Consider the following 121,896-nt stretch of genomic DNA (forward strand, 5'->3'; position numbering starts at 1 on the left):
TGAATCCTGCTGATTATGTTAATTTATTGTGAATGAGTGACTTTACACAGTTTGATTTAGTAGCAGTTTAGAATTTACTTGTAGCAAATCGCAGGATTTGATTGTAATATTTTAATAGCACTGTCATCAGTGATTAACAAAGTGATTAGACAAAATTGATCAAAACAGTGACTTAGTTACAGATTCGAAGATGGCAAGGTTCACTCTATTACTACATGAAAGTGCATAAAGGAAAATTAAATTACACTGAGTTGGAATGATTCACAAAGAGATTGTGCATGTAGGGGATAAGGAGAACCCTCCCGTTGAGTCATGAGGTTCAGAATAGACCCCCTTGCTTTCTAAACTCCTTCTTAGAGAGGAGTCTAGGCGTGGCTAGGTCCAATCTTAGTCTCAGACTTGGTCAACGGTTTATAGGAATAAGGATAATGCAGCAGTATAAGACTCACTTTAAAATTAAATCGTACATCTACAGACTACTCAAACTGATTCACACATGCATACACACAAACATGAATACATATATTAATGTTAAAAATTCCCCTCAAGTTCAGTGAAATACTCACTTCTAATGTCTTGGCATTTCACAATAGGCAAGGGGTGAGCCTCAAGGAGTGAAGGGTTTCAGCCCAGGCTCCACTGTTGGTCTTCGGCAATGGATTTCTGGTTGTAGCAAACTTTCAGAGTCTGCTAGCTTTGCTAGCTCTGAGAGGCGTCTTGCTCAGAGAGAGATGCTGATGCAGCCCGTGGCAGTCCAGGAGAGCTTGTCTCACTCAGAGGGAGATGCTGGTGCAGCCCGCGGCAGTCCAGGAGAGCTCAAAGGGCCTCACTTAGGACTGCTGTTTATAGGATTGTGAGATGATTTGCTTTAGTCACCAGCAAATTTCCATCCGAGCCACAATTTGGGTCGGTAGTTGCTGGAATTCCAGTAATGATGATACCGCTCTGTTTCAAGGCTGTCAGGGGTAGCTGTTTGTTCTTGCTCCCCTCGTTAGCCATAATATGGAGATTTTAATAAGGACAGGACCGCTCTCTGCTTCAACCATGTAGGAGTTTCTGGTACAATTAAGGGATGCTTAACTGACCAACTCACTGCACAAAGGCCACGGTCTGGAATTCCTGAGGTCGTAAAGCAGTTGAAGAGAGAGAAAAGTGGGGGGATGCACCACCACACCCATCTAGTTCATATTCCCAGACTGCCACATGACTCCGTAGAGGAAATATTCAGGTATGACAAGCCATCACCAGTGCTAGGTGAGGTGGTTTGGTCCTGACTGCAGAGTGAAATTCTCCTGTATCCCCTAAGCTGGTGCAGTGAGCCATGGGCTGGCACTGCATCCCCTCCAGCATGAGCCCCAACCACTGCAAGGCAGGAAAATGCTCCCTGTGCTGATACAGGCATGTAGGGGAGAGGGTCCTTGGGCTTGATGGTCCATCCCAGGCACCATGCCTGCAGCAGTCAGAAAGGGCTTGCACTGACTCCACCCAGGAAGAATTGAACCACTAAGGTCAGGATCCAGTTCCCTAGATACGTATACATATCACCAGCCCAGAGCTCCCACCTCTCCTCAACAGAAGGGTTCCCACTCTTCCACCAGCTCTCACACCTGACCAGTGGGAGAAAAGGCAGGGAACAGACTTGAGATGTCCTAAAGAAATATGGTCCCCAAACTGTCAGGATACCATCCAGTCCCTCTTGCTTTCCATCCTCTTGCCAAGGGTCCCCAGAAGAAAAGCAGAATAGCCCCAGTCAATCTGTGACTGATCCTGGCCACTGCTCATCTCAAGGCTTTTTCTCTGTGTCTTGGAAAGTTCATGGATCAGGTTTGCATCTTGTGTTTGAAAACCCTCTTCTGCTCCTTAGCGGATCTGGAAAGGGCCAACCCTGAAGCCTAGAAATGACAATGTCCCTGGAGCTTCTCCGGACATTTCCCTTGCTACAAATCATTATTTGCAGTGAGGTTGGGGAGTCACTGGAGGAGCAGCGTGGGCCAGGCTACGGGGTGTGGGCAGAGGAGCTGGTTTCTGCCATATCAGGGAACCTAGATGAGAGGCTGGAAGCATCTCTGATGGCTTGTTGATGCCTAGCCATCTGAAAGCAAAAGCAGGGCCAAACTAGTCCTCTCAGGTCCCACCCAGGCCAGCCTCCTGGCCAGATCAGGGCTGCCTCCAGTGATACCCTCCTGCATTATCTGGGACATGGGAAGACCCAGCAGTCCAAACAACCCATGGGATTACTGCCAGCTTCCAAGGGCTGCACAGAGGTTCTTTCCAGGGAGGAACACAGCACTTTGGCCACATGCAAGTGCCCAGAGATTTCACAGCTGTAAATCTGAAAGCTGATTGACTTCAAGAAACTTCAAGGACTTCAGAAGGAAAGGTCTTCTTCCTACCTAATACTGATGACTATCACATGAGGAGCTCAGAGAACTGAGCTTCAGCACTGCTCTACAATTTGTCTTTGGATGCAGCAGACCTGGTGGTCCTGGCATAGTGAGCACCTTCCTCTGATTTTCTGAGTTGTCCTTGTGAGAGGGTTGCATCTGAAGAGTAACTAATGCCATGTATGACTCAGCATAAAACAAGCTGCAGCTGGGGAAGGAAAACCATTTCACTATGGTTTGGTCCTTTTGGCTTATGGGCTGCTGGGGTGGAAAAGATGAATCCAACACCCTTTGCACTATTCTTGTGCTGCTGCTGTTGCCTTGTGCCCACCCAGCCAAAGTGAAGGGTTGACTTAAGACACCAGCTGACCCTGCCACAGACCAAGGGCACAGGGGGACAACAGACTCAAAATACCACTCTCATAGGTAATACTCTTCTGTAAATTACTTTTTAACTAAAGGTTTATTATGCCAGCTATGCTGATAGAACATGAAGTTTGTTTAGTTGTGTTTGGTGCCTATGCTTGGAAACATGGCATTTCAGCAGCCCAGCTCAGTAGACCCAGGACGATGAAACTCAGCAGACCCAGGATGATGAAACACAGCAGCCAGGGCTGATGTGGAAAAGAACCACTAGACTTTATTCCCAAATGGCATTTATAAAAACAAACAAACAAAGACACAATGGAGGATGCAGGAATGCGTGGCCCGTGGGGCACAGCATGGCCAGGTCCGTGCCATTGGCACCTGTGGAGCAAGCAGCCAACAGAAGGAAAAGATACAGGGGAGGCAGCTCCTGGTTAGGTCTAGCAATGACAAGCCTCCTGCACTGCCCAGACTTGCCACCCACCAACACAGTTGCTTCATTTCAGTGTCCAGACTCCAAGATATGAAATTCAACCACTGACCTGGACTTCACATCAGACTGGCATGGGGAAGCCAGGCCCTGTGCTCCCAGCGCAGGGACTTGTACCAGGAGGGCATCTCAGCAGGTTTCCCATGCTCGTTTCTCCCTCCAGCTCTGACCAGTGAAGATAAACTCTTGGTCCACAAGATGCACCAGACAAATTCCCAGACCACCTCTGTCCTCTGCAGACTCCCAACATTGGCTTTTCTAGTCCACATGGTGCCTGCAGAGTCTTGGTGTCACCTGCCCCTGCAGCAGGCACCAAAGGTCCTTCTAGCAAGGACCTGGTATCCTTCAGTCACCTGAGATCCAGCATGTGGCCTCACCATGAGAGTGGATGGGGCACATGGCAAGCCCAGAAGAAACACAGTTCTGATCCATCGCAGCTCAGACTGTGCTGGCTAATGCTATCCTCTGTGCAGAAAATATCTGCCCCCAAGATCTGTTTAATCCTTGAGCAAGCTTCTTACCCCCAAGCAGATAAATAAAACCAAAAGATCTTCCTTCATACCACAGCATCACCAAAGTATACACAACTCCACATGCCTTTTCTACTGTGTCCTAGCCCCACAGTTGTTGCTCTGCAGGACCAGAGTCAGATGTATGACTGCAGGAAGGATCAGCCCAGTCTGCAGTAGGGCACCACCAGCACCAAGCCTTGCTGGTCCTGGGAAGGGGGAGCAGCCTTACAGGGAAGTGCCCCTGCAACAAGACACCTTCACCCCGTAATATGTTGAGGGATCTTCCTTTAGTCTACTCTTGTGCAGAGGGGGCAGAGAAAGAACAGATTCCAGCTTGGCAGACCAGGCATCATGGGGAAGGCTAGGGAAAGGCTTTGCGAAAGCGATGTATATAGCCAGGGACTGAGCCAAGGTGGACAGCTACCCTTCATCCATAGTGCCCTCTGGAAAAGGCTTTGTATCCTTAAAGCTTTGGGTATTAGCACGTACTGTTGGATTCCTCATTCTCAAGCCTATTCCTTTATGGAAGAAGAGCCCAGGAGAGCCTGGGAAGCCTTAGGAAGTTGCAGTTAGCTCCTCAGGTCCATCTCCTGGTAGCCAAATATACGCCCTGTGATTTTTTGTCCAACACATTGCTGTGATGCTGTTGGTGGCTGGCTCTCACTGAGAGACACACACATATATCAGTGCTGTTTGCACTGCTGTTGCAGTCCATTTCACTCCACTGGTCTAAAGTTCCCAAACTGGTGCAAGTCAAAAAGTGGCCACTCTCCCTCCTCCAGGTTGAAAAGCTTCCCTTATTTTCAGTCTTCTACTTCTCAAGGCTTTGCTTCCCTCCCATCCTGCCAGTATCCAGCCGGGATGAAGGTATTTGCTGGGCAGCTTACTGTTGAGTAGGAGGTTTCTTGTGCAAATAAGTCAGTATCCCACAAAAGCACAACGGCACCTCTGGGGAATGAGGAGCTGCAGATGTCCCCTGGAGACGTGGCTGAGCTGGTGACCCTGGTGACATTCAGTGCATTTCAGGCCAGCTCCCAATTCCTTACGATCCCTGGTGAAAATGCACCATGCTCCTCTACTATGTCTCTGTCCCAGCACACCACTGACACTCCCTTGTGCAGGTACCATGGCACAGAGACATTGGGCTACATATGTCACCAAATCTGGCTCCAAAGCTTGAGATAAGGCCCCCAGGTAGGTCTACCACTATGTGGGAGAACAGCCTTCAAGCTGTAGGTTGAAGGCCCATTAGACTAAACACTGTACAAATACTTTTTGGTGGACAGATGAACGATCCTTGCTCCCAGAGCTTACAGTCTACAAGAACAGAGCCACAGCTCCACCACTATACAGCCATTACACCTATTTACATCCACAAACATTTTGGTCCCAGCAGAACATGTCTTTCAGACCAATGGCACAGCAATCAGCTGATCTGGGGGCAGGGACTTGACTGCTCTCTCTTAATTTGCAATGCCAGACCATTTCTAACCATTATTCTTTCCACCTCTGGTTTGGATCTGCAGCCCCAGCACCCTCCTCTGGCCCGCAGAAGAAAACACAGTATCAAAACAAAGTCCTTTCCTGCCTGCCTGAGCCCTGGGGCCCGTGAGGGTGTCCCACAATGCCAAGGAGGTGATGGGTGATGGGCCAGACAGAGAAATGGGTGAGATGCTGGGTGATGCTGGACCCAGCTTTCCCCTGTTTTGGCCTCACAAGCTGTTGACACTGTGCTCGTTGACATGTTTGCAGCGGGACAGGGCGGGGGGGGAGGCAGACCCCTCCATATTTGAGCCCCAGTCAGGGGGGCTCCCCAGCAGGGAGACATCCAGACTGCCGTGATGCTGGGACATGTGTCTGACAAAGCTCTTCTGAGAGGAGATATTAGTCAGTTAGTTTGTATCTTGATAAGGCACACCCTCCCCATCGCCTTGGCCAGCACAGGTCGGCACCCCATAGGTGGCCCCAGCTGACTCTCCAAAACCTTGCTGGATGCCTCCATGCCTAGGTGCACCCCGAGTGCAATGCCAGCAGACCCAGCCACAGACCTTACAGAGCATACCTGTTCCTGCAAGGCTGCTGGACAGGTGCTTTAAGGCTTTGAAATATAAGGCGACCCTGAGGCTCACCAAGCACCCCAAAGCCCCTCTTCTTCACACTGCACAGACCCCAGCCCCGCTAGAGGTGATTCCCCAAGGCCATGGGGATGGAGAAGGGGAAGGCTCTGGATCCAGGGGGCACAGAGAAGCAGGAGAGGATGATGTTTCTATCAGGGATTTGGAAAGCATCCTCAAGGGAATTCAGGTCCCTCCAGGATCATTTGCTTTTAACAAGCAAACAGACAAAGGCTGCTTGGTGTCCTAATTACATCTGTTAGAAACCTTAGCTAGGAAAAATATACCCTTGTTAAGTCCCTTCTCCATTTTTAACCATGTTTTCCATCCAAGAAAATAGAGACCAAGACTATGATTAAATAAACAACCAGCACACCACCTAGCTCTTTCCTTCCCCACCTTCCTTCTTCACTCATGACCACCCAGACAGTTAATTTACAGTTTGGGCAATTCTCTGCCAAGCCTCACAGGAGGCAGGCAGCTCAGCCTGAAAGCTGATTGTCCCTCCTAGGCTCCAGGCTCTCTGCAACATCCTCCAACTCATCCAGGATTTCGGAGAAAGACGGTCTCTTAAACGCTTCCACCTGGAACAAGAAGGGAAAGCTGAAGAGGACACCCCAAACAGGAGGCGGGTGCTCTGCAGCAGCTCTGCTTGGGTCCCCAAGGCTCAGCAATGACATCCATCCATCATTAGCATTGGTCTGGGTCACATGCCTGCTGATGGAGCTTTCTGGCATCACCACTTGGGGATCCAGACCCAGGCCGCTGCAAACGAGCAGCCACAGGACAGGTCCCATGGTGCCGTACAGCTCAAGCAAAGGCGGTGAGATGCTGAAAACCAGCCTGACATACCCCAACCTGGACAGGGTGTGGGAACTGTTCATTCCAAAGCCCACCCAAATGGTGCAGGGGCAGGCGTTGTGCAGGAAAAGCCTGCAGGTAGGTATCAAGAGGGAGATGTATCATTCCCTGAGTTTTTTCATGACAGTAAGGATCTAAATGTCTTGTCTCTCTGATGCAGCTCACCCTCAGTGGGCTGTGATCCCCCAGCCCTCCCAGTGCCATCAGGGTGTACCCAAAGTGAGGGACATGCCCTGGGGCACCCCCGTCCCACACCTCCACTGTGCCATCCTGGGGCTGCCCTTTGTGCATGACCCCACAGAGCCAGCCTGAGGAGCTGCACCAGAAACTCCCCAAACCTGCACACTTCACAAGGGCAGAGAAGAACAACCCAAGGGCCATTTCTGGCAGAAGACTGTTATTATATCAACTTGCATTAGGAAGCTGCCCATCAGAGGTACAAGATCTGAATGCACATAAATCTAAGCCAGTTGCTGACATAAATCACTCCTCTGATTCAGGGCAAGTTATTCACACATTCTTGGGACACGTGCAAGGATTTACTTCCATTTGCTGCCTTGAGCTCCTAGCAATTAGGTGTATTATGATCACCCAGCTTCTGCACTCTTTGCCTGATTACTGCCTTTGTTTTTCTCTTCCTTTCAGAGATTAACTTGAATCTTCGCTTTCTCTCTGCTTTGCCTCCTGAGGCTTTGGGGAGCATGGGGAGGCCTCCCAGCTTTCACCATTACCTTTCATGCTAAAGCAAGAAAGGTTGGAGAACTATGCTCTGATGATATCTGTAACACCAGGGCTGGTAACAGCGAGGCAGTGCCCTCCAGAGAGGATCAGCCAGGTGCCTCTGCCTGCAGCCTGGCTTAAAGAGGGATTGGACATTCATCACCAACCTGCTTCCCACTCTGGGGTTGACATGCAAGGAAACAGGCAGGACTGTGGGATGTTTTGGGCTGTAATACACAAACTAAACACTTCTCCTATGGGCAAAACTACACCATGCATACTACTGGCCCAGGAAGATCTCATCATTTCACAGCTCAAGTGGCAGAGCCCTGTCTGCTAGCACTGAGAGCAGCAGGTTCAAGCTCTCCAGGGTTCACAACAATTTTGGTCTCTGTCATACAAGTGTGATATAAATCCAATAAAACCAAAGAAGAAAAAAAAAAAAGAGCAAGAATCTCACCTGACAGCAGCTAGCAGCAAGGTCCATCACCTGCTTGGGGCATTCACTGATCATCCCTTGGAAGGCAGCAACATCCAAGCCATAATCCTGTGAGGAAGGGGGAAGAGTATGTAGAAAAGACTTCAGCTATAAAGTCCTTTAAAAGCTCTTCATCCTTCAAAAGGTACCAGAGCAACATCAGCTCTGGCAGGACTGCAGAGATGGTAAATCGTTAGCAGAGCTGGGAGACTGCTGCCTGCTCTGTGCTATCCCTGCAGGGCAGTATGTGCCCTCCTGGAAAAGCTCAAAGGCACGAAGAGCCACAAAGGCAGAAACCAGTAGAGGAAACAGCACCAGGTGCTGAGCAGTGGCTACTGAGCACAGGAACTGCAGAACTCTGATCTGCCAACAGCAACTGAGAGTCAAAGGGGTCCAGCCAGCTGTTTCCATAACTACAGCTTTGTCCCTCCAGAGTTCCAAGGCTCTGATATGTAATTCTCCTTCATCTTGTGAACACAGATGGAGCGTTAGTTCCTGTTCAGTCTCACAGAAACATGGAATAATCTCTGGTCACTGCAGGTTCTTTGCACTGCTCCTTGGAAACCAGCAATTTGCTGTTTTCCTGCTGGGTTTTTCATCCCTGTTCAGGATAAACTTTCCCTTTCCACTTTGTGGGAAGGAAATGTTGCAAATGTTGAAACAAAAAAGGCCATGTTTTTAGGGAAGCCCACGGTTTCCACATGAACTGTGTATTAACTGCAAGGTATTTGAAAATAAACATTTGTGATGAAAGTTGTGTTTAACCTGCAAGTTCAATGCAGAAGCTGAAATGTCAAAGCAAAATGAAGTATTTGGAATTAAGGTCTTTAAACAGAAGTACTTCATCTCAAATTGCTGATCTAACAAAAGTTTTGAAACTAGAGATGCACTGAACTCTTGTGCACTGAAAATTTTGAGATCAGATTTTCTCATAGAAAAACCTCTAGAGAGAAACCTGAGTGTAAACACATACACACGTGTACAGGTTGGTCTGGCCCAGAGAGAAGCCACAACCTGGTACCATGGAGAAAACACCGTTAGGCTGCAGGAATCATTACCTGAGTCCTGGGAAGCACTTCGGGGTCAGCTGGGATCCTGCCCAGGATTTCACAGAGGACAATGCCAAAGGAAAACACGTCCACCTGCAGGAGGGGTGGGAGAGGGGGAGGTGGGACAGGGCATGCACAGAAGCAAAGCATGAGAAAGTGGAGTACCAACGACAAGGTCTTTGTATTAGTTACACAAAAGCCCATCAAAAAAGCCCATTGGAGTTGGAGGCAGCAAACCCCTAAACTTCTTCTGGGCTTCTGAATTCACCCAGAAACACCACAGCGCCACTTAGAGTCCAGCCTCATCTTTGGGAAGCCTGGCCCCATGCTCTTGTTCAATGCGTCTGGTGCTTCTACCACAGCTCTGGCACCCCCCACAAATCCTGCAACAGGCTCATTAGGCTGTAAGTCATCAAGCATCTTCCTCAGAGAGGCTTCACTGTGTTTGTCCATGGCATTAATCCATTTGCCTAAAAGTTTAACTTAACAAGGCCACATAAGGAACTTCCAAGTTGCTAAGCAGAGCATTACTGAGCAAAGATCCAGGTAGTAGGGCAACGTTTCCCGGGGAAGGAGGGAAGGGCTTTTCTGCTGTTGGGACATGTCACCAGCAAGCAGAGGAGACATCCCCCACGCTCGCTTGGAAGCTCTGAGGATGAACAAGGAGCTGTGAAGCAGTGCCATACCTTCCGGTCATAGGGCTCTCCCCGCAGCATCTCAGGAGCCATCCAGAAAGCAGAGCCCACCAGAGACAGCTTCCTCTCCACATCCTTCACAGGCAGCTCCACCACTTCCCTGGCCAGCCCAAAGTCAGTCACCAGCGCCTCACGGCCCCGTGGCGTCACTCGAATGAGGCAGTTCTGAAAGGAGCCCATGGGGTACGGCATGAGACGCCCAGCGAGGAAGGGCCTGGACACTTCACTGAGTGGCACCTCACCGGCCCTCAGCCCCCCTTATCATTACAGGCTCTCCCCTTGTCAGACACCTGCATCTTGGCAGCACACATGGAGTACATGGGGCAGATTAGGGATGGACCAATCACATCTGAAACCAGGAAAAGTCCTTCAAAGAAGCTGTTCAACAAACATGATGATCCACATCCTTTTATCTGAAAGAGACCTCGAAATGTGCATGTTGACCCTGTTCACCATTCAGCTGAAGGCAGGCAGGATCACAGCCACAGCCCTTCTTACTGCCCATGGCTACACATCCATAACATGGCTTTCTGGAGGAATTCCTATAAAATTATCTTAAGTTTTCTCAAAATCCCAGCAATTTCAGCCTGTTCAGTTCCCCAGGATTTCCTCCTCGGCATCTGCTCCCACAGAACTAGCAGAAATGACAGGCATCTTCTCCACATGGCTCTCACTAACAACTAGGTTTCAAGTGAGCATGTACACACTTCTGTCCCATATCTTCAGCCATCATCACTGCCTGTTTCCTAAGTTTCCTTGGGGAAGGATGAACCTCTTTCAGGGTTGAACCACCGCAGCAAGACAGAAGGGAGATGCAAGGACCTCCAACACTCACTAACTTTCCACAAGCAGATCTGGAAAGCTCCTCAGCTCATCAGTCACCACCAAATAGAAAAGTACATCTCATCTGACTTCAGAGCACACTGGCCAAGAAACCCGTGGTCAGAATGAACCAGGTTCTTGCCTTGTCCTTGCCTAGTGTTTGCAATTTCATGGTTAGTAACTGAGCCAAGTAAACAGCCTGAGATTACAAAGGTGAGTTTCATTCCTGTGCTGATGTCTCAAGACTGTAATGCTTGACTGGCTTCCCCACTGCCAACCTTCATCAGTATTTCAAGTTTCTCTTAAAAGCTCACAGAGCACGAACAAAAATGGCTTGTAAGAGATACATCACCATCCAGCATCAACTGTAAGAACCTGCAGGCTCCATTTCTATGAATTACCAAGCCAGCCTCTGGCATCAGCTGACACAGATATGGTCCAGGTTAGTGGCCAACCCCTCAGTTCACATCCCCTGTGATATCATGGACACACTGCAGATCCACCTGAGGTTTGGATAGTTTCGCACAAGGCACTGCCCCACCATGTTCCTACTGCTGTACCAGTGGCAGAGGAAGAGACACATCAAAGCCTGTCTGCATGGACAAACCTGAGAATGGCAAAGCCCCAGTGGTGTTCCTGCCCCCAACAAGCAGCATGAGTCCACGCTGAGGAAAGCAGCCTCCCAGCCAGAGGGCCAATACACTAGGAACATGATATGCCTTTGCATTACACCCAAAGCCTGTCTCCAGATGCCAGTCTTCACAGCTGGCATGCTGCCAGGGTGTGAAACCCATGGAGGTGACCATGGTAAAATTGGTGACCTGGACCCTCTGGATCAAGATGGAACAACTTTCCTGCACTTGAGTGAGCAGACACACATCTCCTGAGCTCTGCTGGTGCTCTGCACACAGACAGGGACCATCTCACATGGCACTTGCCCCCAGAGCCCATGACTAGCTGCTGTTAGCAACAGCTTCTTCCTTGCTGTGAGCAGAAAAGGAAATCTCTAAATCTGGCACAGCTTCTCCTGCAACTGCAGGCAAAGAAAACCATGTGCAATCCTGCACACATTTTCATCTCATTTCTTTTCTGACAGCAACAGCACTAGGAGCAATATATTTTTATCTCTATCTGGGTTTCCTGCTTGGCAAGCAATGAATGCAATGTAATGGCAGGTTTTACCAAGAAAGCTTCCTTGCCTGCAGAAGGATTAGCACAGAGCAGAGGACCAGCATGAGGCCTGAGGTCTCCTGGTTACAGCCCTAAAGGATCCCTGTATGGTCCCCTAACACAATCGTCTTCAGCAGTCCAGGGGTGACATCCGCTTTCCAGCTGCATACCTTAGAGTTGAGATCTCGGTGGTAGATGTTCTTGGAGTGCAGGTAGATCATGCCTCTGGTGATGTCAGAAGCTAAGTCCACTTTTTCCTTCCACGTCAAAGCAATGTCTTTGCTGGCCAGGAGCTCCTCCAGGCAACCCCCATTCACGTACTGTGAACAGAGACAAAAAGCGGGTGGCTGTGCAGCGGGCCACAGGCTCCCCTGGAGCTTCCCAGGTGCTGAATCCTCCCTTGCCAACTCAGGAGGCCCTCCTTCAGGATGGAGATTGGGAATGCCACCGCACACAGGGGCCCCTGTATGTTGCATGGTGGAAATACCCCTCCTGGCACAGCAAGTCAATGCCGGTCTCTGCGCTCTGCCCCACTGCAGGGACAACTGTATAAGCCAGCCATGGTCCTCACTCACAGGCAGCAAAATAGAGGCAAAAAGCCTGGCAGCAGCTCAGTCAATGCCTTCTGCCACCAACAGCATAGGAACAAGGTGAGACCTCCCCAGTACCAGTGCAGGCTTTTCCATTAGACCACACCACCATTCCAGAGCCACCCTGGAAGTCCGGCCACTCTCTGTCTGCTTTACTTTTCTACTCCTGCCCTCCATCCCTGGCTCCTCTTCTCCCTGCCAGCTGACCCATTCTGGCCTTTTGGTGGTATCAAGACAACCTGAAACACTTTTTGGCTATCCTGCTTGAATCTCATGGCCTTGCAGTGACTGTGGCCCACTCCAGCTGTGACCACCTGTGGGGCAGAAAGGACCAGAAGCCCCTCCGAGGCAATCTTGCTAGTCCAGAGCCATTCACAGGCGCAGGAGTTGGAAAGGTGTAGATACTCATTACAGGATATCTGCCATCCTCCCTGCCAAAGAACCACAGGGTCCTTGCCTGCCCACAGCACACTTAAGAGCAAGAAACCTTTACCTCCAGAACAGGGTACAGCTTGTCATCCTTCACACATATCCCAAGGTACCTAAGCAGAAGAACACACCAAAAAAAAAGAAAAGAAGCCATCAGGGTTCAGCTCAATCCCTCACTGCAGAACTGCCTTAGAGACACCAAGCCAACTCCAGCCCCTGCCAGTGCCCACTGCTCATGGCCAGAGGATGTGCCCACCTGACAATGTTGGGGTGGGACAGCTTCTGCAGCAGGCTGATCTCACGCACAATCACCTCTTGGTCCACGTCATTCTTGTAGATCTTCACCACCATCACTTTACAAGCAGCAGCCTGGGTCACCTGGAGCCAAGGTTGGAGCAGGACATCTCTTAGCTTCCAGAGGTCTGCCAGCCCCTCTGGACAACAGCATCCCTTCCCAACCAAAGGCCTGAATCTCATTTTCCTGCTGCCCAGCTTTGCACAGTCATTTGCACAAGTGCCAGGTGCTGTCCCTTCCACATAAGCTCCACTCCAGTGATGCCTACCTGGGTGACTGGGGACAGCCACGTCCCTCCTCTCCCAACACATCACAACACTATTTCTCTGCCAAAATTTCTGTGTTCCTTGGGCTGCAGCAGTTTCTCAACCCACACTGGGTTACCACAGAGCTGACCTTCTCCCCTCCAATGCCTTGCATTCAATGTCCCTTGTCAACCGCAGCCTGCCCCACATCTCCATCCTACCTGGGTCTGACCACTGCACAAGGCTGCTGGCCACACTCCTTATCCCCAGTTTCTTCTGCACCCCTGCCCATGGCCATCCCCCCTCCATCCAGGCTCTGCCAGACAGACACAACAAAGAAAGTGCAGAGCCAGCTCATTTCTGCTCCACATCCCAGGATGGAGGTCTCATGTCTGCTTCCCAGTCACATGCTAACCAGAACCTCTGCTGTGGATTACCACCAGACATTTCAATCCTAGGGGTTCCCCCAGGCAGTGATATTGGAAGCTAAAGAACAGAAAACAAAATGCTCTTCCCCCACCTTACAACACTGAACAGACTGAGCAGGCATTTTTAGGAGAAAATTTGCTATCCCCTGCAGAGGCACCAGGGTTGGGCAGTACTGAATGCAGGGGTTTCATGCAGGCTGCAGGACATGCAGCGGTGCCCTGGCTCTCAGCCCCAACAGGACCCTGCACTGCAGCTCATGTTATCTGGGTTGACAATCCAAATAGCAGCTTCCAGACCACATCACAGAGCATTGTGGTACTTGACCATTTCCATCCTCAATTAACATCTGTTTTAAGGCAACTCATATTTCAAGTGTGGCCCACACTGAGAATCCAGCCACGTGTTTAATTTTCTCTCATTTTGTTTGTGGGGTTTTGTTTGTTTTAAGGGAAAAATTGTTTAGACACAGCATGAGCTGGCTTAAAAGCAGCACTCTGAGTCCCAAAGTGTCACCCATTGCTCTCTGTGATGGTCACTTTACAGATAAGGTTACTAGCCCAGATGAGGAGAACGAAGAGCTGCACGTAAGACCTAGCTGGGCTGGAAGAAGAGAAAGGTTCATTATAATCAGGGTCATAAAACAAACTGTCTTAGGAGTAACATGAACTGCTGCTTCCTTTCTGAAGGAACACATCCTGATAGTCGATGTTATTGCTGGAATAACTCTGCCTCTCTAGTCAAGCAGGTCGTAAGGAAGCCAGGGCTCTGACACCCTCACCTGATGGGACTTCATAACTACAGACCATGGGTCACTAATCATATGTAACTGATTATTAACTGTAATTGCACAGATGTAAATGTAAGAGATGCTATCAATCATCTTTGCCCAAAGACTGTGTGTGCCCTTATGCCCAGGACAGAGTACAGGGAGCAGCTGGAATCTGGAAGTTCTGAAAAACTTTCAGAAGAGCTAATACTGAGTTTCAGTGAGACCTATTAGCTCTGCACAAATTCTGGTGGAGACTGAGCTACACGGAGCTTCCAGGTGAGATTGCATGTCCCAGCTGGACACCAGCAGAGTTCACAAACACTGCCAGCGCCGGTGGAGTCGGTAAGCGCTGAAGGGGTTCCTGTCCACAGGGCAATGCAAAGTCCAGCCTGGTCTGGACAAGAAATGACTGAAAAGCAAGGATAGACCCACACCCAAAAAAAAGTAGTGGAATCGATGGGGAAAGGTGATGGGCAAAGGTGATGGGCTTAGAAGGCCTCTTCTCAAGACCATAGGCCCTAAGACTTTGCTTTGGCCAACCTGCAGCAGCCCTTGGTCCACTCTGAATCACGCAAAGTGTCCAGTTTTGTCCTGGATTGGTGTGAGAACCAGGAAAGTGCAGAGGGGCCTGCAAAGTATTCTCATTTCATGCTAACGAGCGATGAAGGGTAAAGATCTGGTGTCAGCCTTGACTAGAGAAATAAAGCTGAAAATCTGGCACTGGAATGTTGCAGAAAGACAGGGAGTGGGACTGTTCTTCCTAATGTGTATGAAGCTTTTTGAGGGCCAACAGAGAAAGAGGTTGCTCAGAGGCTCCCTTTGGGCAATGCCTTAAAACAGCCTCAGAAAAAAGAAGTCACATTGCGTTTGTCTCCTGCTTTTGAGCACCTCAGACCCCTATGTATGACAGCTGCCAGTGAAAGAAGCTTTATGCTTTCCCCAAGAGAAACTTGCACTTGAATAGCTCCTTATTGCACATCAAAAGACTAAAGCAGAGAGAAGAAAAGTACCTTCTGCCCAGGTCATGCAATACATAACTCGCAGAGCAGAAGTCTGTGCCCAGACCTCTTCAGAGTCACCAACTAGAACCAAGTGAATCCTCCTTCCTCAGCCAACCCACTCCTGAGAATGGCCTTAACTGAAGGACAAAAGATGGCAAAAGCAGCAGGCAGCCACCACAGGCAGGGTCAGCACTTTGGGGAGTCTATGTCCTTGCTGCGGGAACACTTTGGAAGACATCATCTGTTGGCAAAGAGCTTCAAAGGACCATCGCCAGTGATGCTTCGCAGCAGGAGTGCTGCTGTTCAGGGCTATGAGTCCACAGGGGACTGGCTGACCCAGGAGGACCACAAGTCATCAGAGCACTTGGTTATGGTCACGCTTGAGTCGCCAGACAAATGACAAGTCCCCACAAAGGACTGTCCTCGTCCCAAATCCTCCTCTGCTGTCTTTTGACTGTTTGACACATAGCATTTCATTCAAACCTTATTTTTTTTACATTTCTTTTTCTGCTTCTACTTGAAGAAGTTATTTAATTTTCATTCAAGATCTCTGTCTCCAGCCTGCCTACTGCTGGAATTTCATTCACTGCCAGGGCAGGAGGAAAATGTCATGCATGGAGGAAACAGCAACTGTTACTATGAAAATCTACTAGATAAAGGAAAGATAAAGCAATGGCAACAGCATGCTGTGTAGGTGGGGAAAGCAATTACTTGAGGGAGGCTGTGGTGGGGAGAGGTATTTGTCATGTATTGCTCCAGTATGCCATAGACCTTTGGCTGGAGATTTCCCCTTGAACAGCTTTAGCGTACTGTCCCTGGACCTGAAGTTCACCCAAAGGCTTTATCACAGCACCAAGCCCAGATGCAGCAGAGGAGGAGACAGAGCCTTGAGAAAGCAATGTGTGTTTATCTATCTGACTTGCGTATTTTCTGCAGTTCCATGGCCAGGTCCTGCCAGCCTGGCTCCATTAGTTTCAACTGGCCACATGTGCTTACACCAGCCAGGGACCTCACCCAGAATATGTCAGAGTACCTCTCTGGCAGAAGCATCTTATGCTGGCCCAGGAGAAATGTGCACTCATGATGTTTATCACGGGGCCAGTCAAGCTAAGGAGCTGAAGACAATGGTAGAGTCAGGCCCAATTTGTTTCCACTGGGTCTGTGTCATGTGCCAACAAACAAGACCAGCGTCAGCAGCCACATTCTGGAGGGCTGCTGGGAGGAGAGATAAGGTGGGCAAACCTGGCCACACTGCAAAGCAACGTGGCATCTGCTCTCAGAGATGAAGGCTGAGTCTCGCTTCCTAACATGTTGCTGTTCACAGAGCAGTGATCACCGAAGGCTGCAGGGAAAGAGCACATAGTCCCATCCACTCCCTCCAAATAAGCAGTGGCACTCCCAGGCTAAGGAGCAGCACTGGAGGGTGAGAAAAGCTAGCAGCACCCCAGATTCTATGCTTGCTCAGAGAGGGTTAAACAAATTCCTACACTAGTGGAGCTTGGTGCAGGGAGTGAAAACAGCCCCAGTAAGAAAAGCAGTTTTGCTTTGGTGATATACCATCCATGTATCATGCACTAGCTTGCAGGGAGCCATGGGTCTCCTGACATGAGGAGCAGAGGCAGAAGTGGACGGACCAGCAGCCTGTCCAGCCTGACTCTGCTCCAGGTCCCCTACTCTTCCCCAGCATCACTGCAACGCAGGGCAGCAGCCAGAGAGGGGTGACAGCGCTGGCATCTCCTCAGGGTGTGGGTGGCAGGTATTCTGGGAGACACACACAGCTTAATTTTACATTCTTTTTCCCTATATATTTTGCTACAGTTTTGACAATAAAACCTGCACAGAGGTTTATCCCCTAATCTCATCCAATACCCAGTTTAGCTCCCTGACAAGCCTGTTGTATGGCTAGGTGACAGCATCAATGAATATTGATTGATCAAGTCCTTCCATCTCCTTTTCCGTTATGGAAGGGGAGATGTGCATCAAAGGTGATGTGCTAGGTGTGCTGAGGGGGGTGTCCTTTCCTCCCTCACCCCATCCAACCTGCAAGAGTGAGCTGGGAGGGATGAAGAAGAGGAAATAAGCTTGGGGACAGGTTTCTCAGCTGAGGCACCACCTACACAGCCTCAGCAGCTGCTCAGCTGCTCTCACACAGGTTGCAGGCTGCCTGCATGTCAGTTTACCTTGTAGACCTTGGAGAAGAAGCCGCTGCCTATCAGCTCGGTGTTGAAGTTTTCCCAGAACTCCAGTTTCCTGACAGCCGTGCGCAGCCTCTGCCAGCGGTCCACGTGGTAGTAGGTGTCGGACGACTCACCATAGTACTGCATGGGGCCAGTGGGCTCTGGTGCAATCAGCCCTGCCTCGCACATCATGGGGGCAGCAGCTAAAACACAGTGTATTTCACAGTGAGCCAACAGCGGCATTTGGACATCAAACAAATACCTGCACTAGAGACCAGGACTGGACGAAGCCTCAAGAACAGAGTGAGAGGAGACGAGGTACCAAGATGATGCACCCTCCAGCACACAGTGGGAAGCACCCATGGGTACTGTCTCCTGGATAAGTCACCTGGGGCTTAGGCCTGCCTTATGCAGGTTGTATTCATACTTCTTTAGACTAGGACTTAAAGATGTCAGATTAGCATATATTCACTTACACCTTCTAAAGGTTTACAACAGATAGGATGCATCACCTTCAACACATCATAGTGCAGCCCAGGAAAAGTCCAAGGGACTCAGTCTTGCTCAGCCAGCTTATGTTGGGTTAAAAGCCACTGTGTCTAAATTGGGTTTTTAGCATAGGTCACGTGCCACACACTAATGCCACATCTGTTACCCCACAACTCTAGACAGGGCTTAGCTACTATTGCAGACAGAGGGTCATGGCTTGAGTGTGCTAGCAGGAAACACTCAGTCTTAAAAGGGTCCTCACTTGGCAGATGCCTACAGTTCATTATAAGCCCTAAAGAATCACATAACAAGGAAATGCCCCAGCAACCCTCCTGCTGTCTGTGTATCCCGAATTTGATTCCAAGCCCCAAGTCCCTCTGCTAAATTGTCTTCCTTTTCCACTGCTCTGATTCTCACACTTCCCTCTCCAGTCCCCTCCCTCCACTCCCCTTTCTACCTTTTATAGCCCCAGGCTCACACTCCCCCAAAGCCATATGCCATCCTTCCCCTTCTCCCGCATGACTTGCCTCTAGTTACTTCCAAAAATGCAGGGGAGGCAAATCCTGTGGAAAATGGGCTTCTGACACCCTGAGTGAGGTGAATAAGGCACCTACTTCTGGATAATTGTAAACAACCATTGGTACACTACAAAGCTGTCTGAGCACCTTCTACTCACAGCATGTGCTCAGATTCCTGGGGGCCTGGTGAGCTGCTTTGCCAGACTTGTGAGACAAAGGCCAACAAAGGGTAGTTCTTCAACGCTTCCAGCTGAAGCAAAGGTAAGCTCTGCCCTCCCTAAGCTTCTGTCCCAGGTCTTGCAGCAAACAAGGAGCTATATCAGCATCCCTTGATCCCATGGATAATTTGGTGGATAATTTCATGGCTACTTTGCTTCTACAGGGCAAGACAAAATCTGCACTGAGACATGCATAAAATATTTGCACCAGCCACCTCATCCACCCACAGTCCAGCCAAGATCCAAAGAGAGAGCTGCCAAATGGGGACAGACAGATGTGGTGGCAGGGCTAAGCAGGGCAAGAATTCAGGAAGAGCTGAGGGTTGGGACATGGGGCAGGCAGGCAGACAGTACTGAGCAGGGCAGGGATCCCTGACACAAACAGCAGGCAAGCTCCAGGCTGAGACTCAGGGAGCTGCAACGCAGCAGAACAACAGCAGAAACTTCTGAAGGAAGCCAGACCGCAAAGTTGCTATCAAAGGACAGTCCCACACAGACTGCAGGAATCCAGTCCCAGCAAAATCAGCATGACACATGGGCTCCTACCTGACTGCATGGCAAATAGCTGCAAGACCAAAGCCTCCAAACTGCTCATGAACAGGGGAGCCCATGGCCATGATCGGTGGAGAGCACTCAGATCAGGCAGGGCACATGAAAACGTTAGCCTGTTACAGGCTTTACCCCTGCTCTGACCCAAGAAACATCCCATGATGGGACACAGCTGTGGGGACCTGCTTGGAGGTTTTTGCCTCAGGATGGTCACTGCTCCTGACAGCCATCACTGTCTGAAAGGCAGCTGTGTCTGGCCCCCTCCCATCCAGCCTGCACCCAGGCACTGCGCGCAAGAGAAGAAGAGGCCTGTGCAGAAGCAAGGGGCAGAACTCACATCAATCACACTCAGCGCTGCTAAAGCCACCCTGCTCTGACTGTGTCACTGAAGGCATTACCTCCCCCACAGAGGCAATTCATCCAGATTCCGCAAGGATCTTTCTCTCTGGTGTGCAAAACAGCCCAGCTTTGGCAGGGCTTGGGGCACAGGTGCAGCAGGGCAAGGCACTGGCACAAGCTAGTGGCAGGGTGCAGCAGGAGGGCAGACACAAGAGGTGCTACAGCTCCAGGCCAAGCACGTGGTGCTTCACATTTAGTCAGCAAGACACAGAGGAGTTCCTCCACATCCTGCACAACTGGCCAGGACATAAGGGGACGCTGACAGGGTCTGACAGATCCTGCTGACCTGAAGCCACCAACGAAACATGGAGAAGGAATGGCAAAGGGTCACCCTGAGTGTCAGACCCATCTTTGAGGATGCAGTCTCAGGGTTTACCCACTACTTCCCCCAGTCCTCAGACAAGGTTTGCCCTCTCCTCTTGTGTGGACGGTGAAACAGTAACACAGCAAGCCACAACCTCACCCCAGAGTGCCAGTCACTCACTGGCAGAGCTGTGGCAAGCACTCCCAACTGCTACTAGCCACCAGAGACACTTATCCAGCAGGCTCTGAAAGCCTCTCCCTCCACTCTAGCACCCTTCAGTAACAAAGAGAAAGAGGAGCCTTTCCTCAGCAGAGCAGCATACCCACAGATGCTCTGTTACCCAGCCACCTTGGAGCTTGGAGCCCCTCCTAACTGCAGGGTGACCCAGGCACAGGTGTGACAGGTCCCCTCAGGCAAGGCAGGCTGCCTCGGGCTGCCTCTTCCACAGGGAATGGTTTCCTTTTCAGAGGCCTCCCTGTTCAGTGCTTTTCCCATGTACCATCTCCTCCTGCATTGACCTAGTTCATCAATTGCCTCTTTGTCCAGTAAAGAATTCCTGCAGCATCCCCAGTGTGCCAGGAATGGCCCCTTGCATTATGCTGCTGAGTGGGACCCAAGTCTTTATTTTCTTCTTATAAATGTGGCTTTTTGTCCCCAGATTAGTGCTGACACATAGGCTGGGGGAGAAAATGGGCTTTCAAATGCCAAGATTTCCTAGGAGCCAGCGAGGGAGGGGGAGAGGGAGGAGCAGGAAGGGTGGTCTCGGGGGACAGCCCGCAGCCCCAGGCAGTAGGGCAGGGCGCATCCTTGCATCACTAGCAAGGTTTAGAGCACCTAAAGCTGTGCTTTTGTCTGTGCAGGAAAAGCGCTGGGGCAGCTGCCTGTATCCCTGTTGCTCCCAGCTTGAATTCAACCCACTGAGAGGAGACCAGGCTCAGGCATAGGAGGAAGCTCATTCCCTTCGAGGCTGCCCTGCGTGCAGGGAGAGGGGAGACAGAGGGCGGACCGTGGTGCGACTGGCTTCCACCACCCTCTGGGGAAACTGCCCATGTCCCCAAGCTTTCAGCTGTGCTTGCAGCGAGCGAGGAGCTCCCTCTGTACACAGCAGCCAACATGCACCTCCCAGCTCCCCAGGATAGCAAGAAGTCGCCGCAGTCACCGGGGCGAAGGGCTCGGGAGCGGACGCTCGTGCCGGGGCACCCTTGCTCTAAGACGGCAAAAAGCGCAGGGCGAGAGCGGGCAGCCCCGCCCCCCGCCTAGAGCGGGGAAGAGCGAGAAAGGGCGAGCTGCTGACGTGTAGCGTGGGCGGGCCCAGGAGTGACGGCGGCCAAACACCACCCCCCCCCACCCCCCAACCTATAAAAGCAGCCTGAGAGAGCGCGGCGACTACGACTGGCAAACAAGGCGTGACGTGGCAGTTTGCGCGGTCTTGGCGCGCGGGGAAGGCCGAGTGCCCCCGCTCCTGGCTCCAAAGGGAAACTCAGGCAGTGGTCATCGTCCTCCCAGGAGAACACCTGGCAGCTATGGTTACCACCCGCCCGAAAGCCTCTGCCAGAAGGAATGCAGTGACCCAGACAGAGCTCCTGCACAAACATGCAGCCATCCAGGTCGCCGGCTGCAGGGAGTGCCTGAGCCTGTCGCTTGTACTGGAGGGCAGTGGAGACAGCAAATGTCTTTGCTGTGACCAGGTAGATGATCTGTTCAGCCTGGTGGCAGAGCTGAAGGAGGAGGTGGAAAGGCTGACAAGTATCAGGGAGTGTGAGGGGGAAATAGACTGGTGGAGCCGCACCCTACCGTCCCTGGGGCCAGGGCAGCAGGTGGAGGCCCCACAAGGAGCGGAAGATCCCCTACCCTCTTGCCGGCAAGCAGAAGGAGGGGATCCAAGAGATGGGGGGGAATGGAAACAGGTCCCTGCCCGGGGAGGCAGGCAAATCCCCTCCTGGCCTCCCTCACCTGGGAAGCTGCCCTCGTGTAACACATATGGGGCTCTGGAAGTTGAGGGCCAGGCAAGCGGGGAGGGAGGTGAAGGTCTAGCCAGGGGGTTGCCAAGGGCCAGTCAGTCACCCCCATGCATTATGACTGCCCCTGTTAAGAAAAAAAGGAGGGTAATTGTGGTGGGTGATTCCCTCCTGCGGGGAACTGAGGGCCCGATCTGCTATCCGGACCCATCCCACAGGGAAGTCTGCTGCCTCCCTGGGGCCTGGGTTAGGGACGTTACTAGGAAACTCCCCAACCTTGTGAGACCCTCTGATTATTACCTGTTGCTGGTTGTACAGGTGGACAGTGACGAGATTACAGAGAGAAGTCCTAAAGCAATGAAGACGGACTTCAGGGCACTGGGGTGATTGGTTGCAGGATTGGGAGTGCAGGTAGTGTTTTCCTCAATCCCATCAGTGGCAGTTAGGAGTGCTGAAAGGAATGGGGAAACTCACCTGATTAACAGGTGGCTCAGAGGCTGGTGCCATCAGTGGAATTTTGGGTTTTTTGATCACAGGGAGGTTTACACAGCACCAGGCCTGCTGGTGGCTGATGGAGATCAGCTGTCTCCAAAGGGGAAAAGGATTCTCACCCATGAGTTGGCAGGACTGAGAGAGAAGGCTTTAAACTAGGTTTGAAGGGGGAAGGGGATATAAACAGGCCCTCTAGTGAGGAGCCCAGGGGCAGCATGGCAACATTGGGGGCGAAATCGATAGCTCGGCTCAAGTGCATCTATACCAATGCACGTAGCATGGGCAACAAACAGGAGGAGCTGGAAGCCCTTGTGCAGCAGGATGGCTATGACATAGTCACCATCACAGAAACATGGTGGGATGACTCTCATGACTGGAGTGCTGCACTGGATGGCTATAAGCTCTTCAGAAGGGATAGGCAGGGAAGGAGAGGCAGTGGGGTGGCTCTGTATGTTAGGGAGTGTTTTGACTGTATAGAGCTTGACAGTGGTGATGACAAGGTAGAGTGCTTATGGGTAAGGATGAGGGGAAAGGCCAACAAGGCGGATGTCCTGTTGGGAGTCTGCTACAGACCACCCAACCAGGATGTAGAGGTAGATGAAGCGTTCTACAAGCGGCTGGCAGAAGTCTCGCAATCGGTAGCCCTTGTTCTTGTGGGGGACTTCAACTTGCTGGACATCTGCTGGAAATACAACACAGCAGAGAGGCAACAGTCTCAAAAGTTCCTAGAGTGTGTGGAGGATAACTTTCTGACGCAGCTGGTAAGTGAGCCTACCAGGGGAGGTGCCTCGCTTGACTTGCTGTTTACTAACAGAGAAGGGCTTGTGGGAGATGTCGTGGTGGGAGACGGTCTTGGGCTTAGCGACCACGATATGATAGAGTTCTCGATTCTGGGCGATGTCAAGCAGAGGGGCAGCAAAACTATTACCATGGACTTCTGGAGGGCAGACTTTGGCCTCTTCAGGATGTTGGTTGGGAAAGTCCCTTGGGAGGCAGTCCTGAAAGGCAAAGGGGTCCAGGAAGGCTGGGCCTCCTTCAAGAAGGAAGTCTTAAGGGCGCAGGAGCAGGCTGTCCCTGTGTGCCGTAAGACCAACTGGCAGGGAAAACGACTGGCTTGGCTGAATAGGGAGCTTTTGCGGGGACTCGGGGAAAAAAGGAGAGTCTACCGCCTTTGGAAGAAGGGGCGGGCAACTCAGGAGGAGTACAGGGATCTTGTTAGGTCATGCAGGGAGGAAATTAGAAAAGCAAAAGCCCAGCAAGAATTTAATCTGGCCAATGCTGTAAAAGATAATAAAAAAATGCTTTTATAAGTACATCAGCAATAAAAGGAGAGCCAAGGAGGATCTCCATCCTTTGCTGGATGTAGGGGGGGAACATTGTCACCGAGGACAAGGAAAAGGCTGAGGTACTTAACGCCTTCTTTGCCTCTGTGTTTAACAGCCAGACCAGTCATCTGCAGGGTACTCAGGCCCCTGAGCTGGAAGATAGGGAGGGGACCAGAATGGAGCCCTCATAGTCCAGGAGGAAGCAGTTAACAACCTGCTATGCCACCTGGATGCTCACAAGTCTATGGGGCCAGATGGGATCCACCCAAGAGTACTGAGGGAGATGGCAGAGGAGCTCACCAAGCCACTTCCCATCATCTATCAGCAGTCCTGGTTAACAGGGGAGGTCCCTGATGACTGGAGGCTTGCCAATGTGATGCCCATCTACAAGAAGGGCTGGAAGGAGGACCTGGGGAACTACAGGCCTGTCAGCCTGACCTCAGTGCCAGGAAAGATTATGGAGAGGTTCATATTGAGTGAACTCAACAGGCAAGTGCAGGTCAACCAGGGGATCAGGCCCAGCTAGCATGGGTTCATGAAAGGCAGGTCCTGCTTGACCAACCTGATCTCCTTTTATGACCTGGTGACCTGCCTGGTAGATGATGGAAAGGCTGTGGATGTCATTTCCCTGGACTTTAGCGAAGCTTTTGACACCGTCTCCCATAATATTCTCCTTGGGAAGCTGGCAGCTCATGGCTTGGACGGGTGTAATCTTCGCTGGGTAAGAAACTGGCTGAGCCCAGAAAGTTGTGGTGACTGGAGATAAGTCCAGTTGGCAGCTGGTCACAAGCGGTGTTCCCCAGGGCTCTGTTTTGGGGCCAGCCTTGTTTAATATCTTTACCAATGATCTGGATGAGGGGATTGAGTGCACCCTCAGTAAGTTTGCAGACGACACCAAACTGGGTGGGAGTGTCAATCTCCTGGAGGGTAGGATGGCCCTGCAGAGGGACCTGGACAGGCTGGACCAATGGGCCGAGGTCAACTGTATGAGGTTTAACAAGGCCAAGTGTCGGGTCCTACACTTCGGTCACAACAACCCCATGCAGCGCTACAGGCTTGGGGAAGAGGGGCTGGAAAGCTGCCTGGCTGAAAAGGACCTGGGGGTGTTGGTAGACAGTCGGCTGAACATGAGCCAGCAGTGTACCCAGGTGGCCAAGAAGGCCAACAGCATCCTGGCTTGTATCAGGAATAGCGTGGCCAGCAGGACCAGGGACGTGGTTGTCCCCCTGTACTCAGCTACTGGTAAGGCCGCACCTGGAATACTGTGTCCAGTTTTGGGCCCCTCAATACAAGAAAGACATTGAGGTGCTGGAGCGTGTTCAGAGAAAGGCAACAAAGCTGGTGAAGGGTCTGGAGCACAGGCCTTATGAGGAGCGGCTGAGGGAACTGGGATTGTTTAGCCTAGAGAAGAGGAGGCTGAGGGGAGACCTTATCGCTCTCTACAACTACCTGAAAGGAGGTTGTAGTGAGGTGGGTGTTGGTCTCTTCTCCCAAGTAGTTAGTGATAGGACAAGAGGAAATGGGCTCAAGCTGTGCCAGGGGAGGTTTAGGTTGGAAATTAGGAAAAATTTCTTTACGGAAAGGGTGGTCAAGCATTGGAACAGGCTGCCCAGAGAGGTGGTAGAGTCACCATCCCTGGAAGTGTTCAAAAAATGGGTAGATGTGGCACTTTGGGACATGGTTTAGTCTAGTCTACCCTTGATTGGTTTAGTGTGGACTTGGTAGTGTAGGTTAATGGTTGGACTGGATGATCTTAAAGGTCTTTTCCAACCTAAACGATTCTATGATTCTATTCTATGAAGCACAGAGGAAGCAGCTCACGGGCAGCTGGAAAATGTTTGGATGCTGTGAGCTGTCATTGCAGGGAACCCACTTCTTGCCAGATTGAAAACATGAAATCGGCAGTCATTTTGAAAAGGAGACCTCAGGCACCGTCTTCCTCTGGGCTCTCCTCATCTGCAGACACCAGAGAGGCACCCACACACTGCAGGGAAGAGTCCAGCTCTCCAGCAGGGCTTGCTGGGGCTGCCCATGCTGCTGCCATGCCACGGGCTCAGTGAGGCTCCAGCAGCTGCCAGGGCTGGCAGAGAGGCCATAACCAGCCCTGTGCACACACCCTGCAAAAGCAATTGTGCAGCCAAAAGCATGGCACTAGCCCCACTGCCACAGCTGGCTCTAGCGCAGGGAAGGGCCCAGCAGGCAGATGTCAGGCAGTTTATTTCATCTGTTCAGCAGTGCAGTACCCATGGCTCCCAAGTAAGCTACCACCCACCCAGCAGACTGGCTCTCCCAGACCCGTGCACAGCTGGACATGGCCCCAGGCATCTACCCAGGCCCAGGCTCTGCTGCGAGGATGCAAACCCCAGGCTTCAAACTCCTTTTCTAGACAGAAAATTCTGCAAAAAGGGAAGAATACTCTTCTTCCCCTCACCTGCCAGACAGCCAACCTGCCTCCCCTGCAGTGGCTTCTAGGACTTTTCTTCCCATCATCAGAAAAGCAGAGAGCTTCTCCCCAGCCTCCTCTGCCAGTAACTGGGAGGCTGGACCAGCCCCAGGGACATCCCTGGACCAGGAAGCCCAGTGCCTGATGGCTGGAGCTTTGCCCTGGGGAGCAGCATGTAAAAGCTTATCTGGTGCTTACTAACATGCCATGCAAAAACCTTCTGTGAGTGGGATCACTCTGAAAGCAAAATATCTTTGCCAGGACAGCAGGGTGCCAGCACTGGGTACCAGCATTTGTGTATGCAAACAGGGGAACCCACCCTCGTGGTGGAGAAGGGGGTGTGCATACGTGTGCAGGATTTAGCCTTGGGGGGATCAGGTACAAAAGGATGTTTAGAAATCTGTAGGTGCTTATCAATATTTTGTAAGCATCTAGCACTGGGGTTTACCTTTTGTGTTGCTGATAACAATCCTGATGCTTCACTGATGGCCAACTGTTTACATCTCGTCAACAAATCACTAAATCTCTTCAGTCCCCAGATGGTTTAAACCACATGAGTTGGGTGCTCTTCTCCTGCAGTGCATGTGTGGGGTGCAAGGGCAATGCTCCTTACAGCCCTCCCCATCCTGCCCTGCCTGTGCTTGGCTCATGCAGATGGAGGGATGAGTGCTCCTCAGCTCCCAGGTGAAAATGCAAAGCAAATCCAGATAACGATGGTGACATTAGATGAGATCATCTGTCTAAGCCAGATGAATAAAATACCTCAGTGGAGTTACTCAGCATTTTTCTCTGTCAACAGAAATGGACTTTCTTCTGTTCTGGCTTTTTATAACAGACATCAGCAAACCTTCTTGTAGCATAAGAAAAATGCAGTAGGTCAAGCAAAACCAAAATGGATATGCTGACCAGAACTATGTTGCTGATCCCTAAAAATATGTCATCAGTATTTTTGAGCTCTTGACCCATAAAAATATGGAAAAAGTATTTCCTGAATAGCCATGGCCTGGGGAGGAGGTTAAAGACAGACCACAGCTCCTGCTGCCCAGTGAGAGGATGGTTTCCCACAGAGAAAATAGTGACATTCACCAGTGCAAGGATGTCAGGAACAGCCCTGCAGCCAGTAGCTCCCAGCATCACTGGGGACTAGCTGGCTTTCCCTGGATGCCATCATTACACAAGTTAGCAATTAGCTTTTCATAGACATACTCACATACATGAGAACATCTTGGCTGTTTCCCTCAAGCTAACACCAATATATTTGATCTCTCCAGTCAAAAAGACAATCTTCTGTTGGAAAAAAAATAAAACAGAATCAGGAAGGCAAATTCCTCTCTCCACAGGAACACAAATTAAAGTCAATTATGCAACAGGGATAAAGGGATACTTGCATTTCATTTGAGCATGAACGCGTTTTTCATAAAATGAAATAAATAAATACAGCCCGGAAAGTAAGACTTAAAAATCTCAGGGTAAGTTACTGGCAGAGTACACCATTTTCACTTCACAAATTCAAGTGTTTATTATGCTGCTGTCAACAAGGATATATATGAGCCACAGACCTGGACAAAATCCTGCCCTCCTCAGACAACATCATGTTCACAGGGCCACAATCACATCCTGGATTGCAATCCCAGCTTTGATTTAGCTGCTCTGATTTCAAACCCATCCCTTGCCAAGTAAGAAAGAAACCTTAGGAAAGATCTAAAATCTGGGAAATCTGCTTCCCCAGGAGATCTAAACACAAAGGAAAGTCATGAGAGAACTGATAGCTAAAGTATCATTTTGCTGAGGGGAAAATGCCAAGTAATAGGGACCAGGGCATTATAAGATCCAGCAAATGGGAACTCAGATGGTCCAAGAGGACAGCAAGTTCTTGGCACAGGTAAGTATAGGTCTTTGTTATAACTGGCCACTGTGTGACATAAATCCCCCTCAAAATTTGAAATAGTTAAAAGACTCCACACACATTATGCTGAGGGAGAACCTAAGCATTGGAAAACCTGATCAGGACATAGTCTTGATCCCACCTAACTTACAAACAAGAGGCATGTTATTCAGAAAGCAACCTAACCAAAAAGCATAAAGTTTCCAGGTGAAGATCTGTCCCCCCACAAGGGGGAGACAAGCTTCTGGCCCTAAAAATCTGTATTTCCCCAAGGCTTTCAAGGAAAAGATTAATTGTCTGTAACTTTAGCAACAAACATTTCTGAAGGTAAGCAGAGAGGGACTGGCTCCTCCAGCAACCGACTTGCCCCCTCCCCACAAGGCAAGTCTACAGGAGAATGAAGACACAGCTGGACCCCTCCTCATCCAAGCAGCCCTGATCTCCAGCTCCCTTGTGCCCACACCCAGTGAACCAAGTCCCACCTGAAGGCTTTCACAGAACTGATGAAGACTTGTCAGGCCAAGATGCATAAAGACAGTTAGGCAGCTAAGATGCAGTTTGGCCTCTAGCAGGGTTAAGGACAGTCAGGCACCTAAGTCTTCCAAGAAGAACTTGACTGTTCTGCACTAAGTTTTAGGCAAGTTTAACCCAACCATCTGTGAAGGTCTCTGTGCAGAGTCCTCCCCAGTAACACTCCCCATGCACAGAAAGTGCCACAGTACTGCCTGTCTGATGGGAAATTAGTGGGTGTTTTGAAGGAAAAGAAACAAGAACAAGTGAAAACACACTCTCCAGGGCAGTCAGCAGAGAAGGCTTCAAGTAGGCTCACCTTGCAAAATAGATGATGATTGACAAGGCACATGGATTCCTTTGAGATGGAAAGGTGCAGAAAAGAGTGGAAAAAAAAAAAAGTTGTAACAACTCAGCAGTCACAAGTCTAATCCCGCACATTTACTGCCTATCTCTGCTCCCTTTGCTACACTCTTCATGCATTTTCTGTGACTTTTATTTTAATTCTGAAGACTCATGGTACAAGATCCCTAATTGATGTCATATGGCAGTTATTTCACCAGCACATATAAACCTCATTTTCCCCTGATATTTAATTGATACTACATAAATGAAAAAGCAGAGCAGGGCATGTGGGTGTTTAAAAGGAAGCTCAGTGTGTGGGAACTGTCAAGCATTTGAGCTGGCTAGAACAACCTCAGCCCACCCTCTCCATCAAGAAAAATGCATTACAATAAGAAAAGATACTGTGACCTTACTGCTGAAACGTTTGAGGCATCATATGATAGTGATTACCCTAACATGCTTCTTGGTACAGACCAGAGACGAGGGCTGGAGGCTGTGTAGGGACCAGGGAGGGAGGTGGGGGGCTGTACTGTCAAACAGCCCATGAAGAGCTTAGCTCCTTGCAAACCCAAACGTGCTCCGCAGCAGGTGAAAGCCATGCCCTTTATCTTTGGGGTTTTCAGCCAAAACCCCAAATATAAATCTCAAATCTCAACCACTCTATGTTGTTCCCAGAAGCCAAGAGATTATTTTTAGCTCAAGGATTCTTCTTGGTGCAGATGGCCAGAGTCCTAAGCTAGAATAAAGGCTCAGGCTGTCTGCCACGCACTGCTGGAAGATCACCCCATGGTGAATGAGCCTCTGTGTCCATCTCTCCTCAAATGCCAAAATGCAGTAACAGCACTTTGCTGTTTTCACAAGACATTCTGGTATCTCAGCAAGGAAAACCCCATCTGCAACAACCAGCATTGCTCCTTATCAGGGAGAACATGGTTTCCTGTCCCTTGGGTCCTCTCCTGCATGGCTTGCTTGGTTTCCCAAAGTGCACCAGGCTGGAGATGGCCACGCGCTGTGCTGTGGGCGCACTGGCAGCTCACCACAGCAGTAATACCTGGCACTAACAATGCTTTCTATGTTCAATACGCTGCTGGAGCAGTACACGGTCTTTGCCAGCTGTTTCTGAGCAATGCAAAAGATCCCCTGCTGAGCTTCACACACAAGCTCTCACCACACTGGTGACTAGTTTTCCTCCTAAACCTGGTCCATCTCTTTTCAAACCACTGGACATCACTCAGTTCCTGACAGCTCTTATATCTAATGCATTAAACACCCATGAAAAACACTGAATAGAAACAGCACCCCTGAAAGTGTTTCATTTTGGGGATGCTTAGAGGGCATTAACTGGGCTTTGCGCTTGGGGAGGCAGGTGGGGAGAAACTTGATTTTACACATGGAAAACCATCAGGAAATGGCTTGAAGTCACAGAACTGCCCCAGCACCATTTCGGAGAGGACCTAGCAGACCTGAGACCCATGCTCCAGCCATATCTCCATCCCTCAGAGACAAGGGAATGAATTGGGTGAAAAAGATAGATAATGGGGACCCACCTCCTGTTGACTGCTGTATGTACAGTTTCCCAGTAAATGATGGAAAGAATAGCCCAATGGATCCTTGTGGCATACCTCCAACACTGTGGTGCTGGCTGCCATTGGGGACAGGGACAGCCTGAAGGGACCACAAAACTCTGCTCTTCTGAGTCTGTTCCTAGGAAAACACTAACCATGATAAACTGAATTAAACATTTTAAGGTCTTTGAAATCTGTAGGTGAGCAGACACCAGAGTCACACTGTGGCCGTGCTGCTCCACAAGATTATTCTTGTATGGCACAGAAAAATCCTGCAGAAGTGGCACAGCCCAGTGAGTAAGGAGCTGACTCAGGACACATGAGCTGCAGCTCCAGCCAGCATCTCCTTGGCATCACCTTTCCTCCTCCTTCCTCTTCTTGGCTTTTCTCAGCCCTTCAGGACAGGGACTGGCTCTTAACTGGCACAGAGCTTGCAAAATGGGGCAAGTGCTACCAGAGCTAGAGAATCATGAGGAACAGCTGCCCCAGAGACAACGATTTTCCACCATTTCTCCCTCTCGTCATGACCCCAAGCAGAGTGGAAAGTCTGGGCTGGGATCCCCTGAGCACAAAGACCTGTACCTGGGCTGGGGATGAAGGCCATGGTACTGCCTCAGCTAAAAGCATCCTGCCCAGCTGCCCCCCTGCCCTGCCACGCAGGAGGTGTGCTAGCTGGGGAGGAAGGAAGGGACAGCCCTGCAGGACATTGGTGCCCTGTTTCCACAGGAAAGCCACACTCTGCAGTGTCCTGCAGCCAAGATGGAAGGTGGAAAGCCACAGATATGGCACTGGGCATCCGTGTCTCTGGGGCTGGACCAGGGGCTTTTGCACCACCTGCAGCCAGCCAGGGAAGGAGCATTGGCTGTGCCCCTTCTCTGACTGCAAACGGTCTTTTGGCCCCACATCCACTTATAAATCATCACTTCCCACCACCTCTGGGACACAGTAATGCAGGATGGAAGGTGGTAGATTTTCCAGACATCTCAGGGGCTTGATCAGTTTAAGGGACAGCAAATCAACCCCTGGCTCATCAGGTATGAAAAAGCACTCATTCATCACCTGCACGTCCCACTCACCACTCTCAGGTGAGCAAAGTTTCTCATTTTAAGTCCAGGGCTGCCCAAAGATCACCAATATCACCATGGGCTCACCTCTCATGCCATAGCACCAAGCACCAGCACAAAGTACAGCTCAACATTTAAATGGAGTGCAAACGGGAACCAGAATAAGCTCTTTGAATTGTTCCATGCCATTCTTTGGCAGGTGCATAGACAGAGCAGAGGGTTCTGTTGAAACTAGCACACAAGAAACAACTGCAGCAGCTGTCCTGAAACAGGGCACCTGAAGTAAGCCATGGTCCATTTGGGATCCTGTGAATTGGGGCTGCCAGGAGGCTTGAAGCTACCAACAGAAGAGTGAGGGCTGTGTGTGTTGGGCATTAGAGGTCTGATCATTACTGTAATTGCAGAGGGGGGACACTGCTCTGCCCTGCAGGGCTCAGGGGATGCTCGCAAGGGGCTCCTGATGGTGGGAGTGCAGCCATGGGTGCACCCATGTCTCCAGGGCAGAGGAAGTGAGCTGTGGGCTGTGCTCCAACACTCAACCACAGGGACGGTGTCCACCTGCCCCCAGCACCCAAAAGGACCTGGGCAAGGTGGGACACACCCCATACCCTGCCAGCAGTGCTGAGGACACTGCAGAAGGATACCCCAAGGAGGTGGGATCAGTCTTCCTTGGAAAATGCTGGTCTTTCTCCAGCGACTATTAAAACCACCAAGGAGATCTGCTTGGACCAGGCACCCCACTTTCAGAGAACTAAACCTGGTGAGAGGCAACCCTAGGCCCCAAATACCCTTGAGGCTCTGGGCCTTAGTTTGCCCTTCTGCTGACAGCAGCCATTTGGGCAGAGAGGAACAGCAGCTGAGAGACACCTGAGGGAAACAACTTGAGAATTAAAACAAAGAAAATGCAGTCTTTAATTTAAGGGCCACATCCATTCTGGCAGAGGACAATGCCTCCGCTGAGGGAGCACAGCCTGCTGTTGCTGCCTGCAGGCTCAGCAGACACACCAGCCATACACAAGGAGCATCAGCATACAGGGAACACCAGAGAGTGGTGGCAATGCTTTTTTAACTCAGGCTCACACCAATGAACAACCCACTGGATCTTAAACAGAGGTATATTAAACAGCCTCGCTGTGCGTCCCTCCCTCCCTCACTCCACCATCATGGCTTCCCACCCTTGCCCCGATGCTCTTCCCCATTCAGTGATGCTTGGACTCTGGTTCGTTTTCTGAGTTCTGTGAGATCTAAGGCAAAACCAAAGCATCATCCTTCTGTTAAGCAGAAATCATTCATCCTATTCCCTTCCCAAAGGGACCGCTCTTCCCCTCTCCATGTTTGCAGGTCATGGTTCAAAGAAAACATAAGACAAAGAGCTGCTGAGAGGATGGAGAAAGGCTGCCCCTAGCCTCCTCATCCGCAGGAGGCCGTGAGTGGTGGAGCAGCTGCAGTGGTGGGCACGTAAGCAGGCAGCCCCCCAGCAGGCTGAATTTTAAAGCCTGCATAATTCAGCAGTGAAGTTGACTCATGCTTCCTAATCCTGCCTCCACTACAAGATGCATGTGCCTCCCTGAAGGGATGGCTCCAGTGTAATTTTAATTAACTCTTGATCCACCATGAGAGGAAGGGCAAAGCTTCTCCTGGGCTGAGGCATGCCAAAAAATCCATATTCCCCAGCCCTTTACAGCTCAGCTGCCTCTAGAGCAGAGGTGTTCACTCAGAACAGGGAATTTACATGTCCCAGATTGCCCTCTGGATGCATTTCTCTCCCACCATCATTTACAGGAGTCTCTGGGGCACTATCCAGATAATTCACAGCTCAATACTGCATTCCCCAAAACCTCTCTGTGCCTCATTTCCCAGTCTGCACAAGGAGGAGAAGAGCCCAAGCCCTCACACCGCCACATTCACTCCAGCACCTTTGCTGATGTGCCACCTTGGACCGAGCAACCCCCATGCTGAGCAGGGCAGTGCAACGGGGATGAGGTGGTGGTGGGTACCTAAGCAAGAGGCATCTCGGCAGCAGACCTCAATCCATCAGAGGACACAGACAGGCTGGTAAACCTGGTGTGGGACCCTGCTGGTTCAGAGGGGTCATTCTGGGAGAAATTCTGCCCCTTGTAAGCTTAAGAAGCTCCCAGCACGTTTCCCCTTGCACATTTTCCGCTCTCCAGCCAAAGCAGGACTGTAGTAAATATCCAGAGCAGATAAAGCTGAAATCCAGTCAGAGCATCTCAGACATTATTTTCCCAGCAGTGGCAAATTAATCACGTCAGCCCCATCGACTCCAGTTGGCTCATCCCCAATGCTGGAGCTATGGTCTTCAGCAGCTAAAGGACTGATCTTTCCAGGCAGCTTAAAACAAATCAATGAAAGACAAAGAATTTGGAGCAAATTTTCTCAACCTTTCAAAGATAGGGGGCAGAAACACCCTTTTCTGCTTCTTAGCCCTCTTCCTGCAAAAAGCTAGAGCAAAATTATTTCAACAGGTTTGGCAGAGACTGCTGTGCTTTGAAGCTTTCTCAGCACTGGAAAAACACATTTTCAGACCTGCTTTCATTGCATTATGCAGTTCATGCACAGAAACAAACCACCCCTTCTCACACTACACAGACAAAGTCAGGAGGTGACAAACCCTCTTAGATTCACCAGTACTGAAGAGGGCTCGTTTCAGCCAGCCCATTTCTCAGTCTCTGCCACCCAAATCTTTCCAGGAGCTGGTGTGACAGCCAATGCCAGCATGATGGCCAACCACGCACCTCTGCTACCCTGGCTGCACCAACAGGCACACAAGGAAAACACACTGGCTTCAAGACTCTGTTATAACAAATGTGACTGAGGCTCCAGGTCTCAGCTGTGGCAGAGGCTTTTGAATTGCAAACACAGATGTAGTAATTAATTTTTTTTTCCACTGCAACAGATTAATTCATGTTCAGAAAAAAAGCTACTTCAAGAAACAGCTGCTCATGGTGACAGGCCAGCAAGGGACCACCCCATGGGCACTGGGCCTCTCCATCCCATCTGTACACAGAGACTAAAACCACAGTAATCTACCGGCCGGAGGCTGCATGAGATAAGTAGGTAAGAAATAATTCAAAAGCCCATGCTTTGAGATGGAGGCAACTGGACCCATCTCAGCACAACAGCCAAGTGCTTTCTCACAAGTTCAGCACCTCTGCAAGCACTTTTGGGCACGTCACTGCCCTGCACTTAGCCCTCACCCCAGCCCCCGGCAGCCAGGCTGTGCAGGTGCAGGGGAGACGGTCCCTGCTCCAACAGCCTCCAGGATATGTCCTGCAAGACACGAGTCGTTCCCAGAGGAGTGAAGGAGGGCAAGCTCAAATCCTGCTATGTCAGGGTGGGGTTTGACCCTTCCGAGAGGAGTGAAGGAGGGCAAGCTCAAATCCTGCTATGTCAGGGTGGGGTTTGCCTGTCTGCCTTGGGGGCAGTACCCCTGAGTTTGCCTCAAGCATCCAGGACTGCTCTCCCATAACACTGTGCTCTCCCCCCTCTCCACTCCAAGCCTTCCTCTTGCCACCACCTGCTGTATCTAATCCACCACTGCCTCATTAAAAACAGTATGACTTGTGGGAAGTTGAACTTCAGCTGACTGACAAGCTGTCCATCTCTCCTGCATGCCTCAGAAAGTCAGGTTACCCCTGCTAGGGAAATCAATCAATCATTTACCCCCATTAAATCCATTTCTCCATGTAATGCAGTATTAAACTACAGTATAAACAAGCAGTATTTGCACAACAACACATTATAAGAAGTTTCTCAAGGCAAGCAAGCTGTTTCCAAGAGCTCCGCACACAATATCACAGCCAGCTAACGCTGGGGACACTGAATGCAGTAAAGTCTCTCTTCAGGGAACAAGGTATCACTCAGCAGCTCCCAAAGGACCAAGGAAAGAAAAACAGATTTGCACCCAAGATGAGCATTTTCTTATCAATGTAGCACAGCAGACTGAGCCCCTAAGGCAATCCCAGCTCCATACAGGTGTTATCTCATACCAATCCACTATTGCAAAGCAGGAAGACTTGGCTATCACTAACAGATGGAAAAACTAAAGCTAAAACATAAGAAAAGCAAGTTAAGTGACTTGCCCAAGGCCATGTGATGAGCCAGTGTCAAGGTGGGGTGTCAAGTCTGAGCTGTGAGGGGTGAGAAGGGCCCCCCTGACCCCTGGGCTCACAGACCTGGCTCTGCTCATTTGCCTGCCAGGCTCCCACTTGCAGCTCAGCACAGAAGAAATACAGTGATTTGTATTGAACAGCTCTCAACACATGTTTTTCTTCTATGAATCTGCCCAATAACGCTTTTGAAACTACATAAATTTTTAGCCCCAGAATATACTTTGGTATATATATATATACTTTGCACAGCTCAGTAGCACGGCCCGCTGCATGGGGAGCAAGAATCAGATCTGCTAGACTGAACCAGCCCAGGTCGTACTTCTGTCAGCACTGTCTGCCACAGCGGGCTCTTCATATCCCCTAACATCACTGCAGAGCCTTAACCTGGCTCTGGCAGAGAAGCAGTGTGGCGAGCAGACTCCACAGCTGGCAGGCTCATGCCCACAGTGGGTTTGTACACTGCAGTTTGCTCACTGCCCACTTCCACACCAAGAAGGGAGGGCAGCAGAGAGGAACCCCAGCAGCAACTGAGCAGTTGAGGAGTAGGAGGCTGGTGATGGTGAAGACAGTTGGTGCAGCTTACCTCTCCCAGGACATCAAGGCCCATTCCCACCGCACTGTAACTCCAGTGGCTTCAACAAACTTGCAGCAGTACAGAGCTGACCCACAGTACATGCACTTTATCTAATTACAACTGTCACTGAGGACACAGGAGGAGCACAGCACTGGCCAATCACTTGCTAAATAGCAGCAACACAACACTTCATGTTCGGTGGCAAGAGATGTACACCTCTAGCCTTAAGCACTCATGTTGAAGATTAGATGGGGGAGGAGCCAAAGCATTTGCCATCAATGCTCAAAGTTGAAAGCTGCCTTAGAAACTGTGCTCCAAGTCAAAACCCCATGGCCTTACTTCATGTAATGCCAAGCTGCTCTTTATATAAAGTTTTCATTGCAAAATCTGTCCTTAGGGGAAGATTATGCAAGACTTAATTTGAACAGTAGGAATGACCCTGAAGTGTTTTCTTTAAAGGTCCTGATGTTTTAAACTCTGCAGGAAGCTACCAGGCTTCCAGTCCCCAGCAGAAGAAAACCAGCTTTTGTGCTCACAAGGGAGACAAGCAGCAGCTTTCTCCATACAGCAAGAAGCGGGAAGGCAGCAGAAAAATCACAACTTCTGCCATAAGTGGCTTCCCCACTTATGCCCCATGCTCTCCAGATAACTCCTGTGCCACTCCCCAGGCACAGGTGCTACATTTGGGTGCAGCCTGAAGATACTGAACATACTCCCAAAAACTTTGCCAACTGGTGTAGAAAGGTGCTTTGATTACAAAAGGACCTCTGGTTTCAGCCCTCGGGCTTACACATTGCTTTGGGATCCTCTAAAACGTCACTAGAAAGCACCAAACCTGACAATCGCAGGGCTAATAATTTAAAGAGAAAATAACAACAGTGTACCAACAGCAAGCATCAGCAGTGGGGACTGCTGAGGGATTTACTGTGCCAGGAGGACCTTGCCTGGTGGACTAGCACAACAGAGATGCTGGAAACACAGCTGCATCTCACCCCACACAGCCTCCCTGCTAGGTGTGAGTAGCAACATTCCTGCAAGAGTGCCTGTTCCCAGCAGAGTAAGATTCAATGGGAAGAAGACAAGCAAATACATGCCAGGTGCCCTGAGTGACTCAGTCCTGACTCCTGCCTGTGGAAGGACCATGAGCCAGGCGAGGACCCTCCAGTGAGGTCCCTGGAGGGCTCTCAGTGCTTCCCGGTCTTCCCCATGCTGACGGGCCCATCCTGTGACGAGCTGACATCCCAGCTTTGCAGCCTGGTGCATCCCTCAGCCTCACTGCTTGGGTCCAGCTTGGTTTTATATTCTTTTTCTGTTCAGGGACAGGAGCACTGTAACTCTTGCCTTGTGATTTATAACCATCCACATGTGGGTAGCTCCACTTTGAACACTGCAGCTCCAGCTGCCGTCTGTTTGGCCCCTTGCAGGTTCGTGCCATGCTGTGACTGGCTTTGCATGATAACAGCAATCCTTTCACTACTCAGTGCTGACTTTTTAACATTTGTTTACCCCACAGCTTTACCTACACTTTGCATGCAGGTTTTACATAGCCTCCAACTCAGTTTTCCCTATTGTCTGAGTGTTGTTGTTTTTTTTTTTTTAAAGAAAAACAAGATACATTTGGGATTGAAGCTGAAGGCAGGATACTGCAGCTCTAGTGTGCTCTCTCCTGGGTACTGTTTCTGCATGGGATTTCCTTCAGTTAGCAGAGAAATGGAAGAAAGAGACCCTGGAGCTGCTGGGCCACAGATGGGGGAGAATCCTGCCTGAGCTGCCCTGAGCCATTCCTTGCTGCGCAGGGCCCCGCTCCTAGGGCTGCTCTGGGGCAGATCTATGTCTCCAAGCCAGGCACACCAAGAAAGGGCAGGGGAAGAAGGACCTTTTCTGCAAAGCAGAGACTGGGCTGAAAACACATCTCTCCTTCAGCAAACCAATCTGAGCCAGCATGTGCACAGTATGTGCAAGCAGCATCAGAGCAGCATCAAAGGCAAACTATTTGCTCGGACATAGGGAAGGGTGACGCAGAGCAACTGCTGAGGAACTCCAGACCAAGCACAAATTCTATTTTTCCCCGCCTTGGGATCTCCTTTTTTCTTGCAGACTTCTAAAAAGCCCAGAGTCTTTCTCCAAATTAAGACTAGGGACAGTTCTAAAGACATTGGCCTCCATGAACCACCAAGCAGGTCCCGGGGGCAGCAGCTGGAAAACCATCTCCAGCTCCACTCAGGACCAGGCCATGCCAGGCCAGGCCAGGCCCGGTGAGCTGCCAAGCCGCTCCATCCCGAGGCTGCTCCTCACCATCATTCTCAGGGCAGCCAGCAGGGCTAAATAGAAGTGTCCCCTTGCAGCTCGCTCAAGTGCTCTACGAGTGCCAGGGTCTCGGTGCCGGAGGTACCCGGCGCGCCGGGGCTCCCCTGCAGCCTGCCCGGGGATAGCAGGGACTGCGGGCAGCGACTCAGGGCGCACAGCGGCTGCGGGTGGTGCCGCTGCCCCGGGCCGGCTCCCCGCCCCTGGAGAAGAGAAAGAGGAGAGTCCGAGAACGCTCGGGGAGCGGGGCGGGTGTGCCCCGTGTCCCGCGGGGTGCGGCCCACCCGCTCCGGAGCTTCCCGGCGGCGGGCGCCTGCTGAGCCCGCGGGGACACGGCGCGACACGGCGCGGGGCAGCCCGGGCCCCGGCTCGGCGCCCCCCGCCCGGCCCGAGCGCCGACTCACCTGTTCCGGCTCGGCCCCGCCGGGCCCGGGTCCTGCAGGACGCGCTGCCCACGGCTCGGCTCGGCACAACCGCCGCTCCCCCGGCGTAAGCCCGCACAGCTCGGCTCGGCTCGGCACGGCACGGCCCCGCCCGCCCCAGCGGCGATGCGCCACCCCCCCCGTGCCGTGCACCGGCCTCCCTCCAAAGGAAGGCATCATCTCCCCAGAATACCTTCTCACCCCCCGCAGGGGTCCCCCCGGTGCCGCAGCCCCTCCCGGGACAAAGGGCCGCGGCCGCCGTGGCAGCTGCCCCCCCGCCCGGCCCCTGCCCCAGCACACAGCATCGGCATCGCTCGTGTCCAGCGTGTGGCTCTGCATCAGCTGCCCCATGGTGTTGCCACACCCAACCTCCTCCGTGAAGGCGACCCCAACCATCACTCCTCCCGTGACCCCCTCTAGGTCCGGAATTTCCCCCACCCCACGCTGGGACCATGGCTGGCCGAGCCAGATCCCCCTGCCCTCCCCCAGGCAGCACCCCGGAGCACACTGGCTTCTGGACAATGGCTGAGGGCTGCTCAGAGCAAAGGCAGTTCAAATGCCAGACACACCACACGTGCACATGCCTGTCTCACAAGGACACCGTCAGACCCCAGACTATTAAATGGCAATAGATCCTGGCACTGGGACTTCCCAGTACTTGCACAAAGCCAGAAGAGATCGTGTGTCCCCAGCCTGAGGAAAGAAAGCATTTTCTATTCCTGTCTCTGACAGTGGGCCAAGTCTTCCCACCTCTCCTCCAGCTCTGCCTCCTCTCCCAGCTGCTATCCCATCCCTTCACCCCCGGGATAAGGGTGTTTGTAGAAGGCAGACACACAGCACCCACCACCATGCACTCTGGCTCTCCATGGACCCACAGGGCAGGAGCAGGGTGACCCCCCTCACTTGTGCAATGGGCACCACAATATTCCTCCATTGATATAAATGCTACCGCGACACAGGGTGAGGGTGCCCTGTGGGTTACAGCAACCCCACTACGAGAGCACCCAGGACTCATTTCAGTTCTTTGATGAGGACAAGACAAACAAAAATCTGGGTCATGCAGGAGCAGGAGGCAGCTGAGACTTGAGGAACGCAGCTGATGACAAGGGAGGCTGGGCAGCCACAGCCAGAAACATCTGTGCTGCACTAGTGACTCTGGTGTGCTTCAGAGCAGGACAGGGCTCCCAGGACAGTAATGTGTGACCGAGGCACGTGCTCAGCCCTCCGTCCCCTCCACAGCACTTCTGTACCAACCAAACAGCCGGGGCCAGGGAGAGGTGCAGGCAAGAAGGGGCAGTTAGCCCCCTGCCCTCCTCGCTGGCCCTGCCAGCTCTTCAGGGACACCCCACACTGCCATGGCTGGAGGCACGTGGAGGCACATGGAGCCAGGAGCAGCATTTATCCCAGACAGCAACGCAGGCTGCAGGGGAGATTCTTGAAGTAGCCACACAGGCTCTCCTGGGTCAGGGTCCTTAAATCCCCTCTGCCAAGGGATTAACCAGCCAGGATAGTTTCCTCCAGTAAGAACAAAATCAGGTGGAGCAAAGATGGCTGGTTGGATACAGCAGAAAACTTCATTTTAGGAGTGTCACAGACCCCCTTCCCCTGAACCACCATAGACCCCCTCCATTCAGAGCTGGCACAGGGCACTGACATGTGGAGAGCAACATCTAGCTGCTACAGATCACAAGTTTTGTCTTGAAGCCCCTTGTACTTCTACATAACAACTGCCAACAAGGGAAGCCACAGAAATCCCTTCTCTCTGAGATGTCCAGGAGTCATGTTTACCACGTGAAAGGTAGGTTCTGTGGATCACAACACAAGATACAGTTTCAAAGCCACTTTCTAGTACAGAAAGACAGTATTTAGGCATAACTAGCTGTTAAGACTTTTAATGGCTTCTAGACACCTGACTTTAAGAATATTTACTGCCCATTTACTGCTATCTTGTAAACACAGTTGCTAAGATGCAGCTGTACAATGAGAAACTATCTTCAGAAGTGTCCTTCCACTGCAGTGCAGGATCTGAGAGCACCTGGCTGGGCAACTACTGCACTGAGATTCATGGCAGCAGCAACCTGCAGAGCTGCCCAGCCCAGGTGTACTCACAAGTCAGGCTACAACTTTGGGCTACAAACTCCTCCCTCAAATTGGTGACCATTTCAGGCACATTTTCCTTACAATCAACAACACAAATTGCAGTGGGAACAAGCAGATTTGCATGCATGGTATCAGGAGCTAGTCAGCAGACTGGCATCACAGGGCTGTCGGTCAGGCTGTGTTTTGGGTACCCACGGCTCCATGGCTCATTTCTCCTTTAGGAGAAACTGAGAAAGGGACTAACAGGGACTAAAATCAACACTATTCACAGGGCAGATGTGTCAGTGAGCTCAGCAAATCCAACAGGTCAGCCAGGCAAGTCCATTCGTGGGGTGAAGCTCCCATGACCAAAAGCTCACTCTGGTGGTCAGTCCCAGGCACGTCTCTCCTCGCTGCAGTGTAGTCTCCCCTTCAGGTACAGCTGGCAGAGCTTGCTGCCCAGCCAGCTATCCCACTTTCCCTGCCCTCCCTCCTGCCTGCTCCTTCTACAATGTCCATCAGGAGCAATGTATTCAGTGCCAAGGTAAGATCTCATCTTACCCCAGCATGCTTTTCTCAGCACAGACACCCCTTCACAGGCTGCCGTGTGATGTACCCAGCCAAGCTCATGACCAGCTATGCTCCACAGAGCATCCTGCCACATCATCCTGCCTCACCTGTGAGCATGGATCATTTTCCCAGCAACAAGCAGCATGCAGAGCAGCCCTACCAGCAGCTGCCTGCTCTTACAGCTAGCAGGGAAGCTGCAGCTACTGAGCAACCATCAGCAGGTGTCAAAGCAGAGAGGTGCTGTCCCTGTGCTCAGGCCCAATCCAGCTGAACAACACACAAACAGCCCCATCAACACCAGCCAGATGGCACAGTGGCCCCAGTGTCCACATCATTAAGGCAAACAAACACCAGACAGGCAACCCACTGGGAACACTGCTTTCAAGCAGTCACCCTGCAGTGTGTGGAAGATAACTTCCTGACACAGCTGGTGAGTGAGCCAACGAGGGAAGGCACCCCGCTAGACCTGTTTGCGAACAGAAAAGCACTTGTCAGTAATGTGACGGTTGGAGGCCATCTTAGACATGGAGATCACGAAATGATAGTTTTCAATTCCTGGAGAAGGAGGGGGGTCAGCAAAATGGCTACCTTGGACTTCTGGAGGGCAGACTTTGGCCTGTTTAGGAGCCTCGTTGACAGAGTCCCTTGGGAAGCAGTCCTGAAGGGCAAAGGAGTACAGGAAGGCTGGACATTCTTCAAAAAGGAAATCTTAAAAGGCGCAGGAGCAGGCTGTCACCATGTGCCAAAAGACGAGTTGGCAGGGAAGAAGACTGGCCTGGCTGAACAGAGAGCTTTGGCTGGAACTCAGGGAAAAAAAGGAGAGTTTATGACCTTTGGAAGAAGGGGCAGGCAACTCAGGAGAACTACGAGAATGTTGTGAGGCTATGCAGGGAGAAAATTAGAAGGGCCAAAGCCCAGCTAGAACTTAATCTGGCTACTGCAGTAAAAGACAATAAAAAATGTTTCCATAAATACATTAACAACAAAAGGAGGGCAAAGGAGAATCTCCATCCTTTACTGGATGTGGGGAGAAACATAGTGACAAAGTATGAGGAAAAGGCTGAGGTACCTAATGCCTTCTTTGCCTCAGTCTTTAATATTAGGACTAGTTGTTTCGGGGGTACCCAGCCCCCTGAGCTGGAAGACAGGGAAAGGGAGCAGAATGAACCCCCATAATCCAAGGGGAAATGGTTAGCGACCTGCTACACCACTTAGACACTCACAAGTCTATGGGGCCAGCTGGAATCCACCCAAGGGTACTGAGGGAGCTGGCAGAAGTGCTCACCAAGCCACTTTCAATCATTTATCAGCAGTCCTGGCTAACTGGGGAGGTCCCAGTTGACTGGAGGTTAGCAAATGTGACGCCCATCTACAAGAAGGGCCAGAAGGAGGATCTGGGGAACTACAGGCCTGTCAATCTGATCTCAGTGCCGGGGAAGGTCATGGAGCAGATCATCCTGAGTGCCATCATAGTACAGGCACGTACAGGCATGTACAGGACAAGCAGATGATCAGGCCCAGTCAGCATGGGTTTATGAAAGGCAGGTCCTGATTGACTAACCTGATCTCCTCCTATGACCAGGTGACCTGTCTAGTGGATGAGGGAAAGGCTGTGGATGTTGTCTACCTAGACTTTAGTAAAGCCTTTGACACCATCTCCCACAGCATTCTCCTGGAGAAACTGGCTGCTCATGACTTGGACAGGCATACTCTTCACTGGGTAAAAAACTGCCTGGATGGCTGGGCCTAGAGTTGTGGTGACTGGAGTTAAATCCATTTGGCAGCCAGTCACAAGTCGCGTTCTCCAGGGCTCAGTATTGGGACTGGTTCTGTTTAATACCTTTATCAATGATCTGGACAAGGGGATCGAGTGCACCCTCAGTACATTTGCAGATGACACCAAGCTGGGTGGGAGTGTTGATCTGCTTGAGGGTAGGAAGGCTCTACAGAGGGATCTGGACAGGCTGGATTGACGGGCCAAGGCCAATTGTATGAGGTTCAACAAGGCTAATATCCGGGTCCCGTGCTTGGGTCACAACAACCCCATGCAATGCTACAGGCTTGGGGAAGAGTGGCTGGAAAGCTGCCCAGCGGAAAAGGACCTGGGGGTGTTGGTCGACAGCTGGCTGAACATGAGCCAGCAGTGTGCCCAGGTGGCTAAGGCAGCCAATAGGCTTGTATCAGGAATAGCGTGGCCAGCAGGACTAGGGAAGTGATCATCCCCCTGTACTCAGCCACTGGTGAAGCCACACCTCAAATACTGTGTCCAGTTTTGGGCCCCTCAATACAAGAAAGACATTGAGGTGCTGGAGCATGTCCAAAGAAGAACAACAAAGCTGGTGAAGAGTCTAGAGCACAAGTCTTACGAGGAGTGGCTGAGGGAACTGGGATTGTTTAGTCTGGAGAAGAGGGGGCTGAGGGGAGACCTTATCACTCTCTACAACTACCTGAAGGGACATTGCAGCAAGGTGGGTGTCGATCTCTTCTCCCAAGTGACATATGATAGGATGACAGCAAATGGCCTCATGTTGCACCAGAGGAGGTTTAGCTTGGATATTAGGAAAAAATTCTTCATGGAAAGGGTTGTCAAGCACTGTAACAGGCTGCCCAGGGAAGTGGTTGAGTCACCATCCCTGGAGGTATTAAAAGACAAGTAGACGTGGCACTTAGCGGCATGGTTTAGTGGTGGACTTGGTAGTGTTAGGTTAACAGTTGGACTTGATGATCTTAAAGGTCTTTTCCAACCTAAACAATTCTATGATTCACAGTGTTGATGGCTGACAACCACCTGCATTACTCTGCAGAAAACCACAAGAAGACCCAGGTGTAAGTGCCACTTTTATTTCCTCTTGCAAGAATCTCCTTCTCTTGTCCAGGTGCTTTACTCCTCTGGCAAGACCTTAAACAATGCTACCATCCCTCCCAGCCTCCTTGGTGCCACCAGCTTCCCCCAGGCCAACATGCCCATGGCCCCCAGACACAGCTGGCAGGAGCACGGGCTCCGGCATGTCCGCAGCAGCACCATCAGGCACTCTGCTCTGATGGAAGCTTGCAAGACCTTCATCCACCCCCGCTTTCAATCACTTTAAGAGTAACAAGAACCCTGGGAGGTTGTCAAGGATGTTCTTTTCTGAGTGCTTGCTGTCACTGAAGTAATTACACAAAAGTCAAAGGGTGTCCCTGGAGGAGCTGAGCAGCCAGCTAAGCCTCTCATCTGAAGCCCAGCCCAGGACGCCAAGTGGTTCTAGGCATTTTCAAGCCAGCCAGCAGCCATACCACCTCACTGGGAACTTGTGAGGTGACAGCTGCCTGTCCTGAACGCTAGAGGTCTCTGCAGGTGGATGTTGAAGGATCATTGACAGAACCACAGGTGTGACAGCCACAGCCAGGATTTGGTCCCAAAGCATCAGCCTGAAGAGGAGCCTCTGGCAGATGCAAAAGAGCCTAGTAGAAGAGGTCCAGCATATGGAAAATTCCTCTGCTGAGGACAGATAGGAGCCCAGGTGCATTTCAGTGGATGCCCTGATCTTGGGAGAGCCACTTTGCCCCTGGGTAAGGGACCCCCAGCTGGGCCTGCAAACCAGCACAACAAAGAGAAGAACAGAGAGAGACTTAAGATGGGTCTAAGCACCTTCCTTTTTCAGACCTAAACTCATAGAAAGGCCATGTCCTCCAAAGCACAGCCTGATATCACTCTGTAGGTCATTCAATGCAGTGCAAGATATTTTTTCCCTTTGTGCTCCTTGGGCAATATCTTCTAGAAAAGACTCATGCAATCACACTGCCTCCACCTGTTTGTCCTGCCTTGGACAATTTTGGGGCTCACTTGCCTTTTTGGCCACATTTGACAGAAGGGTCAAGACCTCAGAGGTGCTTGCTTTTGTGAAAACAGGCAGCACATTGGGAAGTGGGACCCTGTTTGTGCTCCCAGTGCAGGAGGTGCTGCAGCCTTTAGCAGGCATTTGAGAATCCACACCCCAGAGCAACTGCCTCAAGGTTCAGCCCTGGTAGAGGTTCTGGTAGGAGCCTGCACCTTCTTAGACACCAAGAACAGCATAGCAGCATACCCAACTGGAAGAAAACCTTGAAGAGAGCCCCTAGTCAGCACAGAGTCTGCCCACATCTGCCAAAATATCTGCTGCAGCTCCTCTTTGCAACATGGGACAACCAGGAGATTGTCAACACTGAACAGAGCACCACAGAACTGGGTCCTGCCAGAAGGGGGAAGTTTATAGCTTGATAAATTGTGTGCATAAACCCTTCTCATACCCCAGAGGAGGAAAAATCTGGTTGATGTGTCACCCCACAGGCACTGTGGCTTATTTTGGTCTTTTAAACAAGCCTGAGGTTGCTGCTGAGCCCCATCCCACACCAACGCCTACCCCTCCCACCAGCTTGCTGCACGGCTGTGCTGACCATATGCACCCATTAGCAGCTGCCTCCAGGACCTTATCCTTGAACATCCTTGAGGACCAATAACATCCCCGACTGCTAGCCTGAGCCAGGGCAGACATGTTGTCCCTTGGCACGCTCCCAAGCCAGGGGATCTGCTGCACCCTGTGCAGAAACAGGAAACACCTGGACTCCAGCAGAAGCAGCATGTGCAGGGAGACCCCCAGCCTCACCTCTCCTGCCTGCGAAACGTGATGCTCACCGACTGCTCTGCATGATGAGCTGCTCATGGCAGGGATGGCCCCTCAGTCACCACCAGCCCACCCACTTCTGCCCACAGGCAAAGTTCCCATTTTCTGGCTTACAAAAAAATCACTCAGCTTTTGGCATCATGGACTGTGCCCTCCTGCAAAACACAATACTGAAGTGGCACTGAATCTGTCACACACAGCCCAACCATGCCCCACTCCCAACTGGATTTGGAGGGATTGCTTGCAGAGTAAATCTGGAGCAACAAATGCCTGCCAGAAGTGCACAGACTGCTCAAGTTAAGAAAAGCCAGCCATGAAAGTCCAATTTCTGGGGGGCAGAGCCACTCACTAGCATTCTCACTGACACCTTCCCCAGGCTGCACAGCAGCCAGGTGGTCACTCTAGTTCATGCCCACTCCTGTTTGCAGCATGGAGCTGCGGGTCCCAGCAGCAGCCTGCCACCAAGTGCCACTGGCAGATTTGGTGCACCCCAGAGCACCGATCACAGCATGTCCTGAGGCTGTGGTGTCCAGAGCCAAGGCCCGTCACCCCCACGTGATGCTGGTCCAGACGGCAGAGGTAGCCAGCAGAGCCAGCCTCATGCCCAGCCAGGCTCTGTGAGGGCCAGGTGCAGAGGCTCACGCCGCTGCAGCAGCGCAGCCGCATCACTCCTCAGCTAACTGCCTCATGAAGGTCACAGTGCCACTAAACCTGACCTTCCAAAGTATCTTATCAGGATGCTGGTGCTGTAACACCAATTTGCACAGTGCATGCACGTTCTGCTTTAGCAAGCCAGCACATGGATTGACATTAGCACTTGGTCACTCCGGTGGCACAAACCGCATGATGCCTCCTGCGCCCAAGGCTCAGTACAGCACCACACCACTCCCAGCTCACTATGCTCCTCAGGGACACAGTTTCTTTGTACCTCCAGCGCTGCCGTGCTGAGCTCTGGCTCAAAGCAGCAGCTAGCACAGCCCCAGGAACATCCACCCAGTGCTTTACAGGGACAGGAACAGCAAAAGACAAGGTCAAACCTTTCCTCTGGTGACCAGCAGGCCAAAAAAAAGTTTAGGGTAAGCGCAACCTCTGCAGGGAGGTCTTCTCCCAGCCAGACATTGCAGCCTTCCACATCACAACCTCTGTGAGCTAAGGGACTAGCTCCACAGTGTGGAGCCATGCCGTTTCTGCAACCCAGAAGAAATCCAGCTACGGCTCAAAGGCATGGCCTCACCTTCCCCCTGCTTCAGCCACCCCTGCCCTCCACCCTGTGCTGGCACCAGCCTCTGCACAAACTGCCTTGTGAGCCAGACCTGAAGACCAATCCCTCAGAAAATTAATTCAACAGGAGGAAAGGGAAACTATTTTTCAGCTGGCTCAGCTCCCTGGTCCTGCTCTTTACCGAACAGCACAAACCCATGCCTGGGAGGGACCATGACAAGCACCTGATCAGGGAAGGGTGTTCCCTTCTCCTAGCTCCAACCTGGGCATACCCAAGACCAAGTGCCCAGGTAGCCTTGGCCTCACTGCAATTACAGGGCCAGCTTCCCACCTCTGGTGCCTTTTTGGCCTCTGTAGTACCCAGGCTCCCCTTTTTGAATCCTTGACCACCTTCTCCTGTATTTTTCTCCACTTGCTCCACACACTGAAGTGTAGGGGTCTCTTCCAAAATAAAGCTGCATTTTTTTGCCCCAGGGGATGCTCCCAGACTGCCAGCTAAAAGCAAGGGAGAGGATGCAGTGTCCAGATACATCATAGCCTCACTCACCTTGGAGCAAGACTGCTCCAAGTCTTGATGCTGTTCCATGTTGTTGTGACAAGCAGGAAGCACAGAGAAGGGGAGGCAGGCAGCTCTGCCAGGAACCACTGCAGCAGGCAGACGAGTCAGGAAGGCTGCACTCTCATTTGGCCACTGCTCAGGAGTTACACAGGTGAACACTGACAGCCCTTGGTCTCAGACATGGCTCACCAGGAAGCTGAGTTTCCACCCACAGAGCCAAACCCCACTGCTGTCCCAACACTTCCCTTGCTGCTCTGAGATGAGCAGTGATGCAGGCTTGCCGGGGATGACTTTGAGCATGTAATAGGTATTGCTTGATCTCAAAAGTGCTCTGGGAATTTTTGTAAACAGAGATACATAGATCCTACTTCCTCCAAAGAGGGAAACTGAAGTTACACAATTACTACGTGCAAGGCTGTTTATAATTGACTATATCCTTAAAACCCCTCTTCCTCTTTTCAGTATGTTTGAATGTCCCATTTCCATCCTGCCAGCTAGGACCGAGGGGCCTTTACAATGGCCATTCTTTCGCTGACACAGACAACAGAAACACACCCACAGAAAGGCAGCGCAGTGCCACAGCTTATTAGAGCAAGACATGCTGCTCAGTTCAGACAGGACAAGTGTCCAATCTCTCCACTTTCATGGAACAGGAACTTTGAAACAGTTAGCCTGGGGCAGACAGAAGAATGATTTGCATAATATTTAAATGAACAGACAAAATACAAATGCAGCCATCTAGAAATACAGGACTACACTGTTTGGGTCCAGAGGTCACTCCAAGCATGCCCTGCTCTTTTATCCCACCAAGGCCAAGGAGCTGGCCAAGGGAGACTGGAAGGAGATTATCCAGCTGGAGCTGCCCAGGGCTGACAGTCTGAAAGTACCACCAGAGAGGGACTTGCCTTCTCAGTTTAGTATCTTTGGATGTGTTTAATATTGACGGGGAGGGAAAAAAACAGACTATTTCTCTTTTTATATCTTGGAAAGCCTTTGGCTCTTTGTCCCATCCACCAGCAGTTATTTTCATTTCTGAAAATACTAAGAGCCTTTTTAAAGGCCTTATTTTATTAGGATTGGTTTACACAAAAGGCTTTGGTGAAAACCCTTTTCCTCAACCCAGGACAAATGTCTTTGCCCGTGTCACCTCATGGATTTCCCTAACCTCTTCATAAAGCTTGGCAATGAGTACAAATCCTTTCTTCTTCTCTTAAAGCCCTGGATTACGCACCTCACAGCCATTACTTGTAGCCTAACTCTGCAAAACTCTTTGGGACAAAGTTTAGATAAGCAGTAGTCTAAAAATAAGATCTTAATCCTGCTACGTGCAGTAGAGTCTTCACCCTGAGCCCACACAGGACCTGCTGCAAGGACCAGTTCCAGCCTTTCCTCTCCACTGCAAAAGCAACCAATTTCCTGCTAATGTGTTTAGTTTTCTTTGTATCAGTTCACATTTGAAACTAACACTTCTGAAACTAACCACTATCCAGTGGTTTATGAAGTAGAAGAGCCTCCTGTGTCACAGCCTTCTCCTCTCTGGGGAGGCGGGAAGAAAGTTGCTTGAGCCCCATCCTTTGCAGAAATAAACCTGCTCAGGAGCATCAAGCTGAAACAGTTTTAAAAACAACAGCCCCCCAAAAATCAAGGATTTCAAAGTATTAATTACAATGACATTTTACTGAAAGCACAATCCTGGGAGTGCAGGAAATTAATTTAAAAAGTAATATAACTGAAATACTGCTCAGAATTCCTCTGAGTATATTTTCATTCTATTAAATTCATAAAGAAAGCATAATACTGTTTAAGTCCTAAAGCACAAAAAAACATTTTTTTCAATCAAGTAACCAGTCTATCACATAAGTCTTATGCGAGTTTCACACAAGAAGTAGGCAGGATCTCTGTACCTCCTCAGTTGGGAACCTGAGTACAAAATCAGCCCTGGAGAAGCCCTGGTCAGAGCCACTCACTCACCATTGGAGCCTGGTGCTGTTATTTCATCACACCAAGACAGGCTAGATCTGACTTCCACCTGGTTTTGTTATCTTGTGACTGCCTGAACCAGACTGATCTTGCATGCTGTGGTTGCCACTATGTGGTTGCAGATGGTAATGGTAAATGTGAAAATGCTGCTTCTGCAGCTTCCCACCCATGACCACATCCTTTAAATCTTCCTATAACAGCTCCTTTGGTCTTCAGTAAGCTAAACCCCTTCCTTTATAAAACATAAACTACAACGTTCACAGATATCTTGTAAAGTGTCTGCAACATTTTGAATAAGCTGACAATATATACATACTGGCCCTTTGGGGTAAAACCAGGCCTTTTTTTTGCATGTTTATAAGGCACTTGGCATAACATGATCAAGCTAGATCATAGGTACTTCTGAGTTTACTTATAGCCATCCTAGCAGGTCCAACCCTGCCCAGTTTGCAATGCGACTTTCTCCGTTCCCCTCTTCCTTCAGGGCCACATGCCCTTTGGGGTATCTGCTGTGGCCTGCCACTGGAACCAAAAACGTAGAGAGATCACCCATTAAACAATTTCATGCTGCTCCTGACTTGCTCTCAGAGCAGCGTAAGCTCTCTCTCTCCAGTATGCCCACCCACAGGGTCACCAGTGTTATCACCACCATGAGGACACGCTCCACTCTTGTCATACACTTACATCCTCCTGCCAGGAGTGAGGGGCATCCTCCAGACCTCCCCTCCTCTGCTGCTCCCTCACCCCACCACTCCTCACCAGAGGTGGACATGGGCCAACAAACCCCACTGCAGATCCTTACAGTGATTTCCTCCTGTGCTACATTCCCACTTCCCTCACCTCCACTGCGTACTGAGCCAAGCTGCCATGGCCGCTGCATGCTGGCTGGGCTGAGCTTTCACTCCTCCTCAGCCCTTACTTCTCACACAAACGTATCATGGATGGGACCTGAGGTACCACCGTCCTTGCAAAGGCCAGCATCGATTCAGCACCAAGAGGCAAATGCTGCAGAGATTCAAAGAGCAGAAGCCAGCAACAAGACCAGGGTGGAGACACCCCATCTCCTGCCCAGCAGCTCCCCCCAGACCTGTGACAACGGTGCAGTGGCCTAGTGCCAGCACTGAGCCTTGCTGGCTTCCACCTTCCTCATCCCTGTGCTGTAAGCTGGGTTCCCAGTGCCAAGATCAGAGTAATGAAGGCCAGTCAACACAGACAGCATACCTTGCAATAGCAAGCAGCATATCAGGGAGCTGCGAGACTCTGTCTGGCCCCTCAGAGGGGGCATCCAGCCCCTCCAGCTGCCCCATCACCTGGCATCACCACAGGCCGCTCACCACCCTGCCCTGCCTCAGCATCCCTGGGCGCACGCTGAGGCTCCTGCCCCAAGCTCCCTCACCGGCGGGGCGAGGCGGGGCTCCCAGCAGCACCCGCAGGCTGTGCAGGGGAAGCAGCCCCGAAGGAATACCCTCTTAGGCAACATGGCGGTGCCTCGCTTAGATATGGCGCTCTCATGGTCACGTGAGGGGGCGGGAGGTCGCCACGTGATGCCGAAAGCCCTGGAATCATGTGACCAGCTGCCTGGGGTCCCACGCGGGAGGATTGTCTGGTGTGCGCGGAGTGGAGGCGCGAGCTAGATGGTTGTCATGGAAACGCTGCTGTCGCTCCTGCTCCTCTTCTCGCCGCTGCTGCCAGCCGGCGCCGCTCCCGGTGAGTGTCCTGGGCCGGAACCCCGTCTGCCTCCTTGCTTCCCGGGCCGGAGCACCGAGCCGTCCCGGCCCTGCCACGGGTGGGACTCCTCAGCCGGCCTCCGTGGGCCCCGGGCGGGACCTCGAACGAGCCTTCCTGGGCGGGAGTCCCCAGCCGGCCTGGGGAGCACTGGACGGGTGCCCCGGGCTCCCCTGGGCCCCAGTTACCAGGGCGGGGCTGGGCCCGGTCGCGTGGTGGCGCCGGTTGCCGGTTTCTCCTGCGCTGACGTCCCCCCTCCAGCTGCCCGGGCAGTGGGGCCCGGCCTGGAGGAGCGGCTCTTCCAGCAGGTGCGGGACCATTTCAGCTTTGAGACCTGTGGCAACGAGACCTTCCCGCAGCGGTACCTTGTCTCAGGTAGGTCCTGGGAAGTGTGCTGCGGCCGAGCTGCTCCCAGTCCTGGCATGGCCTCGGCAAGGCCTTGCTGTGGCTCAGGGCTGAATTTCTGTCTGTTTAAGCTTTAACTGCACCTGCGCTGAGGCTGAGAGCCTCTCTGTTTGGTGCTCAGACAGCTGTGCTGAGCAGCCAGGCGTCAGTCTGAGCTGAGTGCCAAGCCCTTCATGAGCCAGTCTCATGTAATTGTCTCTATTGTCTCCCCCAGCATTGTCTCTATCCTCCTCTCCTTCTCTTCAATTTGTCATTCTGGCCATGAGGTGTGGGATTGGCCTCTCTGGAGCAAGAGCAGACTAGAAGCAGCAGCTGCATTAGGCTTGCACCAGGGCTGGCTCTGTGCATGTGTGTCTTCAGCTGGCCATAGAATAGAATAGAATAGACTATTTCAGTTGGAAGGGACCTACAACGATCATCAGGTTCAACTTCCTGACCAATTCAGGGCTGACCAAAAGTTAAAGCATGTTAAGGGCATTGTCCAAATGCCTCTTAAACACTGACAACCTTGGGGCATTGACCACCTCTCTCTTAAGCCTGTTCCAGTGCTTGACCGTCCTCTTGGTAAAGAAATGCTTCCTAATGTCCAGTCTAAACCTCCCCTGATGCAGCTTTGAACCATTTGCACGCATCCTATCACTGGATCCCAAGAAGAAGAAGTCAGCACATCCCCTTCACATCCCTCTTCACATCCCCTCCTCGGGAAGCTGTAGAGAGCAATGAGGTCACCATTCAGCCTCCTTTCTTCCAAACTAGACAAACCCAAGATCCTCAGTCACTCGTCAAAGGACATGCCTTCCAGGCCTTTCACCAGCTTTGTTGCCGTCCTCTGGATGCATTCAAGGACTTTAACATCCTTTTTAAATGGTGGGGCCCAGAACTGCACACAGCGTTTGAGGTGAGGCCACACCAACGCTGAATACAGCAGGATAATCCCCTCTTTGACTGGCTGTGTTTAATGCACCCCAGAATGCAGTTCGCCCTCTTGGCTGCCAGGGCACACTGCTGACTCCTGTTGAGCCTGCTGTCAGCCAGCATCCACAGATCCCTTTCTGCAGGGCGGCTCTCCAGCTGCTCCCCTCCCAGTTTATACTTGTGCCTGGCATACTTGTGCACAGCATCTCTTACAAGTGCAGCTTGGTGTTCTGAATGTAGCAGTAAAAGCAAATAGTGACCCAAATGTTGCACTCTGTACCCATCGTTCTTATGAGTGAAGATAACTCCTCTTGGGTCAGTGTTTTGTGTTACTTAAAACCCTGCAACTTTAGATAGCTTAGGCCATGCTGAACAATGAGGGCGTCCAGCAAGGAGCCAGCAGTGTCTTCCTTTCTAGCCAAATAATGAGTTATCTGCTGTGCAACAGACAGTAAGAGAGAGGAGGCTGTTCTAAACAGCGTGTGACTAAAAGGCAGCAATTACAATAACCAGTGTCACATTTTTCAGTCCTGCCTGCTTGGAGGAGTCAGGGAGAGATTTGCAGGGAGAGAACAAAGGTGGAACTGTGAATAGCACCAGGCCAGAGTGCTGCCCAGCCTGGTGCCTGCCTGCTGCTGCCTCACAGACTGCCTGCATCTGGGGCATTGTATGCAGCATCTCACCTTCTTCACGTCACCTGTTACTCTGCAGCTTGCTCAGTACCTGCACCCAGTCATATATGTTTCACCAAGCATGAATTCATGGATCAGTTCAGCCCAAAGATACAGGAACACCAGTGAATTTTGATAGCACACTCAAGGCTGAAATTTCACTACTTAAGTGGCCCTTTTTGAACTTTGGGATCACCTGGATTAAAGCATTGCATAACTTCTATTTGTTTTCTTTTTGAAGTGTTATGCTTTCTCTATGTGTCCGGGGCAGAGCTGAATAATATTTGTGAGAAACAAAACATTAACATTGCAGTTCTGCTGGTTGACAAATATAGTTTGTTACTCAAAATTCCTGTGAGTAGTTCGTTTCCCCTCTACGGCTTCTTGTGCAATATGAAACTTTTCAGCAAGAACTTGAAGGCGACTATTATTTCACAACCAGCCATCTGACTGTCTTGAAGTTAACTGGCAGTTCCCCAGGATTTCAACCTAAAAATAGATACCTTTTTAAGTAACCTGTCTGGTTTGGTTTTGGCTCTTGTGAATGGTTGTTTACTCCAGGAGCCACGAAGCATATAATCAGAAAAGCCAGAGTAAAGATAGTACTTCAGTTTCCTACTTGATACCCAAAGCAAATGCAACACAGAAAGAGAATCAGCCTCTTTGTTAACAAAGAGCAGCAGTTTCACTAATGAAAGGTTTCAAACCCTTTTCCAAGCCAAATCCTGCTTTGGCAAGTCTGTGTTGAGAATGCCAAGAATTAAATTCAGGCCTCTGTTAATAGAAACAGCCTCGTGTGACATGCTGCAGTGTCATCTGTAGGACCGCCGCTGTTGGAGGGTCCCTTCGGGTGATGTGGCAGTGTGTCGAAATCAATGCTTAACTGATGGCCTGAGGTTTGCTGTTGAAGAAAGCTAGCTATTATCCCCTTTAATTCCCATGCAATTTAAGACTAAGCTAAAATCAAATGTTTGTTAAAGTCAGCAAGCATTAAAGCAACTGTTTTTTAGATAAGCAAGTATGGACATCATGGGTCACTTTGTCCTGCCAGTCTCAATTTGCCTTCAGTTATAAACAGATCAGAGGATGAAGCACCTCATGTTCATATATCATCTCATATATATGATATATCATATGGAATATATATATACACGTGTGTTACGTATATAACATATATCAGCATATCAGCAGCAGTGCCTCCTGGGCTGCATCAAAAGAAGTGTGGCCAGCAGGTCGAGGGAGGTGGTTCTGCCCCTCCACTCCGCTCTGGTGAGACCCCACCTGGAGCACTGTGTCCAGCTCTGGGGTCCCCTGTGCAAGAAAGGCACAGACCTGTCAAAGCAGGTCCAGAGGAGGGCCGTGTAAATGATCAGAGGGATGGAACACGTCTCCTGTGGAGAGAGGCTGAGAGAGTTGGGGTTGTTCAGCCTGGAGAAGAGAAGGCTCCAGGGAGACCTTATTGCGGCTTTTCAGTACTAAAGGGTGCTTATGAGAAAGATGGAGAGAGACTTTTTACCAGGGCCTGCAGTGACAGGACAAGGGGCAAGGATTTTAAACTGAAAGAGGGTGGATTTGGATTGGACATAAGGAGGAAATTTTTTATTATGAGGATCGTGAGATACTGGCCCAGGTTGCCCGGAGAAGTTCTGGATGCCCCATCCCTGGGAGTGTTTGAAGTCAGGCTAGACAGGGCTTTGAGCAACCTGATCTAGTGAAAGCTGTCCCTGCCTACAGAAGGGGGGTTAAACTGGATGATCTTTGAAGGTTCCTTCCAACCCAAACTGTTCTATGATATGTGATTTACAGCTTGGCTCTATGTTATACATCACAGCAGGAGTGGCAGAAAGATGCAGGCTATTCCCAAATGTCCATTTTGTGGGAAAACTGATCTGTGCAAGTGTTTTGGGATGAGTTGGGCTGAAAAGAGTATATAAATGGGAAATCACTCTTTTGGGGGGCAGCTGTTTCCAAATGCCAAATGCTTCCAAATGCAGAACTGAGATTTTAGGGATTTTCAAGCAGAAGTAGAAGTTCCCGGCCATGTGCTGATCTCATGGAAGCTCTTACTTACCCCTGCTCAAATGAGAGCTTTCTGTAGCCTGGCCTTTCTAACATCTTTATTCCCCAGCTTGGGTCTCGGGGATCAGCCTGTTCACAGAGTTCTTCCTTGTTAAGCTCCTGCCCAAACTCACCAAAGTAGAGTCAGTTCACGCTCATGTTTTTTGCTTTGTTTTGTTTTTTTTTTTTAATTTGCTTCTGTCAATTATCTCACTCAGCAAAGTTCTGGAAGAAAGGATTTGGACCCATCTTTTTCTATACTGGCAATGAAGGCGACATCTGGACTTTTGCTCAGAACTCTGACTTCATATTTGAATTAGCAGAGGAACAGCAAGCACTTGTGATTTTTGCTGAGCATGTGAGTATTTTAGTGATTATGCATACTACAGAGTTTTGTTCTGTTCAGTATTGCTGAATTCAGCTTTCTGCAGGTCCAGAAAAATAGTAACATCTCTTGCCATGAAGCTGAGGCATACCTGCTGTAAGCTTTCTCCTCAGGGTAGCAGCTCTTCTTTACTTAACCATGGCTTCTGAATTTTTTTTACTATGCCTACCAGCAATCCAGGATACAGACTACTGTTTCATTAAGACCTATGCCATCATGTATTTGCTTTAGACCAGTGCTTTTGTAAGTAGTTTCCACAGGCCTTGTACTCCACACTGGACTAGAGAGTTATTTTGTTTGGATAGTATTTAATCTCTCTAGCCTGCGAAGTCCTGAGCCAACCGTTCCCACACCACTCTATTGAACTATTCCACAACTTATGCATGAAGAGTTTACCCTGTTCCTTTTTGTAGTTGGGGATTTCAGGAGATGCATGCCAAGGGCCCACTTGGCACCCACTGAAGTAGTTTGTCATGGACTGTCCATCCTCTACAGGATACATCCTGAAGGTCTCTATTTGTCAGATGCAGGAGACAAGGCACTTCCTCAGTTAAGAACAAGTTAGAGGACACCACTTGCTCTGTTATCGCTTCCCGTTTGTGCATGCTTATCCCAGTTCTATAGTGAGAACAGAGAAGACCTTGACACCAGTGTTTCCTCAGCGTATCTCTTTCCTTTCAGAGGTACTACGGGAAGTCTCTTCCATTTGGACTTGAGTCAACACAGCTGAAGAAGACTGGTCTGCTTACTGTGGAACAAGCCCTCGCTGATTATGCAGTGCTAATTACTGAGCTTAAGCAGCAGTACAGTGCTGCAGACTGCCCTGTCATTGCTTTTGGAGGCAGGTAAAGGTTGTATGTGCTTGTTCCCTTCTCTGCATCCTTTCCCAGATACAGTTGTGCTGTTCTCATAGATCTGTTTGGCTCTCAAGCAAGTCCTAAAGGCAGAGCTTTAAGCTATCCAATAGAAAGCAGATGCGCTTGTGCTTGAGCTCCCAAGAGCTCATCACCAGGTCCCAATCAGCTCTCCCATCAAGAATTAGTCTTGATTTGCGATTGCTTTGGAGAAGCACCACTGGCTGGATGTTTCTCGGTATGTACAAGTCAGCCAGAACTGCAGAAAATGGGAAATTCCTCCTGCAGGATAAGAATGTTTTACATTGGAAATACAGAAAACTAATACTTGGTAAAATATTCTTTCCAGGGGCCACCCAGCTTTTTATTAAACACAGCCTCTTTAACAACATCTAGCTATTTTCATTGTAGGCTGCTTTATAATTCTGCTCTGCAACCTGCTGCTTGGTTGCTCCTCGAATCCTAGCAGAAGTCCTTCCCCAAAGTGCTCGCTCTGTTGCAGCTGTGTTGATGTGATGTCCTTGTCTCTTGACTGGCTTCTCACGCTTGTAGTAGAAGGATGCTTCCCTTTAAAAGGGTTCCACCAAACAGGGCTTCTAATTCAGTTGCAGTGAGCTAAAAAGCATTTGACCTGACAGTTATCATTAAACTTCCAGCTCACTGTGGTGTTGGCTGGACTGTTGATAGCAGGTGTGTTTGTACTGTGACTATCAGGACAGTAGCTAGTGTAAAAAGGGCCAGGAGCTGTCCTGGGGTGGGGAGGTGGGAGAGGGATTCAGCAAGACCTGCTAGCTGGGCTGCATGTTAGACTACATCTCTGTGTGTGTAAATCAGAGTTCAGTCTGCAGCAGCCCTGAACAGCACTAAACCCATGTGAAGAGTACTGAAATACAGCAGTGTTGGAGCAGCACAGCATTCCCCATGGGAGAAGAAAGCGCCTCTTCTGTTGCTTATAACTTTGCCAAACTTTAACCTGAAATTACTTGTGGCAGATTTCAGCTGTTGCCTGTTTCCAAGACCAGGGTTAAAGAAATGCATATTGCTTTACATGTGGGTGATGTGGGAATGGTATTTACTTCAACCACTTGAGGTGGTGGGGAGGGAGACTTGAGTGCCTGTAAGCTTGGAGCTAGACCAGGTGTTACCTGTGTTTTGGGGATGTAATTTGCCACCCCCAGGAGTGACCTCAGAGTAACTCCACAAACATCGGCATATGAATAACTTTTGTCACCTTGGGTTTATCTAGCAATCCTGGATATATCTGCAGATTGTGGCCCTGGCACCGAAGCTACCAAGGTGGCTTTGAGTTCTATTGTGATATTTGTTAATATCTCCCCTTCCCTATATCCGTGCTGATCATGTATGCAGCTGTTATTTGGGGTGCCCAGGGAGAATACTTTCCAATTCTCAGCACTAGACAGGGCTGCAAATTCTGTGGTGTTCAGGGACACCCTTTGCTAAAAGTCTAGCTAGTTGCTAAGAGCCTAGCTAGTCTTTATAATCCTGCAAAATGTGTCTCCTTCTCCTACTGACCAGTGACAGCTTCAATTGAGCCCCACTTGGTTCTGCACTGAAGCTGTCAGGACACACTTAGGATGGTGCAGAGTTAAATATCGAGGCAGGATTTACATTTGGCTGCAGAAGCGAACTGGGCTGCTGTGTTCCCACCAGAGCTGGTGTGAGTGTTTGCGGAAAGGCCAGTAAGAACACATTGTGTGCTGCTCATTGACCATAACTGGATCTTTTTACATGAGGATGGCATCTACTAGATATCCATAACTTTCTTGTCGCCTTGGGTTAGGTAAGCCTGTGAATGCTGGCCTGAACTTTTGAGTTTTTGTTATAAGCTGTCTGTTAAAGCAAGTAACTCTTTCGTCTCTCTTGTGGCAGCTATGGAGGAATGCTGAGTGCTTACATGAGGATGAAATACCCAAACATTGTGGCCGGAGCATTAGCTGCCAGTGCTCCTCTGTTGTCTGTTGCGGGGCTTGGAGACCCCACCCAGTTCTTCAGAGATGTAACAGCAGTAAGTAGCATCTCTTTTCAGGAGCATTATTTGCTTCCTTTAAGAAGGCTGGATTTTTTTCCTTTTTCATGTGTTTATTTTCACAGCATCAGTGCTGGGCAGGGAATGCAATTAAATGGGAACCCACAATGAAAAGCAGTAGCTGCAGATGTGATGCCTGAGCACTGCCTTAGCTGTCACAGCTCAGGGCCCAAATGTGCTGCTCTGATGAGTAGCACAACTTGGTTCCAGCACCTTTAGTACCACTAAGGATTCACTTTCCCATTTCTAGTGACTTGACCATACTACAGCCTGAAAGTTTTCCTTTGTGCCTGGCTGAACCCCCTTTGGATAATTTATTCTTCAAATCCGCTCTCAAAGTGCTGTATTTTGCATTGATATAAATGATTCACAGCAGCTCCTTAGTCGCAAGATAGTTGTATTTCAATGAAGAGCTTGGAAATCTTCATTTCACTAACTAAAAATATGCAGGGTTGTCCTGGGTTCACTTAAAACCAAAATTTAAATGTGGCTTTCACATTTGGAGGACATAGGACCCAGAAGAAGGTGGTATTGCTGAGAACTAACTTACATTTAGTTTATAAGGAAATAAATACAAAATATTTATAAAGAAATGTACTACCTGGTAGTACTGATATGTTGTGATGGTGTCTGTTTTGCCTCTTTTTCGACTTGAATTTGTAGATCTGGGTTTTGCAGATGGTTTTGCATGAACTACCTGTGTATGAAACTTGTGGTCTTTTTGTTCTTATTTACATATATGAAAACCTTATTGCAATGTAGAGAATTACAGGACAGACAGAATTACCAATAAGTGTGAGGAAGAGACTATCATATGAAAATAAACATGATAGCATTTGAAACTCTTAAGTGTGTAAGAGTATAAAAGACATCTTGCCTTAAAATTATACATTTTTAAAACAAAAATGTAATTACCACTAACAGGCCCCACAGTGGGAATTCTTCCCTGATTGCAGCCAATTCCTTCTCAGAAGCCCTGTTCAGCTGATAGCTCTGTCTTGCTTCAGCTGTGAATATGCTGTGAGTCATTACACACCCCTGAAATTAGGCCTTTGAGCTTTTCATGTGAAAACACTTTCTAATTAATTTTAAAATGTATTCTCTCTGCAGCAATAAGCTGACCTCTGGGCTGAGATCCTAAGCAAGCCCTTTGTGTTGTTTTCAGAATAATTCCTTCCACCTTCAGTGTGTTTGCATAAAAGCAATCTGTGCATCTGAAATCTGAATTCAATTGCTCTTCTTGGTGAGAGAACACCTCTCAGAGCTGTTAATACCAATGAAGGCACAAACCTTTCATGAATCATTGTGGGAGCGATCTCTTCCCGTGAGTCAGAGTACATTGTCTCAAAGCAGCTTTGTCTATGATTTTTACTGAGCTGTTTCAGCTCACTTCATAAGCTTCCAGCTCACAGGGGAAGCAAGCAAAGGGCAGAAAGTTGATCTTGCATATGGCATTTCCGTAAGACTAGGTTATATATGCCAATTGCCCTGCCAGCAGCCAGGCAGAAAGCCCCTGTGTGAATATTACACATACATGCTTCCCTTAAGGTTACTGCTGCAGGGGTTGTTCAGGCCATCAACTTCAGATCAGCTTAGACATCTTAATTAGGTGTGATTCAAAAGACTAAAGCTGGCAGCCTGGAGTGGAGACAGCTTTCCTTGGAAAGGAAAGGCTGTAATGCCTCCTGCCTGTGCTTCTGCAGTGGCTCAGCTGAACTGTTCCCAGGTCCGTAAGGGTCTGCAGGGAAGAACTGGAATGGATGGTGGTTCCTTAGTGTGCTGGGCAGTGCACTGCAGCACTCCAGCATTGCCTAGTGGGGAGCTCAGCCATCACAGCAGCCAGAGCAGACCTGTTCCTCCATCACAGACGATCCAATCCCCACACTCCAATTAGAACCATTTGTAGATGAAGATCAATAAGCACATCCAGAAGGAGGTTTGGAACCCCTAAAGGGATGCCCGGGTAAACTGTGGAAAACTCCGTAGTGATTTCTCTAAGCCTAACTATCAGACAAAGGCAGAGTTAGGAATAAAAGAAAGGTCCCAAATCTATTTTTAGTTGAGGCTGGGTCTTTGTATGAAAAATGCTTCGCTAGTGATTTGGGGTTACTTAACCATTGCTCTAGCAGGGTAAAGGGACCTTAAAAAAGCCCTAATAATTCTTACTATTACGAAGTGCTGGTTGCCAGCAGATCTCAACCTGCCTTACAAGCTGACAGAAAAGAAACAGTTTTGCTAGAGCCTTCAGTGGCAGAAACAACTTGTTGCACCAGCATAACCAGCCACAGCTCTTCAAACATACCTTAAAGTGCTTTTTCAGGATCAGTAATGTTTTTCCCAAGAAAAAGGACATGGCCTTCTTGGTCATCTGGCAGGTCACTGGCAGGCTTAAGAAGAAAAGCAGGTCTTGGTTCCCAAACCAGTGCTCTACCCTCCATGCATAACTGACTTCTCCTTGGCTACTTCTCATGGACAAAGCGTGGTTGGAAGGACTATATTGTGTGTTTAAAAAAAAAAAACTTCTGGGCCTAGCAGCCTGCCACCCTCTTCCCATGTCCTAGCCAAGGCATGTGTCTCCTTTTGCTGCTTCGTGTTCAGTCTAATGGCTCCACTAAGTGCAAAGTGTTTTGTCTAACAGCTCGTCCCAGCGAGACCTAGTGAAACAGTTTCTGCTTGGTCTGTTGGCTTCTGTTGGGATGTGCTGATTGTCTGGTGGACAAGGCAGAAGCACCCATGTCGCTGCTCCTGGAGATACAGATGAGGTTCTGATCAGTGAGCCAATAACCCCTGTCATCTCCTGGTACTTCTTGTCAGTTCTTCCCAGTGCAGCCTCTACACGCATCTCCTCTGTGCAGCTGTAATCCCCTGTCTTTTCTGTCACTTCAGGATTTTCAGAAGTCCAACCCAGGCTGCGTCACAGCTGCCCGCAAAGCCTTCCAGCAGATTAAGGATCTGTGCTGGAGTGGAGGTAAGGAGACATAGCCCTGCAGATGGCTTCCCCAGGGCAGCCAGCAGGCAGTCCCAGCCCCGTGGAAAAAAGTTGATTCAGTTTTACTTCAGCTAGGTCTTCAATTTGTTCAGCTAAATCAATGCAAATGCCCACCTGGCTGCCTCTTTCTGCTTGCATGATTGATTTTTGATTTAATGAACAGTTTCAGTTAGCATTAAAATTAGTAACTGACACCAAAATGAAAGCATCTATGTAGGGGCTTGCACAGTGTTAATAAAACTGTCTTTTCTACACCAAAGTGCAAAAACACCTACACGTGCAAAACACCTACATTTTATGCTGGTAAAGCCTCATGTTTCACCACACTGTTGAGAACTGTTCAGGTGGGTATGACAACTGCGTGGCTCAGCTCACTGGACATAACTGAGAAATATTTGGAAGGCAATCTAGGTCTTGAAGCAGCCGTCACCGTCTCTTTCATCTCCAGCCTTGGACAGTTAGGTGAAGCCAAGGACAGAGACTGGTGAAGATCTCTACAATGTCTCCCAGGTAGGCCAGAGCAGATATCGTGGGCCAATGCAGCGTCTCCTGGGAGCGCTGCGTGGTGTTGGAACAGCTGTGGTGGGTTCTTGGTCTGTCTCAAGGCTTGGCTTGGTCTGTGGTGCTGCACATCAAGGACTGTGTGCCTCCCATGACTGCTGTTGCTGCCTTACTGCAGAAGCTGGTCCTGGAATTACCCAGAAGAGCTAGCAGTCCAAAACCGCATTTAGCTTTGGGTCACAGCAGCAAAAACATTACCGTTAAATAGCCAAGGTGCTCAAGGTCTGCCTGGGATCATGCTTTCTGCAGCAGGGTAGATAAGGTGGTCATATTTAAGGCTTAGACTCCCAAGTGTGTATCCAGACGCAGGTCCCAGGCCTTGGGTTTCCAAGTAAAGACAGCTGTCCTCCAGTGGGCAGCTTGTAGAGTACAGTGGGGACAGACAGGAACTATGACTCCAAAGCATGGAGGATGAAAATCAAGGGAGCAGCTTTCCCGAGCAGAAATGCAAAGGTATATGAGTGCATCTTGAAGGAATCTCTTCAAAGATGGATTTCCTAACTCCAGCTGACCTCTCTGCATCACACTGAAGTTTGAAGGCATGTCTCGGGAATTCTTTGTGACTTTGTGAGGACTATTCTTGCTTGGCAATTCTTACTGCAAATGCACCCAGCTCCCAAGGAACTCTTCCTCCCCGCCCCCCCCTTGCCAGTTCTTCCAGCTGTTAAATCCCACTGGGACCTGTACACTGTACCCTGCTCTCCTGCATGAGAACTTGCCTGGGAGACCACCCTGCCAGGGCACAGCAGACCCCAGGGAGGGAGCCTGCAGGGGTGAGGAGCAGGCACCCAGGCAGGGCACTGGCGAGGACAGGCTTGTACCAAGGTGTTCTTACTGTGCCAGCCAGGACTGCTTCTGTCTCAGTGGGTGCTGATTCCTCTGGGCTCCCCAGAGAGGTGTTGGTGGCTGTGCAAGGGGCAGAGTGCAGGCCGTGGACCATGCAGGATCGTGAAGCTGCACAGGAAGGCTGTGCCTGAACATCTACGTGTGTGTAAATTTAGACATAATGTGTCCTCCCCACTAGAAACCTCATCTGTGTGTTACGGCATCTCCTTACTCCTAAGTGAAACGAGATGCTGATGCCTGGTATTATTTTCCCCTGTTGAAGTTTGTGCCTTTCATTTTCCTTCCTTCTGCAGCCTACGATGAAATCAGCAGCAAAATGGCCACATGCAATAAGATCTCTAACAAGGAGGATGTTTACCAACTTTTTGGGTTTGCTAGGAATGCCTTCACCATGATGGCCATGATGGACTACCCTTACAAAACTGATTTCATGGGTCACCTCCCTGCCAATCCAGTGAAGGTGAGTACCAGGATGTGGGTGACAGTCACCATTTCTGATGTGCACCTCGGTGACCAGAGTGCAGGGGGCTGCGCCACCTGGGGCACTGTCAGGCACACACCATCAGTGATGGTGACGGGAAGGTAGTGGTGGATGTTGCAGCCCTTCCACTCTGACAGTAAATCTATACATTTTAAAATTCTCTGTGACTGACTGCTGTGTTTGAAATGCACTGCTGTAAGGCTTGTCGGGGAGGGTTTGCTGGAGCCACTCCTACCCTGCTCTGCCTTTACCTTACACACAAAGGCATGTGCAAGCTTGTTGACTTCAGCTTTTAAACACTAAAAACCTGTAGCTTTTAAAAAAATGTAGTTTTGTTGTAGCCCACTTCAACACACTTTCAGAGATGTATTCTTCTTGGTGGATAGGGATGGAGATCTAAAAATCAGGCTCCTTTCTAAGTATCGCCCAGGAAGATGACATACCTCAGAGTATAATGCAGAGAAAAGTCTGCTGTTGTGGGGACTGGAGAACCTGTAAATTTTCAAGAGAGCTGGGGATGGCAAAGTGTGGGAAAGGGGCCTGGTTCTCAGGGGGTTACAAAGACTTCTCAGACACCATCTGCTTTTGAAAGGTCCCAGCTTTGATCCCAGATCACCAATTGCTATTACAGTTCTTGGTTTCTTCTGGTGTGCTGTCAGCCTCGTGCTGCTGTTCTCTGCTGCACTCCAGCACACCACGCCGACGGGACTTCATTTGCCTCTGGCCTTGTGGCATTTATGGTTCAAGTCTTACCTGGAGCCACATGCGTACTGTGCAAGAGGTCATACAGGCTACGCTGTACTGGGACTCAGGAGATGCTGTCTCTGGCTCCACTGGGCATCGAGTTCCCTTCTAGGGTCTGTTTAACAACCTGTAAAATGGAAATAACTATTCTACCCCCTCTTGAGAAGGGCATTAAAATATTCTGATTGTAGGAGTAAGGGACTGTTGTGTATCACTGTGGCCTCTGCACAGCTGCTTAACTTGTAAAGGAACTGTTTGTCCTAGCCCTGTCTCCCTGTTTCTATGTATTTTATTGCTAGAAGGGAGGAAAATAACCAAAAAACCTGTTGCATTAGGCCCTTGGAAAGCTGCTGAACCATAAAATGTGTAAGTGATAATTTTAATGAATCTTCCAGCTTAGCCCTTCCACGGAGCAGAGACTGTTAACTATCCTGTCTGCAATTTGTCTGTAATGTGTCTCATCCAGGTTGGCTGTGAACAAATCCTTGCCCACACAGACCCAATTCAAGGCCTGGCTGCTCTTGTTGGTGAGTTAATAGTATCAGTTTGGTCTTTTAACACCCTGTTTTCTAGAAACACCTGTAGGTAGAGCTGTTGCATTGTTGTGCGCATTGTGTATCATGGGAGCTGGTATGACCCCAATGTCCCACTGGGATGTTTTGCCCCATATTGGCTTTGTCTGTTGGGATGTCCCATGGTGGCCCATGGGTTCATTCCCTCACCTTTCCAAACTTACCCTCGTCAAGTTTTTCAGCCATTGTAGCCCCTTAGCCTGTTGACTGTCCGTGAGATGTGGGCTTCTGAGGTACTTGGTTCTTTTCTAAAAGTTTACCCATACTCTGGCTCAAGCAGTCACAGGTTCAATGCATGTTCACTGAAGGAAGTTTTCTGATCTGCTTGTTGAGGACAGGGTTCTCATCACAGCATCCTACAGTCTTAATCCACTGGCAAGACAGTCTTAAATACATTGTGTTTATTTATTTCTGCGACTACTTAATTTGTCAGCCAGCAGTGTTTGTAAGTATTAGACATAGAATTCAAAGCTCTTTCAAAGACTTTCTCATAAAATCTCTTCAGTTGCTTATTAAAAATAAGTTCTACAGTGGTCATTATTCAGCAAAACAGATTCTGAATAACAAAAAATTGATATAAGGGATTTTTATGGGTTTAATGGAGCTTAGTAGGATTGGGAACTAATTCTTTTTTTGCAAATTTTGTGTGTCACCATGACAGCACCAAGTCAGAAATGTACCAATTCCAAATAGGTGCTAAAGATGTTTGGCTGGCAACTAGAAGAGTTGTTAAAATACTAACGTCTTGGCAAACACTGTCAAATCTGCTTGATGTATTCACATTCTACTTTTTTTGTGAGGCAGAGTGGGACTCTTGTTTCTTTGTAATGAACAAGCTGAGGGTAGATTTCTTCCTCCTGCCCACGGGGGAGCACTTTGTGTCTCTCCTCATCTCACCAGCTGCATTCACTTGGGACAGTTTAATCATGCAAGAGGCATGATCCACCAGAGCTTTAGGCAGGGGACTGGCTTTCTTCCATACCCGCCTGTCTGTGTCATAAAGGAAAACATTGTCTTCTTTCTGCATGTGCTGCAGTGACCCACCTCCTGCGAGGTAGAGCGTAGACTCGTGGGCTGTGATGCTGAACTGGCAGCAGTTGAACGGGGATAGCGTTAGTGTTGTCCACTGATTGCTTACAGGACAATAATACTCTGTCTCGTTGACATGAATCCATTCCTCTGCCTGCAAAGAACCAGACCAGCACTCACCCATCGTATCACACCTCAAGTGGGCATCACTGTCATGTCAGGCTCACTTGGTTCATGGTAAAGAAAACCAGTGTCTCAACATCTCGTTGAATACCATGGGGCTCAAGGTGCCAGATTTTCAATCCACATTTAGCAATCACAGCCTCAAAAGAAACTGAATAAAATACCAGAATGGCATGGCTTTAAAGGAGCTTTGTTATTCTTGAAAAATCAGAGGAGTGAGCCAAGCAGGGTGCCACAGGGACCTGCTGGAACCGGCATAGCCGAAGTCCTGCCTGCTTTCTGGACATTTAACACATTACGAAGGAAGTAATCTAAAGAGGGCTGTATTGCATTGAATTGTGGACAATAACTGAGTTTGTGTCATCTGGAGGAATTTGATGTCAGCCTTGATGTGCAGTTTCTCTTTATAGATTTCTATCCCTTCTTCAGTGAGCCATTAAGACACCTGCATTCCTTCAAAAGAAACTGTACCTGTTATGGTAAAATGGGGCCAGGCCTGAGTCTTTATGCTTCCAAATGGGAATTGCTGAATAATCTTTGAAAACTCAGTTCTCTTGGCTTCAGTGAATGGGATTCTCCTAGAGTGAGCCTTTCAGTCCCTGTCAGGTCTCTTCCCAGAAGGCTGGGCAGTGCTTTCCCTCCTCTTTCAGAGATGGGAAATCCAGGTTCGAAGAGACTTCATTTGCATTCCAGGACTTGAGCCCATCTTTCCTGAAATCTAGGCTAGTGTCCTCACCTCAGTCCATTCCTTTTCCCGTCTGCCAGTGTTTTGCCCCCTCTCAGCTTGAACAAGGAAAATCAGGTGGTCAGTGTGTTTGGGGCAGGTACGTGACCAGTTTTACACTTGGGCTTTCCTGTGTTAGCAGGCTGCGCCTCCACTGTGTGTTTTCTCTATTTAAACAAATGCTTTAAACAGCCTTTGTACTCTAGCAAATAGAGTGTGACAACAGGCCAGCTTCTAATGCACATGATTGTAATAGCAAGCACATTTTCATAAACTTATTGGCCTGGCTTGCAACTGTGCCAGTCCACTAAGAGACCGAAAATAATGAAGTTACTGGTCAACCTGTTGGAATGAGACAGTCAGGTCCTAGCAATACAGAGACCCCGTTTTGGATCAGTTTTGGGATTGTAAGAGCAAATGAACTTACTCCTTTTAGTGTCCTTCCTCCAATGCAAAAGATCCTGTCCCTGACTGCAGCCATTCCGTGATCACAGCGGGTAAAAGCCATGGCACTGTTGCCAATCCAGCGTCGGAGGTGAGGGTGGTAGCGGTAAGTGTCTCTTAAGGTTTTACCCCCAGAGAAGCCCCCTAGAAGGAAAGCAGAAGTCTTAAATCTATGCATCATCCTCTGTGACATCCAGCAAACCTTCTGCAAACATCAGCAGAGCTGAGTTTTTTTCTTTGAAATACCTAAGAAGCTCACGTTTAAAATTTCACACCATCTGCAGAGTTGATGTGGTGTGAAATTTAAAACCTCAGCTTCTTAGGTATTTTAAAGAGGAAAAAAAAAAAACCCCAAAACCAACCAAACAAAAACCAGCCAGTTCCAGCTCTTTCTGTAAATAGTTTTCCACAAAAGATTTTTGAATAAAGCTCTTGGGGTATTTCAAGTGTAACCAGGAACAGCTTTAATTAGGGAATCTGCTTCCAACACGTGCAGTCATAGAATGGTGGTTTGAAAGAAAAGCATTCAAAGCTCTTCAAACTTTGGATCTTTGACAGAAGGTCAGAGCCAATCTGCCAGTGCTGTTGTCAACTTTTTCTCTTTACTAGGCACTCACTTGTGTATTTCAGGAGTGCATTATAAAAAGCTCCTTGCAAAAGGAAGCTGCTGCTATGGGAAGGGTAAATGCCTCCAGCTGCCAGCCTGTTGAATTCTAGCCTGCAGAGAGTCTTTGCAGACAAGGAAGATGATATTTCAGGTTGGCCATAAGCCACAGCTCACCTGGGCTTTGATGCTTTCTGTGCGTGGACACTTCGTCTGCATGGAGCATGTTTAAATCTTGTAGCGAAGTAACGCTCTTAATTTTTCAGTTTGCTTGGGCAGGGCTATAGGCTGGCCAAATCAAATTACCCCTCTAGTTTAGAAGAAAATGAATGCTATAGGTAGGTAAGATCTTATACTATAGAAGGGGTATAGTGTTACCCAGCCTAGATCACTATGGTATGTTTGCAGCTCTGTGAGGCAATTTTGTCCTCACTCTCTGGTAGGAATCAAGACCACCAACAGAGGTTAAATGAGCTGCCTGTGGCACCATCAGGCCAATTGAGTCAAAGCAGGGACTTTAACCTGAGCTGCAGCCATTCCCCCAGCTGAACTATTATCCTTCCTTTCCAGACATCTGCACTGCCAGTGCAGGAGCCCTGCTGTCAGTGGGGTACATGTCTGGGTAGGACAGCCCGCGTGCTGCCTTCCCTGCCCTTGGGGCCTTGGGAAAGATTGTCTTTCAAGTCCAAATTAGTAGGTACAAAAGCTAAAGATCCTGCAACAACTCCCGAAGTGCTTAAACTCATGCTGCTTTATTGTTAAACATCCTGTACCACCTACCAAAGATGTTTGTAAAGACTGAGGATCCCTTGTAGGGCACGAGCTGTACAGGCTCAGTGGGTAAGAGGGTAAGAGCCTGCATTATACTTCTTTTTGTACAGACTAACAAAGCAGCACAGTAGGGTTAGTCCCACATCTTGTATTCAGATTAATACCAGGGTTTAATCCCATCCCCAACACTACGGCAGCCTGCTCCTGGTTTATCTTTTCAGACAGCAAAGCTTTGGGATTCAGCCAGGATTGCAAGGTCAAAGGTGGGCAGGGGTGTGGATTTGCACGCAGATGATGTCACCTTTAACGTCTTCGAAAGAAAATAATTCTTGCCCTTCAGGAGGGCAGTGAGGCCGTGCTAAGGGATGCTGGAGCTGTGGGTGTTATTGGTGTGGGCGCAGGCTTAGACTGTGCCATTAAGATGCCAGCAAAAATCAACGAAACTATATGAAAATATGCTGCTTTCTACTCACTCTATCACCTGAAATATAGAGGATTCCCTTGTGGGTTGTGCCTGCGTGATCAGCAATAGGCGTGGGGAACGGAGCTGCAAACTCCCATTTGTTTTCAGTGGGCTGGTACAATTCCACAGTACAGGTGAGGGTCCCCAGCAGTGTCCCACCACCCACGGCGAAGATGCAATCAGACAGTACATCTGCATGGAAGCGTGTCCGCCTCTCCAGCATGCTGGCAACCTGGAGCCAGGAAGTGTTGCGGGGATCAAATCGGAAAACCTAGGATCACAGCAAATGCGTAATGGTTAGCAGAAGGCAGGTGGCTGGCTTGCGTCTCCTGTGGCTTCAAGAACTGATAAATGTTTTCCCTGGGCTGAGGAAGGTTTTATATTCAGACCTGGACAGGCTCACCTCCCGAGCGCAAGTCCCATGGCAGCAACAATGGGGACAAGGGTAGTGTTCATGGGGTTGCTTGATTGACTGATGTGGACCTGGCTGAACCTGTACTGTGGAAGTTGTGTACAGATTAGGGTGACAATTTACAGTAGGAGCAAGGTGAGACCAGGGCAGGATGCTGATTGCTTCCCAGAGAGTTTGGAAGCTATATTCCCAAGGGCTTTCAGTACTGCACAGAATACTAAGAAATATGTAGAGGTGGGAGACCTGTGGTGGGCAAGAGGAATGACTCCCTCCCTCCCTCACCTAGCGATTTTTCCAATGCTAAAGGTTTCTTATGTCTTACCTCATTTGACGGCTGCTTTCCTGTGGGATCAAATTTGCACTGTCCCCCGATGACAAAGAGGAAGTCATTGATGATGGCGACACAGTGGTTGTACACTGGCACACAGAGGTCCCCAACCTTGTGCCAGGTGCTACAGCTCTGGTCTGCAGCCCACATCTCTTTGCACACGCAGTTGTTGGCGGTTCTGCCACCAGCAACAAGCAGCACAGTGGAACTGGAGCGAAGGCTTGTGCTCTGGGTCTGCAGGACTGGCTGAGCATACAGCTGGGAGTGGTAATTCAGAGCCTCCTGCAGATACCTGTAGCAGCCTGAATCCAGCCTCATAAGAGGCATTTCTTGGACATACCTCTGCAGATCCCTTAAAGGAATAAGAGGGAATCTTATGTGCCTTAAAATATCTGCTGAGTCTTTCAGCCGCGTGCAGTCATGCTGCAGCCAGCTCATAGTGGCTCTGAAAAGCTCCAGCTCGCTGCATCCCTTGGTGTCAGTCCTGTCTAAAATTTCACAAAGGGTTCCTTGGTCCAGGTCTTTCAAGAACTGATGATCAGCCAGGATCTGTTTGTAATGCTGCCCTACATAGCACATGGCTTTCTGCCTCAGCTCTGCTTGGCCAAGTTTTTTAGCAATGTTAAGAACATCCATGCAGTTCTCACAGTTCAAGCAACCCTCCAGAAAGCGAAAGCACAGCTTGATCACCTCCCGAACCAGGAGGGTTTCTGCAGCTTTGAAGGTCTCCTCAATATTCTGTAATGAGAGGTCTAGTTTGTTGGAGTAAATGAAGTTGAGAACATTCCTCAGCCCAGCAGCACTGATGGCTTTCAACTGGACGTTACCATCCAGGCTTCCCGCTCTTGTCAAGCTTCCAACAAACAGGATCTTGCAGTAATTACTTGCTGATGCTAAAATGATCTTGTGGGCTGGAAAACAAACCCCTTCTGCCTCCAGTGTCACGTCGCACAGTGCGCTCTGTGAGCGAAGGCTGCTGAGTCCTTCCAGGAGTTTTGCCACATAGGTGTCTGACACAAGTATGGCTGTGCTGGCCTGCGAGCTGAGCAGCATTGCTCTGAAAGGTGCGTAGCCCTGCAGCAGCCCCAGGGCTCTTTGCTGCACAAGCTCAGTGTATCTCCTGGGCAGTCTTCTGCAGCCGAACCATGCTTTGAGGGAGCTAAGGCTGTTCCATTCAAAAGGCAGTAACTGTAGCAGCCTCCCTCCTCAGTGGCCTCTGCCCAGTGCTTTGCAGGTGCAGAGTGCTGTGTGCCTTTCAGAGCCGCGTGGGGCCGTTTGCAAGTGGAACTGTTGGTGCCGGTTATTGCACAAAACCCACAGTGTTTGTGGGTTTTGCTTGTGGGCTGTGACACTGGCAGCAGTGGATGGCCACTGGCATAGCCACATTCCTCCTCCTCACTCTCTGGTAACAACCCATCCACACAAAAAACAGCTCATTCTTCAGCAGCTCCCCAGCTATGCTTCGCTGGGCTGCCTGCTCTTTCATCTGGGCAAGCCTGCACATGCCATCTTTCCTTTCTTGAACAGTCAAACAAAATCCTGTCTGTGACGTGCCACCCTTGGCCCTCTGACTAAATTTGATGCATTCAGACAACAGCTTTCAGGGAGGGGGTGGGAAGGTCTCAGCAGTTGTGTCCCATTCAGTTTGAAGCATTCAAGTAACGTCCTGTACAGAGCCTGCTTCTGGGTGTGTTAGGACTTGGAGGCTCGGGCTCTCCCAAGGGCTAGTGAGCCAATCACTTGGCTTTTGGCACAAGCAGAGACAGCAGAGAGCACCAGGGGGTCCTTTCCTCCCCATAGATATAGCAGAAGCAAAAGGTTATCGTGCAGCCAGACTTTAGACCATGCAAAAGCTTTGGCATAAAGTTGGGATCGTAACCTAACACTGGTGCAGACCCTGCTAGTTCTGCCCCAGCCTTACACACTTGCCCAGCTGGGATAGCTACCCCTCTGGTCTTGGCCATGAGGCTCATATGGGAAGCAGTGGGTGAGACAGCAGAGAGGTACTGACCAGTTGGCTTTGTGCTGTGTTTCTGCCTGGCAGGGGTGTTTTACAACTCCTCCGGCTTGGCACAGTGTTACAACATATACCAGCTGTACCAGTCCTGCGCTGACCCCACGGGCTGCGGCATCGGCTCAGATGCCAAGGCCTGGGACTACCAGGTAAGGTGTTGGAGACACCAACAGGTTTCAGCTGCTGGACTGGTTATCCTCCTGCCCCATGACAGCTCTTGTACCTCTCTTAGGTTTGCACGGAGATCAACTTAACTTTCAACAGCAACAATGTCACCGACATGTTCCCCGAGATGCTGTTCACGGAGGCCATGCGAGAGCAGTACTGTTGGAGCAAATGGCATGTGAGGCCACGAGCACACTGGCTGCAGACAAACTTTTGGGGAGGAGGTGAGTTGTGCTGGCTGCTTGTCCCTTTACATTACGCTGTAGTTGTCTGCCTGTCCCCACTCTGCCCAGCTGAGCTCCATGGGGACAGGCACAGCGCACTAACAAGTCCTGGCAGAAAGTCACAGCCTTGTGCTGACTTGAGCCAAACAGACCTTTCTGTACCTCCTTGAGACAGAGTGGAAAACGTAAAAACTGCCAAGAATTTGTTTTATTCTCCTGTGTTTTCTGTTCTTGGCCATGGTGGCTGCAATAGCCAAACACATTTGGATAAATGGGCAGGAAGGAGGCCTCTCAAATGTATTTCTGAATTTCAGACTTGAAAAGTGCAAGCAACATCATTTTTTCAAATGGAGACTTGGACCCGTGGGCTGGAGGTGGGGTAAGCATGTGCACTCCTGCATACCGAGCACAGAGAGCGCTTTCCAGGTGATACACTGCCCCCCTCTCCCTTCCAGAGCAGCACTGGTGATTTATCTTCAGCCCATTTGAGTTTTTGCAAGCGGCTGTTTTATGCTGAACCATTCAGGAGCCTCAGGACATTAATGATGGACACATTGAATAGTGTCCATCAGCCAGGAACACTGATGCAGCAAAAGTGGTTTCGCTAGTGCAGACACAGCAGGAGCCTTCTTACCCAACACCCGGCGTCTGAACCACAACCTTGACACGTTTCTGTGTCAAGACTTGGTCTCAGTGCTGACAGCCATGTGCTCCTTGCTCTCTCCAGTCTCAGCATACTTTGTGAGACCCAGCAGTTGCTGTAAACAGCAACTCGAACCAGGGCATATCTTGGCTTAGGTTCAACAAAACTTCAGAGTGATAGCAGAGCTCCAGTTTAAAATTTAAAACCAAAAATGACCCAGAGCTGGATTTTGAGTTAGGTGAGCTCCTGACTGTATTGCAGGAGTTCCTTGTATTAGGCTGGCTTGCAATCCCAGCTGCAAGAGGAACAGCCTGCTTGCTGTGCATGGGCCCAAAGGAGCCTGTTACTTCACACCACCTGTACTGGAATAGGCTGACAGCTTTTTTCTTGGGGGAAGCCTTGACTTCATTTGAGACCTACGATTTGGCTCTTTAGATTAGGACTGTTAGCCGTGCACACAGTATCAGCTGTACCAAGGATCTCTTCCTGTGCTTTTCCTCAGTCCTGCCCAGCTCGTCTTCCAGTTTTCAGAGCTGATGTCCAGTTCTGCCTGGTAACTCTATGAGAGTTTGTCTCTGCTCCTTTTCCTTCCAGATAAATAGCAGCCTCAGTCCTTCACTAATTGCATTGACTATTAAAGGAGGTGCTCATCACCTAGATCTCCGGTAAGTACTGAACTCTCCTTTGGCTGACAAAATCCCACTGCCCTAATCTTAGCTAGCCACAGTCCAAAGAACCAGGACATGCTTTACTTAAAGAGGACTGGATACCAGATTGTTGCAGCCTAACTGTGGAAGAGCAATCCTCTTCCCCAGTACAGGGCTCTTGCAGCCTTCAGGAAAGCCAGGCTGTGCAGAACTCAGCACTAAACTCACATACTTTCATTAGAACATGTTCTTGCATAGGAATTGGCCCAAGTGTGTGATAGCCTGTAGTGATCAGTCATGTGAAGTAGTCCAGCATCTCTTGCCATCAGCCCTCAGCCTTCAGGCCTGGAGCAGAGAGGGCAGCAGCCACCGATGCAAGGGAAAGCTCAGGGCTCTCAAGCCTGGTTCTCAAGCCTGCCTCCCAACCTCCTGGTGGCTGTGACACTGTAACTTGTTTTCTAGGGCATAAATATGAAGTACAAAACAGATAATCTCTGTCCTTCAGTTCCCTGGCTTGGCTTTCCCTGTGCAAGAGGCAAAGAGCTGCTGCCCACTGACTAGCTCACACTGCTCTGCTTTCTCTAGAGGACACAATCCAGCTGACCCCCCATCTGTCACAGAGGTGCGCAAGCTCGAAGCAAGCATCATTGATGGCTGGGTGAAATCTGCAGGGATGGAAAAAGCACGGGAGAAGTCCTCAGGAGCTTCAGCCGGTGGGTGGCTGTGAATACATCCATCCCCACAGCCTCTGGCAATGGTGGGAGACTGCCACCAGGATACAAAAAGACAGCAGCCTGCTGAGCTGTGCCTGTGCTGTTTAAGAAACCATTCTCTCCTCTGCCACAAGAGTGGAAATTCACCTCTCTGAAGTGTTCCACCTGCCCCCAATCGAGCATCAAAAGAAAAACAAAAGGCCAAGTCACTGACTGAAGCCAAAACCATATTGTGTGGGTTTCATGCTCACCTGCTTGGAATGAGAAGGCATTATAATGGTGGAAATAATAAAAGCTTGCCTGGAAGGCCCAGGAATCATCACTGTCCTGAACAGTATGGTTGCAGGAGGCACCTTAAGGTTGAAGCTAAATTATTTTTAGACAAAATTAAATATTAGATGACTAGTGGACTAGATGACTAGCTTATGGTCATTACTTATGCAGATTCACAGGGGACTCCACTAGTGACCAGTTATATAAAAAAAAAAAAAGACTCTTGTCTGCCAGTGCTGTGGGTTTGGTGTTTTTTTGTTTGGTTTTGTTTTTAGCTTGCACAAGAGATATCCAGTTGTTGAGCTGGAGATTTACACAAAGTAATCCTGGTGTGTACTGCTGTCACTCAAGAGCTGCGTATTAGTGACCAGTAAAGCACAATTCCACTTGAGACATCTTCAGATCTTTTTAAAATAAATTACAAGTTTATTAAAGTGTGTGATATAATCTCATGGCTTGGTAGTATAACCAAAGAAGATAAAAAAGGATACTTCTCACCTTCCCAGGTGGAGTAAGCTAATCTTTGCACATAAACAGGTGGATTCTTACCTACTGGAATTACTATGCACCAATAAATACTAGCATAATTGCAAAAATATTAAATCCTGGTAATTGATTGGATGCCTTGGTCCATTTACAATGATTTTATGAGTTAGTGGAGAAGCCTCCCAGGTCATCAAAGGCTTACATTACTTATACAGGCAAAGTCACAGCATTGCTTCAGCTTCTGTTACTTAACACAAAGCCTTGTGTTTGAGCAGTGTATTTGCACTGCTGGGTCCTCCCTGCCATCACAGTACAATTGGTTCCCAGAGCTACAATATCAGTCACTGATGTTATTTCACAATATTTGGGTGCTGACATAAGGTTTTTTTGCATAGAACCTGCTTACCTCTTCCCTGTTCCTAAGTGCAAAAGGCCAAAGCTTCTGCTCCCCACCCCCAGCTGAGGAGTGCGGGAAGAGCAGGAACACATGAAGTCCATTTATCAGACCTTCCAGGTATGTACAAATGAAGGACAACATATAGAACACCCAATTACTCAAACTCCAGCCTCCAAAGAAAAACGCTTCAAGACTGTTAGTGGAACTACAGTGGCAATAAGACCCGTATCTTCTCCATTTATGCTGACGAAAACCCCTACACCTCTGCTGAAAGCTGTCGATGTCCCTTTTGCTCATACTGAAGTCAGGCTTCAGGTTTGTTGCTGAAACTATGGCTTATGCAAGGCTGCCATGTCCAGCCTTACTGAGATGCTGGAATCTGGTATTCACCCTCCATGCTCACAGACCCACCCCTGCCTTTTCTGAATTTAGATTTGCTGTACCCCAGCAATTACTCAGGACTACCACCACATTAAAAAAAAAAAAGCAGACAGCGGTGGATGTGGCTGCAGAAAGAGAGGATTACATCTTCCTTATATTACTTTTCTAACAGCATCCTTAGCTCCCAGCAAGCAGGCACCCTAATTAAAACAAGCCAGCTGAGAATTAAAGCAGCCAGTATGAGTCTTCTGGAAAGTAATCTGCAAGTTACAGCCTTTGTCTAGTGGCTTGTTTTGTGCCTTTGAGTGAACAGAGGCCCATGTGTCTTTTGACCTTCCAGAAGGATAAGAATTCTTTAATGCTCTTACAATGGACTATACTGATCTCTTATTTTCCTCTTGTAGATAGTACTTGCCCCAAAGGGTACTATCCACATAGTGTGAGGGACACAAATGGTTTGATTTATACGGAAGGATGAACTAAAGGCTTTCAGATGCTATGGCAAAGAGATAAACAAGATATACATGGACTTCCATGCAAATGATAGATGAGCAGCACTAAAAATAATTACAAAAACAGGCTTCAGAAACTGTGGCAGAAGTCTGAAGCCAGTGCCACAAACATCCATAATATTTTGAAGCCTTGGGCAAGGAAGAATGGGATCCAAGCAGAAAACCCTGGCTGTGCGGTGCTCTCTGAGCTGAAGGGAAGAGCCCAGCAGCAGCAGTCACCACTCATCACAGGAATGCTGCTTGTGGCTGAACTTCAGGAAACACGAAAGGAAAAAGAAGTACAAGCAGAGAGTAAGTAACCCAGAGCACCATCCATGGGTGGAGCCCCCATGCTGGTTTAAGACCTGTACCAGTGGGGTTGTTGAAAAAGGCTTATTTATTCTATCATCACGTACCAGCACGAGGGGTATGACCAAGATGGGAACATTGCACAAAACAGTAAGAAGTGTCTCTCCAGTCACATGCCTTTAAGTCAGAGCTTGAAAACTGACCATGCAAATCAGCAGGTTTTCCTGGCAAGCACAAGTCATCCATTTCTGAAGAACTCGGGGCTGGTTTTTAGTGGAAGCTGAGGCCTCCAGATTTAGACAGTAAGTTCTAGCAATACTTCAGAGACAAAAAACCCCAAGCCATTCCTCCTGAATCCAAAGTAGGGAAACTCTTAACCCTTCTGTTGAAGCAACAAGCTTGCCAGACAGCATCATGGAGCTACCCTGACATGTCAGTTTTACTGGTCTTGTTAAATACACTGAGCATGGCACTGGAAATCAGGAGCTGAATTGCATGTAGGGTTATTTCTAAGAGCGCACAGCTGAAGGAAAGTAGTCTTAAATGGCAGGAGAAATGCACAAAACTGTGTAAACATGTTAGTTGCAAAAAACTATCCTGTCTGCATCCCTCATCACTGCAGTGACACACTGGTATAGAATAGGAAACAAAGAGGATTCTTTGCCTAGTATTTGGAGAAGTAAATACAGCGGTATCTGAGCTTGTCATGTTTCTTGAAAATCTTGTTAACTGAAAGCCATGTGAAACACGGAGGGGCCCCTGTAAGCCAATACCATGGACCTTGCAAAACTGCCAGTTTCTAAGACCTGTAGTGAGACTTCAGAGTCTCAAAAAGTTCAGAGATCACATGCTAACTGTGGCCCTATCCATCCACTGAATTTTCTTTGAGCAAACATGTATGTATTTTTTTCTGAGCTCTGGCTTAAAGCCCAGAGTGTAAGACTTTGAAGTCCTACAGCTGTGCAGCACTCCATGGCTGTGCCCATACCCATTTCTGTTTCTCAGTGAAAGTGTAAGTGAACAGTATAGCTGGGTGGGGCTGGGAATTTTTTTGTTTTATTTTAATTATGCAAGGCACTCAAGCTCTTGGAGAGAAACCAAGGCAGCTCCTTGTGCAAAAGGACAGAATCACTGGCTGAAGAGACGGCCTTTCTGCAACACTTAAACACTTAAACATCAGAAGCGTACCAATACGTTGAAACACCAAAATGGATTACAGACCCTGCAGTTCAGGCTTTGGTTCAAAGAACCACAGTACTTGAAAGAAAACTTTTTGAAGAAGCTTCAAAGCTTCTACTGTGCTGGGGGAGCACATAGTGGAATTGAGACGGACTGTGAAGTTCAGAGACTAATCTGACACAATATATTATGTTAAGGAAGTAAAAATAAATAAGCAATTAAAGTGACCTTTGCAAAAGAACAGGAAGAAGCAGATAAGCTTTTACCAGATTATTTAGGTTTGTGCCATTTCACATGCGATGTAAGAGTCTGAAACAAGCATTTGCTCTCAAAGGTAGAGCGAGCTAAACAATCTTAAACTCAGATTTAAAGGATGAGGACAGTAAAGCCACACTTGGCGAAGAAATTCAGTTTCCCAGGAAGAATTAGATAAAAAAGAAATCAGTTGAACCAACAGGCTCAGCTAAAAGACAAGAAGTGTGTTTGGGAAAGTGACCATTCAGTCTTCTCTCCTTCAACTCATTATGAAATGGAGTATTACTCTCCAGCCTATCACAAGGCAAAAAAAATTACAAGACAGACTCCCTCAGTCCCATTTGTAGAGTCAATTATGTTAAGACTAGTATAAGACTTCAACAACAGAAGATTTTTGGTGAGCATTTATATGTATTCCACTTTCTAAGAAATCTCTTTGTTTCCTCAGTAGGGCTGCTGTACAGGTGAAACACCAAGCTTTGGAAGTTTTACAATCCATAGCAAAGTCATTAATTAAGGGTTCAATACTAGCTTCAATTGAAGGCACAATGCCAAAACAACACAAGTCAGTAAGGCCTGGTTAGTCTCACCGAATTTATCTTTTTCTTTTTTCCTTTTTTTTTTTTTTAAATCTCCAGTTTTAAGCCTTCAACTTTTAGCGAAAGCTCAGCTCCTCAGAAACACAAACAAAAACACTGAAGGTGTTTCCTCCCACATTTCAACAGCATTTTCCTTCTTTGTTGTTATGTCAAAGAAAACGAAAGTCTTGGGAGCAAATAATTTGTGCAGACAAAGGCTACAGCTACTAGATTCCACTGCACACATAAGTGAGAATTTCCAGGGTTACTGGTGACATGTGAACTGGAGGAACATTAACATTCTGCACAAACTTGTCACATCTTGCAAATCCTAGGGTCCCTTTGATGACAGAAAAAGGTGCATTTAAGTAATTTGTAAAATTTCTCCATTTCCATAAGCCATCATTAGTACATGGAATGATAAATATTCTTTAAAAGACTTTAAACAGTGGTCCCAAGGGTAACTTCTGACTCCAGCAAACAGAATTAATCAGCACAAAACAAAAAAGATGCATCTTACAAGTCAAAGGTTACAAATACTATAACATACACATACCCCTTCAGCCACTAGAAAATTAACCATTACAGTCAGGTTTAATCATTTCCACTTAGCAGCCCTAGATTTAGAGGGGGCCGTACCTCACCGTCACTACCACGCAGCTGCATACCTCCCGCCACTCCCATTAATGTGAGGGGAAAGGACATTTTGGTGAGAACAACCTCTTTAAGAAATATGAACAAGCACATTTCTGAGAACTTATCTGTGAATACAGGACTGTCCAAGTAGCTACAAAACCAAAAGGAAAAGCACTACAGAAAGCTGATTTCCAAATTCATGTTTTAAAATCTATTTGCATATATAAAAATGAAAGATCCTAGGGCTCCCATAAGATTCTTAAAAAGAACTGGGTGTGCTTTGTCTTCAAGCAACTGAACAGATTTCACTAATTCTACTGGAACCTGGAATTGTTGTAATACATTTAGACTGTCTGCTTTTAATACTACTAATGAAAATACTTCTACCCAAAGTACTCCTAAGGAAAAAAAATTGAAAATTTCTCTACAGTTCAAAAAGTGATAAATAACATGAACTTTGCTGTACAGTTGTAAGCTTGTTTTGAGTCAAACACCTTACAGTGCAACATCTGGACAGGAAGGGACAGAAGGAGGCTGACTTAGAATTATACCTAATGTGCTCACAAGCTTTCCCAGTGCCCAACCTCACAAAGCAGCTTTCAGTCAGAATACCTGAGTCTAACTGATGCAAATAATACATAAAAATGCATGTGTAGTTTCACTTGCGTTTCACATTATCTCCTGCATTCCTGCAGATAAGTTAAAAAACTGTAATACCTCTACAAAATTATATACCACTTTGAGCCAAACCAGCAGCAAATTCTTTTCCATCATTCATTTCAGCCACAGCTTGAACAGATTGTTCAAAGTGCTCTATAAAACTAAGACACTGTACAACAGATGCTTTGCTGCCACTTCCTTCTTTTTAACGTGATGCAGCATAGCTCGGTAGTTTGGAATGAGATCAGAGTATCAGTAGCAATACTGACAGCTTTGCTTCTACCTGGGACAACGTTACAGTTCTCTGTTTATTCCACTTACCACCTGAAACACTATACATTCTTACGAAGGAATGGCACTGTAACCAAGTGTTTCAGTGAATCCAGAATAAACCAGAAACCTGTGGGCTTATTCCTTCTCTCCAGGGGCAATCCTGTGCTGTAAGACAACTTGCTGCATTCCCGATATTTAATGAGCATTTAGTAAGACTGACATAAGTGAGTTCTGGTTCACCAGAGCCCTGTGAATGTCATGGTCGACGCTACAATTATTCTCTGAACGTCACCATCAATACCAGGAAAACCAGCTTAGTATGGCACAGCTTGTCCATCCCAGAACCAGGGATTAGATTTAAGACTGACATGACTTCTCCAAACCAGAGATGCTTTCCCAAAAGTTTTGTTTGTTTGTTTTAAGCCAAAAAAGGTGCAATATAGCATCTCTCCTCAAACCCTGAAAAGTAAAGTGACTTGAAGATAAAAATGCCACCACTGGAAGGTCTACTGACACCCAGTCTATGCTGGCACCCAGATAGGGAGTGGATGAGCTTCTGTGTTAAATACATATTTGTCAAGGTTGATTAAGTCTATGTCATCTGAAAACAGCAGAAACATGTATTTGAGTGTTTCCCCAAGGAAGAAGCTCTCCATCTTATCTCGTGGCTCTGGATTACTGGGATTCTGGACGTTGTTAATGGAAGTATAGCCACCTGTAGGAACCTGTGCCAAAAAAAAGCAGAAATTTTGTATATTTTGATAATTTAAAATAAATTATTTTCACTTCTTAACATCCAGATGCAGTTGGAGAAAATAAGCGCTAAGAAACAGACCAGCATGTTTTTCATTTCATACTTGTTTTTCATTTACATATAAAACTTCAGCTATGAAAAAAATCTCACTACATTTTAAAAGAAACCACAAGAATAAAATGAAGCAAAATGTCCCTTTACACTTAATTTAAAGAGCTATCACAAAGAACATCCCCATAAAGTTTCTGGACAAAGGTACAGAAAGTAACTAGTACAATTTCTACATCAAGAGTTGGACGAAGTACCGCAGCTATTCTCTTAAGAACAGACCATGGATATTTAATGACCACTGGCATCTAGGCCACGCTTTTACAGCGTATCAGAGTGATATCTCCATGAGCACTGTAGTCAGAATGAACACAAAAAACCCTCTATTAAAGCATTAATGCCATTTTGTGGCAATTTTTTTTTTTTTTTTTTTTTTTGCAACTTCAAGCAAAGTGTTCTTTCAATCCAACCAGGTCCTTCTCAGCTTCTGAATTCTAAAAAAGATTGCAGTAGAGATTTAACAGCTTCCAAGATGACGTAGAGATGCTTTGGTGGTCTGCATACAGCTTCTGCATTTTACTTTTTAACCAATGTAATAAAAGTTCTTTCCCTGCATGTACTAAGCAGCGTATCACAAACTGTAAGGCACTGCATGAACTGAATTTTTCTGTGTGTTCTTACGAATTTTCCCACAGGTATTTGATGAGTCTTAGAAAGACAGTAGGTTTCCAAAGTTCTTGTTAGAGAGCAAGTGAGCTAATAAAGTTCTTACAGAACATGGTCATTATAAGCTGACCTTACCCGTGCATATTTATTGAAGTTCTGCAAGATTTCCCAGCCCCAGTCTTGGTATTTCTTATCACCGGTGAATCTGTACATATAAAAAAGGCTTTCCACAGTTTCTGGTCGCAGTAAGTTGTGCCTGTCTGCAGGCTGCAAGAGAAAAAAAGGAAAGAATAATTCAGACATGGAATTTCCTCAAGGACACATGCAGGAAGAAAAATAGTGATTCCCATCTCCATCTACTCCAAAGAATTTATTAGGCATAACTCGGCTTCTAAATACACTACAGGAGTAATTAAAAACAAAGGCTAGGGTACACCTAGAAAGTGAGGCAGCAAAAAACCAAGTTGCTCCACAACAGAGCACATCACCAATATCCAGCTGGGAGTTTCAACAGCAGAATAGAGATACAGAAGAATCATCAAATTATAGTTTAGGCCAGCTATCTGTTCACCTTGATTTCCACATCTTTGTGGCCCTTTTGTGCATGAAGATTGAAGTGTACGATCTCCGGACTCAGGCCTGTCTCTACTTGAGCATACATCTGGTAACAGGTTTCTATAAGGGCTTCAGCCAATTTCATATGATCAGCAGTCAATCCGTTGTGAGCTCCCAGTGCCAAAGTACCAGGCAAAAAGCAAACCAAGTGATCCTGCAAGACAAGACAACTCTTACTGTGGAAAAAAATTATGCAACAGGTATTTGTGTGTGTGCCTCTCTTTTTCCCTATGTGTGGGGTTTTTTGTTATGTGTCCCATCCCCTCCCCTCCTTCTTCAAAACACATTTCAGGTACTAAGAACTTGAAGGTAACTTTTTAACAATCTGATGTAATGTAGCATGAGGCAGGCAGCATTCTTACAGGGACACACTAATTTGGAAAATGTACAAGACTGTTTTTATGTCAAGTGTCTGAAAACAAGGTCTCAGGTCAGGGCAAGGGGAAGAGGGCAAGGGGGAAGAGAGTGTCTTTTGGTTTACCAGAAGTACACATTTCACACCAACTCATGAAGGGGGGTGGGCAGAATCACCTAAAGGTTTCTCAGTGGAGACACCTAAAGGGACAACATAAGGGACAAATCCATCATCTGAATTTAATTTTACTCTTAAAATGGAACAGAGATGGGAGTCAGCCACAGAAAACAAAGCTTTGGAGAAGAGGGAGAGGTCAGCTGAAGGAGATTTTCATTGCTCTGAAACAATCACCTTAGTATTATTGTAAGAGAGACAACATTTGCAGAGATCATTAGATCTACTGATACAACTGGAAAACACTGATAAGCTTTCAAGCATACTTCTGCCTGAAAGCTTGTCCCTTTCTTGCAACTTAGTTATTTGGGGTAGTAAAAAACTACTACCCCTCCCGGCTGTAGAGCGCCGAAAATGCAACAGCATCATTTTTCTAGAGAGTCTGGGATACAGCTGGCTCCCATGCCCACCACTAGCTCTCCTAGGCTTACTCTCTTGTTTACAGCCAGCTGGATGCCACAGATACCAGGCACCTTGAACAAAACATCGTTGGCTCTTCATGTATGTATGGAAGAGCGGCACCTGAAGATGATCATATGAAGAGCGTTCCTGCTTGCTTTCCCAAGACAAAGCAGCAGCAGCAATGAAAGGACTGCAGGGACATTTCTTTCTTAGTTTTTACTTGCTACAGCAAACAATTTGTTCAAAGGACAAGAGGAGTGGTACAACTTCAAGAACTGTGCAACACTTGTAAACAATCAAGATTAATTTAGTTAACTTTCCAATAAAGCTCAATTGTCAAAGTCAGTTGAACACATCAGAAAACAGGTTGTTGGTTGCCTAAAACTCTTCTCCAGCAAAATTCAATTTGCAATACAAGACTGACTGTCCTCCTTCAGGGGCTAATGCACTACTGATACTGTGAATGTAAGAATTACAGATTAATGTCACATACAGAATTTCAAATGATTCTTACCATTCAGAATGAAAGCTCAGGTCTCATCACCCAAAAACATAGTAAAAACACTCTGGTGCACAAGCAGCACCTGTATGGACCTTTAAAAGCTTTGTCCAGTCCTAAAGGAAATGGTCGAGGGTGGTGAAGGTCAACATAGACATAAGAGACGAACATCCCCCACTTTTCCAGTTGGCCAGGGTAAGATACCCGTCAAGCCTTTCACCCAATAATAATTGATTAAACACCAAAACTCTGACTCCCTGAAACAGAAGCAAGTGTACTGACACATGCAGAAACCTAAGCCAAATCTATCTGTCTGAATTCAATTCTGTGATATCTTGGGATGGGGAAGCCCTCTCTACCCAAAACCCAGACTCCAGTCTCACTCACAGAAGGTCTGGAGAGCCCTTGGGAAATTCAGATGCAAGAAGCACATGCTGAAAAATAGAACTGAACATCTCAAAAATACTACATCGAGAAACCAAACAAGTCAAAGAACTCACGAAAGATCACTTCAGGTATTGAAAAAGTATGCATAAGGCTACACATACATTAATAATACACCACTCATATTAAAAAAAAAAAAAAAAAAAGCCACACACACATACAATACCTGCACTTAAATGAAATCTTTAACTAAAAGATCTTAAAATGCATTTTAAATAGTATGGATGCACAAATTAAGAGCAGGGAGTTAAGATCAATTTTACCTACAGCAAACAGCATACTGTTTTACTCAATAACCATACATGTAGGAAAAGAAACAAATGTCATGAATGGGCAGAACTCTCAAAAATTATCAGATTTTTTTTTTTTTGACCCAGTAACACAATATTAGATCACGTGCTTCTGTGGAAGGTAAATCTGAAAAGCCAGGTGTGCAAGTGTCCATATATATTTTTGAATTATGGAAAATAAATAATAATATTTATATTTTAATATCATAATATTATGTTATTATTTTATTATTTTTATACTTATATTAATAATTTGATGTTTATTGATAAAATTTATGTTAATTTTATATATAATTAATATATGTTAATATTATATTATAATATAATAATAAAAAATAAATAAAATAAGCATTGCCTCAACAGTTTCAGGCACTGGAGTTTTATGACCAAAACAGACAGAAAGAAAATTTGACTGCAGCACCAAAATGTTCAGTCCTACAGAAACATAAATGGATTTACTAGAGTAACTCAAAGAGAAGGCCCCTGGTTTGCATAGGTGACTAGCATCTACAAACTAGTTAGTACTGCCATCACACTGGCTATATATATATATATATATATATAGTCTTGGCTTTTTTCTTTTTTTTTTTTCCCCTGGGTTTTTTTTTTGGTTGGTTTGGTTTTCTTTGGAGGGGGAAAAGGGGAAAGACAGCACAGAAGCTTTGCATTTGCCTCTCCATAGACTGATTTTTTTGGGGGGGGTGGGGTGGTGTTTTTTCTGTTTTCTTTTGTTGTTTTTTTAAATGCAGTTGTACTTCTTACCATCTTGGCACTGAAATGGCCGTGAGCAAGCTCTCCTACAAAAGTAAGCTTCTTGGGTTGTGATCTCTGAAGAAGATGCTTTTTCACTCCTTCTATGGCTCTCATATAGTCTTCCAACAGTCTGTGAATTAAAATCATTCCCAGTTGGCTCACATACATGCAGTTAGAACACGTTTAATCATAGCTGACGTTCAGCATAATCCTTTTGAAACCTTTATTTTCAGTCTAAAGAACAATATTTAACCAAATGTGAAAACTGACAAAAAAACCCTCGAAGTCAACATCAATTGGACATTAATTAGTTATCACTACCATGTAGCAATATTGGGTTTACTTTTCAAGTAAACCCTAAATTTAGGTATTAAAGAAAACATACCCCCAACTCTGTTTCTAGGCAGTAACCGGACTTTATTTCAGGAATCCTCAGAAGTGCAGTAACTGAAATCACAAAAAATCTAGGCTGGTAAGGACCTTTTGGAGGTCTCTACTTGCTTATCCAAGCAATTTTTTAGTATCTCCATCCAAAGATGTAGTAGTATCTCCATCCGAAGATGGAGATTCAATGACTTCGAGCAACCTTTTCCAATGTTTGACCACTCTCATTGTGAAACATTGTTCCCCAGTATTTAATTGGAATTTTCCTTGTTTCAAAGTACTTTTCTGTGGAAAAAAAACCTGTTGAGTAATTCCATTCTGAGGCTCACAATTGTTCATGGTCCCAAAGACAACTGTTCTCCGTTTACAGTGCGGTATGGCTTGAAAAAAGCAGTGATGCAAACTTTCTTTGTAGAGATGCACCTGCTCTGTCTGTAATACTCCTCACATCTGATGTGCTGAGAAAGAAAAGTTTTCTGAGGAGAAGTTTTGAGACTAAGCCTAACTCTCATGCTGTTTTTACCTCAAGTTACCACAGGTCCCTCTTGCTTGCTTAGCTTGCTTTTAAAAACAGTGATATTTTCAGCTGACTGTTGGGCGCACACATTATTTTTCTTTAAGCAGCAAAATACAACAGAAAGTTTTAAAGCGCGCATAATTCTCACACCAATATGAGAAGTGGAAAGAACTTACTCATTTTCTTTTTTCCCACCCTGAATCCATTGCTTGAGCAAATACTCATAGTAGCTGTCAGCTCTGGCTCCCAGAGTATAGACACCCAAGTGAGTGAACTGCCCACTATTGGTGTTTATGAACATAGGCACTAGTCCATCATTTTTCCCTGAGAGGGTGTGAACATGCTTCATCACCTCATCTACAGCTTTCTAAAAGAAAGAAAATAGCAAACATAAATTACAGGTATAAATGATGCACAAAACTGTGGCTAGTAACTTCAGGCTGGTAACAAATCTTTAACTATTCTTCCTCAAATTAGCATCAGGGGCATCCAGTTCAGCTCATGCAATATATTAAATACTGGATTTCAAACTTGCTGACTCTCAAAACATGACGTTCTGGGTACATTTAAGTACTCTGAATTATAACTATTTCCTTTCCTTCAAGTAAGCCCACTCAAAAGCCAGTACTATGGCATGGGACTATGATCTGATTCATATTTGCAAAGTAGAAGTCCACCTAAAATAACAACTATATGATGCATGCAATAGCTAAAACTTCTTCAAATAACTGCACTCCTCAAAACTTGAGCTGTGGACACAGTTTAAAACAATAAAACAACATCATCAAACAAAAAGAAGAGTGGAAAAAATATTCTTTTCTCTGGAATTATTTTATTTCAACTAACTTTTCCTTATACTTTGACCTGCTATCAGACCCTTATCCAGTGAGTCACATTTTAGTTCCTCGGATGGCAACACCAAGGTTTTGTTCTTTGCATTTAGATAATGGCATCAAGAAACCGCACACAGAATTCTAACAACATTAAGCAAGGCAAGGTTTCACAGTCCCCTGTTTAGCTTAATATTTTTTTCAAAATCTGACAACCTAGTGTCAAACAAAAAAGTAAATGATAAAAACTGGGGGGGTGTCGGGGGATGGTGGGGGTGGTGTTTGGGTTTTGTTGTGGTTTGGTTTTGGTTTTTCGGTGTGGTTATGGGTTTTTTTTTTTTTTAATCAAAAGCTGTTTCTGAGGGAGAAAAATAATTATTCACTTCCACTACTACTTTTTGGTATTTAAGAAAATAATTGGAATTACTTTGTTTCTTTTCCTTCCCTCATCTAGAGTTCCACAACTCATTTAATGTCACTTAGAGACTACAGAGACCACGTGTATTGATGGAGAGTCAGTGGTGGAGCTGTAGAGAGGTGGAAAAAGAGAAAAACATCGACTGATTCTTCCATACCTGAAATTTCTCATCTCCAGTGAGACGAGAGAGCTCCCTAAACTCCAGCTGAATACTGGTCACCTCTGCCACAGTGCTGTCAGATGTCCAACGAGGTGGATGTGCAGTGCCCCGGCCAATGTTGACATCAGAATACGGTATCTTGGAGGGGGTCTTGAATGCTGGCATAAGCCTGTTCCCAATGTCTTTCTAAAGAAAACCAAAGAGTACAGGACAAAACAACAAACAAAACAAAAAATAAATATATAGACACACGCACACCCCTTTAGATTTTCTTTCACCAAGCAGACAGGAAAAGAAAATAGCAGCTTATTTTTAAATGGTGCAAGCAAGCCAAGAATTAAAAAGGGTCATGGATTTATTCATAGTAATGACTACAGAGTTTCTACCTTGCTCCTAGTATTGCATGCCTCATTTAAGTCTGCAATCCCTCTGCAACGTGATGTAATTCTGAAGTCATTGACTGCATCTAGCTAATCTAAAGAGGTGGCTGATGCTGTTAAGACACACAGGAAGGATGACAAGAGACAGCTATTACTCTTTGCAACCATTTATTTTGTCTTTTGTTTCATGAACTTTATTATGGTCAGCGCTTCATCAACAGAAGAACAGACATATAAGAATACCTGATAAAACACAGCGAGGCTCTGAGGTTATCCAGAGAGCAAAAAGAAGCACAGGCTTAAAAGATTAATGGTAAATTTCTTTCCCACCACTGCAAAACTGAAACTGTTGTAAAACAGCAACATTTAACTTTCTGATAAATATTCCCTCAACTTTGTCTAATATGGAATACATAATCCAGATTCATTTGTAAGATTAGTCACTCACAGCTTTTTCCAGGAAGAGGCTATCTCCGGAGAGATGGTAGGTGCTCAGCAAGCCCCCCAGGATACGAATAGTGCTCTCAAAGAGATTCACATCCACATTTTTATCAAATACTAAATCGTTTGCTACCCATTTTCTCGCTTCTTCAAATTCTGCAAAGTATAAAAAGTAGTTCAGTTATGAACTTCTGGCATGTTACAACTAGACTAGACACATTAGCAGATATCCATGACAGTTACTTATATCTGTCTACAGAGATCATAATTTTAGGTGGAAAACTAAAGTGAAGAGCATATGTTGGGAGAAGTTTGACTACCATTGGCTTAATTCTTATTCAACATGCACCACAGATGCATACAGACAGAAATACCCAGCAAAATAAGAAGTTCCTAATAGTCTAAAAAAAAAAAAAAAAAAGAAGAAATTGAGGAATTCTTTATTAAAATAGTCCAGAAATTGAGATCTTTTAAGTCCATCCATTTGACTTGTCAGACAATTTACTTATACTTCCACAAGAGCCTTCTGAACTTTTTAATTAAATCTTTTTAAACCAAAGCTGTTATCTACCAAGATAAGAGATAATGGCTGTTAACTGAAAATGTTAACACCTTTAGTCTAGCAATTTTAGTACTGCATCCAGCTCTGGAACCCTCAGCACAAGAGGACATGGAACTGTTGGAGCAGGTCCAGAAGAGGGCCACAAAAATGATCTGAGGGCTGGAGCACCTCTCCTATGAGGACAGGCTGAGAGAGTTGGGGTTCTTCAGCCCGGAGAAGAGAAGGCTGCGGGGAGACCTTATTGTGGCCTTTCAGTACTTAAAGGAGGCCTATAGGAAAGATGGGGACAATCTTTTTAGCAAGGCCTGTTATGACAGCACAAGGAGTAATGGTTTTAAACTAAACGAGGGTAGATTTAGACCGGATAGAAGGAAGGAATTTTTTACAATGAGAGTCATGAGGCACTGGAACAGGTTGCCCAGAGAGGTAGTAGAGGCCCCATCCCTAGAAACATTCAAGGTCAGGCTGGACGGGGCTCTGAGCAACCTGATCTAGTTAAAGCTGTCCCTGCTCACTGCAGGGGGGTTGGGCTAGATGACCTCTAAAGGTCAACCAAAAGCATTCTACGATTCTGTGATTCTAATGTCCTGGGGAGCCTGCCTTACTTTTACTTACCCGTAAAATCCCAACAGTCTGCAATTTTTTCCCCAGAAACAAAAATGGTTGTTTATCATACTACTAATTCAAAAAGGAATGTAGAAAAAGCCATTTTAAATTCAACAGTCAGCTTATTGGCAGCATCACTCAATGACTGCTTTTGCAGAGGGTCTAACTCCATGGTGCATGTGAGTTCGCTTAACCTTCACTGTTAGAGGCATGAGCTATCTCAAAGTATTTCACAACTTCAGAAACTCCTGCTTGTGAGCAGGCACAAAAGAACAGTTTCCCATAAGTGGAAGGTATTCCACAGGTGATTAACTCTAAAGCAAAAGGATGCCTCTGTGTCCTCACGAGAAAAAGTATCTTGGATGTTGGGTAGACTGAGAAGAACCACAGAAAAATCTCTGCTGTCAGATGTTAGCACTATCTAGCAGTGCAACAGAAAAGGTAAGGTCCTCTTTCACAGAAGCATTAGCATTCATCATGTTATAAGAAAGACTGACAACCTCCAAAAGAACTTTCATTTGTTATTCAGAAGAAACTCCAGGAGCTTTCCAAGGCAATCAGCAAAAGAACCGCTATAAAATACGAAGAAGCTTTCACCAAGAACCCATTTTCAACACATCTAAATTACTAATAATTTATTTTAAAAGCTCTGTGCAGTTCACAATTGAGTTGGGGGGGGGGGAGGGGGAAGGGGAAAGGGGAGCAGCACACCATCAACTTGATGAAACTTCAAGATAGCCTGCTCAGGCCTAGGGCTGCAAACACATCATACAGGGTTCTCATTTGATTTAATATTTTACACAAAAACTTCAAAGGTAGAAGAACCATGAAAGACTTTCACATTTATTGTACCGTTACTAGCAGCTCTGTTCTTCCTATCTTGACACAAAAAAAATTGCATGACTGGTAAGTTTACAAAGGCGGCTATCTACCAAGGTTAAATAGATACAGTTCCAGAATTTTTTAAATACCACTAAAAAAACCCCTGCACTACAAAAAAAAAAAAACCACAAAAAAAACCCAACAAAAAAACCCCCCGAAAAACCACAAAACAAACCCAAACCAAAAAACTCTTAAATACTCATGAAGCAAATTTTTTGCAACAGAATTGCAGAATTTTTGGCTTAGTTTTCAAAATCTGTTTGAAAGTTTTCTAACAGTCACTTCCAGAATAACTGTGAAAACATACAGACAGCAGAGCAGTTCAGGAAGGAGGTACTGAACACTCCTTTTCCATCCATTGATTCCTTACAGAAACAACCTTCTTAAATCCAGATATAGAATACTGATACTAGCTGTCATAAAACACAACCTAGGAGCTTTCAGGCTAACTACCTAAGAACGATGGGTAGAAGGCCTACAGTGGCTGTATAATGGTACAAAGATAGCACTAGGGTTTTAATATGGAAAGAAAAATCAGAAGGCTTATTAATACATTCCTCAGTTTCTAGCAGATATATCCGTTGTTATGAGTAACAACAGAATATTTTTTTCTGGCTCAAAATTCTATTCCAAGAAAAATGGTATCCTTTAATACAGTTGGGTTTTTTTTAAATATTTATTTTTATACATATTGGTTTGGGGTTTTATAATATATATTAAAAAATATATAAAATATATATGTATTTACCCTCACAGGAAAACTAAACTTATTGGCCACACATAATAAATGTTTCCTTCAAAGAACTCTGAACATGTACTGCCTGAATAGAAAATAAGTAATTATTTTAGGGGGAAAAAATGGGGGAGGAAAAAAAATTACCTTCTTTTAAGCCTAAAATCCATATGGTATCCAAGGCGTCAATTAAGGTAAGCCCAAGTCCAAACCACTCGTTGTAGGACTTGGACAAAGGCTTCAGCTCATCATGGCCCCAGGCAAAATCCTTGTATCCTTTCCATGCATGGCGGAACGCTTCTATCACAGCCATCTGACGTTCGTTTATGGGCACTGCAAAAGGAAAACAGCACCTTGCTCAAGACTTCTGCAGAGGAGTTATGCAGCTATACCAAACACCATTTTGCTGCATTCCACCCAAAAGAAACTTTCTTCCAAAATAAATTATCAGTCTAATTGAAAAACCATCCTCAGATTATTCTTCTCAGTACAGCCTCTCCTCTGCAGAATAACCAGTCAGTGTTTCTGGTCAGCAATTCAGCCAGGTGGAAACAGAGATCTCTCTCTGGCAAAAAAAGTCACTTCTGCAAATAAAGCCTTAAAATAATCACATGCACGGTTGTTAGATGAGTATCACTAAAGCTCATGTCAGGAAATATCAGAATTAAGATTGCTTAGATCAATGGTAATTCAACTGCTGAATACATATGCTTAACAATACAATCCTGGGCTAATTTACCACATACCATTTTTTCTTCATCTTCCCTGTCTTATTCATTGCTTTCTGCTAAATTTAAAATCAGTTGTACAAAATGATTTCTCTTGAACTTTTCATTTCCTACAAAAAAGGCAGAAAACTTACATTTTCCATCTTGGGCAAAACCATGTCTTTTTCCATGGTTCTGCTGAAATCTTTGCCATAAAGTTGAGCTTATGTTACACACCCAACATGAAAAATTTCAAGCCCATTAGCTGAAATTTTGCAAAACTATAAACAAACAAAGATTTCTAGAGTGGGAAACACCAAGCAGCATAACTAACCCCATATATATTAAGCTAACAAAAGCCAAATACATCACATTGTAACAGGCCATGTTTATCATATCAGAACTTCCTCATATGAATCCAGAAAGCAGAACAACAGGTTCTTTACAAGGACAGCAACTGCAAAATCTTCTACAGCTTTCTGGTGAGCCTTAAAAATAGTTCAGTTAAATTCAGGGAGGAAGTCACTTTCCCTGTATTTGCAGAACAAAAGGAAAACCACTGCTGAAAAAGGAAGCTGTCCCTTTCAAGCCCTCTGTCTTTAAACCACCCTTTCCTGGAGAAAAGATGGGAATGTCTGCCTCCTCCCAGAGGCTATATTTCAAAGATTTGTCACTAAAATTTACTTTCAAATTATGAAGGATAATAAGCGTGAAGGCTGTCATGGTGGAATAAGGACATTGAAAGGCTTGGATGTTCTAGGTAAATAATCTTTCCTATGCTTTTTGTTTCATTTAATTAAAATAAATAAGTACATAAAATAGATATGTCAGGGAAGGAATTGCGTAACTTCAACCACAAGAGTGAACAGAAATAAAAGCATCATTAACTGTACTATTTACCTGGTTCCTTCTGGTCTTCAGCTACCACAGATGAAGGTTTTTCTGGTTCCTTTATTTTACTAGATGGAGGTTCAGTGCTTTGGTCAGGTTCTATCACTGCTCCTCTCCAGCTGCAAATACAAGGGATTCTAATTGATACTTTGATAAAACAAGCATTGGATTTCGTATCGAGGATCAAAATAACTATGTTGTCCATTAGATAATTTTTCTGCTCAAAGAAAGTAATTTGCACCAGAGAAATTTTACTGGATTAAGAAATGTGTCTTACAGGCTCTTGGAATTTCATTAAATATCTTGGCAATGGAATTTAATAAAGAACTTCTAAAAAGAATTAAAACACCCGAGAACACTGCATGAGAAGTATTTTGTTATCTACCAGTTCTGAAATGATCATAGGAGCCACTAACACTAAATAGTACCACCCAAATGATGATCATAAAAAAATCATGAATAAGCACAAAGGACTAGCCACTTGCTTTACTACCAAGGGGTTCACAAGCCTTCCCTACCACCACAGGCGCATAAATGAGTTTTTACAGGTTTTTATTAAGAATCTCCTGAAGGAGAAGTCTTTCAGAATGGACTTCAAGTCAAGCCAAGTTCATATCAAGATCCAACAATCTCAATCATGCTGTTTAATATATAGATATGTTGCCTCTGAGTTCATGATATGCCTCCTAAGGGAACCAGGCTTACAGGACCTTTAAAGTTTATGTTGTTTACAGTCAGCTTACCTTACGACTTACATAAATCCCATCATTTCATTTCTTACTTACATTCTTTAAATTTGTAACTAGTCTTCACTATGCTTTTATTGTTCTCTTAAGTTCTCCTGTTACCACCCATTTAAGTCTATGAGTTATAGCATCAGCACAGGAATAAAACACTTCAAGTCATTCTGAGAGATTTCAGATAATACCAACAGCCAAAATGCTGATGCAGGCACAGTTCTGATGCTATGATCAGCTCAGCTGTGCCGGCGCTGAAAAGGACACAAACATATAAAAAACTCAAGCCTAGGCATTCCAAATCTTAAGCACCTCTGCTGAACTTGTAGTAGTCTTTTCTATATCCAAGTTACATCTCTTCAGTTATTCCCAAATGAAAAGATTTCAATCAGTAATATCTTGGGGAATAACTTAGTATAAATATAATCATAGCAGCATAGACCCTCTGTAAAAGGTATTACTATATCTGCATAAGGGGTCTTTGAACTGTATGGTTAATCTTTTGTAAGAAAGGAGCAAGCATATCTTGTACAGTTATATGCATGCAACTACATACATGTCTATGGCTTCTGCTACTTCAGCTTGGGCTTACTGTGTTTAGTGGCATCATACCCCTAACCAACACTGACACTGGTATGATTTTCCAAGTCTGGTCCAGGACAAAGACACTTGTGACAGTATTATTGTATTGATACTAGTACATTAATATTTACTACAAAACAAATGGTGGAAACCTACAGACACTAAGAATTCTCCTGAGTATTAAGAATCTCTAAGTGCATTAGAAATACAGACAGCCTTGTAGGGCTCCAAATCCTCTGCAGTTCAACGATGCAAACAGTAAAAACAGAAAAGCTGCACAGTGCTCCCCCCTTGCCCCTGCCAAGCTTTTAATTGTGCATTAAATAAATTGGCCTATCAATATCAACAGCTGTCAGGCCAGACCTGAGAACAAATATATGCAAGGAAAGAAATCAACCTCAGACAAAGACAACAAAAAGCCCGTACAATTTTCACTCCAACATCCAATGGATCTTGGCAGGGGCAAGGGGGGAGCACTGTGACTTGACGGAATCATTTCTACCTGATAACAGATTTCTCCGTTTTCTCTTCTTTATCAGCCTGGATGGGCTCTTCTACAACAATGCTGGTATCATGTCGGGTCTTCAGCCTCCCATCCCTCCATGGTGGCTTGATCTGAAGATTGGAAGGACCACGCCGAATATGAGGCAGTTTTGGTGGCTTCTGAGAAAATAAAGAAAAAAACAAAACAAAACAAAACCATGTTTGGTATGTTGCAGAGACGGTAAAATTTCAAACCATAAATCAACAGCATTCCAATGTTAAACATAAACTTCAGAGAAATCTTATTTTGATATTGTATCAGCATGCAAGTTCTGCCCTGAATAGACGGTATGCTAAAGAATTTGGGATTTTTGTTTGTTTTAAACTTTTGGTAAAATTATCCAGTTCTTAACTTTACACTGACAAATTAGACTACCTCTGCTGCTACCAGATATAAACACAAAGCACTGCCAAAGGATTGTAAAGATATTTGATTCCATTTTACTAGGCACAGTAAATTTTTATTAGAATTAGCAAAAAGCATGCAAAAAAAAGATTACACAATGCCAGTGTTAGATAATACCAAGAATTACCATACAGTAATACATGTACATTTGTGCACAATGAGGGAATGATTTAATACAAAATTTTCATATTGATTAACTGGAAATCCCAAAATTCATGGGGTAAATACATGAAGACCAACACAGTAACCAGTATTCCTCTACTCCACTAATCCACACAGTCAGTTCAAGTTTCTTTCCTGTCGCATCCCCCACAAATGTAACCCTCCAAAAGCTACTAACACCTGTTCTGTTTGCTGCTATTTTTCCAGCTACTAGAAAAGCTATTCCAATTCAGTGTGACACTGACTGTATCCTATGTCTCACATTCAGCCATGACTCTATTTAGGCTCCTCATAACAGCAAGACTGACATCCAGAGCACTCCAAGTCCAAACAAATTAATCACAGCAGGAAAGTGAAGCCTCACGTAAGAGGTCACTGTGACCTGAAGTCTTGGCACTCCTAGGTATATTGGTGGTTAAGAAATAGTACACTGAACATTTAAATAACAGTACCTGCGATGAAAGCTCTGAGTAGTCGCCAAGGTTGGCATCTGCTTTCTGGGGTGCTGGTAGAACAGCTGGATTTGCCAGCTTTAATCCAGGAATTTCAGGTTCTGTTCTCTGATCATCCAATGATTTGTTTGTTAGACCTAGACACACAAAACTACTCAGCACAAGGAATCAACAGTTTAGGTTCCAGCTAGAAATTTGTAACAGTTTGCTGCATTCACATACTAGATGCACCTCCAAAAAGTGTTTCCATTCACAAAACATTGATAAACACACACTAATTGTTAGATACAAAGTGTCTTTTGGAATTAACACTCTCCATAATGTACAAGGAGGCTCCTAAAAGACACATGCTTTTTTTAATTGCTATTATTTTAGCTTCTCAATACAGGCAGTAAGATAATATCAAAGGTAAATGTGCCTTCGTATTGTAGAAAAGCTTGGAATTTCTAATCTGATGGAAAATCAAAACCAAGAGAGGATTATCTTATCCTACTGTTTAGGTTTGGGTTACCAATATCTACATACGAACATAATAAAAAAACCCCACAGCCTCCAAATCTCAATCAACTAAACCAAAATGTTGCTCTAGTCAAGATATACAATGAAAAGGCATATAAAAGTATTTCCGATGAAGCAGAAACAAGTCATTGAAACATGTCACATAAAATCATCTCATAACTGCGCTTTAATGGATACACCCAGTCATTGTCAATAAGAATTAAAACTAGTTCTAAGAACTATAACAATCTCTGAAATATAACATCACATTCCGGTATTCTGAGCTATACAGAGCACATACTTTTCCACGGTTCCCCCATGCTTGCGTATGAAATGACTCCACAGACTGCCAAGAAGGCAAACAGGAAGAGAATTACACTCCGCTGTAGTCGAGACAGCTGCTTCCATTTCTTTAGGAGAGAAAATAAGTAAGAGGAAGAATATTTAGCATGCCATTAAGAGCCTACTCAGTCAAAAATAAACTCTTATCAGTTCATTCAGAGCAAGAAATGCAGAATTGACTAGGTTTAATGTTACCCTCTGTTTCCAACTGCAGACACCTATTGGTTATTTTCCTTGATGACAGAAAATAAAAATATAATACACTAGCATATGCCACAGCAGGCTCAGAGAAACATCAGAGCCACTTGCTGCAAGAACCTCAGAGACTGCCAAGTGCCAAGATTCCAAGAGAGCATCACCTACAGTGCACTGACTTTCATCAGAGCCTTCACTGGCTGACCTGTGCATCTGGCCAGGTATCAACTGGGGAATAAGCCAAAACCCTCTTTCCTCCCTTCTGGATGGGGAGGTACTGCAGAACATACATGCAAAATAAGAAACAGAAGAAAGTGGTAGGAAAACTAAAAATGTTACTGCAGCAAAGAAGAAAGGCTCAAAATAAGCTAAGTACCAGTCACTGGACAAGAAAAGCCAGGCACCCTACCTCTGACAAACATACATGGAACTGTCACACAGAACAGGTCCTGGCACCACAAATAAAGTCACCAACCCACAGCAACATGAAAATGAAGTAAACCAACAGAACAATGAACAAGACAAAACCATAGCGTTTTCGAGTTTAGTCCTGGGCAAAAATGTGGTTTTAAGACTGAAGTATATACAACAAAATCACTAAAAGTCAGACAGCAAATGCTACATCAGCCTGAGAAAGAAGTTTCCTCCATTTAGAGAGAGAGAGCAGTTGGAGTTAAACATTAACTGCTAAACTACCATTTTGTTAGTTTTCCAACAGTCCTACCAAAATTCACCAGAGCAGCACTTTGCTTCTAATTACTGGTTTTAGCGTACAGAGAGGGCGCTTCAGTGCCAATGCTACACTTGAGAACAACCTGCAGTTTCCTACAAACCACTCTACACCCCACCCATAGTCCTCATCCTCTTAATAACAACCTGAGGCTGCAAATGTTTCAGTGAAGAACTGTCAATGTGCTCACACTGCCAAGCCCCACAGCACGCATTTGCTGTTTTCCTCCCACACTGCTGACAGTACGGTAATCCTCTACACCCTTCCCTACGCACACAAGATGCTGATCCCACTCCTTCACCTTTGGCTCTACCTGCACGGCCAACCATCAATCTCACAGCCAACCAATCATCTCCCAGTTGCAGAAGGATGCTTGAAACACAGCAGCCCTGTGTTTCCTCAGGGTAGGACAGGAAAAGAGACTATGATGTCCTGGGATGGGTAGGAAGGAGGCACAAAAATACATGAGGGCATTCACCACCATCTTACTTTTTTTTGCTGACAAAGAATAAGGATAAATGGAAGGGTGAAACATCTTGTGCCCTATCCCCACGTTTCCCTAGCTGTTAATAAGAGAGAAGCTGCCATACTGTGTCCCTAAACGAGTTCTTCATATGCTTCATCTGACCACCTGTAAAGCCTCTATAGGTGGCTATACCTCATCTCCTATCTGCAACAAAGGTTATCTTGTCCCTTTGACTCACACTTTCCCACCCTGTCTCTCCAGCCCAAGACTCACACCTCTGGTAAAGCTGCCTGCCCACTTCCTACCCCCAAGCAGACAAGAAGCTCACTTCCACACAGCTCTTCTGGAGACACCTCTTCTCACACTCAGCCTTCCCACAGAAAGCTGAACCACTCCCTTTACTCTCCTATAGCAAAAGACAGGGCTCTCCCTTCAAGCCCTAAAATACAGGGCAAATACACGACAACCAAATCTAACCCCCCCTCCACTCCTGCCCAGAGAGTGCACCATTGCCCCCCAGATACCCACTAGCAGAAGGCAGGATTCCCCTCAAATGCACAGCGTATCCCCCTGCCCCAGCTTTGTTCACAAAAATTAAGATATGACTTAGAGCACCCTCAATCAGCCTGCACTCCACAAATCCCTACCAGGTGGGGACCTCCCACCCAAACACTGCTCTTCTCAGACCCCCAGCCTGGGGCCACCCCTCCCCAAAGCCCAGGGCATCCCCATCTTCAAGTGCCCACAGCTTGGAATGGAGGGTCCCAAGCCAGGTCCCCAGGCCAGGACCCCCAACACACAGTCCAGCTGCATCCAAGCCCAGGGACACCGCTCATTGCCCACTCCCTACCGCCCGTCCCTTCCCAGCCCAGCGGGGCTCCCTCATTGCTAGGTGCCCCCTACACCCAGCTCGGGGGTACCCGCCACTACCAGCTCCCCATCCGCTCCAGGCCAGGTCCTCCCCTCACGGCCCGGAGCCCGCCCTCACCCGCCAGCAGGAGCGCCGCCTCCAGGCCTTGCTGTTATTGTAGCCGCCGGCCCCCACCGCCTCCTCCGGGCTGAGGGTGACGGAGATGAAGTCCCGCCGCGGCGGCGAGGCGGCGGCGGCAGCAGCAGCAGCAGCCGCCGAGTACATGGCGGCGCCTCAGGGGCCGCAGCCCGCTCGCCCACCGTCCTGCGCGCCTGCCGCCATGATCCCGCGCCTCCCAACACAGAGCGGACGGAGCGGCCGCTTCCGGGTGCCGCTCTAGCCCGAGAGCACTTCCGGGACTCTGGCGGCCCTAGCAACTGCCGTGCCACGCCCTAGCAACGGCGGCCGCAGGCCGCACCGTCCCCCGCCGCGGAAAGCCAGGGCCGGTACGGCGGCGAGGAACAGACAGCGGTGCGCGGCGGGAGCGTGGGGGCTCGTCCTCCTCACCGCGGGCAGGGAGGCGGCAGCCGCGGCCCTCACCGCCCCACGCAGCGCTGGTGCCGCGGGGCCCTGCACCGCCCACCCGCAGCAGCCGCCGAGGATGCCATGGGGGGACGCAGCTCTCGGCGTGGGCTTGTTCCGAGTCTGAGCAAAGCCACCAGTCATCCTGGCACGGGACCTCTTTCGGGCACAGGGTTCACGGTGTTTTGGGGCTGAATTTCTTTCACTCTCTCCCCTTGCTGTCCCTTGCCTTAGCTACTCTCACCATGTAGCCAGGCCCTGCCCAGCGAGGACTTTAGCTGCCTGAGTGGGAAATGAGACCTAGAGAGAGGCTGGGAGCCCTCACTTTTCCTCTATGTTGTGAAATTATAATATAGAGACCAGTCACAGAAATATTGGCATGAAAGAAACATAAGTGGAAATGTGCGTGTGGGAGGTCATCAGGAAAAACAACTCGACCACAATTAACAGAAGGGCCTGCATGCTCCCACCAGTTGAGCTGAGGAAGGTGCAGCTCCCATTCAGCTTGGAGAACCATGCTCTGGTAAGGCCACAGCACCAGCCACGCAGCAGAAGACACTGCACCCTGACAAGAGGAGGATACACCACAGACACCATTGCTCCTCCTGCCAGCCGGCCAGGAAGGTGAGCACAGGAAAAGAAAACCCCAAAAAACCTGCTGATTCCCAGAAGTCAGAGAAGAGCCATCTAATGTCATTATCACCTGCCAGTGAGAGCCCCAGACACACATTTGACAGCTGGCCTTCCTCATCCTCTGCATCACATGCACACAGTCCTGAGCAGACAATGCGGGAACACAGGCCTGAGAGTAGACAACTGAAATCTGTTAGAGGATGTGTATGAGTGGGTGAAAAGCAACTTATGTGTGTAAATAAACCCTTCCACAAGATCTGGCACTGAATTTTGGTACTCAGCAGGATCCACTTCTCCCACACAATTCCTTCCCTCACCTGCTTCACCACAGACCCCCAGCCCTTCATCACTCCCTGTGCAAAAAGAATCATAGAATGCTTTGGGTTGGAAGGGACCTTTAGAGATCATCTAGCCCAACCCCCCTGCCGTGAGCAGGGACAGCTTTAACCAGATCAGATTGCTCAGAGCCCCATCCAACCTGACCTTGAATGTTTCCAGAGATGGGGCCTCCACTACCTCTCTGGGCAACCTGTTCCAGTGCTTGACTACCCTCATTGTAAAAAATTTCTTTCTTATGTCTAGTCTAAATCTATTCTTCTTTAGTTTAAATCCATTTCTCTGCATCTTCACTGGGGCAGAGGAGGGACATTATCAGTGGGTGTAAAGGAACAGGAAGACCACTGTTTAGTGAGGTACATATTCAGAGTCACAATATGACTGTGGTTTTGTAATAACCATTACTTATTATGATTACAAACTTATATCAGGTTTGTAGTCCAACAGGAAAAAGAAAGTGTTGAAGCAGCCATGGACTACTGCTTTAAGTGCTGGCACTGAATTCACCTTCAGCTGTGCCTAACTATTCAGTTAACATGCATCATTTGATCCTTTAAATTTGGAATCCACCTCACACTAGATTTCCAGATAAAACTGAAAATTGGGTGTTTTTCTGAACAATTCATGATTAAAAAACTAAGCAAGCAAACAATTCTAGTAGATATGAGCACTCCACATAAACAAGCAGAGGAACAATTCAACAGAAGCCTGAAGCATGCATTCATTTTTAGTATTTATTTTCCTATCACAGGAAACTACTGATTCATGTAGCTTAAAAACACATTAAAAACCTCAGCATATGGGTGCCAAGAGAGAAACATAGGGTGAAAGAGGTAAGGAAGAATATCTACTTCTGATCTTTGCTGGGTTCAGCACTAAACCCCCAACAGGGAGGACAATCTGTTATTTGTCATTACTAACTTCCCCTACTGATTGTTCTATAAATAGAGCCCTGTTTAAAAAGTGCCTGTCAATGGGAAGCTGAGCAGAAGTTGCACCACAGTGAGTGCTCATTACCTATACAACAGCTGTGAAAGCCTGACTCGGATCCAGATCACTCAAAGCTACTTTAAATAAAAGAAAACCACACACCACCCACAATTAAATTCCCTCCCCTTGGTAAACTGAGTTGAAAAGTCTGGGGGGAAAAAAAAAAAAGTAAACAGGATTGCAGGCAAGAACACTGTCTTCTGTTTTCTGATGAAAAAATACATCCCACAATGTCAAACCCCTTCAGGAATTACCCTCTGCTGAGTTTCACATCCCCCTGTATGCCTGAAGCATGGGCACTGCAGCCTCCAGCCATGCCATCAGTGACATCTCAGTGTCCTGCAGCTGTGGTGACAACACCCATGATGTGTAGGGACAAAGACAGTAAGTGTATTTTCCTCATGAACAAGAAACACAGACACACAGAAATCACAGTAACATCTTTATTATAAAAATGCTTAGGTGTCCAAAAGTTTCTGGAGTACTACAGGACCTCGCTTTGTTTCAGTTACTTTTTTCATTCCAGAATGCATACTAGAAGTACTTTGCAACATGCAGAACAGATTTTTTTTTTAAATTCTCTCAAAATTCTTTCTATGTTCCAGTTTAAAATGTGAGGAGTTGTAGAAAAAAACCCCAACAGACAAGGCATTTAGCATTCTAATTCAGCTGCTTCTTGAAAACAACCTCTAAAAACCATGTCAGCAGCTCAGTGTACACAAGATTAAAGCTCACGGGATCTGAAGTTTCAACAGAAAAAGCACTTCAGAAAGAGCAAAAGAAATATCCTTTCTTTATAGCACAGTGCAATTTAAAACAAGTGTGTGCCTGAATCGACAAGCAATACTCACAAAGGTACAACACAATTTGTTCTCAGTTAGAAAACTTGACTGACAGAAATGGAATGACCCATAGAAACACTGTGCGAAAAAAATTACAGATCTGAGTATTTGTTTGAGAACAAATGCTTCATTTATACTAAAAATGGGAATTATGATTGCACATGAAAAATGAGGTCATCAGAACCGTCATTAGCTGGTTTGCATGTGCAAAAGGCTCACTACTTACGTGCATGCAGATACACTTTATACCAGAAAACTCTGCCATTGACATTTAGATGCTTTCTTTGGAAAACATGAGCCTACTTACAAACTGTATTTACTCTCAGAGCCATTTTTATACTTCCCCAACATTCTGAATACAGCTTCATGTCAGAAATTACAGAAAGCCATGTAAGTTATTTAAAAGATTTATGCTTAATAAAATAGCATCAGCAATTCCTCAGTAGAAGCAGATGCATGGAATAACAACATTTCAGATGAGGCATCTTCCTCATCAACTTCCTTAACACCTGATTTAGGGTGAAAGTATAGAGTGCTCCTCAAGTAAAGGCCACCCAGCAGTGCACCTGAAGCATCACGAAGGGTAAAATGACTTTGGTGTGCTCGGCACAGGTTCTACAGCAGGCAGTTGCCTGGCATGAGCTTGCTTGGGCAGCGTCCAAAGGCTGAACAGGAGCAATCATTTGTGGGTCACAGCCACCCTGGGGTCCCTCAGCCAGAGATGAGTTCACATGCTACATATGTTCTGGCAATTAGCATCCTTAATTAGCTGACACTTATCTTTACATTATGGTTAGTAATATATTTAAAAGGAAAGCATCTAAAGAATTATTTCGTAAGTGAGAGAGTGCTGGAAAACTACCTGGCCAGAAACTGTAGAAGCAGAGGCTGGTGTTTTACTGTATACACTGGTCATGCTGGTATTAAGTCTATTTTTGGTTTTGGTTAAGCATTAAATTCTACCATCAGCATTTGTTCCTCTTACTGCTTTCACATAAAGAGGTCCCCTTTAAGGCATATGGTATATATTAAACAGAAAAATGAAAAGTAAAATAGATGTTTTTTTATAGACAGGAAGAGCAGAGGGTTGTTGTGAAAAAATTTCTCATCATCTTTTTTTTTTTTTTTTTTAATTACAAAAAACAGGTCACTGCACCTGTAAAGAGCAATCAGTCTAAACTGCATATTTACTTCTGTTTTCTTGGAATGGCACCAGCAAGGCTAGATACGCAAACTAGTTTGTTCTGCTTTGGAGTCCAAACCTCAAGCAATGCTTATGCACAGCAGCATCCCTACCTACAGCAGACTCCTCTGTATGGTCTGGTTAGAGGATGCAATTGCTGAATTGGATCTTCTAGCCAGCAAAGGGTTAGGGAAAAGACAGATCAAACTGATTCTTCAGCTGTGCACACAATTTAAAAACAAAACCAAAAAAAAAATCCCAACCCCACCAGCACAAACAAGATACTTAACAAGGCACTGAAGAGATTTAATCTTCCTGAATGTAAACCTGATTTACTGGGCCTTGACTGGCTCTTTTACATATTCGTATGCACAGCAAATAAGAAATATAAAATCTGTTTGGTACCCAGAAGGTACCAAAGGAATCTTTGGTACCAAGGAATCTTCATTCACATCCAAGTCTACAAAACAGACTGAGGCAAAAGTCATAGCCTTCAAAGTTACCAAAGAGAACTGGTGAGCACGCACGTATGTGTAAACACAACTGCTGCAAGGATTTGGCATTGATCCGATACGGCAAAGCAATTTTTTTTATAATGCACTTCATACTGACATTTGAGTGATGTCAGTTTGTATAATGGATCTGACAGACAGATATCTGATATGATATGAGGGGGAAAGGCCTCCCTCCTCTTCAAGAATTTCCTAGCATTTCCCCTGTGTTTTCATTGAGTACAAAGGGAGAAGGGAAGTCTTTGTTCTTCATGTACACCTCCAGACCCTGAGAACATGTGAAAACAGTACTGTTAGGTCGTAAATGCATCAGACCGGTTACCTGCACTATTTTTAAGTCTATGTAAAGTCCTCAAAGAATAACTGACTACCCAAAGTTAAAACATCATGGGAAGGACAAACAACAGCAACAGTTTCCCCAGTGACAGAGATGGAAAGCGCTTCAGCCCCAAGCCTGGGGTTCATGAAGGAGAAGCACTGATGAACCATAAAACAATGGACCTCAGAAACAAGCTTCCTGGGGAGAGGCAGGCATGGGAAGGTGTGTCCTTAGCTCATATTAGAATAATCCTAGCAAAGAAAAGTCAACTTAAATTGCCTTGTTTTCATTTTGTTCTTACAATGTATTGGTTGCAATGAGTTCGCTACCTGCACGTGGAAACCTAGCGAAGATGTAAAGTTTTATGAACACCCTTCCCCACAGTGCCCACGTATCCTCCTGCAATCCATTATTTCTCACCCTCTGTCCAACACAGGTGTCCTGGTTTCGGCTGGGATAGAGTTAATTTTCTTCCTAGTAGCAGGCATAGTGCTGTGTTTTGGATTTAGTAGGAGAAGAATGTTGATAACATGCTGATGTTTCTAGTTGTTGCTGAGTACTGCTTATGCTAGTCAAGGACTTTTCAGCTTCCCATGCTCTGCCAGGTACACAAGAAACTGGGAGGGGGTACAGCCAGAATAGTTGAGCCAAACTGACCAAAGGGCTATTCCATACCATATGACGTCATGCTCAGTATGTAAACTGGAGGGGGTTGGCCGGGGAGCTGTGATCACTGCTCAGGAACTGTCTGGGTATCAGTTGGCAGGTGGTGAGCAATTGCATTGTGCATCACTTGCTTTGTATATTATTATTGTTATTATCATTATTATATTGTTATTATTATCATTACTATTTTACCTTATTTCAATTATTAAACTGTTCTTATCTCAACCCAGGAGTGTTTCTCACTCTTACTCCTCCGATTCTCCTCCCCATCCCATCAGGGTAGGGGGAGTGAGCAAGCGGCTGCGTGGTGCTTAGTTGCTGGCTGGGGCTAAACCACGACAACAGGGAAGCTCCTCTTCCCACTACTAAATGGAAGCAGCTTTCCCAGGACCAATTATTTTCAGAGGGACAAACTTGAGAAATCTGTTCTAAAATGTGGCTTCTCTAAAGCCAATGCACATACCACACTTCTCACTTAGTGTTCACTCACTGTGGGAGACAGGCACAAATTAGTATACAACCAAATGCACTGACCCCATGGATTTTGTAATTTGAATATTCTGCACTTTTCATTCAGAAGATCTCAAAGTACTTCTGAATCTTAATGAAACTGTGCAGCCTCATTGCAAATCTCATTTTACAGATTGCTAAAACTGAGAGCGAACAAACTGCTGAAGAGTAAACCACAGTGGAACCACGAATGTAACACAGAGCCGAGGTCTTAGTTCCCTTGATCTTACCATTTCTCAGCAAGCCCAGGCTGAAGAAATCCCCTGTGTTTGGAAGGAAATCAGATGCATACCTGCACACTCTTAAAAATACCTCCATAGATAATTATTCTCACCTCTCCAAAGTAAGACACTAAGGGAGAAATCTCACACACAGCCGGAGGATCTTCAGTTCCTGAGAGACTGGAGAAGAGAACACAGGATTAACTTCTTGCTATACTTAAAAAAGTGTATCTTCTTTGGAAGATCATCAAGAATAGGATAACCAGAAGTGTAAGACATGTTATATTCACCTACACCAGACATTATTCGAACACAAAGTGTGAAAATAAAAGGGAATTAGCAGGTCCCAAATATTTCTCATAAAAACAAGAACATCACTTTTACAGAGGTGCTTTTCAAGTAAAATGAACAGCTTGTGGATTTATTAAACTATGAGCTGATGAAGTAATAGCCCCACGGAGTAAAAGCAGCTTCCTATCCACCATGATGCAGGAAGTATCTGAATTGGTAATTGCCATAATAGCTGATCCTTAAGCCCACCTGAGAATCTTTCTGGCCTTTAAGCACTGGGACCATATTCAGAAAAGCTGGTGAGGACTACAAATTACAATTCCTTGGGCTGGCTAAATTCAGAATGATGGAAAAGGTTGCCCCTGCCTAACGAGTTGCTCTAGGAGGAGTCAACTCATGACCCCAAGGGCAGGAATCTCTGCCAGAGATAAAGCCCAGAGCACTGTGCATTACTGTCTAGAGCACTCACAACCCTTAATGGGGCAGGAGCTGTAATAGACATTACTGTGCATGTTCAGAAAAGACCAGATGAATGAAAATCATGCTGAGTCACCCTGTGATCATACTAATGCCTGGTTTTGTAGAGCACAGTACATGCCATTAGCTAGCAGACACAGTTGAGCAGCCACAGGTAGAGAAGCTGCAGAGAAGGTCACAGAGGTTCATACCTGAGTTTCTCCGGTATCCTGCAACCATTTTCATCCAGAAATCTGGCCCCAGCCTTGAGAGCCCAGCGGTAATGCTGGGCCAGGAGAGCTTGCCGAGCAGTGGTAGGAGTGTCTTTGTCAGCTGCATCTGCATTTTTTAGTGGTGAGAACTCCTCTTCTCTCAAAACTTCAAATGCTACAAAATTCCTACCACCAAAGGGGAGAAAACAATGATAATAAAAAACAAAGCTAGCCAGCAGCCCTGTTGATGCAACAACAACTGTCATGGGGAAAAGCTCATATATATTTTAGGTAGCAGCGATGTATGCAACCTGGGGCAGTCAAGCTAAGGAAAGCCCCCATCCCATCTGAAGAGCAAAGAAGTACCAGGGCTGTATGATGGAAAAAACACAAGAAGGCCAGTCTCTTTGGGAATATAACAGCAGCCTCACAACCTCCAGAGCTATGCACAGGTGAGAAGAAAAGCAACTGTTCTGCAAAGATCTGACAGAAACCTCTCCAGGCACTAGGAAGCTTGTGGACAAAAAGTCTCAGCTAAGAGCACAGCAGGATGGAGAGAGCAGCAAGGCCTGAAGTTCAGACACAGAGCCAAGCTGTGCAGCTCACTTCACAGCACCACACCCCTGCTCCAAGAAATGGCCACTCCATTTGGGAGTCTGTAGGCTCCCAAGGATCAACCGAGGACACCAGTTCCCAGGGATGAATAAGCAATATGGGAGGATTCACAGTTGAATGTTAAGTACAGCTGTTTATCAGAAATAGGAATGCAAATTAAAAAATCCCACAGCACCATCTGTGCATTTCTGCATTTCACGTGTGAAGAGCAGCCACCAAGCTGGCTTTGCAGTATTATTAAAAAAGCACAAGGAATCACTGCTTGCAAATGAGTCCTTTCAAAGCTCAGAACTTGGCACTGTTTCCATCACACTGTTTTTGCCTTTGGTATGATATTTCTTTACTGAATGCACATCAGGAAACAGAGACCAGTTCAAACCTTGAGCTCTCTATCCTAAAGTAAATCCTCTAAAAAGAAAAATACTATCCCCAAACAAAGATAATTCAGTTTGCCTGAGGTCTCTTTTTGCCATTTATTTAAGCCTAAAACAGAATATTTACTGCTCAATTCGAGACCTCGGAAAATAGGTTTTATAAGAACACTTATGCTAAATTCCTAAGTTATTAAAAACCCACATTTGCTAAACACAAAGTACCCCTGACTGCGCTAACACTATGGCACAGCACTTTCAGCTATGTTTTAGAGCTTGGCAAGTCAACACTGACAGTTGCCACAGCAACAGTAACTTGGCCCCACAGTGCTTAAACAACCTGTTTTCCAAGCACAAAGGGTGTGAGCTGAGCCCTGGCGTAACACACACCAAAAACATAACCAGAGCTGCAGTTGCCATGGAAGCCACAATCCTGAAAGACCAAATTTTTGCGAGTCTGAATACTCCAACATGGGCTTGTATTAACATTGGCTTTGTGCTCGATTTCCTTTTTTTTTCCTCTTTCGTTCACAGGACTGGCAGAGGCCGGGCCAGCCAACGCATCCTCAGTGGAATGAACAGTTCTGGGAGCATGGTCAGAGCAAACCTGGCTGCTGCTGAGCACCCTGTGACTGCACCTCTCAGACCCTTTGGCATTACTGTTGTGTTGGAGTTTGGTGTAGATCCAACAGCCTTTCTAACAAGCCACCCACAAACCACATGCTCCCTGGCAAGGCCTGTTACAACCTATAGTCATTCAAACAAACATTGAGAAAGGGAGGAAAAAAATAAAATCATGTCTGCCACTAACTTAGAGAACTGGAACACATCAAACACAAACTTCTCCAGCTTAATCCCGTTCGGTTTTAACGGTTTTACCAGATTTCCCTCCTCGTCAATGTAGGGCACCTTCTTTATGGCTACGTGATGCCTCAGCTGCGGCTCATATTTCCTGCAAAAGGAGAAGAAACAAGTTCATTTACTTCATGCCCACTTAGGAAAAAGTAGTATGCTTCTGGGAAGCAGATGGCTTATTACTGCTCTGGGTCATCTCTCAACTGTTGTGGGTGTTGCTCTCTCCAAATTGATCCCAGTCACATCCAGAAAACAGTTCACTGAGCAGAGCAGCCAGGCCAACGGCACTCCCTGTACCAGCGGGACATGACAGGGTAAAGCAAGAGGAGAGGGAGGACCTAGCGTCGAGCTGAAACTGCAGGCAGAGATTAAAAAAAGGTAACCCAAACTGTTATCTGACCGGGATGACAACGGAGTAGAGCAGATCCCTCACACAAGGGTGGATCAAGCTCTTCAGGAAGGTCATACAGCTGCTCACTGAATGCCCAGCATCAACATCCCCATCTCCCAACACCAAAGTGCAGAGTCCCTCCCCCAGCTTCACCCTCTCCCCCAACCTCTGCTGTCCCAAGGGATGGCATGGGTGACGTTCCCATTTAAAATCCTCAGCGTGGGGCTATATCACTGACCACATCACTGACCGCACTGCAGCCCATGTGGCTGCTCACCCTTGCAGGCCCCAGAAGGTCATGCACTGGTGTATCTCAGTCAATTTAGCTACAGCAAAGCATGGAAGCTCTTCATTGGGTAAAGGCCTGAAGAGCATGCTGGGGCTGTCAGAAAGTGACACAGATGTTTTGAACTGTTTGGAGGAGAGAGGAGGTGAAGAGCAGAGCAGGAGGTACCCATAAATGAAATTACAGAGTGGGAAATGGGAACTCCCACTTTTGGAAGCATTTCTGGCTCCACAGCTGTCTAGCAGGTCTGCTGGAACTTACTGGGCCACTGTCTCCAGGAACTCAACTGTGAAGAAATGGTTGCAGATATTGCCAGTGCTGTACATTAGTCCCCCATCGGGGCTTTGCTGCTGCGCAGTCTCCAGGCTGATCTCACTGTACTCCACCACCTGGTAGACCCCATCCACACAGCACACCACCCCAACAGGCTCTGTGGGGTAGGCCTTCTCCACCACCTGCAGCCACAGGACAGAGGGCTATGACAAGGAGGAAGAAAATCCCAGCACTACGCCAACTCCCACGTACAAACGATCTACAGACTGTTGCACACTGATCCTCCAGCACCGGGTGTACGGGAATAGGCTGGAGGCACATTTTCCCCAGCAACTGGGCATAAAACCTAGTACTCAACCACTTAATTCCACAGTTGCTCAGAAGACAAACCAGTTAAAAGAAATCAACATACTGTGGGGTACTTCTCTTATCAAGGACTGGGACCTGGCAGCATTTAAATAAAAAATGTTTGCACCTATTAGCGTTCAGTTTCCTGTCTGCATGAACAGTGTTAATGATTAAAGTAATATAAATCTCTCCTCAGGCACCTGCTGCTTTAGGGTGACAAAACCAGGCTGGTTTGGCTTTCCCCATCTTCCACAGTGGGGCATAAGGAACACCTCTATTATTAAAGGTGCATTTCTAAAACACAACCCAGTCCAATATGGCTTCTAGATAGTCCAAGTGCCTTTGTAGAAAGGGGAGGGCATAAAGGGGAAACAATTCTAGTTTGTAGTTTCCTGTGCAGTTACAGTCCCTGCTCTAATTGAAGTTTATTTTTCACAGTACTCTGGGAAGAGGGGAGGAGGACACCCACAGGTAGGGATTCTGAATGCAACACAGGTAGCAAGCAGCTCCTCTAAATCTGCTTGGAGCAAGCCACGTTGGACAGAGGTCTGAATACCCTGGTTCATCTAAGCTCACCCTAGTCAGCAGCTTCCAAGCGTAATCAGACCTTAACTCTTCATGGGGAAATGGCCCAGCATTAACACCACCTCACCTTTGCACCACAATCTGCCCCTTTGGAAACACAGAAGCCTATGAAGACTGGATCTGCCATTTTCACAAGGATATTGTCCACACAGTATACATGGACATACTGGATTCCACGCTGCTTCATATCATCCAAGATCTTATTATCCACCAAAGCACGGTATAAGCCACCATTGCCATCTATAATGCAAGAGAAAAAAGAGAAAGCCCTGGTTAATTATTTTTGTTTGCATTTTTTTTGTGGCTAATAGAGCAAAAGCTGAAAGTCCTGAACAAACTTTCTTTAGCAGCAAAGCAGGGAATGCTTTCTAGCCAATAGTCAGTGCTACCAGATTTTATTTCCAGCTCTGCCACACAGTTCAGGCAAGCCTGTTCCCCTCCACACCCCAGCTCCCTCAGCAGCAGGGTGGGACCGTGGGGACCAGCCTCACAGAGAAGCGTTACAAGACTTTATGAAGCCTTGTAAGACCCTCAGAGGGAAAACTCTAAATGGCAAAACATTAGGCAGAGGGTGGGGAAAGCCTGTTACATTTCTTCTCTTCCAGTGCAGAGCAAAAGCATATTTAAAACTCAGCCTGGAGAAAAAGACTAAACAGAGAATAAGATTTATTTAGATTTATTTTATCTTCCCCCCACAACTTCCCAATGCCTTTTTAAAGGTTTGAACTGCAGCTGCACGAAAGACACCTGCATGTTTGTTCATCATAGATCACCTTTTCACGGTTCCTCCTTTGACACCCCTGTCAGCTCAGGAAAACCACTCTGCAGCTGCAAAACCACAACACTGCAACATGGCCCCAACCAGGCTGCCTTCACCGAGGCTCTTGCCGTGTCCAGGTTAAGAGGAGAACTTTACTAGGTGAGACATTGCAATCATTTTGGAAAGAGTTAATCTTCTTGCTGCTTTTTTACTCATTTCCAGCTATCAGCCTTAAACAGGAGCCTGACTCCCAACAGCTTCACCCCTGGGAGGCAGCACTCCAGGGACCTCACACACAGCCCTGCTGATGCATGTTGTTCCTAACCTGCAGCTGCCCCACTCCTAATCCTGCCAGTACTCCCAGGCTTTGATATAAACCATGTGCTGTGGGCAAATCTCCAGCAAGAACTAAACAGAGATTGCTACACTCTTGATTACCAGCCTGAAACATTTAACTGAACCCTCCCACACTAATCAGAAGCATTAACATTGACCTCCAAAGACTGCTCCGTGTGCCAAGGCTGCCTGATGGCTAGTAGCAATTATCAACACATACTATATTACTGTACCATGTAAGGGTGAACAGCAGGGTACCTGGAGCCATAGCAATTTTCCCCTTCTCCTCCAAGATGGCCTTCCCATCAAAGGTGACAGCAGGCAGCATCCTCTGTTCAAACATGACCACATTGGATCTATCCAGGTTGAAGTAGTCATGTTCTACAAAGAACTGCTCTGTTGGCCCCAGCGTGAACTCACTTGTCATGATGTACCTGGATAGGAATGGGTGCTGAGCAGTGAGCAAGAAAAGCACAAGCAAAAGACAAAACTACAAATGGAACACAAAAGGGAGGAAACCCAAGAGCATTAAATGAGAGACATTACAGCATCCTGCGGTACACACTCTTCCCAAACCCTGTCTCAGTCCAGGCAGTGGTTTCGTAAAGGTATCTCTTCAGAGTCTAATGAAGAACACTCAGCAGAACACATTCGCAGAACCGTGCCACAGAGCCTTCCTCTCTCTCACCCACCACATCCCATAGGTAATTCATATTTTTCACATTGCACAGAGCTAGTCTCTTTTGAAGCCTGGAGGCTTTTGAAAGCTAGGAGCAGCCAGGAGAGACAGCAGCCAGCTGTAAACAACACCAGGACGTGGCCTGAAAATGGAGCATGACAAGCATTTACTGCTGCGAGGGGAAGACGGTTTTTTTGCTGCGGCAGAAATTGTGGGCAAGCGGAGGCGGAGGGTCTTGGAAGGTGAGCTCTAGGTGATCTCTCCCTCCATGCAGGAATCTGAGAAAGCACAGCACAAATGGATGAAATCTCTTGCAAAGGATCTGAAACAAGCACTGAAAAGTGCTGTTTATAACGTTGCTCAGGGACTGTGCTGGAAAAGACAGCACGGTACAGCAGTTAGGGTAGTGGTCAGTGATTCAAGGGCAGTGCTCGGTCCCTCAGGTCTCACGGTCCCTCAGACACGGACCCGCCACTTCCCATCCCTGCGCACCCTCCCCCAGCTGCTGGCACCGCAAATCCTGCTGACAAAAGGCTCTCTCCTGATGCGTCTCTGTACGGCACCCAGAAAAGCGCTTCTAGGAAGACAATGTAGGCAAGACTGCAACACAAAGACCCCTGCACAGTAGGTCAGTGGCTCCAAGTCACCTACCAGGCGATGGCACACTTGCAGTGGTGTCTCTGGCCAGCGAGCTGCTCCACTTTGTGGATTCTTTCTGCTTGGATCTGATACAAGGTCTTGCCACTGGGCAACCCCACATTGTACATGCCCTTGGGATAGCTCACTCCCAGGCGAGTTCCTTGTCCTCCAGCCAGGAGCAGCACTGCCACCTTGTTCTGTGAGATCTGATGCAAACCTGAACATGAGAAAGAAGCCCAAGGGAACATAAGTATCACAAAAGCAATCAACACCTGTGCTCTTCTCCTGAGCCTTTCTGCAGAGCTCAGGCAGCAGCCAGAAGCTGCCACTTCAATGCCCACTGCTGGCAGTTCAGAGAGAAATATATACACAATACTAAAAAGTTCATTTCACCTCTTTGATGCAGCAGCTTCCTCACCTAAAGCAGCAGATGGTGTAACAACAGGAAACAGCCATGAATTGCAGCTTAGGAGGTTCAAACTGGACATTAGGATAAAAACTCTTTACTAGGAAGGTGGTGCAGCACTGGAAAAGATATCCAGAAAGGCAGATGTCCTTCCCTTGAGGTTTTCAAGGCTTACTTTGATAAAGCCATAGCTGACCTGACCTAGGGCTGGGTACAGTCCTGTTCCAAATAGGGTTTGGACTAGAGATCCCCAGAGGTCCCTTATCACCAAGATTTCTACATCCCAAAGAAGCAAAGTCTCGTCATCTCCAGTAAAGCACAGCTGTTTCTGGAATCTGCTTTAATCAACTATCTGTACTTGTGCTTCCGCTGCTGTTTGGCTGCAGTCAGGACTAATAACACAGCCAAGCCTGCAGAAGCCACAACTCCCACAATCTAATTAAAAAAAATATCACTTCTCCTGACAAACCAGGAAAGTCCAGAACTTGGGGAAGAACAAGACAACATAATAAACACCCAGCTCATTCACAGCCTTTGTTCCCTGCCTTCTCTCAAGCCAGCATCACAGTAATGACTGACAACCATGAGAAAGAATTTTCCTTAGGGAACACTTTCTGCTCCTCCAGGAATGCAGTGAGCTCTGGAACAGCCCAGGTCAAAAGCCACAGCTCTGCTGCTGTACAGTAGCTATCAGAGCCTTTTGCAACCTAATGCAAGAAGTCTACCGCACATCACCAAGCCTGCCACTGCTCCCTGCGGTCCAGGACAGCCTGTGCTTCACCCCAATCTCCAAGGAGAAGACAAACACCCAACTTTTAACCACATCTGGGACTAAAAAATTCCTGCCTTGGACCGAAAGACACAGGGACCAAGGATACTGAATTAGAAGAAAAACAGGATTGTTTTTATGCTCATCTTTAAATACCTGGCTGTTTAAATGAGCAATAGAGGGAAAATACCAAATGTTGCTCTAACAACCTGGCTTGGTTTTAATTCTGTTCAAAAATCTAGCTTTCAGCAATAAAAACAGACGTAAGTCACCCATGACATTGTGGTAATGCTATTGACCTCCCCATGCTTAGAAGTTTCAGTCCCACCACAGCAGTAACACCATGTTTCTGCTTAAATATACCCTTTCCAAAAAGGCCAGTAATGCCTGCTCAGGCACACCCAAGGAAGCCGGTTATGCAGCCCTACCACTGCTTTGCTGCAGAGTGAGCCTTTGATCTCACAGGACCACAGAACTGTTGGTTGGAAGCCACCTCTGGAGATCTGCAGTCCACCCTCCCACTCCAAGTGGGATTAGGAGAGCTCTCTAGAGGGAAACCTGTGCTGAAGGTGGAAGTCTTGGGATTTCGAAGTTTCGGGAGGTCCTTGGATAGAGGCGGAAGCTTGAATGGGTTTCAACTTAAAATTTAAAAGCCACAGACAATAGCACTGGGTGAGCTGTATGGCGATACAAATAAAATAAGGATAATTTTATGCAACAAACCATAAGCCATTGGCTCCTTTGCATCTTTACTGAACTTCCCATTGCAAAACACTTAAAGCACAGAGCAGGGGGTCTGAAGTATTAGATACAGCACTATTACTTGCTCTGGTCCTCAGCACATGGTTTGCTGCCACGTGCTCAGCAGGCTCTTTGCCAGCTCACAGCACCATTGTGAGAGAAGGGAAGGACTCGAGTGAAGGGCCACAGGAGCATGGCTCCAGGCCTCCCAGTGCCCTGGCTCAGGTGGTGGCTGTCCCCCCAACCAGGACCTGGTGCAGAGGCAGCAAACTCACACAGGGTGGAAGCGTGCAGGTCAGACCTGCACTCTGCACACAAGCCTGGCTCGCTGCAGCCACACAGCCCTGGGGAACACAAACCTGGGTAAAACCTTCTTTCCTACTACCCCACTCTCCCTTCCCTTCTCTCTGCTCCCCACACAGACACAGAGATTCAGCAAACTGACAGCCAGCTCACCACACGGCTAGCTGGGGGTGCTCAGCTCCCAGCTGGCCCCCAAGTCCATATCCCCGCCAGGACCAGCGCCACCATTGCTTCTGCTTGCACCCATGCCTTGCAGCAATGGCCACAGGATGAAGCAGGGAGGAATTACAGGCCAGTGAAGGGGTCAGCAGCAATGACAAAATTACCAGGGGGGAGAGGAAGGGAAAGTGATTGCAGTTAGAAACCAAAGCCAAACTCTTCAGTTCTGGTCACTCTGTTGTGGCAGCCACCCCCTGTCCTGGAACAGGGCAGGGAAAGGACAGTCACAGCTGTAGCTGAAGCAGTGAGTGCTACCATGAGCAACAACATAGTTGCACAGATCCTGGCCATTCCCTTGCCCCGCTTTATCCCAGGAAAAGGAATAACAACTGTCATGGTCCTGCTGAGCTCAACCAGCGTGGGGAGCTGATTCACTGCTGTGCAAGGAAACGCCTCTTGCTTGGCCAATCTATCCCTGAGCTTAATCTTGGCCTCTCCATGGTAACGATAAGCCTCTCATAAAGCAGGATAAATAGCAGTGTCTGAGCAAAGAAAGGCCCTTGGCCATGAACACTGGTGAGAGTGTACTTGCTGTCATTCCACAGCCAAGAGCAACACTGGATGAGTCACTCTCCAGTGATTCCCAACCACATTTAAAACACACAGCAGATGGACATGGACCCGGAGACCTGGCAATGGGAAGGGCTCTGAATGTCACCATGCCACAGCCACCCAGGGCTGAACGAGTACCACCAGACAGCAGCACAAGACCACCACATGCAGCTGTGCAGGGCTAGCAAGCCCAGTGAGTACATCCTACTGGGCAGAGGAGCTAAGACGGATATGTGTCACCATCCAGTTGGCTCCAGCTACTTGCTCTTCAGGATGCAAGCAAATAACCAGCTTATTCACAGCTGCACCAGTTGTGTCACACCAGTGCCCCACAACACCAGCTAGGAGGATCACAAGGGCAGCAGCGAGAAAGGAAACACACAAGCTTCCTCTGGCATCAAGAAGACAAGCAGTCCCCCAAGAAAGCAAACCTGAAGCTCTCTAAAGATCTGAACAACCTTGGACTGAAGTTGAAGGCTAAGGTACGTGGTTAGTAAAATCAAAGTACCCAACCACATCCCACTCAGGACCACTCCAGGTAAGGATGCTGCATGGATAACATCAACCAGACAGAGCGAGGCACTGAGTCACAGAGCAGCTGCAGCACATTCATTGCCTACCTCCAGCAACTGCCTCCATCGACACAGCACTCCCCCGTGCTCCAAAGCCAAGTACTCATTAGTGCTCATCCTTATCTAAGCCTTGCCTTACTGCAGGGCTGGGGCAGATAGTGCTTCTCCTCTTGGCCTCACATACGTGAGCAGGGCAGCACCGTACCAGCACCGTACCAGGTTGGTGGGCTCCTTCCACCAAACCTGATCCAAAACGTCCCAGTGGAAAAAGAAAAATTAAGGGAGGGAAGAATTTGGGGGGGTGGGGAAGATCTAAAAAAGTTCCCCTGTGGGACACTTCCAAACTGTTCTGTTTCAAATGGGCAATAAAAACATTTTTAAAAACCTAAATAATCTAGAACTGAAACTGCTTGAGCTAAAGTATTTCACATTGATTTAAAACAAAGTGTCTGAGGTCTGAACTCAGCATTTGCTGGTCTCAGTTGCTGCAGCACAGAGGTGCTGCTTTGGTGTGCGACTGACATTCATCCACCAGTGGACCAAGTCGGGTGCTCACCCTGCTCCATCCCCTCCATGGCATCATCAGGCTTGCACCAACACGCACACTCTGGTCCTGACGCGATGGACCACATCCCACTGATCTCAAATTAGAGGTTTATGCACAGCAATAGACTGTGACCAATGAGCATCACTCACATGAACACTGTATCAGAAAAGACTGCAAAGTTCCATTTGTCATGCAGCATCCAGCACAAGTGGCTGCAATCCTTGGCCACGACTCAAGGGTGCCAGGGCTGGTGTCATCCCACTGAAACAGGGATGTCCCAGAGGAGACGGCAGTTCTCAGAAGTTTTCCATACAGTGACAAGAGGATGGGATCTGCCCAAGTGTGATTTGGCATCTCACACCCACCTCCTGGAGGGGCCTCTCACTGTGGGGACCGAAACCTCAACCTAAGCAGGATGAGTCTGAGGCCAAAGCAATACCACTGATAACATCAATTGTGTCATTCTCTTTTTCTCTTCCCAAACTCCAGCAGACTGATGGGGCCATATTCCTGGGAGAGGGCTGACCATGGCATACAGGAACAACCCAGCAAGGGGACTCTCCTTCCTATCATTTATGGCATTCCCAGTATTTACGGTGCAACCCTACAACTACCAGAGTTTTGCCAAGTTTCTGACCTTAGGTCGCCATGAAAACAAATATCCAAGAAAATTTAAGTAGGTCTGCTCTGATTTCCCAACTGTAAGACTACTGATATTCACAGCTTCATAACAACTTCATAACAAGTTCATAACAACTGATTCATCTTGCTGCACATTCCTGCAGTAAATGGAAATATTTATCCCTCTTAAAAAAACATCCACCTTATTTTCTGCAGCATATGAAATACGAACAGCTCAACCAAACAAAAAAGGGAAGATGTGTTGGCTGTTAGATACCCACCAATGCTGCAATGTCTTATTCTGCATAGAAAGTAAAAAACAAAAATAGGTTTTGCAGGAAGAACAGATCGATCTTGCAAGAACAGACTGAATTCTCCTGCTGAACAGGCACTTCAGGCCAAATACAACAGCAGTCAGCAAGAGAAGAATAAAGCAAAAAGATCAAAATCCTTAATTCTGCAGAGGAGTCAGATAACCAGAATGGCTCAGCAAACTCTCTGACGAAATGGGAGCTGCGCTGTGGCCCATGCCCAAGATTTAGATTTCATTAGTACAACATTTACAGAATGTAAAAGCGTCTGTGCTTAATTTATACCATCATCCCCAAGGCTGCCTAGAAAATGTGATCACTTAATGTTTGTGTTTAAGATCTGAAAGCAAATCTGACCAGGCTAAGTTTTATCATCTCAGAGACAATAACAATGATACATATATTTTTTTTAACTATTAAAAAATATCTCCAGTGTTCCCAAGACTAAGTTTGAGTTGCCTAGTTCTTTTAACCATCATTTTTTTATCACAAAAAAGGGGTAAGGGATAGGAGGAGACATCGTTTCAAGCTGTTCAGTCTTTGTTTGCAGAGGATGCGCTGCAGGTGGGAGCTGCTGGGAACTCAGACACCCGTGGACAGAGCACAGACAAGCTCAGCTCAGGGGTGACCCTGACCCCACAGCCAAGGGCTGTAGCAGCTGTGCAGCCTCAGGGACATCAAGCAGTGGGTTGGCACTACTCACTCTGCTCTCATCCAGCTCAACACCACAAGCAGCTCACTGGAAACAAGAGCCTTTCGGAGCCTGCACCCCCTCAGGGACCCATAATCCTCACAAAGCCTGTGCTGACGACACCAGCTCCACTGGGAAATGCCATGCAGGGGCACAGGGACACTCCTGGGGATGAGGCCACGTCTGCAGGGACACATGGCACACCAGCACTGCCCAGGTTCAGTGGCACAAAGTCTCGTTCCTGATGGTCTTTGGTTTTCTTTCCCGGAGGAGGGCAGATTCTCATCTCCAGCATTAAACTGGATCATAAAAACAAACCAAAGGGAAACAGAAGAACCATATCCCCCTCTCCTGGCAGAAATCAAGAAACACTGCCTGCAGCACTCATGTGGCTCGGGGCCATCCCGACTTCAGGGCCAGGTGACTTGTGTGCAGTGGTCCCAAACACACCAGACCTTCTGGACTCCTGCAAGCATTGTTCGCAGCAAGTGAGGCCAGCCCCACACAGATTGACTTCCCTTCCCTGCTGCAGACAGTGGCACAAGGCAGATATGCCAGCTCCTCGCTGACCTGGCAGGGCAGAAGACAAAGGACCCAGTTTGGGAAAATTGTTAATTTAACTGTGTGGCCCTGACATAGACCCACCTGTCTCTAGGATTCATGGGTTCCCTTCCTCCTCACCGCAACACCCTCAAGCAAGAGGCAGCGACCACAATCCACGTGGGTCCCCTACCAACCTCCATCAGTTACGTCTGGGCATCTACCGCTGTGTTGGCCAGGCACTGACACCCTCCTCTGCTTGGCTAGAGATGTGAGCACAGCTGGTGGAAACCCCAGCTAGACCAAGCACATGTGGCCCCTGGGTTACCAGAGTTTGCTCCTGATCCCTCCACCACTACTCAGCCCCATCAGCGGAGTCTGACGGGGCAGAAAAGCTGCTCTGCCCTGTGACCCTGCCACTTCTATTTTTGCTTTTGTTTGGAAATTTTTACTCCCCTGCCCACCCATCCCCACCTCTTTGCTGGCAGGTTTGAGTCAAGGCTGTGCAGACACTTAGCACAATTTAGGCAAGTGTCTCTCTGACCACAGCTGGTTTTTTTCTGGCTTCCTTTTTTAATTATGATTATCTTTTAACAATACCGTTATATTTTATAAAGAAGAAGAGACACATCTGAACCTTTGTAAATAAATGAAATAGTGTGCACTTAGAAAAAAGGACAGGATGTCCGTGTAAGACATATGTGCTGAGGAGGGAGCACAGCACCACACCCAGCCACCGCCTCCCCCATCACCCCCATCTTTCACATGCCCACAGGGTGACCAGAGAAAGCCACCAACATCTACTGGGTTCAAAATAAACATGGATACGGGGCTTTCCTGGGATTTTTCCACACCACCCATCCGCTCTGCTCCCAGATCCCATCTCCCTCCTGCACTGCACGTGCCACAGCCCGGATGGGGCTCCACGCCAGCCCCCACGCTAGCACAAGACCTGTCTTTGCATCTGTAAGCAGTCTGCGAGACCACCCGTGTGCCCTGATGAAGCTCCCTATTTCAGCAGCAATGCAAACCCTCTGCTCCCACCCTCCCCAGGGATTTCACCTCCACCTGTGAGGCATGGCGTTATCCTGTGAGCTGCCAACCTCATGCTCTCCAGCCTCAGCCACTGTGTTTAAAAGCTAAGAGTGAAAATTCAATGTCTCAGCTCCTGCCGTGCACCAGGCATCTGGCTGCCTGTGTTCAGGGCCCAGTGGTACAGCTGTAACCCCAAATCTCTCCCCACCCTGCCTGCCTCACTGTCACCCTTGGCTCCTGCTCACCGCCCCCCTGCCTGACACCAACCCCCCGACAAAACACATCCAGCTGTGCAGGCTGCTGGATGACACCCCAAAGGTGCTACCGCAGGACACCGCTCTCTGCCCCAGGGATGCCGCCAGGAACAGCCCTGTCTCCAGACCGGCCAAGGTTCTGCAGGATGCCGCAGGGATGGATGTGCTCCCGAGCTGCCCACGCCTCACACCAGGGCAGGGGCCAGGCCCAGGGCCAGATCCAGCCAGCCGAGCCCATTCCCGCCAGCGCCAGGCCGCACTCTGTCCGGTTTAAGACAGCCCCGGCTAGTTTTTAGCAAAAGCCTCAATATTTTTGGCACCGAGTCGCGGGAGGGCCGCGCTGGGGAACACGCCGGGAGCGGCCGGCGGCACTGGGACAGGGACGCGCCTGTGCCCCCAGCCCTCACCCCGGCCGCCCTGCGGAAGGACGAAGGCCGGAGGGGCGCACCAAGGGCCAGAGCCCCAGACCCCCGCCCCGGGACGGGACAGGCGGCCCCGCGCCCCGCTCACCTTCCGACTCCCAGCGCTCCAGCGCGCCGGGGCCGCTGCGGCGAACGCTGCCCAGCAGCCGGGCGGGGAGCGGCTCCATCCGGCCGTCCAGGCGCTCCGGCGGCCCCCGCTGGCGGGCCCCGGCCGCCGCCGCCAGCCGACAGTGCTCGCCCAGGCCCGGCGGCAGCGCCGCCAGCAGCGCCCCGCGCTGCGCCGGGCCCAGCTCGGCCCAGAAGCGCAGCAGGTGGCTCTGCCCGCACCGCGCCAGCCGCGCCCGCACCTCCTCGGGCGGCCCCATGGCGCCGCGCCCGCCGCCCTCTGCCCGCCGGCGGGACCGGGCGGGGCGGGGCCAGACCCGAGGGGCGGGGCACCAGCCGAACGGGGCGGGGCAGGGGCGGGATAGGGCGGGGCCGGGGCGGGGCATGGACTGGGAAGGGCGGGGGCATGAAATGGGGGCACCGCCTCCTGGAGCAGCTTCCCCGCGCGTCGCGGGTGCGGGGCCGGGCGGCGGCCGCAGCGAGTCCTGCGGGCCCCGGGCCGCAGCGTGCCCCTTGCTCGGCCCTGCGCTCCCGCCCGGGCAACCTGTGCTTCCCAAGTACGGCTCCTTCCTCGGGCTCGCGGTACCCTGCCGTCCTCCCCCACCGTGGGGGTCCTGCCCGGTGCTTGCCCTTTGCCCTGCCCTGCGAGGCAGGCTGCCTTCGGCCAGCGCAGTGTTTCCCCCATGGCCGAATTCACAGCGAGGGGTCCTTTCTGCAGTGGGCTGTGCCAGCTGATGCGAGATGTTGTTTGGCTGCTGGGATG

General features: G+C 47.6%; 5 protein-coding genes across 5 annotated transcripts; 1 reads left to right on the forward strand and 4 right to left on the reverse strand.

The window, feature by feature from the left end:
* Positions 1-6,348: 6,348 nt before the first annotated feature.
* LOC104036170 (dual specificity testis-specific protein kinase 2-like) lies at positions 6,349-17,785 on the reverse strand. Its single transcript, XM_009489700.2, has 8 exons — positions 17,600-17,785; positions 12,937-13,058; positions 12,745-12,793; positions 11,832-11,981; positions 9,661-9,834; positions 8,984-9,067; positions 7,908-7,994; positions 6,349-6,450 (listed from the first exon to the last, which is right to left on the reverse strand). The coding sequence occupies exons 1-8, from the start codon at positions 17,783-17,785 to the stop codon at positions 6,349-6,351; spliced, it is 954 nt and encodes a 317-aa protein (XP_009487975.2).
* A 33,994-nt stretch (positions 17,786-51,779) lies between these two features.
* On the forward strand, positions 51,780-78,025 carry DPP7 (dipeptidyl peptidase 7). The gene is made up of 13 exons (XM_075717096.1): positions 51,780-51,852; positions 52,132-52,245; positions 56,138-56,277; positions 56,986-57,149; positions 59,049-59,184; positions 62,092-62,173; positions 63,895-64,061; positions 65,293-65,353; positions 72,401-72,519; positions 72,603-72,759; positions 73,074-73,138; positions 73,997-74,067; positions 74,635-78,025. The coding sequence occupies exons 1-13, from the start codon at positions 51,780-51,782 to the stop codon at positions 74,774-74,776; spliced, it is 1,491 nt and encodes a 496-aa protein (XP_075573211.1). The 3' UTR covers positions 74,777-78,025.
* On the reverse strand, positions 66,183-71,742 carry LOC104038696 (kelch-like protein 9). The gene is given in 6 exon segments (XM_009493147.2): positions 66,183-66,581; positions 67,762-67,922; positions 69,635-69,887; positions 70,351-71,582; positions 71,627-71,690; positions 71,692-71,742. Coding segments are annotated over 6 exon segments (2,160 nt in total).
* Positions 78,026-79,220: 1,195 nt separating the features above from the next.
* On the reverse strand, positions 79,221-99,439 carry MAN1B1 (mannosidase alpha class 1B member 1). The gene is made up of 13 exons (XM_075717095.1): positions 99,293-99,439; positions 96,873-96,981; positions 96,074-96,210; positions 95,013-95,173; positions 93,201-93,310; positions 91,741-91,926; positions 88,818-88,966; positions 87,987-88,175; positions 86,758-86,948; positions 85,690-85,810; positions 82,720-82,917; positions 82,284-82,415; positions 79,221-81,405 (listed from the first exon to the last, which is right to left on the reverse strand). The coding sequence occupies exons 1-13, from the start codon at positions 99,437-99,439 to the stop codon at positions 81,202-81,204; spliced, it is 2,034 nt and encodes a 677-aa protein (XP_075573210.1). The 3' UTR covers positions 79,221-81,201.
* Positions 99,440-104,393: 4,954 nt separating this feature from the next.
* UAP1L1 (UDP-N-acetylglucosamine pyrophosphorylase 1 like 1) lies at positions 104,394-121,393 on the reverse strand. The gene is made up of 9 exons (XM_075717097.1): positions 121,117-121,393; positions 113,058-113,262; positions 111,986-112,161; positions 110,699-110,871; positions 109,687-109,880; positions 108,705-108,845; positions 106,908-107,093; positions 106,062-106,128; positions 104,394-104,500 (listed from the first exon to the last, which is right to left on the reverse strand). The coding sequence occupies exons 1-9, from the start codon at positions 121,391-121,393 to the stop codon at positions 104,414-104,416; spliced, it is 1,506 nt and encodes a 501-aa protein (XP_075573212.1). The 3' UTR covers positions 104,394-104,413.
* Between the last annotated feature and the right edge of the window lie 503 nt (positions 121,394-121,896).

The sequence above is a fragment of the Pelecanus crispus genome, chromosome 9 (assembly GCF_030463565.1).
Source record: "Pelecanus crispus isolate bPelCri1 chromosome 9, bPelCri1.pri, whole genome shotgun sequence".
In the NCBI taxonomy this organism is placed as follows: domain Eukaryota; kingdom Metazoa; phylum Chordata; class Aves; order Pelecaniformes; family Pelecanidae; genus Pelecanus; species Pelecanus crispus.

Excerpts from the sequence above, each read along its gene's own strand:
- MAN1B1 (XM_075717095.1), bottom strand. The coding sequence starts at position 99,439 with ATGTACTCGGCGGCTGCTGCTGCTGCTGCCGCCGCCGCCTCGCCGCCG. Across the intron at positions 96,982-99,292 it reads GGCGGCGCTCCTGCTGGCGG|AAATGGAAGCAGCTGTCTCG; the intron begins GTGAGGGCGGGC and ends TCTCTCCTAAAG. Across the intron at positions 86,949-87,986 it reads CTGGAGATGAGAAATTTCAG|AAAGCTGTAGATGAGGTGAT; the intron begins GTATGGAAGAAT and ends TCTTTCTTTTAG.
- DPP7 (XM_075717096.1), top strand. The coding sequence starts at position 51,780 with ATGGTTGTCATGGAAACGCTGCTGTCGCTCCTGCTCCTCTTCTCGCCG. Across the intron at positions 65,354-72,400 it reads AGGCCTGGCTGCTCTTGTTG|GGGTGTTTTACAACTCCTCC; the intron begins GTGAGTTAATAG and ends TCTGCCTGGCAG. Across the intron at positions 72,760-73,073 it reads GACAAACTTTTGGGGAGGAG|ACTTGAAAAGTGCAAGCAAC; the intron begins GTGAGTTGTGCT and ends TCTGAATTTCAG.
- UAP1L1 (XM_075717097.1), bottom strand. The coding sequence starts at position 121,393 with ATGGGGCCGCCCGAGGAGGTGCGGGCGCGGCTGGCGCGGTGCGGGCAG. Across the intron at positions 108,846-109,686 it reads TTCCTGGAGACAGTGGCCCA|GAAATATGAGCCGCAGCTGA; the intron begins GTAAGTTCCAGC and ends CTCCTTTTGCAG. Across the intron at positions 107,094-108,704 it reads GATGTGTTCCAGTTCTCTAA|GAATTTTGTAGCATTTGAAG; the intron begins GTTAGTGGCAGA and ends CTTTGGTGGTAG.
- LOC104036170 (XM_009489700.2), bottom strand. The coding sequence starts at position 17,785 with ATGTGCGAGGCAGGGCTGATTGCACCAGAGCCCACTGGCCCCATGCAG. Across the intron at positions 12,794-12,936 it reads TCCCACCCCAACATTGTCAG|GTACCTTGGGATATGTGTGA; the intron begins GTGGGCACATCC and ends TCTTCTGCTTAG. Across the intron at positions 11,982-12,744 it reads AGCTGTACCCTGTTCTGGAG|TACGTGAATGGGGGTTGCCT; the intron begins GTAAAGGTTTCT and ends CTCTGTTCACAG.